This window comes from Alnus glutinosa, chromosome 3 (assembly GCF_958979055.1).
Source record: "Alnus glutinosa chromosome 3, dhAlnGlut1.1, whole genome shotgun sequence".
Taxonomy (NCBI): domain Eukaryota; kingdom Viridiplantae; phylum Streptophyta; class Magnoliopsida; order Fagales; family Betulaceae; genus Alnus; species Alnus glutinosa.
In genome coordinates, this window is record NC_084888.1 from 7,411,079 (window position 1) to 7,552,622 (window position 141,544).

General features: G+C 36.8%; 13 protein-coding genes across 20 annotated transcripts; 5 read left to right on the forward strand and 8 right to left on the reverse strand.

Annotated features, from left to right (window-relative positions):
- Window positions 1–14,383: 14,383 nt before the first annotated feature.
- LOC133864430 (transcription factor CPC) lies at window positions 14,384–15,717 on the reverse strand. Its single transcript, XM_062300763.1, has 3 exons — window positions 15,524–15,717; window positions 15,114–15,201; window positions 14,384–14,787 (listed from the first exon to the last, which is right to left on the reverse strand). Exons 1-3 carry the CDS (start codon window positions 15,573–15,575, stop codon window positions 14,664–14,666), a joined length of 264 nt encoding a protein of 87 aa, XP_062156747.1. The 5' UTR covers window positions 15,576–15,717; the 3' UTR covers window positions 14,384–14,663.
- A 10,343-nt stretch (window positions 15,718–26,060) lies between these two features.
- Window positions 26,061–31,808, reverse strand: LOC133864415 (histone H3-like centromeric protein CENH3). Its single transcript, XM_062300746.1, has 8 exons — window positions 31,435–31,808; window positions 31,184–31,342; window positions 31,041–31,081; window positions 30,388–30,433; window positions 30,146–30,270; window positions 29,409–29,483; window positions 27,400–27,475; window positions 26,061–26,453 (listed from the first exon to the last, which is right to left on the reverse strand). Exons 2-8 carry the CDS (start codon window positions 31,221–31,223, stop codon window positions 26,398–26,400), a joined length of 459 nt encoding a protein of 152 aa, XP_062156730.1. The 5' UTR covers window positions 31,224–31,342; window positions 31,435–31,808; the 3' UTR covers window positions 26,061–26,397.
- Window positions 31,809–45,975: 14,167 nt separating this feature from the next.
- LOC133863110 (uncharacterized) lies at window positions 45,976–49,824 on the forward strand. Its single transcript, XM_062299104.1, has 10 exons — window positions 45,976–45,979; window positions 46,171–46,249; window positions 46,347–46,412; window positions 46,493–46,598; window positions 46,820–46,862; window positions 47,200–47,272; window positions 47,707–47,794; window positions 49,043–49,099; window positions 49,175–49,253; window positions 49,554–49,824. The coding sequence occupies exons 1-10, from the start codon at window positions 45,976–45,978 to the stop codon at window positions 49,565–49,567; spliced, it is 609 nt and encodes a 202-aa protein (XP_062155088.1). The 3' UTR covers window positions 49,568–49,824.
- Window positions 49,825–50,344: 520 nt separating this feature from the next.
- On the reverse strand, window positions 50,345–55,232 carry LOC133862327 (rhodanese-like domain-containing protein 4, chloroplastic). The gene is made up of 8 exons (XM_062298114.1): window positions 54,419–55,232; window positions 53,414–53,516; window positions 53,217–53,303; window positions 52,965–53,039; window positions 52,772–52,846; window positions 51,810–51,890; window positions 51,453–51,689; window positions 50,345–50,683 (listed from the first exon to the last, which is right to left on the reverse strand). Exons 1-8 carry the CDS (start codon window positions 55,057–55,059, stop codon window positions 50,636–50,638), a joined length of 1,347 nt encoding a protein of 448 aa, XP_062154098.1. The 5' UTR covers window positions 55,060–55,232; the 3' UTR covers window positions 50,345–50,635.
- A 1,320-nt stretch (window positions 55,233–56,552) lies between these two features.
- Window positions 56,553–60,241, reverse strand: LOC133862329 (zinc finger CCCH domain-containing protein 1-like). Of its 2 annotated transcripts, none has more exons than XM_062298117.1 (4): window positions 59,959–60,241; window positions 58,004–58,072; window positions 57,073–57,882; window positions 56,553–56,834 (listed from the first exon to the last, which is right to left on the reverse strand). In XM_062298117.1, the coding sequence occupies exons 2-4, from the start codon at window positions 58,038–58,040 to the stop codon at window positions 56,764–56,766; spliced, it is 918 nt and encodes a 305-aa protein (XP_062154101.1). In that variant the 5' UTR covers window positions 58,041–58,072; window positions 59,959–60,241; the 3' UTR covers window positions 56,553–56,763. The 2 variants fall into 2 exon arrangements, with proteins under 2 accessions (XP_062154101.1, XP_062154100.1); XM_062298116.1 differs by having other exon boundaries at window positions 57,053–57,882; window positions 59,959–60,239.
- Window positions 60,242–61,777: 1,536 nt separating this feature from the next.
- Window positions 61,778–68,996, reverse strand: LOC133862328 (uncharacterized). Its single transcript, XM_062298115.1, has 8 exons — window positions 68,558–68,996; window positions 68,140–68,213; window positions 67,681–67,761; window positions 67,190–67,274; window positions 66,575–66,672; window positions 64,194–64,281; window positions 63,307–63,661; window positions 61,778–62,219 (listed from the first exon to the last, which is right to left on the reverse strand). The coding sequence occupies exons 1-8, from the start codon at window positions 68,840–68,842 to the stop codon at window positions 61,966–61,968; spliced, it is 1,320 nt and encodes a 439-aa protein (XP_062154099.1). The 5' UTR covers window positions 68,843–68,996; the 3' UTR covers window positions 61,778–61,965.
- Window positions 68,997–69,848: 852 nt separating this feature from the next.
- On the forward strand, window positions 69,849–71,939 carry LOC133864442 (protein WHAT'S THIS FACTOR 1 homolog, chloroplastic). 2 transcript variants are annotated; one of them, XM_062300779.1, is made up of 2 exons: window positions 69,849–70,014; window positions 70,125–71,939. In XM_062300779.1, exon 2 carries the CDS (start codon window positions 70,134–70,136, stop codon window positions 71,685–71,687), a length of 1,554 nt encoding a protein of 517 aa, XP_062156763.1. In that variant the 5' UTR covers window positions 69,849–70,014; window positions 70,125–70,133; the 3' UTR covers window positions 71,688–71,939. The 2 variants fall into 2 exon arrangements, with proteins under 2 accessions (XP_062156763.1, XP_062156764.1); XM_062300780.1 differs by having other exon boundaries at window positions 70,128–71,939.
- Window positions 71,940–73,772: 1,833 nt separating this feature from the next.
- On the forward strand, window positions 73,773–76,898 carry LOC133864350 (pentatricopeptide repeat-containing protein At4g01030, mitochondrial). Its single transcript, XM_062300650.1, has one exon. The coding sequence runs from the start codon at window positions 73,850–73,852 to the stop codon at window positions 76,667–76,669; it is 2,820 nt and encodes a 939-aa protein (XP_062156634.1). The 5' UTR covers window positions 73,773–73,849; the 3' UTR covers window positions 76,670–76,898.
- A 6,422-nt stretch (window positions 76,899–83,320) lies between these two features.
- Window positions 83,321–86,497, reverse strand: LOC133863052 (abscisic acid receptor PYL3-like). The gene is made up of 3 exons (XM_062299026.1): window positions 86,130–86,497; window positions 85,095–85,310; window positions 83,321–84,052 (listed from the first exon to the last, which is right to left on the reverse strand). Exons 1-3 carry the CDS (start codon window positions 86,253–86,255, stop codon window positions 83,837–83,839), a joined length of 558 nt encoding a protein of 185 aa, XP_062155010.1. The 5' UTR covers window positions 86,256–86,497; the 3' UTR covers window positions 83,321–83,836.
- A 7,827-nt stretch (window positions 86,498–94,324) lies between these two features.
- LOC133862541 (2-methylpropanoate--CoA ligase CCL4-like) lies at window positions 94,325–96,237 on the reverse strand. Its single transcript, XM_062298373.1, has one exon. It carries the CDS (start codon window positions 96,142–96,144, stop codon window positions 94,477–94,479), a length of 1,668 nt encoding a protein of 555 aa, XP_062154357.1. The 5' UTR covers window positions 96,145–96,237; the 3' UTR covers window positions 94,325–94,476.
- A 6,284-nt stretch (window positions 96,238–102,521) lies between these two features.
- On the forward strand, window positions 102,522–108,942 carry LOC133863543 (phospholipase A1 PLIP1, chloroplastic). Its single transcript, XM_062299527.1, has 7 exons — window positions 102,522–102,546; window positions 102,630–102,854; window positions 106,297–106,996; window positions 107,074–107,595; window positions 107,692–107,751; window positions 107,821–108,237; window positions 108,327–108,942. Exons 3-7 carry the CDS (start codon window positions 106,337–106,339, stop codon window positions 108,744–108,746), a joined length of 2,079 nt encoding a protein of 692 aa, XP_062155511.1. The 5' UTR covers window positions 102,522–102,546; window positions 102,630–102,854; window positions 106,297–106,336; the 3' UTR covers window positions 108,747–108,942.
- Window positions 108,943–109,036: 94 nt separating this feature from the next.
- LOC133863544 (zinc finger CCCH domain-containing protein 1-like) lies at window positions 109,037–118,763 on the reverse strand. Of its 2 annotated transcripts, none has more exons than XM_062299529.1 (4): window positions 118,337–118,763; window positions 111,200–111,268; window positions 110,269–111,078; window positions 109,037–109,323 (listed from the first exon to the last, which is right to left on the reverse strand). In XM_062299529.1, the coding sequence occupies exons 2-4, from the start codon at window positions 111,234–111,236 to the stop codon at window positions 109,253–109,255; spliced, it is 918 nt and encodes a 305-aa protein (XP_062155513.1). In that variant the 5' UTR covers window positions 111,237–111,268; window positions 118,337–118,763; the 3' UTR covers window positions 109,037–109,252. The 2 variants fall into 2 exon arrangements, with proteins under 2 accessions (XP_062155513.1, XP_062155512.1); XM_062299528.1 differs by having other exon boundaries at window positions 110,249–111,078; window positions 118,337–118,756.
- A 7,483-nt stretch (window positions 118,764–126,246) lies between these two features.
- Window positions 126,247–141,351, forward strand: LOC133863032 (uncharacterized). Of its 5 annotated transcripts, none has more exons than XM_062299001.1 (9): window positions 126,247–127,345; window positions 128,013–128,201; window positions 132,417–132,509; window positions 132,617–132,799; window positions 132,880–132,982; window positions 133,088–133,264; window positions 136,193–138,669; window positions 139,313–139,884; window positions 140,704–141,351. In XM_062299001.1, the coding sequence occupies exons 1-9, from the start codon at window positions 127,112–127,114 to the stop codon at window positions 140,867–140,869; spliced, it is 4,194 nt and encodes a 1,397-aa protein (XP_062154985.1). In that variant the 5' UTR covers window positions 126,247–127,111; the 3' UTR covers window positions 140,870–141,351. The 5 variants fall into 5 exon arrangements, with proteins under 5 accessions (XP_062154985.1, XP_062154986.1, XP_062154984.1 ...); XM_062299002.1 differs by having other exon boundaries at window positions 126,248–127,345; window positions 139,310–139,884; window positions 140,683–141,351; XM_062299000.1 differs by having other exon boundaries at window positions 126,248–127,345; window positions 139,310–139,884.
- Window positions 141,352–141,544: the final 193 nt, after the last annotated feature.

Here is a 141,544-nt window from a genome sequence, read left to right on the forward strand (position 1 = left end):
CTTTTTCACCGCATGCTCCCCCCTTTCCCTTCCCCTCACCCTCACCTAATTATTTGGAATGAAAGGACAACTCCATAAAATATGTTAACATTTTCACCTTTCAATTTCATATTCTCCATATAAGGCTGTGTTTGAACAAATCACACCTCGACGAGATGCTTCACCAAGCAAAAGAAGGTCGTCTACCCAATGTGACCTCCAAAATAGTGGCACCCCAGATAAATGAAAAAAGTTCTTACCCATATTTATATATGTATTTACTTGATAAATTATCATAGCCAAAAAAGATCAATTAAAAAATTGGAGGTACAATGAACTTGACCTTCTTAGTTATTATCACCTTTATTGGAGTTACTGAATACGTACAAGCCAAGCTGTGCTACTTCTGACAGTACGTTACAGTTACTTTAGCAAGCCAAGTTGTGCCCTTCAATAAATAGGAGAATTAACTATCTTTCGAAATTGGCCAACAACTTGTACTATAAAATCTCATGTGCCCAGGTGTTAAATATATTAATAATTTCTTAGCCAATATTTTTGTTTAAAATTATAATACAACGTGGAGAGATGAATTACTGAATTACCAACTAGTGCCAACGGTTTTCTATTTTGTTTTATACAACGTGGCACCATTGGGCACCACTACCCGCGTCCATGTCATTCCCTTAACGGTAATAGTGTTCATCATTCATCTTCTCTCTTTTACGGTTTCACCAAATTAAACCAACATTATATATTTATTTATTTATTTTTTTTGTTTTTGTTTTATACAACGTGGCACCATTGGGCACCACTACCCGCGTCCATGTCATTCCCTTAACGGTAATGGTGTTCAACATTCATCTTCTCTCTTTTACGGTTTTACCAAATTAAACCAACATTATATATATATATAATCAAATGAAACACAATGAACTTAAAAAACAAACAGAAAAAAGAATACTTATCGACGGCTGGATAACGCTTTCAGTCTCAAAATCATTCCTAAGAAGAAGTCGGATGGGTGCTTCATATATATTACCATGTCATCGTCTTGATAACGAGGATTCAAGCAAATAATTTTTTTCTTTAATTAAATTCTTGAAATAAAGAGTTTTTATATATACCTCTTTAATATTTGAAAATTGTACACAACAACTATTTTAAACGAGGAATGTTACATATCATTCTTGTATTATCTTTTTGTCCCATCAAAATTAAGAGACACATCAATTTTAGGAGGACAAAAAAAAATACACAAAGGTGATATGTAACATTACTCGTGTTTTAATATCTAAAATACTTTTGAGAAAAGCATAAAAATAAAGCTTTTCTTAAAATCTTTTTTTGGCCATAAAAGTTCTATTTCACAACGCAATCTCAAACGTGTTCTTAATAGAATTATGATTTCTCGAAATTTTTTGTCCAGATTTTAAGGAATTTGGGAGACTGCTCGGGGACTTATCCGAACGAGTAATGCTATATACAGTAGTATAACATATAGCATTGGTACATCGGACACTCCCAACCCAGCAGCCCCTTTCTTGTTCATGCACCAATTTGTGGAATTTGAACAAGAATGGATATTGATACTTCACTACCTTCCAAAATGCTTAGGGTCTCACCAAAAAAATAATAATAATTGCTTAGGGTCAGGCTTTGGGCAGTCAAAGTTGATGACTTCAACCAGAAAAGATTACAACTTGCATGTAGTGCGTTCTTCGATCTGACATGTATTTTCCACAGCACAATCAAAAAGATAGATTTAAGTTGAATATTATTGAAGCACGTACAGCTCTCATAGACAAAGAAGGAGTCTACGTTATCTCCAACTCTATCAGCAACTGACGATAAAATTGAAGATTAATGATGTTTAAATTAATTTTGTATTTGTATTTCAAAGTGTTCTACGTTAGCAACATCGCTAATTACCTTGTAAAGTTTATTTATACAATTTAAATGCCTAAATGGTACAACATATTAATCAAGCAGTGAAAATATTTTCCCATCACAAATTTTAGATAAAATGATTTGTTGTTTAGTTAAAACCCTAAAAATAATTCTATAGTGCTTTGGTTGCACGAAAATCTCTATGTTGAATCTAATAAAAACCCACAAAAATAAATTAAAAAAATTGATACGCAATGATGGCAAAGGTGGTGGGAGAATAAGTGGAAAAAAGTTGGATAATCATCGACAATAACGATTTAAGGAAAAATGTTAGCTACATCTGCGTTATTACTTCAAAAAAATTAGTCGATTTGAAACTTTTCTATAATCACTTATAAAGCTCAGATCTACCTAGTAATGTGCCATGCGATACGTCAGCACCACGTAACATAACTTTGACGAGGACAACAAGGGTTTAAGAGTGCAGTTTGTAACACTACAGTCTTATATTAGAAAGAAGAGTTGCCCACATATTATATGTGGTTTATAAAATATATATATATATATAAAATAAAAAAAAAAAAAAAAAAAAAAAACCACATAAGTACTAAGTCTTACATTAATAAATGAAACTGGCGGGCTTCATAAGTGATACAGAGAGGATCCTATTTCTTTGTGTTCCTATATTGAAAAAGAAATTGAACCTATTTTTCAAAATAGGTTGAAAAGATTGGAATATGCACATATTAGGCCATCTCCAGCAATTGGAGTTAAAATAACTACTCAAAAAGTACAAATCTCTATTTTAACCACTGGCTATCTTAAAAACACTCAAACAATAATTTATATTCCACTCTTCATTTTCTTAAAATGTTGGTTTTTTAATCTTTTTCTTTATTTTTTTTTATTTTTTTTCACTTCTCCCTTTCACTCTTCGGTCTCCCCCAACCCCCAACCCCAACCCCAACCCATCTCCCAAACCCCAACCCGTCTCATTTCTTGAGCTGATGAGGATAGGCGAGCATCGAGATGATCGGCGACGAAGAACCAAAACCTGGACGAGTCGAGGATCTGGCAGGCCCCGACAGTGACGATGCAGAGATCGGATTCGACGGTGACGGCGTAGTCGACGGAGGCGTGGATTTTGGTGTAGGGGAGGAAGGCAACAGCGTGCTGGAGGTCGAGCATCTCGCCCTGAAGCTTGTCGAGCTTGGTGTCGACGAGGACGAGCTCATCAGTGAGGTCTTGGGTGAGAATGACGATGTTGCTGGGGACGGAGGAAAGAAGGGCAGCGGCGGTGAAGGAGAAGGAAGGGGTTGGTGGTGTTGACCGAGAGGGGCGGAGGGTTTCGTTGGGCATCAGGATCGGGAGGGACGAAGAGGGAAAGTGGGAGATTGAGAAAATATTAATAAAAAATACTTGTAGTGTTGAACAGTGAATAGCCATTGTTAGCTATTTATTGTTTATTGTTAAAAAAAAATTGTTAAAGTAACTAATCTGTTAAAGAAGAAAAAAAGTAAAAAATAGTTAAATTTGATATTGTGACTAAAGTAAAGCATTCAATGGAGATGGCCTTAGATGTGAAGTGTGAACGATAGAGCCGATCAATTTCAATTTCTAGGCTCATAATTGTAGGTATGAAAAGGGGACAAGGGGCGTGTTTTCGTACACAGAAATCAAAGCACTTTTTTTCCAAATTTTGTTGTCCTTTTTACGATCCAAAACACAGAGAGTTTAATTAGGTTGCTGTTAACAACTTTCCAAGAAGCTACAGACTCAACTGTCCGGAAGCCAGAAAGTGAGAGCGAATTTCGAAAGGATCGATCTGGGTCCTTTTGACTCCTCCCCCTCCCTTCTAGATACAAAACGCGTGAAGGCTGGCCAAGCTTTTTATTTATTTGTTTATTTATTACTGGTCCTCTTCTTTTGTCATTTTCTTTAATTTCTTTTCTAGGCTACTTTGTGGAAATCCTTTTTGTCTTTGTTTACACGGTATTAGTTAATCAAGGGATTAAATTTAATCCATGCCATTGGCCAATTTCCAAAAGCCTTTAATATTGAAGGATTGATGATGTTTGGTAAGAAACAGACATTAAAACAACAGTGTCATCATTCATCAACACATGCATTGTGCGAGGTGTTTCCACTTGATTTTCAAGGTTTCAGACTTTTCGTCAACACACGAGGGGGCTCAAATTCGTTGAATGTTCTAATGGAAGCTTCGCCATGCGTACGTGAACGGGGATTTGGTGTTGTCCTTTTTAAATAAAATTTTAAATTTAATGTATATAACGTGTATATATAAAATTAATGTTAAGACCCATTTTTAAAGAATTTAAGTAATGTATAATCATTTACAACATTGGAGCATATGTAGCAATAATAATTAAAATTGCTATTAAAAAAGTACAATTTTCTATTTTAACAACTATTTTTTTTTATATTTTCTCCAACAGATTCTCTATTTTACTATCTACTTGCATTTAAATATTATTTTGTGTGAAAAAAAAAGTGTAAAAAAAAATAGGGAGAGAGAGAGAAAGAGAAAGGAGGAAAGGGAGAGAGAGAATAATAATAATAATAAAAGTATACATAATCTCCTCAAACTACCACCACATTGTCAATGTTCCCCCCTTCAAACTACCAATTGAACCAAAAAATGTCAATGTCCACCTAATGACAAAAATACCCTTCATAAAATTATTAAAATAAAATAAAAACTAAAAACATTATTAAAAAATATAAAATAACAAAAATTTATACAAAAATAATAATAATAATTAAAAACTGGTTTTTTTTTCTTTTATTTTTTTTTTAAAATGGTTTTATAATTATCAGTTATTTCTTCGTTTGTTTTTTAAAAAAAATAGTTTTTTTAATTTAATAAAAAAACTGGTTTTTATTTTTTCTTTTTCTTTTTTTTTAAAAAAAAAATGTTTTTATAATTTTCAAATTTTTTTGTTTTAAAAAGAAAAAAAAATCGTTCTTTTTTTAATTTTTTTTCGTTTTTTATTTAATTGGTTTTTTAAAAAATAATTTTTTAGTTATTTATTTATTTATTAGTTTGAATTTTTTTTTTCTAATTTATATGGACATTTTTGTCTTATTCAAAAAAATTTAGGATTATTTTTGTCTTAGGGAAACATTGACATTTATTTTGTAGTTTGAGAGGGGAACATTGACACAATTGATAATTTGGGGGGTACATTGACAATTGAGTAATAGTTTGAGGGGGATATGTATATTTTTTCCCTAAAATAACACTTTGTAGTGTGAATAATGAATAGGCAAAAGAACCTCTATACCATTCACACTAAAAAATAAAAATCTATTTTACCTATTCTTCTGGAAACAAAAAATGGTTTATAATAGTTAAATTTGACTAATATGAACCATTTGTCTATTATGTTAGAGATGGTCTTAAATGCATAAAACTTTAAATTCCAACCACAAAATTGATACTATCTATTATTTCATTTCATTTAAAAATAAGAAAATCTTATTCCACGTAAAATTGGTAAGGCCTTTTCTTTTTTCTTTTCTTTTTTTTCTTTTTCGGTCCTATATATGCTCATTCTATCATAGGCAATTTAATAGAAAATGTTGGCAGATGGGGCAAATTCAAAATGTCTAGGAATTTGAGGAGGTTGATTGTTATTTTTAAAATTTTGGTGAGATGATTGTAAATAAGATTGTTAGTTTGAAAGGGTACGATTGCAAATTGTAGCTCGCACTGAGCAAATAGCTCAACAATCAAATTTTCTCTAGGCATCAAAAGGAGGCTTTTTTCTTTTTCTTTTTCTTTTTCTTTTTTAAAAAAAATAAATTCTTTTGCAAGCATTATATTTCTTCTTCTTTATATATATATACACTAGTAATAGAAAAAATTACACAATTGATTTCTGGATTTAAGCTTATATCAGTTCAATCCTTAAAATACAAAAATTATCTTAAAGCTGATTGTGGGTTATCAAATTAATCATTCCTTCCAATTTCGAACAATTTTAGTCCATTACATTTGCTAAATCCGTTGCCTACTCGTTTTTCTGTATCACGTGTCCGTTTGCATCAAATTACGCTTACTCGTTAAGACTTACTTTCATTTGAAAACCCTACATCTTTTTTTTTTAGACTCAAAATTGCTGCAATGAGTCCATCGGACCGTGATGAGTAATTTTCAATTTTTCGTCATTGGAGGTGTTACTATATAATTCTAAATATGAAAGATAACTATGTTTATTTGGTAATCACTGGTTTATAGCAATGGCGTTTGTTTTCATTTATAATAAATGTTGTTGACTAATACACGGGATCATGAAGTCATTTTATGGTAAAGATTAAATTTCACATATTTAATAGTGTATGTATATTGACGTATTATTTAATTAAAATTTTTAAATGATGCTGCACTATGTACACTATTGTCCAGACATGAAGAGCTATAGGAACTACATGTTCTCTAAGCTGTCTGGACATACCTACTGACATCATGACCAAGTCAGTAAGCATCATTGGTAGTGATATCTGAACATGAGACTAACCCGAGAGTCTAAGTTTCCTAACATGTCCGGATGCCACAACGCAGAACACCCGATTTTGTCTTTAAAAGGCTTGTTTTGCTCGGTCTTTTTGTATTAAAATTTCAGAGTCTCCATTTTCTTGGAGAGTTGAGAGAGTAGAACCAAGACCTTGCTTATGTTGATGCACAAGGTTCTTGTGTTGTGAGCTAAAAGTTTTGTTCTAGTGTTGAAAGCTATTGGAGTAGAGATCAAACCATGGTGCTACTGTTGCATGGTTGAACACCAATGAAGTTTACCGGTTGGTCGGTAAGGATTCTACAAGAAGTCTAAGCAGCGAGAGGCTGAGCTTGGTGAGGAGCTGGGGAGGTGAGCAAGGAGCTTGTCTGCGCAAGGAGTCTATAACATTACAAAGAGTTGTGAGTATGTCTTGTCCTTATAATATTCTTAGTAATTAATCTTGGATTTTGCTGTCCCGAAAAAGTTTTTTTTGGTATGAGGGTTTTTCTTTTCGTCGACAAAAATTCTGTGTTAATGTCGTTTGATATATTTTATTCGTTGCAGTATTTTAATTTGATTATATAAATTGTTGTGTTTGTTTATTCAGATGCATTGGATTCTAAATCGTATTATATTTCTTAGAGCATCCTTAGTGAGCTTTCAATTTCAAAATTTTTACCGAAATTTGGTGAGAAACTCAAAATAGTCAACTTCAACAAACTCTCTATAATTTCCCAATTTTGATTCTTGTCAAAATTCCACTTCAAATTTAGCTCACAAATTTCATAAGCTATTGAATATTTAATCATTTCTCCCCCCTTTCACTTCACTTTTTACTTTTTCTCTCTCCTCATTTATTAGGAGTAGTAGCTTAAAATTAATAAAAAATTAATATCTAATTAAAATAGATAAATATTTAGAGAATTTGATGTAGAAAGTTTTTTTAAAATTAATAGTTAAAATAATAAAAGTAAATATTTTGACTAAAATTTGAAAAAGTCAGTAAGAATGCTCTCACACGTGAACGGTCAAGCCCCTTCAATTGGGTCGAGTAAGTAAGATATGAAAAATCTTTTGCCACGTCATCTATTTGTGTGCTCTCACAGTCTCACGAGTCTCACTCCATTGGCTTTCTCAAAATGGCCAGCTCAACAGTCCTTGACAGGAAGCATAATGACAAATCTAGCCCTACCATTCAAAATGGACTCTTTATATTAAGTTTTTTTCTACATTTTTAACAAAAAAAAATTATAAAAATGCTCAAATAACTGACTCTTTAACAAATATTAAACTTAACATTTGTCAGATTTTCTCTTTAGATTTTAAAGAGCAAAAAAGACAATGCTATAATTTATTTAAGGGAAAAGTACATGTAACCCCCTCAAACTACCATCTCATTGTTAATGTACCCCCCAAAACTACTAATTGTGTCAATATCCCCCTAAATTACCAAAAAATGTCAATGTCCCTCCTAAGACCAACAAAAAGACAAAAATGACCCTAATTTTTTTTTTAATAAGACGAAAATGTCCTCATAAATTCAAAAAATTCAAACTAAAACTAAAAAAATTAAAAACAAAATTAAAAAGAAAAAGAAAAAATTTAAAATGAACAAATTTTTATTTTTTATTCTTTTAAAAAAAGCAAACAAAAAATAACAGAAATTTATTTTTAAAATAAATAAATAAAACAAATGAAAAAAAAAAAAAAAAAAAAACCAGTTTTTATTAAATTAAAAAAAAAATAACAATTTTTTTTTAAAAGAAAAAAAAATGAAAAAACAAAAAATAACTGAAATTTATTTTTTTAAAAAAAATAAAAGAAATGAAAAAAAAAACAGTTTTTATTAAATTAAAAAAAAAACGAAAAAGAAAAAAAAAATTTAAAGAAAAAAACGAAAAAGAAACTGAAAATTATTATTTTTTAAAAAATAAATAAATAACAGTTTTAATTTTTTATTATTTTTTTGGAATAAATTTTCGTTATTTTCTATTTTTTTAATAATTTTTTTAGTTTTTATTTTATTTTAATAATTTTATAAAGGGCATTTTTTGTCATTAGGGGAACATTGACAATTTTTTGGTAGTTTAAGGGGGGACATTGACACAATTGGTAGTTTAGGGGGTACATTGACAATGAGGTGGTAGTTTAAGGGGGTTATGTGTACTTTTTCCTTTATTTAATAATAATTTTTGCAAACCGTGTCAATATTCTCACTTTTTATAATAAATAAAAACTGCTCCATGTGACAATATTATTACGAATGATTAAAAAATAATATTTATTTAAAGTAGATAAACATTTAGAGAATTTGTTGTTTGATAGTTTAAAAAAGTGACTAGCTAAAATCCTTAAAGTAGATTTTTTGATAATTAAATTTAGAGAAATTATGAAGATGCCATTATGAATGTTCTAATGCTATAGTTGGAACTTGTCAAAGGACCACAAGTGCCATAAAAGTAGAGAGAAATGCTAGAGCATCTCCTGGTGTTGTCCTGGAATGGCATAGATGTAATTAAAAAATTACATCTATGTTTTTTTGGATGGCATAAATGCAATTTTTTAATCAAAAAAATTACATCTATGCCATTTCAGGAGAACACCAGAAGATGCTCTAGCATTCCAAAAAAGTAGAAGTGGTTTGGGCTCCCGAAAAAATTGGTACTTGGATGAGTTGTACAATCTTAAATGAGTAATGCTTGATATTATATTTTTTTTTCATCATTTATCTTACAATGACACAACAACCTTAAACAACTACCGGATATTTTCTTTTTTCTTTTTTCTTTTTTTAACAATAACTAGTTAGAGTTGTCACTAGGGCTGAGCATGGGGCGAGGGGGGGGGGGGCGGGGTTGGGGTTTTTTTGACCCCGCACCCCGTGAAAAACTCCATGCACCCGTGCGGGGCGGGTGGGGATAAATGGGGAGGGGATCCGCGGGGATCCCCGCGGGTATGGAATAATACAGATTATCAGCATTCAGCACAATTCTCAAATGAAATTTCTTGAACTTGACATTCAGATGCAGTTGTGAGCATCGCACATAGGGGAAAAAAACAACAAAATGAAACAAAACAAAACAAAGGCTTCCACGCCCAACAAAAGAAAAAAAAAATATATATATATATATATACAAAAAAAAAAAAAAAAAAAAAAAGAAAAGAAAGTGATATTGAGAAGCTAGATGAATAGAATAAGATATGGATGAATTGAAGCTGGGTGGCATACTGTAAACATCAGCATCAGAGCCAGCTTCGTCTTCTTCTGCATTAGGAAGATCTGCATCCACAAAACACTCACACATGAATACATATTCACAAGGAAAGCGAGAGAAAGAGAGGAGGAAGGACCTTCTTCGTCAATCGTCAATAGGGAGTTCGTGAACGATATCTAACTCATCAAGAAAGACCTCGCCGTCATCATCCTCTTCGTCGTGCTGTTGTGGAGTTGGGCTCTTCGTCGTCCTCTGCGGCGCTGTGGGCGTCGTGGGGTGCGGCGCTGTGGGTTGTACCGTGCAAAGATGAAGAGCAGCTAGGGTTAGCTAAGTTGTAACTTATGTATTTTTTTAAAAAAAATAAATAAAAAAATATGCGGGGTGGGGCCGGTTGGGGCGGGGACCCTCAAATTTTTAAGGGTTCCCCCCACAACCCGCCCCACACGGGTATCTCATTTTTAGACCCGCATCGGCAAAAAATCAACTAAAACCCGAAATTTAGGGGCGGGGCTGGCGGGTTGGGGCGAGTTGCTGGTATTTGATCACCCCTAATTGTCACGTTATCATTATGGGATAAATGTTAGATAAAAATATCATATATATATATATATAGCATTACTAATAAGAAATGGGGTTACTCTCACATTTATAGAGTGCCTTTAGTATTATGATTTTGTAGATAAAAAGTGCAATTTTAAATCAAATTGCAAAAAATGAATCTTTTGAAATTACATTTAAAAAAAAAAAAACTGAAATTTGAAAATGCAATAAAATTTATTTTTTTTCAAATCACAGGCAATTGAGTGCTTTTTTGAAAACATAAAATTTTAAAGGCTAAATTGCAGTTTTAAAAGCGAAACTACAATTTTATCAAATGTTTAATTACGTTTTTAAAAATCATGTAAATCACACATTTTAAAATCATTATTTTTAAATCTCATTTTTTGAAATCGTAAATCCAAATGGATTTTAATGTACATAATCTAATTATTTCTAATCAAACCTCGAAATGACTGGTAAACGGACAGAGACGTCCAATTCAAACAATGATTATTGAAGGACCTACATGATCGATGGAGTCGGGCTCTAAAAGTAAACTGGATCCTTAATGTATACAATTATTATAGACCATAATTAGTTGATGGGCTTTTAGAACGCAGTTAGAGGCCCACGCTGTTGGACTGGGCATTGCTGGATTGTCTTTATATCTTCCCAAATTTTATTTCTTTAATTATTGATGCTTTCCCAATTACCATTTTCCTTGTAAATCCTTTTCTTTTTCATTGCCAATATTTTGATAGTATTATGTTATTGGGATGTTAAAATTTGATAATTTAGCTTTAATGTTCTTATAAAAATCATATTAACTTATAAAAATCAATTTTTATTTACAACATAGAAATATTAATTTAAAATAATATAAAAATTACCGTTGACAAGATTCCGTTACTGACGGCAAGATTCCAGCCACTTTCACCAGATTCCGGCGAGAAAGCTTGAAATCCGAACAGTTTCGCCATAATGCGTAAATCATTTTTCGAAATTTACTAAGCATTTTTTGTCAATCGAAAATCATTTTCTGGTTGACTATTATTTTTGCCTCCACCTAACACCAGAAAATGCCAAAATCATTTTTCAAAAATTATTTTACACCGAAAAAAATTAATAGAGCATTAATGTTCTTTGTGTACTCCTTATCTTGAAAACTTAGGTTGAACAAAATATATATATATATATATATATGGGCAAGCAAGAAACAATAGAATCATTCTTGACGAAAAGAGATGTTGATATTTAATTCACAAGCCCAACCCACTTGTACTTCTAATACAAAAATTTTAGAATTATATGATCTAATCCCCCTAGATAAACATTCATGTTATTCTCATTCATCCCATGATAAATATTGATTAAACATATGATAGTTTGCATGTTGTCATGGACATAATTCACGTGCATGGATGATTCGAAACTTTACATGTTTGTTTGGCAATAGATTACACAAAAAGATATAATACCAGGCTTGGCTTTTCTTTTCTTTTCTTTTCTTTTAACAGGTACACTATCCATGTCAATACACATGGCGGAGTCAGGAATCTTTTGGTGGGGTCTGAACTTATATATATATATATATAGTCTCTCTATATGTGCGTACGTGTAAAATAAAAGCAGACAAGTCTTAAATTTAACTTCATATTAAATCATAAGTATTGTATACAAAAGTTACTTGTTTATAAAATCACCTTTAAAAATAAATTTTCTTACGAATACAAAAATGTTCTAGTTTGTTATAAACATGTACACACACACAAAAAAAAAAAATCATATTTCTTTCGAATTGTGCACAACGACAGTTTTTCATGGAATAAAATTCATCTATTATCATTTATATAGTGAAATCCTTAGATATTTATTTCTCAATATAAACTTGTAAATGATCTACTAGAAATTCATCTTTCATTCTATTACGTAATTTAGCTTTTATTAGTATAGTAAATTTTTTGTAGAGGTTGAATTTCATTTTTGCAGAACCATAATATGTTTAACCCTTAAAAATTTTTTTTTTTTTTTTTTTCAAGATTTTGAAATTTTTTGGGGGCCATAGATCCCACTCTCTAAGTTCCTCAGCCCTGCCAATACATGAGATGGTCCTCAGAGGAGACACGTAATAATAGCTTTGAGAGCGAACATTCTTTATAGTAAAACAAGATGAACTGCCGCAGAACCACTGGTTTTTTTTTTTTTTTTTTTAATTTTTAATTTTATGAGCTGGTCAGGGACATGGGGATTGATTCCCTCAAGTGGAGCTCCAGGACACGGGTATACATTGTCATATTTGAGGAATTTGACGAAACTGTCTTTTATAATTGTTTGGAATATTATTTGTCAGTATGAAACGACAATCAGGAGTTGTAAATTGAGTTCGGTCAACGGTTGGTAAACGGGTAAATTAGGATCGATGGGTCATAAATAGACGGGTTATTCCATTTACACATAAACTTTTGGGTTCAAAACCCATTTAATCCTATCCCTAGCCCATCTAAACCTAACTAAGTATATATACCCATATAACATATTCGGCCCAGGCGAATTTCTTTTAACTCAATTTAAACAATTTCTAATAAAATGTTGACACAAATTAACGAACAAGTGAAAGATTAAGTGGGGAAAATGTAATTAAGTAGAGTTTTTATTAGAATACATACACCAACACCCATATATGCTACAATGGCTTTGGTTTTGCTTTCTTTCCTATTGAATTTTCCTTTGTTATTGTAATTTTTTTTCTTTTTATAATTTTGTTATCGTGCAAAAGATTTTTTTAATCTTTTTCTGTATCACTAAAATAATATATTTTTTACTTTTACTTTTATTTTCTCTCTCTATTCCGGAAACCTTAACCAATCTCTCTCTCATCAGTCATTTTCATCTTATTTTTCTATTTTGAAAGGCTGTGGAATGAGTCTTTGTTTAGAGGCTATCGAAGGGTCTCTATTTGGAATGGGTCTCTTCTTTTTCTCAACCTCTCTCTTGTCTGCGTCGTCTTCGTCTTCTCTCTCTCTCTCTCTCTCTCTCCTTCTCATCTTCATCTCTTTCGATGGATTTTGGGTTGAAGATTTTGTGGTTAATGTATTTTAAGGATGTCTTTCATTGTTTTGAAAATGAGTGTCTATTGTTTCCTTTGTTTTTTATGAAAATGGGAGAGGAGAGAGAATGTGAGAGAGAGAGGCATGAAAGAATTTTGGGGGGTTTTGGGTTGTGGAGTTTGGGGGTATGAATTTTTATGAAGAGATATGATTCATTACCACCTCAAAACATAACTCTTGATAACCTTTGCCCATGTGGCAACTTATACTTGTACTTCTTTTTTTTTCTTTTCTTTTTTTTTTTAAAAAAAAAAACTTAAAGCTAACTAAGAGACCACCTTACCCCAGTTAAGAATCGTATCTTGAGATGGTAAAAGATTATGTGTATTTTATCAATGGGTGGAAGAGAGAGAGAGAGAGAGGCGTGAAGGGGAAAGGGGAGGGAGATGGGGGTGCTGGTGCCGCAAAAGAAAGAAGAAGAGAGTGAGAGAGGGGAGAGAGCCTTGGTTTTTTTTTTTTATGATTATTATAATTCTTTGGGTAGCACTGTAACTAATCAAGACAAACTAAAACTTAAGAAAACTGATGTGAGTTACTAATAGACTTGGTAATTTTAACACAACCCACGAATCCAACACGAACAAGACACAAATATATAGAATTTGGGTTTAGGCTATAACTCATTTATGATCCGTCAACCTATTTATGATACGTTTATGACCCGTTAATGACCCGCAAACCTGTTTATGACCTATAAACCCGTTTATGACAATTTTATGACACATGACACATTTTTTACCAAATTAACTAAACGGGTTGACACGCTAACCCAACGAGTTGACACGCCAACATACATGTCAACCCGAATTGCCAAGCCTCTGGGGTATTTTTTATAAGTTTTTTAAAAAAAATTTCTTATATATATATATATAAAGAAGGAAATGAGTTATAGGTGTGCTAATAGTGCTGTAGCGGGACATTGGTTTTGGACCAAACTTAAAATGGTCCAAAAATCAATACTTTGGGACAGTGATGATATGATGGGTCCAAAATCAAAACTCCATAAAGAACCAAACAGACTGAAGCAACAGTCAATCGCCGGCCTCGGAAAGTGGTTTTCCACAGCCAAATAACGTCAGCTTACTCGTCGGAATAATGCATGTCCACACACAGCAAGAGAGGAGAGAGAGAGAGAGAGAGAAAAGTTAGGCACAGATATATCAGCCAAAGGACAAGTTATACAACTTACACTGCCTTGGAAAGGGGAAAAAAACAAATACAGACAAAAGAGGAAGACAAATGAAAAGGTGAGTCACAATAAATTAGTGCTCAGAAAAAAAAAAAAAAAAAAAAAAAGTCGCATTAAATTAGCCAAATAGGATAAGTTACAACTACCTTACCTCGTCGCATACATAGGAAAATTAAAGGGGAAAAAAATTTGAAAATCTCTAGCCTAGTGACATAAAAGGAAAGCTTTAGGAATTATGTCTCTTCAGCTCTCTTCTTTTACTGGCGAACACTTCTTCATGTCTCATTATCCAAAACCGCTCTATTTCTTCCGCTTTCCGGCCGGGAATCCGACCGGCGATCAGAGCCCACCTGTGTAATACACGTTAACACCTAAAATTTTGCAAATAATTTGCTTTATAAATGCCAAATTTCACTGAGGCAAATAATGAAAAGCGTAGGAATTACTGATTAGAAAAGAAAAATCCGGGAAAAACGCCAGGCCCAACCAAATGATATATGCAACATGCAACTCTTTTTTGGCCAAGTTTGAAAAAAGAACAGGAATTTGGTATGTGGTGATGCAACTCTTTGGTACTCTATCTGTCTCCATCGTCAGAATTCAGATTGGGACAGAGTTTGTTAAGAAAAGGTAGCCAAAAGAAAAAAGTATTTTCTTTTTAATTTGAGTTTTTTACCTGTCGCCAACAAGCTTATACATTCTACAGATGAGATCTTCTTCTTGTTCCGACATCTTTATGAACTCCCACTCTATACTGCTCACCTCTGCCAAAACGAGAAAGAGAGAACCGTTAGATATTTAACTGCAAGGGTCAATAGTAGCAACTCAGAAACGAAAATGGTGAACGAAGGGAATAAAAGGCAAAAGAAAAAAAGAAAAAAGAGGAAAAAGGTGAAACCCGGATTCTTTGAAAGAAAAAATGAAAAACAGGGGAACCCAGATTGAAACATGCAGCAGGAAAAGGAAGTGAATGGAATCCATAAAAAGAGAAGAAAACCCACTGAGAATTGAAGCAAACAGAAAACGACCCAGAATGGGATTTGGTACAGAAAATGACAGGGAAAAATGAAGGGAAACTCAACTCACCCTCAGAGTAACAACTACTGGTCTTGGCTTGCTTTCTGCGACGCTTATCCATAGCTTTGCAGCAATGGAAAGTTAGGAGAAAAGAGATGAACAGAAACAGAGAAACCCCGGCCCGGTAGAGTTTGTGATTCTAAGGAGGGAAAAGAATTGGCATTTAAGAGTTTCCAAAAAGGGAATTCGGGAAACGTTAATTATGGGTTTTATTGTAAGAAGAGCTTGAATGCTTGGGAACAAAGCAAAGGAAGAGGAACGGCAGGTCCTACCAAACAAACAAAATAAATTTCCGTTGACCCGTAGTTGTCCCCTCTTTAATGTAAATTTACAAGGTCAAAGACTTCGTTAGGGCACTCTAAACTGAAAGACAGCATTACCCTTTCAGTAGAGGAAGAAAATCTCAAAATCCTGATTTGGTAGGTGCAAAGTTGGGCTTTCAGGTGGTAATAAATAAATTATGTGCTTTCAGGTGGAGTGCCCAGGTTATACCCCTCTAATCTCTATGGATGCTTGTGCTTCGGGTTGGTACTGGATATCATTAGTTTGTACTTTTTGAGGCGATTAGTTTATTTCGGCTAACACTGTTCCTACCCAAATTTGAATTAAAATCTTTCCGAATTATATATCTTCGAATGTGAGAGAATTTGGACAAGTAATTATGAAATATCATTTATGGAACTCACTTAATCATATAAGTAGTTGGACAGCTCAATTTTTATTTAGCTAGATCGGTCATATAAGTGGTCATTCACAATCACTTGCTCAAATTCTCTCAAAATTAAGCAAATAATTTGAGATGATCCAACAAATTTAAACCAAATTGCACCTAAAAAAACATATCAAGACACCTTCTTCCTGGGAAATATCTGTTCTAGGGGTAGTAAATCGGACCATGATTCTTTAAATTTCATGCGGGTAGGTAACGAGAATCAAAGTTTGGGACACTTGAGCTCTAAATTCTCCGCTCTAATTCTTTATCCAAAATTTCATGAAATTTGGATAGAGAATTTCAATCCACGAGGATAATCCCAAGGAGATTCAAATATCAGCTCTAAGATTCGAATTCTCTTTATTGTAAATAATTTTTTGGAGTTACACTCGTCTGTGTGGAGAGAGTACTTTACATAGGTTTAAGATTTGCCCGACATAAATGAATACATAAAGTGACACCGCCTTAAAAAATAATCAAAAGATTATACAGTTTTGTTTTACAGGTAGATAGAGTTTTTTATGATATTTGTGAGATTACATGGAGTCATTTTTTCTTTCAACACTTTATTTTTTTATTTTTTTTATTTTTTATTTTTTATTTTTTTTTTGGTATGGGCTAAAACCTTAGAGTACACTCTGTACCTGGCCCTCAGGTTTTTTCGCTGCCATTTTTCCGCGTTCTTGGCATAGCAAAGTGATTTTTTTCAACGACAAAAACAGCAATGATAAATAAATCTTGTAATTTTTAAGTTTTAATATATATTAATTTATACTGTACGTCCATTTATGAATTTTTTTTTTTTTTATTTTTTATATCCAAGTTTTATTGTTCAAATCTTTCTATACGGAATGTCTTCTTAGAGTAGATCTGACTGAAATACTGAATCTTATAATTAAGTGAGATTTGTTTTGTTCGACTGCAAGCAGTACAAGTATCCTTTCAAGTGAAATAAGGAGAAGTTATTAATTATAGGGATAATTGTACCGTTGGTCTACGTGGTATGTTATAATTATTTTTTACTTATATGGTTTAAAAAGTGCATGAGAGATCCATGTGAGATTCAATAATTACAAATTGATCCCTACAATCAAATTCCGTTAAAAATTTTAATAGATTTCGTTAAATGTCACGTCAGCGTCACGTGTCGCCATCTCATTGGCAACACGTAGTGCTGACATGTCCATCTTAATAAAATAATATAAATTTATTAAAAAATAAATAAAAATACTTATTTTTTTAAAAAAAATTCAAATTCAAAAAAATAAAAAAAATAAAAAAAAACAAAAAAAGAAAAAAAAGGTGGCAAGGGGGTAGCCACCCCCAAAGGGATGGCCAGGCCACCCCCAGCCAATTGGGGGTGGTGCGCGGCCACCCCCAGGCCATTGGAGGCCACCCCTAGTAGATACAGGGGTGGCCCACCCACCCCTTACCTGCCAATTTTCTGTTTCTTTTTTTTTTTTTTTCTTTTTTTAAAAAAAATTATTTATTAATAAATTTATATTTTTAATGAAGATGGACACGTGTCGCCACCTTATTGGTGACACGTGGCGATGTCGTGTAGGACGAACAGATTCCGTGAAAATGGTGGACGAAAAATCGACCCAAGGAGTAAAACGTAATTATTGCATATCACAGGGACCTCTCATGCACTTTTAAAACCATAGGGAGTGAAAAATAATTATGGCATACCACAAGGATCAACGTTACAATTATCCCTTAATTATATATGTAAAAGATGTGTTATACATTATTGTTTTAGCCTTTTTAATATTATTTTCAAAAAATGATATGGGTATGAAATCTTGTACGAAGAGAGGGTGCCAAGATAATGTAAAACTTATTCATTAAAAATTATCAATTATACTACCAAAAATTTTTTGTCCTTAATTGTACTACCAGGATTTTTATTATTTTATTATTTTTATTTATTTTTTATTTTTATCCAAGTTTTATTGTTCAAATCTTTCTATACGGAATGTCTTCTTAAAGTAGATCTCACCGAATCTTGTAATTAAGTGAGATTTGTTTTGTTCGACTGCAAGTAGTACAATAAGTATCCTTTCAAGTGTATTCACAAAAATATAAAAAAGTATCATTTCAAGTGAAATAAGGAGAAGTTATATATATATATATATATATATATATATATATATATATGAGATGTGCTATATATTATTTTTTGGTCTTTTTTCATATCATTTTTGAGAAATTGTATGGATACTAAATCTTTTATCAAGAGATTGGTATCAAAATGATGTGGAGCTTATTCATTAGAAATGATCAAAACAATTAATAAAAAGAAATGTTAGGGTACCAATGAATAAATTCTACATCATCTTGGTACCCATTTCTTGATAAAAGATTCGGTACCTCTAGCATTTCTCATCATTTTCTGCTAACATGGCATTGTCAATCCATCTTTAGATCAATTTTAATTAAAAAATAAATAAATAAAACTCAAATAGTGAATTGAAAATATCACATCAACAAAGATTTATAAAATCGATATCTAATCTTAACTATGAAGTATCTCATCTCTATTTCGCTTGAAATAGAGAGAATCTTACTCTTTGCCAATGAGCAGTAAAAACCAGTTAAAAGCAACTCTTTTTTTTTTTTTTTTTTTTTAAAAAAAAATCTCTTAATTTTATCTTTTGTGTTAAAAAAAAATTGTAAAAGTAATTTCGGAACCGTAAGAAAAGAAGAAAAATAGTTTTCAGGTTGGTGATGGAATGAAGGTGTTTCTATGGCTTGATTAGTGGCATCCTGCAAGGCATCTCCTTGACAAATATGGCTACCGAGTGATTTATGATTCTGGCATTACTCTTTACTCTAAACTTGCTGCTATTATCAAAGATGGTGATTGGTTCTGGCAATCAGCTCAATCGGATTATTTGGTTGCTATACAAAGTCAGCTCTATGATGTGGTGCTCGGTGAAGATGATATACCAATATGGGACTCTAGAGATGGCAAGTATTATTGTGCTGACGCTTGAGGAAAGCTAAGAATTGTGTTACCGATAGTTAATCGGCGGAATTTGGTTTGGTTTCCGATGTCAATCCCTAAACACTCTTTCATTCTTTGGCTAGTATTTATGAATGCTTTGGTTACCAAGTATAAGATGTGTTGCTGAGGTTTTTTTGGAAATAGCCTCTGCCTGTTTTGCTATGGAGAGTAGGGATCACATGTTCTTTAGGTGCAGCTTTAGTTGCCGGATATGGACTAGAGTCATGGCTGAATGCTCTTTGTTGGACTATAGTCCCGGTGGATTAAGACTGTATGGATAGTTGGGGTAATGCCATGCAGCATGAGAAGAGCCTTAAGGCTTGCTTGGGGCAATTGTGTTTAGGAGCTATAGTTTACCATCTATGGAAACAAAGAAATGATCGACTTGCTGCACTTCAATACTCCAAGAACTGAAGAGGCTATTTTTGATCAAATCAAATTGGATGTGCAGGTTTGTGTGCTTGCTCAAAGTAATTTAAGAAGCTTAATATGAATGTAGAGCTTGTGGATAAATGGAACTTACACCCTATTTCGCATTAAAACTCTGTTTTGATTTATGCAAAGTTTCGGGTTTCTGTTATAGGGGGAATTTTGGCCGAGAAAAACAAATTGAAAGTTTTTTAGGAGATGATTAATCTCTTGGGGTGCATGGTATAGATTTTTATGGTTATATTGAATCTTTTCTTGAAAAGGTGTTATTTTTCTTATATATATATTATTAAATTTCTTGTGACCCCAGTTTTTATATATATGTTTTTGAATATTCCATGTAACCATTTTTCCTATTTATTTAAATAAATAAAAACTCAAAACCTAAACCTAATTTTATAATTAGGTCTAGCAGGAGAGGAGCATCATCTGTCAAAAATACTTAATTAATTGAGTTAAGAGTATTCTTTTTTTGGTTTGTGGGAAGTCAAAGGGCTTTCACAAAGCTGTAAAGTTGAATAAAGGCTACGCGGGAAGAGATGAATTTGGCGTATTCTTGATACGTAGTTGGTCTCTTTTGTCTTACTTACTGTTTGATCAGCTTGTTTTAACTTAATTAATTACTTTACTCTATATATAAAAATAGTTTGATACAATATTAATTAGATGAAAATATTATGGATCGATCGGACAGGCCAGGAGCCATGGATTCTTGGATTCTTCTCCGTGGCCTGGGGTTCATTTCATCTTCATGCATATATTGTTGACCCCCACAAAATCAAATATTAAACTAATTAGTTCAACGGGCAAAAGTAGGGGTGGGTATCGGTTCGGTAGGCGGTTAAGTTGGTTAATTCACCGACTTCATTCCGACAAACTATATTTTCAAAAATATTGGTTAAGTTGGGTAAGTCGATTGGTAAACAGTCGGTTAAGTCGATTAATAGGCACTTGTTAACTCGGTTAAGTCGGTTAACATGGGTAATGAAATGACGTCGTTTTGATTTTTTTAAAGGTAAAAAAAAGAAAAATTAAAATAAATAAATAAAGAAGATCAAATGTTTCATTCTTACTAAAACGACGTCATTTCGTTTTATGTCAGCTCGGTTAATCAATCGGTTAAAAGACAGTTCGGTTCGATAAATCAGTTAAAATTTTAACCGAACCGAACTGACTTTCGGAACAAAATTTTATACCAATTACCGAACTGAAATTAGTCAGTAGATTCAGTAGGCGGTCAATGACGGTTCGGTTCGAAAAGCAATAAGTAGGTCATTGTCAGATAATTAATTTGCTCACCCCTAGGTAAAAGCGACCCATCAAGCTATATATTCTAGCTTGGCGATTATATACCAAATCCTTGTCTATACACACACACTGCAGCTGTTGTTGGATGGGCTATCACATCCAAAAATTTGCCGAAAAGGCAACTCACTGGATTTGATTCCCCATGTTGAAGTCAGTCCAGTGAAAAAGAATGTAAATATGGAGAAGAAATAGTGTGTTCAAACTGCACCAAGAAAGGCAGTTTTGCTTAAAAAGTTAAAAGTTGGTCATTGAAGTTGATGAAAGTATACATGATCCGAAAGCTTTATGCAGGACTTTGTTCTCTTTAGAATGGACAATTCATAAGCTAACCAAATGCATCTTTTTTCAACTAGACATTTTCTCTAAAAGCTAGCTACATAGGGATGAATGTTTGGTAGGACACTTAGAAAGGTCAATAAAAGAGAGAAAAAAGAGCCCTACTCTATGTCTTATTCTTTTTGATCTTGCAGTGGGCCTCCTATAAAACTTGCTTTGAATTTAAGTATTAATATTCTATCTGCTTTTTATTCTTTTTACCTTAACAACCTATTTGTTCTCCAAAGCACACACATTCAAATCCAATACACTAGGCTAGCTAGCTGCTTTTACAAAGTTTTAGAGCCTTTTTAGCCTTAATTTTCGTGTGAATGAAGAATGCATGAAAAGTTTTCTTTCTTCCTTTTCCATCCTCTTTTTTTAAAAAAAAAAATAATAATAATAATTTATATGACCCACATAGGTGAAGGTATGAGTCCTATTGATCTAATAATTAATTTTAAAAAATGAAGGATGAGCAGATATTAAATAACATTTCTCTTTTCGAAATGGATTTGTCACACTTGCATTTTCTTATAATGATATAAAATTTTGTACACACTACTAAAAACAAGATTATACTATATTAACGTATAAGTAAATTCAGAGCATTTGAGTTGTCTCTCGCTCAAAGATTAGGTTAATCAAGAGATCTAAACCTCGATCCATAATGTAGAGAATATTATCAAATGACCTTAACTGCATTTTTATATAAGCGTATTTTAAATGGCAGACATAAAAAGTTACTTAAAACATGCTAAATTAACGGGTATGAAACTAGCGTAATAATTAAGTAGCATTACTCCTTAATTCCTATCATGAAACCCCACAAACTCTCTTCACTTTTCTTGCATAGATTCAAAATGAAGCTTCATATGAACATCTTAGCTTGCATCAAATTGATTTTCATTGAAAAAACTCAATCAACTACAAACCCACGCGCGTGTTCATCAAAATTCATCAATATTTTTGACTAGCGCAACAGTCAATACTCATGAGTTTTGAATTGATTTTCCAACAAGGGGTTGAATATTAATTATTAATGCTTTACATACACAATCGTAAGGTGTCTAAAATTTTGCACATCCCTAATTTTTCTAATGAAAAGCAGAAGGAAGTCGTGAGAAGGTCCATGAGGAATGTGGATGCCATCATTAAGTTGCTCATAAATTAATAATAGGAAAAACGTACTCCTAAATTTACCATCCAATTTATAATATCTTTTCAATTTTTTAATTTGATTAATATATTCTAACGATCTACCAATGGGGTTGCAATTTGATCAATGTCCCTCTTTTGTCCCCATGATGATAAAAATACCCCTAAAACCTGAAAAAAAAAAAAAAAAAAAAAAAAAAAAAAAAAAAAAAACAACTTTCCTACATCGACCCATGATCTCGTGACCCTCGGCCTAGTTGTGGGTCAATTATTTTTATTTTTATTTTTCCTTCATTCTTTATTATTATTATTATTATTATGCCTTTTTATTATATATATTAGGGGCATTTTTTTTTGGATAAAAATGGGACATTACGACCCTAATGGTAAATTGATAGGACACATTAACCAAATTGAAATATTAGGAAGGACATTACAAATTGAGTGATAGATTGAAATGGGTGAATACAGTTTTTCAATTAACTATGACCGAAGATGTAATCTAGATCAGCGATAGAATTTACTTGTTTGGTGGCTTGAATATTCCGTGGACATGTGAACAATCCTATTGGAGTAAATAAAACGTAATAGGAGTCCAATTAATATGTTATTGCCTCCCTTTATCATTGTAACTGTGTGAGAGAGAGAGAGAGATGTGGTTGTTTGACAGGAAAAGAAAAGAAAAAGCAAAACAAAGCCTATATTCCTGTATCCTTGTGTAACGAGACAGTTATCTAACTTATCTAACAACATTAAAATTAAGTAAAACAGTTATAATACAATTATAATTTTTGATAGTGAGACAAGCTTGATTAAGTTTCATCATATCCGGAACATGAAGGCTAATTTAATATCGAAGTTTATCTGAATTTTAATTTAATGGTAATTTTAAAAGTAGCATCAATTTTAAGAGAACTCAAGAAAAACATGAGTCTTCCTTTAGAAATGATCAATTAGAAGTCGGATCCTCTGAAAGGGCGGAGGTGGCTCAACCTATAGAAAGTAGAAATCCCGGAATTCCAACCACTTGTTTTGGTGTCTACTTTCCACACCAGCGTTCCAGCCGCGCAAGTCACAAAGAGACAACATACATGTAATAGCGACAAACTTGAACCCATGTCTCAACTCAATTTATAATCACCGAGCAGACCCACGCCGCACCAATATCTAGGCAGCTAACCTTGTATGAGCCATTTACATTACTATAAGAAATCTATTCACGCTGCATAGTTGAGCTAAGACGCAAGGGGGACCATTACTCATCTGCTGCATGTTTAACTACAATGAAAGCAACAGATCCATGGAGTTCTCTGCACATGAATTGAATTGTTTATGGACATCAATCCAAAACCACTGATTTCACCCCAACAGGCATCCGGCGAATTCTGCAGTATGTCCGAACAATTTTAGAACATGGATAGTTGTGTTTGACACATCTGTTCTGTTCTGATAGTTGTCGATTTAAAAACAACAGGCTGTTCGTAAAAAGCCCATCCCAGTAGATAAATGGACACATGGTACATTCATTCAAGACTTTTAACCTTAGAACCCTGGCATTTATCTCTTTGGAACGCAGCAATAATTAAAACAGAAAATGGTTTACTAACTGAAACCTGACTAGTAAACAGGATAAAACTAACCAACCAAAACCTCGCTGCATAGCAAAGGTATAAATCATAAAATTACTTGTGAACATATATGAACCGATTAGGTCCGTGAAATATATAATACAAAATTAAGAATTTATGCAAATATTTGCTGAATCGAGGATGACAATCGAACCATACTTCATATATGTTTTAGTATGGTATTACTTAACTCTCACATTTCCCATTCAAAAAAGTGTTTTAGTGGTTTGTCAGGTACTTTTAACAATGAAAAATGCTACATGTACTTCCAAGTGCTTTCTCCTTGTTGTGACGTAAAAATCATCACTACTGAATTTTGGACAGGTTAATATATATATGATATATCAATGATGATTTTTACTGCTATATCAGAGAATAAGCATTTGAAAGTACATGTAGCATTTCTAGTTTTGTGTCTATGCTTATCATTGAATTAGCAAGTAGAGTATCATAGTATATCAACTAATTGAATCGATAATGACTCATCAATCAAAAGACATCAATTGAGTTTGCTATCTTCACAAGCATGGTTGGCCTATCTTGTGGATTTGTGGGAGATATTAGAGATGTTTTTATCCTCTTTGTGCATTTGGCATTGACGCAGCCAAATGTTCTGTTTAAAAGGCATTTCCCAAGTGATTAACAATGGAATTCAAACTTAGATGAGATTTCTCTTAAAGTTTCAGATGGGCTAGGGTAGAGATGGAACCTGGACCAAGCTCCATATATCTTGGGCCTAAATTACATCTTGACAAGTTCTCCTGAGAATAAGCAACAAACAGTGAGTGATATGGAGGCTTTTGTTGCCGTAAAATAAGGCAACAGAGCTTCCAGCTTCGGTACATGGCTTGAGAGTTGTGGAGCATAATTCTCAAAGGTTGAGGTTGAAACGACTATTGACATGATTATAAATGAAGTTGGTTAGAAATGAGAAACAGGATTACCACAATAATGTAGCACTGGCTTGGCTTCGTAATGAGTATATCGCATTACTCATTACCTTTAATCTAATTTCGACATAAGTTATCATCTTAGCTACACAGTTCATGCTGCCAAGAGGCAAATTTCGCCCTTGTGGCATAGTAGTTCATACTAGCCATCCGGATATAATTAAGAGAATGGTTGCTTCTGTCAAAACAAGTTTTAGAATCCTTCTCAATTCCCAAATAACTTCTGCAAACAGGAATTTCAAAATCCATAGAAAAATCCATCTTTTAGAGGCCACCCGCACTATCGATAAACTTTTTCTTTTTCCCTTTTGTTTTCTCTTTTCAAAACAAAAATATTTACAAAAAATTCAAAATACAAAACACTAAAAACTACTTTCATCTTTACGTCACATCATAACATTTTTCCAAACAAAAAAACTAAAAAGTATCATCTAAAAAGCATTAACAAACAGAGCTAGAAACTACAAAAATCTATCATATGTGGAGGGCTAGAAGCATCACCCATCGGAAAAGCACAAAAGACAATATTGATTCAGAACCACTACCTTTATTTACATATATGTCTATATTGAAGAATCCAATTAGCCTCAAGAAGCGGTTGGACACCTACAAAGTAACAAATTTCAAATTGGCTGCATATAGAATTATTGGGAGAGAGTACCTCAACTTCGTTGGAAGATATACCAATAGCATAAGCAGATTCAGGTTCAAACGTCAAAAATGTTGGTGTCAGCGAAATCATCTTACAATAATTGTCTCATCAACTGCAGACGCCACGTAGTCAGAGTATTGCATATCCTAACCAAAAAAACACAAAAAGCAAAGAAAGAAAGAAAGAAAAAGAAGAGAAAGAATATGTAACACATTTGTTCACAGCCACACTGGCTTTGAGAGGTGGTATTCTCCATGGAAAAGACCACCACACCAAATCCTAAATTGTGCTCATGAACAAAAGAAATTAAAATATTGTAAATCGGTCCTTGGCTCGTAACCCCTTTATAAGCATACTTAACATTTTTAGCAATGGAGAATCAAGTTCTGCTGAAAAACTAAAAATTGATCAAATGAATGGTGTAAGACATCATCTGTATAATACACAAATGGCGGCCATAACGTTTTTGCCATTCCAATCTGTATGTCATCTCCCTAACTTTACTTGGAATCTTACAGGCCAGCATCCCATCATATGCTTAATGATCAAACAACTACACTTGATGATTATGCATCCTGTCAAAGAAAGTGAGAATGCTTCCTACTTCCTAATTCTCAGTACTCAAACTAAAACAAGGTAACTTCCATCAAAGAAAAAGTGCAAATTCACATTATAATGGTTACAATCAGTTACGATGATTCTGGTTACTGGTATAATACTCTCACCAGGGCCTTCCTTTCCCTCCAAGCCGACGTGCTAACTCAAAATCCTTTTTCACTGCAAGCAAAAGCAAATGAAACAGTTATAAATATTTTGAATGCAAGAAAGACCGACTGAAACTTTGATGCAAACAAATCATATTTGGTATGCCACTACATGGATTACATGACATGTTGGATAATGGCATTAGCTTTAATGGACAGATAGTCCAACAAGTCCATGAGAACATTAACAGCATCGTGGCCTGAAAAATCCCCAATTTTCATCCATTTGCTTCTAGTTTCCATAAGCATAATGGTTTCGGAAGAATATTTGATTTGAAGTAGCATCTATATTTTGCTCAGAAGATAGCAACAAATTGTTTTTGGCAGAAACCAATTATTTAAACCTTTGGACATCCATGCCTCAGAATTTAGAGAAAGCTTTAGACAGTAAATCTACAAAAAAATATTACAAGGGGAAGTAAGCTCTGATCTTTCTGAATATCTTGTAATGTTAGGTTTACTGTTTCTGTGTGAGAAAGACATTTCATCTGACCAATTTGGAATAGATGTCTTCTGCAATCCTTTGAGCGGAATGGAAGTTTAATCAACATAAGACATACTACGATGAACATCTAGCATTTTGAAATTACTTTCCAGCACGAGATAAATGAAAGGTATAAAAAGTTCAACCTAGCATAATCTACACAAATTTCTTGTTATTATTCCAAATTATGCAAAACTTTTTGAAAAGCATTACACTATAAAACCAGTCTAGCCAAGCCAAAAGAACAAGTATTTGCAGAAAAATAACTAAAAATAAGTAGAATTTGGAGCCCTATAAATTCAAGGAAGTTATGTTTTTCTGTGGTACACAACAACCAAAGGTTTAAAAGTGATCTGAATTTCGCAAAATACATTTCTTTAGGGGAAAAAAAGTCTTTCATGTTTACGTATTATATTACTAAAGATTCATCCATGACCTATATATTAAAAACAAAAATGTCTCCAGTTTAACTTACTCAGAGTTACACGCTTCGCATGAATTGCGCATAGCATTCCATCTTCAAATAAATGGACCAAAAAATCCTCTGCTGCCTACAGATACAACAAGCTAATAAGAGTTTATTGTACTAATGATTGTAACAAGTCAGAACAGCACTGTTTTTCTTATCTAATTGAAATTTTGAAACAAAATACAAAAGTAGCTACCACAATTTGCCTGATCAGAAGTAATCATTGTTACCAAAAGAGAGTTCCTGTGCAGTTTTCATTGTCCACATTCAGCTTTTATCTCAAATCTTAAGGGTCAGAAGCAGATAATCAAAAATATTTTTCACTACCATTATATCTAGAACCAAAGAAGCTACGCCACAAAACTTCCATTCCATGTTAATCTATGAGTTGAAAGTACCATGGTGCATCAAGACTAAATCAATATCCACCAGCAAAATGCCCATGGCAATTGAAAGGAGCCTAGAAAAATTCAATGATTGTATAGCCTACCCTTGGGGCCAGCCTGCTGACAAAGTCGGAGTATTACTTGATCCGTGCGCATGGGGCACTTTGCACGGATTCAAGGTTTACCCAACATGGGCGGATACACGAAATGACACTGCCTTGGAGAAGTTTCTTGTCATAAAAAAAATAAAAATAAAAATTGTACACGTGGAAGTCATCTTAGCTAGGATCAGTCAGGGATTCAATGATAGCACCAATGAGTAGGTTTTGGTGCAACATACCTAAAAGGAATGAGGGAAAAGCTCTTAGAAAAATGTAGTCTATACCAGCGATAATGATATTCCTGCAAGTAAATCTAACTAATTTGGTGATTCGACTTTATTCGCTGGAAATCCAGGACATACTAATTCTGGAGCTCCTGTTCTCCAGGAAGGGGTTTTCACTGAAACCTCCCTCTTGAGATGATATGAGAATTAAGTAGAACATGTGAAAAAAATGCATATAATGATGCTTGACAAAGTACTATAGATGGTTATCAAAATCAGATTTCAGATGCAAGAGAATGAAGAAAGGCCTTAAATAGGATAGTTGTGGCATATGTAATCAAAGCATAAAAGCAACCAAAAGCCAGATTGCTTCCATATCATACTGAAGAAGCAAGCATTGCACCACAAAGGTTTCTCAGTGGCTAAGGGATAGTATAACTTCAATCCATCCACAAAAATCAATATGCAGGGTGCATGAGCTGGGATTAGGATGATATGATGATTGTCAATTTTAAATTATCAGCACAAGGAAGCATGTTGAGGCACTGAGAGTATGATGTTAAATATTCTTAACACCACTTGATGATCAATGAACTTATTCAGGAAAATCCATTTCATCAAAAATAAAGTGAACCAAAGGTTATTGTTATTATATAGAATGTGTGATTTCCAATTGTTACTAATCAACCTATACTAGTTATCTTTTACAATTTATCATCGGAAATACTATTTTAGGTCAATGTAGAAAAAGTATTTGGGGCTAGTTACATTGATCCTCTTTGCTCATTGTAATAAGGCTTATTTGTTAATTACCAGTCTAAATCGGTTCATACTTATGAACTGATACGATACTGAAGAAAACACAAATTGTGCTGCTCTAGGAAATAAAACATAAGCAGAGTACCACGTCATAAGCACCTAGCAAACAAAACATATATGAAAGAGAGGAACAAAATGGTGCTTTTCACAACACCAATTCAACAACCACATCATTTATGACAAATATCATACTCTCAAGCATATCATGTTCAAAATGCAAATACATTAGAAACTTTTATGTGCAAAGAATTCAAATATGCTTAGGATTAGGGAAACAAATAATATAATTATTTGGGAAGACCAGAATTTGATATTAAGCAGGTATATGAGCTTCAAAATTAACCAAGAAATGGCATCCAAGCGATCATTCCCAAGACATGCAGGTCAATAATAAACTAGCTATATGCAGGCAGGCAAGCAACCAGGCTCACTCACTAATAAACAAGAAGAAAAATTCTTAACTACATAAGAAAAAATTTAAGTACCTCCTGTAGTGCTACTAAAGCTTCAGCTGTCCAACGACTAACATCATGAGAGAATTGAAAGGTTATTTGTTTTACCTGCAACAAATGACAAGGATTGAGTCCATATGTCTTCAAACTTTACTATCAAACATAATGTAATAAAATTAGTGGATACATATCAAAAAAATAAAACTAAAATTAGTGGATGCATTCCATAGAGCTTCCTGCATGAGTATTAATTTATAAGAACAACACAAAGCAAAAAAACTCTACCCCAGATTGATCACAGTTATTTAAATCCATGCAGTTGGATTCTATAGTGCCGAGTAATGTATCTACCAACAGTTACATAGGTCTTTTTGTTTTCTTTTTAAGTAATTTATGGAGATGGATAGATCACGAATCAGGACAATCAGGAAAAGTGATCTAACTCAAGTTGGAAGAGAGTACAGAGGTAGGAGGCCTAAAACAACGTGCCTAAAAGTAGTAACACTCATTACAATTTAATTGGGATTAAAGCTTATTTGGGTGTATTTGAGTAGTTCTTTTAACAGTTACAAGGGCTCACACACATCACCTTATAAGCGATGCATAATTTATCTCACTTATCATCAAATATAGCAAAAAGGATATTGTAAACTCTATTTCTAAATGTATATTCAAATGCAAATCATACATATGTCTATTCGTCTGAGGGCATGTCCAGGTCAGTGGGGACATGTTAATGTTCATGTATACTACTGAGCTAATGAACTCACAACTCTAATAAAAGGAGCAGCTGGAATGAGCAGCTTCCAAGTCTTTTGGAAATGACGAATCTCACGAAGAGCCACTGTTCCTGGCCTGTAGCGTCGCTTCTTTTTCTGGCTCTGTGTTCTCGGAGCTATTTAAAATAATCAAATAATCAAATCTTGGAGCCTCACATGTCACCACTAATTCCATTATCATCATTAAACAAGTTGGAAAAAGAAGTCAATAAATAGATTCAACAAAAACTTACTTTGTGGAGAACCCCTTTCAGTTATGTTTGAGCTTCCACCAGGAGGCTTCAAAGCATAAAAAATAAGATAATATAAGAATGAAAATAATTACACATTTGAGAGCTTTTTCAGCAAAAAAAACACAATAACCATCAAGAAGGAATGATGTAAAGAATACTGGAGTAAGAAATAAATCAACACTTACAAATTTCAAATCACCAAGAGCCGTAGAAAATGCTCAAAAGCCTCACTCGACACCATTACTATTTGGCATTGGCCTCACACCTACCCCCCCCTCCTCCCCCCGTTTTAGTTCTCATCCTTTCAGGCAATAGCAAAAAGCATGATATTTGAAATTCCAGCTCTATTTACTTTCCTAATAGGATGAGGAAAATATAAAGATACACCAAACTAGACGCTGCTTGGTTACTAAGGAAATAAAGGTAAAGCCACTAAAAGAAGTTTTCAAATCAAATTTAGGATCTGGGAAACTAAAACTTCCGCAAATATAACCACTCAGCTGAACTCAAAGGAACATTTCACTTCTTGCCAGCCAGAAGAATACAAAATGTTTGCACCTTTTTCCACTAAGCAAACAGAGCAAAGGAAAACATCAAACATGGCAAGAAATTAAAGCAGAGAGAGAGAGAGAGGAGAGGAGAGAGTAAGTTACCGTCTTCGGACCAGGTGATGCTGATGACGGCCTTCCAGAAACTGCGATTTCAAAGAGCCACAAAAAAAAAAAAAAAAATCAAAACCCTAACAAAGTAGATACACAAACAGATAAAGACAGAGAGAAAGAGAAATAGAGAGAACCTGATTTTTTCCTGCTAGCTGGATGTTTGATTCTCGCCATTTGATAACGAAATGGCGAGCGGTGAGTTCAACTCTCTCTCTCTCTCTCAGTCGTCTTTTTTTTTTTTTTTTTTGGGTGGTTTCCAGAGTTTATAGTTTCGGCTTGGCTTGGCTTGCTTTCTGCGACGCTTATCCATAGCAAAGTAAGCTAAAATTGACCTTAGAATACAGTGAGTATTAAGAATGGGAGAAATCTGAGAAATCAAACTTACAGAAGGCGGCGTGCGGTGGTTGTGGATGTTGGAGTTCCTCAGCGGCTTGTGGTGTTGGTGCGGCGACGCCAGATTTGGAATCCCAGAAATGGTGACTGTCCCGTTTCGCAGGGATGTGCGTGAGGGAGAGAACAACGGCTATCTACCTCCGTTGCGTCACCCGCAGTGAGTGGTTGTTGACTGTCAATAACAGTGGCTGAGCGAAATGGGGGCCAGGTTTTTTACGCTTAGAAGAGGTCTCGAAAATGTTGAGCGGGATGTGAAATGTATTTTGAATTTCGTTTTATAATTGGGCGTGCCACGTCACCGCGGTGGGATTCCGGGAGCAATCTCACCTTTTAGGCAAATCTCTTGGCTACCAAAGGTAGGAGAAGGAAGACTGATTAATTTAAGGGATAAATGTATTTTTACTTGAGCCACTTCAACCCATAACATTTTAGGATAGTCTCATAAATTTTTAAGTATGTTAAAATATTAAATGACTCATCAAATTATTACTGTGTTCAAAAAAATTACCTTTTTCAATAATACCCTTATACTTTTTTAAAGAATAATTAAAAAACTGTTTTTTTAAATAATAAATTAAAAACTTTAAAAATTAAAATTGTTCAATATATTTGTATTTATTTATTAATTAAGAGTGACACATGTCACCAACTTATTGATGCTAACGTGGCACTTAATAAAATCTATCAAATTTTTGAACGGAATTTGACTAGAGAGAGTAATTTTGTGTTTTTGGCATACCCATGAGTTTATTTGGATACCACAAAGAATTAATTGTAAATCGGGTAAATGACATGAACTAATTTTGCATTTTTTCCCTTTTTTTTAAAAAAAAAAAAGTAACACATATCTTTTTCAAATTACCACTTAATTGTCAATGTCCCTCCAAACTACCAATTGTGTCAATATCCTCTCTCAAACTACCAAAACATGTCAATGCCCCACTAAGACCAACAAAAATACAAAAATGACCATGATTTTTTTTCAATAAGACAAAAATGTCCTTATAAATTCGAGAAAAAAAAAATCTATACCTAAAAAATAAATAAATTTTTAAAAAATAAAATAAAAACAAAAAAGTTTTTTTAAAAAAAAAAAACTGAAAATTATAAAAATTTAAAATTTAAAAAAATAAATAAAAAAACAAACAAACAAACAAATCAAAACAAAGAAAAGCCCTTTTTTTTTTGTACAACTTTTTGTTATTTTATATTTTTTTAAAATAATTTTTTCAGTTTTTATTTTTAATTTTAATAATTTTTATGATTGGTATTTTTGTCATTAAGGGGGACATTGACATTTTTTTGTATTTTAGAGAGAAGATTGACACAATTTGTAGTTTGAGGAGGACATTGACAGTGATGTGGTATTTTAAGGGGGTTATGTGTACTTTTCCATTTTTTTTGTAAAATTACACTTTACCCCCTTGATGTATTTACCCATTGGCAATCTGACGTTCAATGTTTAATTTTTTGTAGATGACTCCCCTGATGTTGTCCACTTGTTCCATGTTGGACATTCCTTCCACCCGCCCGTCATTTTGAATGGAAAAAATGTCATGTGCAACTCACGTGACCTTTTAAACAAAAATCAAGACTATTTTACCCTTTCATTTACCCTGTTTCCAACGTGGACTCTTAAATGCTTCCTTCTCTCTCCTTTATCTCTTCCTTTCTCGTTATCCTCTCTCTCCAACCCAAACACCGCCACCACAACACCACCTTCTTCAAACTCTTTCTCTGTGTCTCTCTCTAAACTTTATCGTTAGCATAATTATGAGGTAGCAAACGCTACATGCTCAAGGGGAATGTTTTGAGCTATAGCCTTGGTGGGATGGGCTATAGTGCTTGAGTTATTTCCATTGACCTGACCAAACACTTGTTATAGGACGTGTTTGGTAACCAATTGCCTTTTTCACCCATTGCCTTTTTCCCATCACCAACAGTGACCGTTGGAGACAAACCTCTGCCACGCTCAGACAAACCAGCTGCTCTTCTTTGAATTTTCCTCCCGTTGAAGCCTTGGTCCTCCCGCCCAGAAAATTCAGCTTCAGCAGAAACCATTTCCAATCAGCACAACTAACGTGCGCCTTTCAACTCTACGCCCATCCCCTCTTCTCACCTTTTCCCTTTCGTTCTTCTCTCTGTGCAGGCCATCACACCATCAACCCCTCTCCAGCTCTTCTCTCTCCTGTAAATTGATCTCCTCCCTCCATATCCCCTCAGTCACAGGCGGATAAAGGCAAAGCAGGTAGGCTTATCATTTTCGAGCCAAACGCCATCCCAGCCATGCGCCTAAATTCAAACAGCGGTCAGAAATTTCTGAACGGTACGGAACCGAGAGAATCTCCAATCCTTCCTCACCTCTATCCCTTATTACCCCAACCACCAAATTAATTCCCCCTATCAACTTAGGTCGACGGAAATCTACTTACAGATCTCCCCATCACCTCCCTAGAATCTGCACTCTACACGCCCTCTGAACGATAGGTCTCAACCATCTCTTCATCCTAGTCTGACCTCCGTATCACCAAGAGTCCTACATAACTCGAGTCTCTTGCCCTCATTTGCAGCATGGGCAAGCAAAGGATCACGAGCACTACGAACGGCAGTAAGAGGGAGGGGTTACGAAGAAGCTGCCATCCGGGGTGGGCCATCAACGGGACGAAGGGGAAACGGAGTTCTGCAAGACCTAGATTCGCAGGTCCAGTCACTAGATCCCGTAGCAAGGTAAGTTCCCCTATTATGTAGGGTTTCTATTTTTGGCACGTTTCAGTGGGTGCTTGTCTTAGAGAATGGATTTTGTAGTTAATATAGATGAATTATACGTTCAGGCTTTTCATCATATCTTAAACTGCTTGTTGTGCCAAGTACTGAAACAGGACAATTTCCTCTTGACTATGCTATTTTTAGTTTAATAGTTGAGTAAGAACAATTACAAACACAAACACAAGATCAACTTAGATTTCCCTTTCAAAACCTATTTAATAATAACTGATGATTATCCTAAGCATTAATTATTATTATTATTGTAACACTGATTTTGAATTGTGCACCAGTATATATGTAAGCTTAAAGTTTAAAGCCTACACTGTGTCTGTGTACCATATTTTACTCATTTTATCGATATGAGAATTGCATGGTTTCCAATCTTGTTTGGTGCTGCGGTTTTGAGTGACATTTGTTCAATGTTGTTGACAGGAAAATTTATGTGATAAATGATTAAATGGTGTAAAAAGTAGCATTAAAACATGATATGTTAAAGAGTAACATTGTAAATGATTTGTGTACCATCCTCTGTTGCACATCTGGGGCTGCCTTTTGAGTTCTATGGACTATGATTGTTGTTTTATCGTTTCTACCTGGTTTGGAGTGTGAGGAACTTGCTGCAGTGACGGAAGTTTATAGTTTCTTGTTTAATACCTTTTTGTGTACTTAATCAAGAGGACAGAATGCAGTACTTTTTAAACTTTTCATTTAATTTTTAATTTTAGTAATCTGGTTTAAGTAGCATATAAACTTGTTAATTAAATAGGTAATTTGACCATTTAAAAAAAAGGGTCATCCGATATTCTACACCCATTCGATTTTTTGCGAATTTGTGGTTTGCTAAAATAGGGCCATCCTATCCTGCTTTAACCTTTACTTTTATAACTTACTGTGATGCACGTAATTTTATTGGGTGGTTCTTACATATAAACTTAGGTTATATGAATGTTATAATAGACACTATCTTGCTTAAGTTTGATGACTATGCTTAGAGTTCAGATTTGTATTGGCCTTAAGTACATGACATTCAGACAGCTTGAAAATTTAATGCTATCATATTTTCAGATGTGTTAGTTCGTAGCATATTATTTAAGCTTATGATTTTCACATATACGAAAAATGTGTTATTTCCACTCATATAGATGAACAATATCGGTACCCCCCGAAAATCTCCAAGGAAGCACCAGGCTAAGGGTTTGAGTCAGCCCAAGGCCCCACCCGCTGTATGGTCTCGGGAAAATGAGGAACACTTGATCTTCATTCTTCTAGGGCTTGCCCAAAAAGGAGTTAGGCCTTCATTCAGTAGCCACGTGAACAAAATCACGGATGACCTCAACAATCGTATCGACAATTGTTGTTACACCACCCGACAAGTGACTAATAAAATAGGAGGCTTAAAACAATGTCACAAAGATTTCACTATGCTCCTAAGCGGGAAGGTGGGTACAGGCTTCGGTTGGGACCACACGACAAACACGGTCACCAATAGCGATGACAAGTGGGAGCAACTGAAATTTGTAAGTATCAACAAATTTTTTTCATATAAATTTCATATTAAATATTTCATTACAAACTAACGAATTGCTTCATGTTTTGTTTGTTTTGAAGGAGTTTGGTGCGGATAAATATTACAAATTCAAGTACAATCCGCCGCGCCTCTTCCCATTGTTGACCTCCATATTTGCGGGATCGTATGCCACGGGAGAGTTAGCCCACGCCAGCACACAGGATCCGCCAGACACTGATGACGAACGCGGCGATGACAACCCGTTGCTTGACCTAAATAATCCATGTGCCGTGATCGACTTGGAAGAGCTTGACATGCCCCGCCCTGGCATGTCAATGCCACCAAACAAGGGTAAGCGCCGTGCAACACCCCTCAATTCCTCCCGGAGCAGCAAGCATACTGACACGACCACTGAGGAATTGGAAGTTGGGAAAATGTCTAGTGAATGGTCGGAAATGAAGAGAGAATTTGACTTGCTTAATTGCAAGTTAAAGACAGCCAAAGGGTCATCCGCTACTAGTAAACCAGATATAATCGCAGAGGCGATGGCGGTCCTGAACGAAGTGGCGGCTGAGCATCTCGTGACGGAGGAAAATTATTGGAGGACTGCCAATTCCTTCACCGACAGGACAAGGGCAAGGGTATTCATTGGCATGGACCCGATTAAAAGGGTGGGATGGGTCATGCGAGGGATTAATATGAAGGATCTGTGATTTCGCACTTTCGTTATCTAGTTGTTGTGCTAATCCTTTAGATATTTTCAGACTATTGCTTTATGTTCTAGACATTGTCTTTATTTTAATTCCATCGACATTTTAATTAGCACTATTTATATATGTCAGTTGTTTTTTTCTTCTTCATATTTATATATTTGTAGTACTTTTGTTTTGTTGTGTCTGGAAAATATTTGACAGCATATGCTTTATGTTCTAATATTGGATCTGAATATTTCTCAACTATTGTCTAATGAACATCAGAGCTGCCAAAATGGATAATGCTGGACCATCAAGTTTTGAAAATCCAAATTGGGAGGACGAATTGGACGCATGTTCCGATTCTGATGCATCGTGGGGTGATGAGGATGATTCAGATAGAGAATCAATAGCATCATCGCTTGGAAGCAATGATGACGCTTTTATCAACGATCCCGAAACTGTAGAAGTTGAGTTACAGCTTGCGCAAATGTTCATCAGGATAGCTGAGTGGAAGGAACAACTTGAAGAAAGACAAAGGCGTCCTATACCTCAAAGAACATCTGAGCTAACGGGCCCTATGTGGATTTATTGGGTGTTAACAAATCCCAACCCGAGAACATGCTACGAGCGCTTTAGAATGTGGCCTGATACATATCTTGCGCTTTGTAACACATTAAAGCAGAATGGCTTCTTGCAAAGCAGTCGATATGTGAAGATCACAGAGCAAGTGGCTGTATTTTGCCTCATAATGTCACACGATTGGTCGCAGAGGGACGTGTCTGATCGGCTCCAACGATCGTTGCATACTGTGAACGTATACTGTAAAAAGACATGCAAAGCCATTTGTAGGCTAGGTAAAACAATCATCCAACCCACGCAGACAATGAAGCCACACCATGTCGTTGCCCGAAATGGGAACTTCTACCCATGGTTTACGGTGAGCAATGCTTTGTCATTTGTTTCGAAGTCCAGAAAATACAGCTTCGAATTAGTGCTATTAAATATCGCACTATACTAACAAAAAATATATTAATTGCAGGAATGTATAGGTGCTATTGATGGCACGCACATTCATGTGAAGGTGCCCAGTGAGGATAACACCACGTACCGAGGTAGAAAACATACAACCACTCAAAACGTCATGTGTGTTGTAGACCTAGATCTGTGCTTCACATTTGTGTACGCTGGTTGGGAGGGGAGTGCGCACGACGCACGAATTTTTACCATGTGTGTGAATGATCTAACACTACGCTTTCCAACCCCTAAAGAAGGTAATAGACGACACAAATACTTCATATGTAACATTTAAGAATCCCCGTTATTGTACTTTGGATAATTACAAATTGATATTTGTACGTGATGTGCAAGTTCATTCTACTTGGTTGATTCGGGATATAGTTGCTATCGGGGGTTTTTACCGCCGTATCGACGTGAGCGCTATCATTTGGCGACATTTCAAGATGGCCAAGAACTTCCTAGGAATTTGAGGGAGCTATTCAACTATAGGCACTCGTCTCTCCGGACTGTCGTGGAACGAGCTTTTGCGGTGTTAAAGAACCGGTTTCCAATTTTAGATAAAATGCCGCCATACAAGCTACGATACCAACGCCTATTTGTAATTGCGTGCTGCACTTTGCATAACTTTATTAGGAAATATAACGGGATGACAGATCCATTGTTTCGGAAGGCTTTGCTGAAACTGAACCCCTGGGTTGATGTTGATGATCGGCAGGAATTGGGATTGGCGGAAAACGTTGCGAACGACCGGACCAATCAGATGGTAGTGCTGTTTATATGGGGAAAGTGAGGGATGCAATGGCTTTAAGTATGTGGAGTCACGTTTAAGCCATTCTCCATTATTGGGTTGTATTTGTGGGGATGATGTTTCTAAAAATCCCATGCTTTTAGAATTCACTTGTAAGTTTCGAATGAAGAGTATGCTCATTTCAGACCATATGTATTTTTCTTATAAAATTCAGTCTATGGCTTCTACTCCCTTTGTCTCCTATAATTCTTGCAATATATTTCATTTTTAGAAGAGTTTACTCTATATATAAATACACGAACTTGGTAATTATGGCATCACCCCGCTATGAAGCAAACCCAAAATGTACAAGGGCATATTCACCAACAATGGTTGAATTTCGAGTAGTATGCGTTAGACAAATTTAATAAGTGTTATGAGAGTTTTTATTTAATTTCTTAAACTCTCATCGCACTTGTAATTACTTAATATATTAAAATTGCTTAATTTTTTATTTATCATGATTCGACACCATCTAAACAAACTGAGTGATGAAATTGAAAAATATTGAAAGATAAATATATTAAATAGGTGCTAGACAAATTTAATAAGTGTTAGGAGAGTTTTTATTTAATTTCTCGAACTCTCATCGCACTTGTAATTACTTTCTGAAATTAAAATTGCTTAATTTTTTATTTTGAATGGTTCGACACCATCTAAACAAACTGAGTGATGAAATTGACAAATATTGAAAGATAAATATATTAAATAGGTGATAGACAAATTTAATAAGTGTTAGGAGAGTTTTTATTTAATTTCTTAAACTCTCATCGCACTTGTAATTACTTTCTAAAATTAAAATTGCTTTTCTTTTTATTTTGAATGATTCGACACCATCTAAACAAACTGAGATGAAATTGACAAATATTGAAAGATAAATATATTAAATAGCATATATAAAGTTCATAGAATTGTTTACAAAAATGGCGACAATTCTAAAAAGACAAGTTAACTTCATACAGGAAACTAGTACAGCCAAACTTCTTAAAATAATTGTCATTTTAACATCAACTTGGTACTGCTAGGTCCACTAAAACCACTAAATTAAAAGGCTAAAACCAATATTACTACTAACAACGCAACCCTTAACATATTCCCATTATTTTGACTGGACCGTAACTCCCGCAGAAGTTGGTCACAATGTTCACGGCACTTTCGTTCAATAAGTTCTTCAACTCTAACGTTATCAGCATGCATTCTGTCCTCCATTTGTTGCAGGTATTCCATTAACCTCTTTTCGCAACTAGTAATATCCTTATCAGCCCACTCGAAGAAATCACAATCACCGAGTTTCTAGATGATATGAAAAAGGCGAAAGGGTCATAGGCTACTAACAACAAAATATAAGCACTCATCGTTAAAAGGGGAATTATCTTGTAGTTAATACAGCCGTACCACTTTCTACCGGGATTGGTCTCGGTCCTAGAGTTCCTTAGACGTGCAGGAATTCCACAGCGACATAACGGGGGACCACTTGACAGATCACTTGTTGTAGACATTTACACGTGTCTACATTGAGAAGCAAATAACGTGACAATATTATAACATTATTCATAATTATGTTCAACATAAGCAAATGCTGAATTAAATTTATTTCAACAGAAATATGACTAATATGAGAAACTGAGAAACTGATCATGATGCCTAATATGAGAAACTGAACATGCTGAAAAATATACATAATAATTGTGTACTAAAGCAATAACCAACTTTCCACAAAAATCAATGGAATTTTCAAGATAAAAAAGGAGGACCAAATTGTGTACTAAAGCAATAACCAATATTTCTCTGTGAACACCAAGCTCAAGAATGTTTCCCCAGTACAACCTATCTCAAACTTCAATCTTTCAAGAACACAAAGTCTACTTGTCTCTCCATGTTCAACATCTTGGCCTCACATTTCATTTCTTTCCTTCCAAGTGTTCCTTCAATTCATATTCACAATCAAAACTCCCAGTTTTCTTTCAAGACTTTTCCACTCTATCTCATCTGAAACACACCATTTTTTTTTTTTCTCATAACGTTCATTATGGAGGTGAGGTAATTGCCATTATACCCAGCCTAAAAAAACAAAAAATGAAAAATGAAAAAAATATTGCTAATAAATAACATATAAATTATGTTACAGGATCCTAACTTATAACAATCAAAGTCATAAAAGCCTCTCTTAGATTAGAATCAGTCTGACATTTTTCATACAATTGGTAAAACAACGAACATGTAAGCAACAATCTCTGTTCCATTCACAACATCAAAAGTCAAACAATTCATGTCAGTCAACCAACGTCCCAAACTCACAAAAAACATTAGATAATCACACCGACGCGCACATACACGAATCCAAGAAAACCTTTTCATATCCTTTCCTTTAAACTGTATGATGGCGGTTTGGAAAATACCAGAGAAGAAGAGGGGTGATGAGTTATGTGATGCAATAGTGGTGGCGATCAGACGGCCTTGACGGGAGCGGAGGAAGCTGAAGAAGCAACGGGGGCCGTTGGATCGGCGAGGCTTCCTTGAAAATCGGAGGTGGGGAGGGGCGCGAATGTTGGAGGAAATGTCGTCGTCGGGGTCGTAGTTGGGGTTGAGAGAGTGGTCGATGGCGTTGCGCCCCTGCTCCAGGCAGGGCTTGCAGGCGATCTCGATGGCGATCCAGCTCAGCACCACCCCCGCTATTGCAATCACTGCGCTCGTAATCGCCAAGGAATGAAGAGGGGTTGATGGCGTGATGGGTTGATGGCCTGCACAGAGAGAAGAACGAAAGGGAAAAGGTGAGAAGAGGGGATGGGCGTAGAGTTGAAAGGCGCACGTTAGTTGTGCTGATTGGAAATGGTTTCTGCTGAAGCTGAATTTTCTGGGCGGGAGGACCAAAGCTTCAACGGGAGGAAAATTCAAAGAAGAGCAGCTGGTTTGTCTGAGAGTGGCAGATGTTTGTCTCCAACGGTCACTGTTGGTGATGGGAAAAAGGCAATGGGTGAAAAAGGCAATTGGTTACCAAACACGTCCATAGTGTGATGGCTTGCTTCACCATGAAGCTCTTTGCGTCTGTTACCTGCGCAGACCTGCGTGACCAGGATTCCAGGAACTCACGGTAGTGGTATGTGCATAGCCATAGCCAATTGCATCAAAGTTGAAGAATGAATATAGAATACAACACAAAACGTACCGTTTAACTTAAAAGTTTACAAAACACTAAAAATGACGTGAACACATGTAGAAAACTAGGCCCATGCAGAACGTGCAGCCTATGTATGTTCCATTTCTCTCCACAAACCACGTCATGCACCTTTTGTCCACTTCGAAGAGGCTGTTTGAATACTTCATGTCCTTGAGCCAAAAGCTGGCCGTGGCCAGCATCCTCGGCTAGAGCTCCACTCCCGCCTCACCGCTTATAGTTGTTTCCTTGTCACGAAGCCACAAACCCCTTAACACAAACTCCACCACAAACACCAAAGTGAAGCAAGCCATCATCAGAAACCCCCACAAAACCTTCACCCACTGCCACCAACCCCTATGGTTCCCTCCCTCATTGTTCCTCCGGCTCCCAAGAGACCCTATCCTGGGTAGCGCGTCCGCATCATCCTTCATCCTGTAGCACGCCAAGAGCATCAACATCAGCGAGACCCCATCTCCCAACGCGTGGTGTGGTGAGCCCGAAAGATCGCGCACTTGTGGGCCAGCAAGAGGTGGATCTCCCACAACGGCTTGTTGTAGCTGAGCCCTGAGATGGTTGACAAGTTGGCCAAGCACTGGTTCACCGCGGACTCGTTGTCGTTCTGAACTTCTAGGTCAACACGGGACGGCCAAAAACGATGAAATGGTTGTTCAAGAAATCTATAAAGGGGTGGTCTTGAAGCTCTCACATCTCAAGTTCCATGATTTGAGATTCAATGAGTTCAAAGGGACTGTACCAAAAGAGCTATTCGACAAGCCATTGGACGCCATCTTCATCAACCACAACCGGTTAAAGTTCGATCTTTTCAACAACTTCGGCAACTCCTTGATGTCCGTCATCTTGCTAGCCAACAACAAGTTCCACGGTTGCCTCTATTCCAGCCCCGACAACATGTCCAACCTCAACGAGATTATCATGATGAACAATGGGTTCAGATCCAACAAGATTATCATGGCGAGCCACTAGTATAACTTCTTTGTGTATCTAGTATCGGTGCAAATTGGAAAGAGACCCTCACGACGCACGTGATATTGCTGGACGTCCACGTTGCCAATTCTGGAGAGCAACGTGCATGGTGCTTCCACGTCTCACTTCCATCTTACACGTGTCATCATCTTCCTCGTATACTGTTTTCCATGATCGCCAACAATGCATGAAAAACCCAACATTGTTGATCTTGCTGGCACTGCCGTGTTGGTCGTGAAAGCAAATTAGGACCATCCATTCTCCACTGCTCGTCCAATTCCTTATCCGATAAACCTTTGCTCCTTGATTCTTCTAGAAGTTCTTCGAGTTCCATAAACTGCTTTGTGAGTGTCGTCTCGAGTCCGAGAAACGGGTATTCATCAGTCGTGATGGAAGCCTCCAACAGTTTTAAGCGGAAGGTCATGATCGGTTCGATCGGTTATGTTCTTGAAGACGTTCCTCGTTTGTCTGATTATATTCCTAATCTCCCTGTACGTCGTCGTTTCCTGGAATACATAATTCATTGTTGATTAGCGATGGATGATCAGCCCAACTGAACAAAGGTTTCCCCAAAACCCCATGAGGAAAAATATGTTGATTCCTTCTTCTTTTTCCTTTTGAATAGTCATGTTGATGATGAACACTCGCAGCTTGGTGGACTTTGTTCATCTTCTACGCATTCATCACTGCAAGATTCGGGAAAATTTGCAACGACATATCCTCCAACTTCACGTTCGCCATTGTTCATCTTCTACGTTGGTTTCATCTTGAATATTATGAACTGAACATTGGCCGGCAGATAATCTCCATCCATTTCATTGATGAAGACCACCTTGAGCCCGGGTAGAAAAACCTGCCAGAGCTGCGAAAAGTATGGACCTGGTTCGATGTACTCCTTGAGCCAGCTCCTTCTGACTGGCTTGGCTTGATTGGGTCGTGGACTCCGCCGGCGAAGAAGCCAAGGTAGGGACGTGAGGGAGTGACGAATTTGTCTAAACTCACCGTTTTGAACAGGGACAATTTTGGAAAGTTTGGCTTCAAGAGGTCACGTGTGGTCCAACGTGGAACAAGTGGATAACATCAGGGGGGTCATCTACCAAAAATTAAACATTGGGCGTCAGATTGCCATGAGTGGATACATCAGGGAGTAAAGTGTAATTTCCCCCCATTTTTTTTACTAAGAGTGACACATGTCATCATTTTATTGGTACTGCACATAGACATTAAAGGAATCTGTCAAGTGTTTTGATTGCAGGGACTAAATTGTTATTTTCGCCTATCCTCATGACCTTTGAATTTTTTGTATACCGCAGTGAGTGATTTGTATTTTGGCCAATTATAGTGACTGATTTTGCATTTATCCAGGGAAAATATATATATATATACACACACACACACTTATTTTTTTTTCCTTTTTGTTTGAAAAATAGTTTTTTTTAGTAATTTTTAATTTTTGCTTTTTAGAGGATAAGTGTGTTTTCGATTAAAAAAAAAAAATAGCATTTTTTGAACACGGTGGTAGTTTGATGAGTCAACTTAACACATTTGAAAATTTAAAAAGCTCTTCTAAAATCGGTTGTTCAAAAAGCTTTTTTATATTTAATCTTTTTAATTACATAGTTTGGAGTTTTGAGAAATGGTTTATTGAGTTTAAAAATAATAAATCACTCTATGGTTGGGGATTTTAGGTTTTGACAAAACGTCCCAAAAAGTTCATCAAGTTTCAAAAATAATAAATTATTGAAGTAAGCAAAAAAATAACAAATTAGTATATGCCGTTAAAAAATTGATAGAATTCATTAATATGTCATATCAACTATCAATATGAATCAGGCTGGCTAAAGAAGTAGCCAAACCATCTCATGGGCATTTGTTTTTTTTTTATTTTTTGTCATTTGAGGGCAGACTAGTCGAACCACTCCAAACGGCTATTGGCCAGTTAACCCCATATATATGCTTATAGGGGGTGGTCGAACAACTCCAAAACCGTTAGGGTGGTTCGCCCCTTCCCATATTTAACATATTAATGAACTTTATTAATTTTTTTCTTTCGGTAAAGGCTAATTTTAATCTTTTATCTTATCACAAAAACGTTTCAAAACACAATGAACTATTTCTCAAAACTCAAAGTCATACGACCTAAAAATGCATTTATCTTTTAATTTATTTATATTTTAGTCAAAGGCAAAATTGTAGACATATGGTATATAATCAGGTAAAACCTAGGCTTGGCAATTCGGGTTCATGGGTCGAGTTCGTGTCAACCCGGCCGGCCCGATTACACAATCGGGTCAGACACGAACCCGATCTGATTATTAATTGGTTTGATGTTTTAAACCCGAACACGACCCGGGTAACCCGTTATGAAGAAGAAGAACCGAACTACCGAAGAAGGCAAGAGCCAAGAAGCTTCGTCCGAGACTCCTGAATCGCGACAATCGTCCGAAGAAGAAGAAGGATGAAGGATCGTCTTCGACTCTTCGTCGTCGTCTTTGTCTGAACCCCAATTCGTACCCACCGCAGAACGGAAGAACCCCAAATTCCCAATTCGCATTGCAGTTACACTGTCATAGGAGAAAACCAAACAGGCAAACAACACAATCCAACGAGAAAAGCAACCCAATCCGGCAATCCCTGTGGTTTCCAAACCCAGATCGCACAGGAAATCGTGTTCACAGCCAACAAGCAATCAAGCACCAAATCTAGGGCTCCCAAGTCGCTGAAACTCAGACGGCGTGAACGGTGAACAAGTCGTTGGGGGCGATGCCGTTTTGGAGGGTTGCGTGGTGGAGCTAGGCTTCGACTTCAAAAGCTGAACTTCGACAGTCTCACGGTCGTGGACTTGTGTCTGCGTGAAGTTTTTGGTAATACACAAACACAAAGAAATATAACCACAAAAGACCCGGCTAGGCTTGGGGCTCCACCGTTTCCTGATTATTTTTTTTTTATTATCTAACCGTGTTATAATCGTGTCTTATAAACGGGTCATAATCGGGTTGATCCGAACCCGATTACCCAAAACCTAAACCTTGTATTTTCGTGTCGGATTCGCGAGTCGTGTCAAAAATTGCCAATCCTAGTAAAAGCGTAAAAACGTCAATAGCATGATGTATTTTCAATTTAATTAAATAGTTTCGTATAAATAGGCAAAAAAAAAAAAAAAAAAGAAAGAAAAAAAGAAAAAGAAAAAGAAAAAGAAAAAGAAAGTTTCGTATAAAAGGTAGGATTCCGATTTCCTCCTTCACCAGCCTCAGTAGGGCTTCCTAAAAGTTGGGTTGAAATTTCTCAGTCGTGTCTGACGTGATCTAGCCCGCACAAGCTGTTGTCGAAGCACAAACGTTTGTACGCGTCACTTGTGCGAGTACACGTCCCACGCCGACAACGTGGTACGGGAAAGGTTGGTCTTCGTATGATTTTATTTAGTTCGATGTGTTTTTTGCTCCTATGATTTTACTATTGGCAAAAAGAATGAGGAATTGCTTTTAGTACGTACCACCGATAATCAGTTTTCTTATTTTCAACTTTGTGATTTTTTCTTTTAATCCGGTTAACTGTCAATTGATATGAAAATGAACTGTTTGCCTATTTCCATATTGGTGAGTTTTTCTTTCCAGTTATCAATGGGTATTATTATTGTTATTATTATATATTTGTTGAATTAAAGGTATGTTCATCTCTATATACCAATTTGCTTACGAGATAATAGGTTTCCATTCCTTTCTAGTGCGCCAATCAGTCTGAATCACTAAACGGGTTCTAACACTCTCTTTCTTCGGAACAGGAATAACCTTGTCTTAGCTTGTTTTGCTATTGAGTCAAAGAGTTGGGGAAAGCGAAGAAAGGTCGTAAATTTGCAGTCATGAAAAAGCTCGTCACCCAAAAAGCCATTAAAAAGTAAGTAAAAAAAAATTATTTCATCTGCAACTATTTCTTTATGAGTTTATGATTTGCCGTAGTTTCTAGTAATTCTTGTTTCATGTACTGGATTCAGTTACAAACAACAGGTTCTGGACCCAAAGAAGAAAGACAGTAACGAAACAAAGCTCCCAAGAAATGTGTAAGCCTTATTGTATTATTTGTGAATGTGATTTGTCCTATTTATTATTTTATTACATTTTTTTATTTTGTGTGATTTAGGCCGAAGGTTTCGTCGGCGCTTTTCTTCAATTACAACACCTCGTTGGGACCGCCATATCGGGTTCTAATAGATACCAACTTCATCAATTTCTCAATACAGAATAAAGTGAGTGATTTGTAGTGTTCTTGTTTTGATTTTGTTAGATTTGATTATAAATGGGTTCGGTTGAAAAATGCAAAGTTTGACAAAATCTTACTGTTAGATTATAAAATTCTTAGAATGATATCAAGTACTTTTCAATCTTAGAGCTCATTCTCTGCCTACTTAGACTCAGTAATTTTTGTGTTTTAATCTGAACTTATGCAATTTCGTCCATTGTTATGTAGTTGGACCTGGAGAAGGGAATGATGGACTGCTTATACGCAAAATGTAAGTTTGGAATCACTGGTTTATTAAAATTTGTATGAATCATGCACTGCTACTTGTTAGTCATTCCTTTGGTTTTGGTCATTGATTTAGGAATGTTTCTGTGTTGATTATTATCCTAAGTTCAACATAGTTGTGAATGCGGGTTGGGTTTTTAACAGGCGTCGAGTTCCATGTCTTATTGGCAAACGGTTGGTGCTGTGTTAGTTTCTTCTAATAATATCTCTCAAAATATTACTCATGATCGTTTGGATGTCTATATGAATTCTTAGGTAATGGAATGAGAATCATTTTTTATTTAATCTGTTTTTACTGATTCCATTTACCTTTTGGATTGAAGGCACTCCTTGCATCACTGATTGTGTGATGGCAGAGCTTGAGAAGCTAGGTCAGAAATATCGAGTAGCTTTGAGGTATCCTCCCGTGTTGTACTTACTCTGCAAAATTTCCCAATAAATTTTGTGATTGTTGCTCACACTCCTCTCTCTTCTATATTAGTTTGAAGAGGTTTGAGATTGTTGGATGCATGTGTTAGTGTGGTTTGCAGGAATCAGATCAGTTGTGATCTTATCTTATCATCATTATAGTAATGATTTTCTTCTTTTGTTTGGATGATGAAATTTATTCAATCAAAAGGAAAGAGTGCAAATTAACTTAGTTTTTAATCCTATTGTCTTTGCAATCAAATTTTTCAACATTGCCTTTTTCTGCTGCCATTGTCATGCATCATATGTGCCAACTAGTGCAATACTGTTATTCTTCTATTAGCATTTTGGATATCCTTGTACATGCTCATGATCAATGATGTTTCAGCTAATGAAAATTACCCCCTCCCCCTCTCTAACAGGATTGCTAAGGATCCTCGCTTTGAAAGACTAATTTGTACTCACAAAGGGACCTATGCTGATGACTGTATTGTTGATAGAGTTACTGAGGTATGTCTGGATTAATTTGATGCGAAGGTTCTTGTGTGTGTTACCCATATTTAGTAGTATTAGTTCAAATTTTCCCATTTTTCCCAAAAGCTTAATCAGTTCCTCAGAATTTTTTAAATCCTCCAAATATATGTGACCCATATGATAAGATGCATTGTTGTACTATCCTTTTTGACAGTGATCCTGTATGTTTATCCATTATCTTTAATAGTGAAACTTGATGTCTTTATTTGTCTTTCTATTGGGTTGTATACGATTCAGAAGTAGCATACAAGATCAAAACTTCTTTAACGATAATTTTCTTGTAAACTAAAGAACCTTCACTGCGAATGTTTGTAATGTCTATCCAAAAGAAATAACAAAAAAAGAAAAGTGAATTATCATAGCCTTTACTGATGCAATAGTGTGAACAGAACATTTTATTGTAACTATCATTAACTGCTTCTTGGAAGGGTTTATTAGACATTAGAGACTTTCGCAACTCAAACCGCCGATATACTTTCCGGCTCACGACAACTCAAATGAGCGGGGCTCTCTATTTGCTTGCAATGCCGGCCGTTCGCCTATAGTTATAAGTAGAAGTAGAGGGTGCCCGTTGCTTTGCTCCACACTTCAGAAAAAGTAAAAAAAAGTATGGATTAAGTAAGAAGTACATAAGTAGCGAGAAAGAAAAACTTGGTTATGGGAACCGAAGGTTAGGCCGACTACTTACTTTAGTATAGCTGCACCTAAAGAAGTTTATTCCTACCACCCTTCCTCTTTCTGTCAATGTTGCCAATTCCCAGATTACTAATAATGTACCTCATGCATACATTGTAATTTGAAACGCAAGTTGCTCCACTATTTTTCGAAGCACAGTACATCCAAAGAAAATTACAGTAAAGATGTTGAATAAATGTAATAAAAGGTCAGTCCCCAATGTTCTTACTTAAATGTACACTGAACATGTGATTCCAAACCCCAAGACGAAGGGGCTTTGATCAAGTATGGACGTACATCTGGTGCACAAAACATCAACAACTTGCATCTCATGTAATCTGGCATCTCAAAGTTTATCTATTTCACGATATGAATGTGCACTTCAGTGTTGTTGCTGGTATCATTAGTTATTTTTGTAAATTATATTGAAGTATGAACCAAGTTGTTTTGCTCTTTCAAGGTGAATGCAATTGTAAATTACCAGTACGCTATTTGCACTTAGTACTATTTCTTTCTTGTAACATAGACAATCTATTTTTTTGGAAACAGCATAAATGCTACATTGTTGCTACTTGTGATCGAGATTTGAAGCGTAGGATCCGGAAGGTATGATCAATTAATAATTGCACTTTATTACAAGGAAATGGATTTTGATTTATAGGGTTGCTTGTTCACTGGCAGACCCCTGGTGTACCAATTATGTACATTACCAAGCACAAGTACTCAATTGAGCGGTTGCCTGAAGCAACAATTGGCGGAGGTAGGCTACCATTAACCTACAGTTGTAAATTGCTTTATGAGTTGGAGATTACAGTTTTGATATTTTGACTCACATATTTAATGATTGATCTTTTCTCAAAGTTAAAACTACGGAAGTATATTGATATTTTGACTTACCATTAACCTACGAAGTATATGATATTTTGACTCACATATTCATTTTTTTTTGGCTGGGTTTGAGGTCTGGATTTTGCAATTTGTAAAGAATTCTTGGTGTTATTTTTCTCCCATTTTTTCCTGTTGAAAATTTTCTGAAACAGTTGTGTGGTGTCTGGTGCAGCTCCGAGATACTGATGATGGAGGTGTGATCGTTCAACAATAGGACGGTTTTAGGGGTGATCCTCTCCTCTCATATTGGGGTTTGTTGGTGGTGGTGGTTGTAAAGAGGAGACCATCTTCTCTGAGATTTGGAACATTCAGATGCCATTTTTTGCTGTCCTCTGGGAATTTGTTCCATATATACTTTTATGCAGTCTTCGTCTGCAACGGGATTCATGTAATCCTTAAGAAAGAAAAAGATATCCATAATTCTAAGATTCAACTTTCTTTTGTTTCTTTTGGTAATAATTTCATAGTCAGACCCTAAACCTTGCCTTCAAAAAGCTGTCTGATTTTCTTTCTTTCAGAATCAAACATGCACTATGTTAATCCCTACTTGAAATACTAGGAAAATCTTTTTTCTTAACATATCATGAAGTAGGGTACAAATATCACGCCTCACATGCACCATGCCGAATCTGCCGATGCTCCATTGTATCAAATATTAAGCTGCCTGAAATTCCGTAGATCAAATCCTAATCTAAAACTACCAAAAAAAAAAAAAAAAAAAAACCTACAAGTTTTCCACTGAGAAGCCACTTTTAGGAAAACTGGAATAAGTAGTCGCAATTATGAGCATCACATTTTGAAATTTCAACTTAAAATTAAAAATAGCCATTCTAACAAGAGAATATTTTCAAGAGAATATTTTCAAGTCAAGATTGCATATTCAGGAGCACAGAATCCAGTGTTTCTACCTCCCATCTTTGATTCACAAACCCAAGCAACCATGTACATGCATAACATCTTCCATTGCTTACTCAAATTCTGAAAGAAATATTATTATGCTAATCCAAATAGTGGTAATACATAAATCCCATACAAAAAGAGACCCAATGGTACATAAAATATCATAAGAAACACAAAGAAAGTGGTCGTGGTAGGCTTCTATTACAAAAATCCAGAACAAGTTTGTATTCAGTCCAAGATGTCATCTAGGCTGAAAGGTTTTATATAAGACCAGCATAATTTGCAAAAATCACCTGCAAATCCCTCTCCAAACAGCTCTGTTATAGAAATACAATGGGATATGCAATTACAACTCTAGGGCTGCGATGGTGTAGGAGATGTTGGAGGCTTCAAATCCGGATACTGCAACATGAGAGAAAAATAAGATAAATGATAAGAGACAATAATTTGTTCCGTGCATTTACCACAGGATTAACTCAATAAATACATGTCTATTCCAGGTAACAATTTAGACCGTTAGATTACAGCTTTGAAGCACATGAACATATACTTGCACTGTATGCTCAATTCTTTATTCTTCTTCTTTTCTGTCTCTCTGGGCTTGGTTATATTTGAACTTAAAGATCATAGTAACAAGATTCCTTACCCACCCCCAAGTAGCTGTACAACACATTCTGGTATGCTAAATCTAGCGATCCAAGTTCAAAGAATAAACAACTGATTTCATCTAAGATTAAAAAGGAAGAAAGAATGGATTGATTTACCTTTTATAGCTTCTTTTCCCCTTTGAAAGAATAGAATGTTTGATTGAATCTTATAAATAAAATAAAAATAAAAATATGACCTGATCTTTAATAGAATATATTTCTAGATCTCAAAACCCAAAACAAAAACTCTACTATAATTTTTAATATATTTTGTGATTGCAAACTGTTATGGTACATTTATATTCTTAAATAAGGTATTGTGATATTTTAATTTTCTTTGTATTTATATATGCTACATATATAAAAATCAACATGAAACATATACAATGGAGCAGAAAAGTATTTGTCTTCAGAAAGTAGTAAGAAATAAGTCATTAGTGAGTAGTTCATGAGCTTAAAATTCCAAGCACATAGAGTGGATTAGAAAAATATTATAGAATTCATAAGCAGTGAGAGAGAATTACATATGGATATGGAGAAAGTGATTTTGAAAATCCATGAAGTGATTCTGCTTTAACTTCAGTTTTGGGCACTGAGTTTATCTCAGGACTGGATTGTCCAGCTGTTTCTACATTTGGCTCTGGAGCTGCTTCTGCTTTTTGTATAGTATTATCAGTAGTAGCGGGCTCTGGGATTGCCTCAGTAGGTGCAGGAAGAGCTTTGCTAGTCACAGTTAATGGTAGAATAGCCTTTCCAATTTGCTAAAATTCCAGGCAATTCAAGATAAATAGAGGATGTAATTATGAATTCTTAGCGCAAAATATTTGCCATTTGATTTTTCAGGCAAATGAATAGAAAGATTTTACATGAAGTTCATATACCTTTATATCATCAGCAAGCTCTTTAGGGGCAACCTTTGTGTTCAAGAATTCATCCACTTGTTGGAGAGTTTCCTTTCGATCCTGTCATGAGAAGCAATTTAGCTAAGATCCAAACTAGAAGAAGTACATGGTGTGAGTTATACAAAAGCTGTGTCACTCTACATCACACAATAGCCTCAATCTATCATCAGATAAAGTAACAAATAATGGAAGATGCATGAGTCATACAAATCGAATTACAAAAAACTCTGCATTCCACCATAGTGAAATGCATTATAATTTAGGGTTAGATACGTTTTTAGTACCTAAGTTTTGAAAACTTTATTTTTTGGTACCTGAATTTCAATTTGCATCACAGATGGTACCTCAGTTTTGGGAAAAAGACCCAATTAGTACCTCAGTCAAGTTTTCCGTCCAAAAACTAACGGCCCGCCACATCACTGCCACTTAGCACTACTAGGAACACGACACCTGTCCCTTTCGACATGTCAGCACCCACATAATTGCCAAATCCCCCCAAAATTAGTAAATGACGTGGGTGTGTGATGTGGAAGTGTTTGGGTGATTTGACAATTATGTGGATGCTGACATGTCGAAAGGGACAGGTGTCGTGTTCCTAGTAGTGCTAAGTGGCAATGATGTGGCGGGCCGTTAGTTTTTGGACGGAAAACTTGACTGAGGTACTAATTTGGTCTTTTTCCCAAAACTGAGGTACCATCTGTGATGCAAATTGAAACTCAGGTACCAAAAAATAAAGTTTTCAAAACTCAGGTACTAAAAACGTATTTAACCCTATAATTTAAAGTAACCTATAAAACAACATGCTAAGGAATGATGCTGGCCATCTAAAACTCAATGCATGGTAGTTCCAAAGGGAGAAAGAATGTAATTCACAGCAACAAGTACCTTCAATAAAAAGTTTATGAGCAAAAATCTAAGTACAGAAAGTGTTGGCAACTCACCTCAGCAAATAGGAGTTTCTTACTTGCAAACTGAACAAATGCGGCTGAGCCTAATATTTGGAGTATTGTTTCTATCTGAAAAGATAGGGCAAAACCATAAAATACAATCTCCCATCACAAGAATCAAGTGTCAAATCAAATACGAAGAAAAACAAAATAGAAAAACCAATTAACAAAGCATCATCAGCCCAACCTCTGAAAAAGCCAATAAACCTAATCCAGCGGCTGCAGCAATCCCAAGGGTAAGAGACACGGCATCTGCACCCTCCTGCACATTAATCGCCATCATAAACCGTATAATGCTCAATTAGAAACCATGAAGAAAGGCCAAAACATTTCAAAGAAATGATATGCCTAGGGGTTAGCTGCTAGCCCCTTGAAACCAGCATATTCATTTTGTTTCGGCTGATTAGATGATACAGTAATTAAAAGCTTAGAAACATACTCCAATTGCACCACCAATAGCATCTGTCAAATTGCTAAGATCAAGACTCAATGCTTTTCTTGGTGGTACCCAAGGAAGACCGCTATTCTGCAAATTTACAACTCATGTCAAAGTTTCCAAATAACAATGTATCTGACACTATCTGGATGTCAATAACAATGTATTCGAAGTAAACAGCTGAAGAAATAAGGGAAGACCATCCATCCTTGGGGTCCTTCTGCTCCATCTTTTATTGCATACGCAGCTTTGAATCCATTTACAGTGACCAACTCCGCAACCAGTTCAGAAGTTCCATCAAATCTGGCTTCATCACAAATTCAGCAACATCAGTTCCATTCGTTTGCACTTGGAATAACAAATATCAAGTCATACATTGCCTAGTTTGCCAGACAATCATAAAGCCTGTGAAAAAGAAAGGGAGAAAAAAAATAGATGGTTGTTTGATCTGAAATTTCGTATTCAACCAAACCTATATCAACTGCCTGACTTGATCAAAAAGTGATCATGATGCAGACTGCAGATATTGACCCAATGTCAACAATCCTTTAAGATAAAATATATATATATATATATATATACTTTTATATATTCACTAATTAAATTCTGGAACCAGCAAGATCTGTCAACAGTATATCACATTCATCTAAGTTGGCACCATTTGTAGGCTAATTTTATTTTAACAACTCCTGCCTGCTTCTATAAGCACTCCCCATCCAGATAGGAGAAAAAAACTGAGAACCATTATATGTTAAGAACAGTTGGCAATCCTCACTTAGGGGGGTTTTGGAATATCCACAAATATATAGATATCCGGTAGATGTTGAACCTGTTACCTTAGTGCATGATTAATTTATTCGAAAGAAATTGATATAACCAAAAGAAAAAAAACTTCACAATACTTACATAATAAGTTGATTTTAGTTTAGGTAGTAGGTATGGTTCCCTTTCACTCTCATTCAATATTATAGAATCAAGAAGCCAAAAATCCACGATATTTGTACTCTTGACGCTAAAGGGATCTTAAATTATCTATTAAGAATGCTAAATTTCAGAATGAATAATAATCTAAATGCTGCATGTAGAACTTTTTCTGGTCAAGTTCTTCTATCTTTCTTAGTTTTCCAAATGAACTGGAATAATATATCTATAACTTGTAAAAGAAGACGAGGAAGAAACTATAAGAATTGGATTTAATTTCTTACTTGTCTAAAATGAACAGTGTAGTATTTTCTGGTTCCTTGAACTTTAAAGAAAGCTTCTTTAAGAACCCAGGCTTCTCTTCCCCTCTATAAACAATAGACACCGGTTTCTTCCTCAAATCCCGGATATCTGGGCTACCCACTTGCCTAAATTCCACTGGTGCTCTTATATCAAGCAACTGAGCATTCGCATCATCACCTAATTTTGCATAAGCACTTTTTGCAGACTCAATGCCCCATGGTTTAGACTTCTTCAGAACTTGAGATAATACCACCGGAACCACCAGAATGGCGGCGCCACCCGCTATAACTGCAGGATTTTCTGTTCCAAAATTTAAAACACTATCAAGAACCCCACTTGCATCAAAGTCCCCAGCTGCGGCATTCCCAGACTGTTTAAGTGCTTCCTCATAGGATAAAGCTCTGGCAAGCCCAGTACTGAAAGCTGAAGATAAAAGGACTAGACCCCCTTGAAAACCCCTTGATAAACATTCTTGTAAAGTTGATGGGGTGGTATTAAAAGTAGCAGAATTTGAGAACTTAAGTGGAAAAGTTGTAGGGGGAGATGTGATTTTTCTGGGTTCTTTTTTTTTGTCACAAAGAACAGACAAGGGAGTCAAGCTTGCTGCATTCAGGGCCTCCATGGCATATTCTATGTCACACAATTTCTGGGGCTCTCAAAGAAATGATGGAAGAGCTTGAATCACCATGAGATATGGAGGGTTTTGTGAAGAATTTTGGTTCTTTCTACTTTCTAGGATGATGGGTGGAGAGGGAGCAAAAGACGACAAGCCTTAGCTTCAGCGTCTGCAATTTGGCTGGTTGTATTTTGAGTGGAGGGCGGTGCTGACATGGCATGGTAGATGAGCTTTCTTCCATTCGTTGCGTGACACGTGGGAAGTGAGGATGAGAGAGGTTTGGTGATCATGAGGGCTGCGGATGGTTTGATGGCTTTTTGTTACATCCGATTGTGTGGCTAAGAAATGTCCTGAAGAAGCTTTTAGAAATCTCCCTACTGTGGAATATGGATCTATACAGTAATAGTACACTCTGCAGTACCGTACTACTTTTTTTTTTTTTTTTTTTTTTTTAAATTTTTTTATTATTTTTTATAAATATATTAGACAAATTACAAAAAGAAAGATAATACACCACAAGGGTTTGGACAATCTAAAATTAAAACTAGAACAAAAGTATGCTGACCCAATGATTTGAAGCATAAATGCCACAAAATCAGAGTCACCAGTAAGAGTCACAAGAACCCAAACATCATAACATGAGTGAATGGTGAATAGGAAAAGGAAACAACAAAAAAGCCTATAAACAAATATAGAAATAAAAGATAAAAAAATTGTAAAATCTCTCAAAATACACCGGTGATGGCGGCCAAACCATTGTCAGAAGTCTGCAATACCGTACTACTTTTTTACAACGAAGAGAAAGAAACTCCATGTGGGTTAAGCTGCTCTCATTGTTCAAGTATCTTGATTATGAACGTCTACAGTTTGGATTATGATTTCTTAGAATTCATTAAATTTTAATCATTGATTTTCAATTTAATTACCTAAATCTGGATAAATATGGTAATTGCATAGATGGTAACCTATAATAATCGCTAATATGACAAAATTTCAATCCTCGAATTCCAAACCACTGCGATTTGAAGAATTCTACTCGATAAAGAATTTTGATTCCATCAGTTCTTAGGTGTATTCCAATTTTATGGATCCTCAATTTCTCGCTAGAATAAATTGCCCAAACCAAAAAATAAAATAAAATAAAATAAAAAATTGACAAATATATTTAGGGCAGTTGATTAAAAAAGGAAAAACTATTAAATTGTCAATATTATAGGTTAAGTCGAATAAATATCTCCTTTTAGAACCAATAGGCAAGTGCAATACAAAATCAAGATGATATCGTTTCATTTGATGGTTAACGTGTGTAATTATAACTGTTTCAAATGCAAGTATCGATACATCTGATACTTAGAATCAAAGCTTTGCTGAGTTCATGAAAGGTGGGTATTAATGAGTGGTCAAGAAACACACTCTGGGCATTTCATCCTTGCTCAAAGCTATAGCATGCCACTTACACAAACCAAAAAAGAAAAAAAGAAAGCTATGGCAGGCAGCACTTCAAGGTAATAATCGATTCATTGAGAATTTGTCAAAGGCATCGCACATTTATATACAAGAGAGACAGAGAACTGAAATTCCTCTTTCAAAAATTCTAACAATACTAAAAGAGAGCTCAGTGGAAAAAAAAATAATAACGCTACAAAATAAAGATCATGACCGAGCCACTGAGACCATTATTTACCCTCCGCAGCCATCCTTTTGCGTATTTCATGAGCTGTATTGAAAATGCCAAGAGTTGGCTGATTGCAAACAAAGCATTTCTTGTTCTTCGAATGATGCTGAAAATGAAAAGAACCCGAGTTAGATTACACTGTAAAATGAAAGGAGAGATGGGCAACACAGTAACCAGAAAGACATGTTTTAAAGGACATACTCCATCATCCTCAAGCACAGAACAAAAGCAAATAAAAAGACACCAAAGTTATGTACATCTTTAGCAGAGTTATTTTGATAATGCAGGTTGTTAGAAGCTATAAGTTGATATAGAAGGGATTACCTTTAATGCGCAATGCTCACAGAAATAGTGCTTGCACTTGGTTAGTACAGGATCGACAAAAGGCTGCCTACAAATGAAACATGCAAAGGGCAACGAATCATCATCATCTTCATCACCAGGGTCTACACCCCCATCATCCACATCATCTACTCCCAAAGCTAGATTTCTCTTCCTTGCTTTCTCTGCTTCCTCCCACTCCTTCTCTATCTGCCATCCAGACTTGTAATCCCCTCGATCATGCATAAACTTGCATGAATCTCCATATCCACAGTAACCAGTCTCTTTGTAATCCTTACATATATCTGGCTGATAATCAAATCTTGCCGAAACTCTAATGTGAGCAGAAGCCCTCAAAGGCCCATGTGCCCCACCAGCTTTCTCACTGGAAATTGTTTGCTCTCTTCGGAAACCAGCCTTGTAATCAGTATATCCATGGATCCCTTTATACAACTTGTCATCTCCAGAGCTCTTTCCTTTCCCTTTCAAAGCCTCCTCCGCCTGCTTAAGAGCTTTCTCACGGAATGCTCGAGAATCTTTTGAGAAATCAGTCTCTGTTTCCAGTGTTGCTGTTGCTCTGCTATCATGTTCAACTTGAATTTCCTTAGAAGACTCAAACTGAAAAACTGGGTTTTCAGATTCTCTCTTCGCTTCAGTAGACGTATTGTTCTTCGAAGATCCACTAGAAAAATACAATTTATTGTCGGGCTTTAAGGTTTTCTTCTGACTATGTAAGAATGAGCCTTCTGTTTTTGAATCCTCCTCTTCGTCTTCATCAACTGTTCGTTTTCTGATGTTTTTATTTCTTGACGGCTTTCTGAAGAAGTTGCAGACTGAGAATGGATATATCAATGAAATGAAAAAAGCCAATAAACACAAAACAAAAGGGTAAAACAGAATCCAAATGGTGAAGATGCAAACAAAGAGAAGGGAATATAAGTGAAAGAATTATACCTTGTTCGGGCTGTTGATTTTCCCCTGAATCAGCCATATTAATAAAAGAAAAGGCTAAGGTAGGAAGTCCTGAAAACAGTAACGTAGACAGTGTCAGTCCTAAACTTAGTAATCCTTCAGAATATAAAATGCTGGAAAATTTAGATCTAACAAGAAAGAACATAACCAACAAAGAAAGTATCTATTGCATGAAGGTCCAGATTTTTAAAATTGAACAAGGATTTTTCAATACATACGCGCGCGCGGACATACATCAGCAACACAGAAGAGCATACATAATTCAACTGCATTTCCTTTCTATCTTTTGTAGCCATGCACAAGCATGTGTTTCAAAGATTTGGTGGGATTGGAATAGTGATTCATAGAAGTCAGGTTCTTCTATCTCTTGGCAAGAGAGAAAGAGACTAGCCAAGGAAGTGAGAACCCAAACAAACCAAAAGCAATCATATTAGTGCGGTTGGACAGCCCTAGAATGGCTAAAAACCTTATATTCTAATCTTCCAATAACTTCTTCACCTCCACTAAATAAAGCCCAAAACAGAATTTATCCAACCCCAAGTTTAATATCAATACCATCTAAATTTCCACCCTATAGAAAACCTCCGTGGTTTGACACAACCTGCCCTTAAAGAGAGCTCTATCTCCTACAATTTGTCAGGGGTTCAGCTCTTCCAACACCAAACTAACAAAATACAAAACCTCCCCCAAAGATACAAGTCATGGCCATGGATTTACCAAAATATTTTAAAATGTGAAATGGGAAGGAAATCGGGAGCTTTGTGAGCCTTGGCTGTGGGAGGGAACTCCATGGCCGTGACTTGTATCTTTGGGGGAGGTTTTGTATTTTGTTAGTTTCATCCAAACCAAGCATATGCGATTGTTTAAAATTTCTAGTAGAATCAGTTTTTGGTTGGCTAAGCATCTCTCTTTTGCAGGTAGATTGCAACTCTTGACTTCGGTTCTCTATAATATTCAAGTCTAGTGCACGGTCTTCTATTTTCATTTTACTTATAGAAGTGATTAAACTCATTGAGAGAAAGTTTAATCGTTTCTTGTGGAATGGCAGTGAACTGTCCCCTGCTAAGTCTAAAGTTGCTTTGGACCATATTTGTGTTCCTAAGATTGAGGGAATTGTGGGTTTATTGGAATACAGTGGTCATTTTAAGGCATATATGGTCTCTCTTCTCTAGATTGGGTTCTCTTTGGGTTGCTTGCGTTCATGTTAACTTGATTCAGGGTAAGAGTTTTTTGCTCTTAAAAATTCCCAGGATTCTACTTTGAGTTGGAGGAAAATTCTAAAGCTTGGCAATATATAGTCAGTGTTGCTAGTCTCAAATCTCCCGTGAATACAAACTGAGATGGAACTATTATAAGGCCAAACCTTTCTCAAAAGAGATTTCATTCAACCAACAGAAAGTCAAGGTACACGAACGAGATAAACGGGGACATTGAACATCCCACATGTGGCTCAAATACATAAATAAAAGAATCTACCACTACGATTACATAACAAACAAAAATGTAACCGAAAAATGAAACAAATTAAGTCACCAACCACACTACAGACAGACAACGAATATGTGGGTACATCAAAAAAAACATAACCCATTGAAAAAAAAAAATTTCTTACTTACTAAGACATTTCATCAAACATATGAAGACAAATTTTTCAATGGGGTTTTCTCAAGAAAATTTGACAAACTAATCCAATTTTTTGTACCTATACATGCTCTAAGAACACAATAGATTAACTTTTTTACACAAATTCAAAAAAAAAAAAAAAAAATGAAGTTTAGGGACAGAGACATTTCCACACATACCCGCACATTCAAAGAAACCCGCAACTAAATATTTCACAACTTGTGCAAAATAAGTCTCATACGTTGCTTGACCGAAATGGGGAATCAAAGAACAAAAATAGGGGAATCAAAAAATGGGAGAGAAGAGAAGGTTACCTGCAAAATGTTATCCTCTGGAGGTGGATAGACGGTACCCTTGCGCTGTGAAAGAGACGATCCTTGTGAAGAGAGAGAGAGAGAGAGAGAGAGAGAGAGAGAGATTGTGAACAACTTGAGTTTTGCCGCCAGCCTTATGCCATGAACGTAGATGAAGTTTTTTTCCTTTCAAAACAATCAGAGCATAGAGAGCAGTGAAAATTAATCAAAGAGAGGGAGATTGTGCTGAAACGTGGGAATTGGGAAAGCAACGTTGAAATATTTCGTTTGTGTCTTTTCTATTTAAAAACGATGTTAGGTATCTGAATAATTCCACTCGTTTTGTTGCGGAAACGACGCGAATATCACGTCGTTTTGGCAGACAAAAACGACGTGAATTATTCACATCCTTTTTTAATTATTCACGCCTTTTTAAGAAAGAATGTGAATAATTTACGTCGTTTGTTGTAAAAATAAATCGTACTTTATTCAGTTCATGTTGTTTGTAGAAAAATGACAGTTAAATTTTTTAACTTTGCATCCTTTATAAGTAAAGAACGTGAAAATGACGTCGTTTAAAAATAAATGACTTCAACTTACAAATTAATGTCGCTTGTTTAAAACGACCCAAAATAAAACAACATCAAATGTCAGTTTTTTTTGTAGTAAGATCAATTGAGCGGTTGCCTGAAGCAAAAATTGGCAGAGGTAGGCTACTGTTAACCTACAGTTGTAAATTGCTTTATAAGTTGGAGATTGCAGTTTTGATATTTTGATTCACATATTTAATGATTGATTTTTTTCTCAAAGTTAAAACTACGAAGTATATAAGAAAATGATAATCCCATTCTTTGGTGTTTATATATATATACATGTAATATTCATTTTTTTTTTTGGCCGGGTTTGAGGTCTGGATTTTGCAATTTGTAAAAAATTCTTGGTGTTATTTTTCTCCTTTTTTTTTTTTCCTGTTGAAAATTTACTGAAACAGTTGTGTGGCGTCTGGTGCAGCTCCGAGATACTGATGATGGAGGTATGATCGTTCAACAATAAGACGGTTTGGGGGGTGATCCTCTCCGGTCTCCTCTAATATTGGGGTTTGTTGGTTGTGGTGGTGGATGTTGCAAAGAGGAGACCATCTTCTGTGAGATTTGGAACATTCAGATGCCACTTTTTGTTCGATACATACTTTTTATGCAGTCTCCGTCTGCAACGGGATTCATGTAATGCTTAAGAAAGAAAAAGAAATCCATAATTCTAGGATCCAACTTTCTTTTGGTAATAATTTCATAGTCAAGACTTAGCCTTGCCTTCAAAAAGCAGTCTGATTTTCTTTCTTTCAAAACCAATATGCATTATGTTATCCTACTTGAAATAGAAATAATAGGAAATTCTTTTTTCTCAACATATCATGAAGTAGGGTACAAATGTCAAATATCACGCCTCACATGCACTGTACCCCGAATCTGCTGATGCTCCATTTTAAGCAAATATTAACCTGCCAGAAATCCTGAAGATCAAAAAAGCCTAATCTAAAACTACGAGTTTTCCATTGATAAGCCACTTTTAGGAAAACTGGAATAAGAAGTCCCCAAGGCTAACCTGCTGCTATGTTGGTCGCATGGACAGGTAGCCAAAGCCATCCTTTTTTTTCTCTGGGCAAAAAAGGGTAAGGAGGACAAGCAAATGTGGAATCCCTACCTGGGCGTGACTGTAGCCAAAGCCATTCAATTGTGCAGGCTCAAGTACATCAAAGGGAATAGAGTGGATGATCATCGAGTATATGATTATTTATGACATATATCAAAGAAAATTACCTTTGAATCACAAGCAACTGTACTATACAAAGAAATGAAATAAGATAAAATATCAACTTTTTAGATCTTATAAGAACTCTTGGAATTAATTCTGCAGTGACCAAAATTTTTTAGACACAGTTTCGACACATGAAGATACAAATGATGTTCCCTCGAAGAGAAAACAAATGACCAGAAGTGCCTGCAATGTATAAAGAAGTACATGCCCTATTTACAGAAGATCAAAAAAGTAATCCAGACCTTGTCCAATTTCCCAGATTGAGATGCCACATCCCCGTGAACGAGCTTCCTCAAGCCGCACAGAAATCGACAACAATGACGGATAAAAAACTGCATGCTTGATATTGTTATCATCGGAGTAAAAGAACAAATGCTCCGCACTGTTCTTTTCCCACTGCAAAACAGGCCTGTGCTTCTCCAGCAATGAGAGGTAATCCCTTCCAGTAATAGCTCCACCACCCAAACCTGCAGTTTCAATGACAGGTCAAGAGATGGAGGCCACTCTTTTTTTGCAAATAAGAAACTACTAAAGAATTTAGCAGATTCCACGTAATTATCAATCAATTGTTGTATAGGACAATACATATGCTTAAAGTCAAATCATGCTAGCAGTAGCAGCGGCCATCTATAAAATTTGGAGGGAATGGAATGCAAGGACCTTTCAGAAAAGGACCATAAGTGGCCGCGATGTATCCCAAGAGATCATGTCTTGTGTTAGGGAAAGAATCAATGCCATACATAGTCCCATGCTAACTCAAGAAAATAGGTGACTTCAAATAGGGCTGTAACCAAGGTGAGCATTAGTTGTTCGAGCTCAGCTTGGGAAAAAAAAACTTTGGCTTGAGCTTGACTCGAGCTCGAATCGAGCTTAGAAACATTTGAGCTAGACTCGTTTATTAAACAAACCGAGCTCAAGGAGTTTATACGAGCTGAGCTCGAGATGTTTATGAATAGCTCGGACCCTAACTTCAAAGATCATGGGGTATTTTGGGCATGTTAACGTTTATAGCATCACTCTTAAGCTCTGAGTTGGAGAGCGGACTTTGCCTTGGTTTCTCTACCAACTAGGGGGTTCTACCTAATGCTTTTATGACTAAGGAAATCTTTGTGCCTTTGTATTGTTTCTTGTGGATTTTATAAATTTAACCCAAAAAAAATTGTCAATGTTGGGAAAATCAATCTCGACAAGGTGCTTTATGCATAAATTGTGTCACAAAAATTGAGATGCTGCGGTTCTCCAATTTTTTTGAAACCCTCTCCAATCCTAGGATAAAAACAGATAGGATGAGTGGGTACTCCAAATAGGCCAAGGACATCCACAAGATATTTTGCATACAAGACGCTGATAGGGGTGGATATGCATGCCAATTATTGATGTCTCTGAAATCATAGTCAGAACTCAAATCATATTAACTCCACTGCACTTCAGTCTCTTAAAGTAATAAAGAAACAAGGGATAACAGCAAATATGTAGCTCCTCTAACATCTTCACATACAGAAATAGTAAATCGAAAAGAAGAAGAAAGAAAGCAAGCAAGAAAGAAAGAAATACCTCCTGCTAGGACAAAGTCATTTCCATAGAAATTGATGCCCAAATATATCTTGTGGGCTGGGCTCTGAGCAGTATTGCCAGTGGTACCAAGGAGCAGCTGCAGGGTGGAACGAATCCACTTCAGAGGGGCACTGGGACCTGGATTTTGAGGACCTGAGAAGTCATAGGTCATTAGCGAGAATCCATCTACAGCATCGCCCAAGCTCTGAAGATCTTCTGGTCCAAAATCATGCTTTTGGAGTTTCTCTGAATGTGGTGGACCTATAACATAGACCAACTGCAACTGTTGTTTATCATTCCTTGCTGAGCTCACAGAATGCAGTGCCTGTCCAAGCTGTTCTATAAACTGCAGTGCCTAGGCTTGCAAAACAAGAAGGATTCCTCAGTAAAGAGCAAAAAGTAATTCAAAATGATTTCATCTTCTAGCAAACACTACTGCTGAATTTCCACAAACTGAGATAGGTAATTTGAGAATATCTACATGCTCAAAAATACATGAAAGAAATGAACTCCAAATCTATTTATGAAGCAGGCAAATTGACATTCAAGGAATTCCTAACAAGTTAATCTTTTTTCATTTATCCTTTTGTTTTGGAAACCATAATGTTCTTATATTTCAGATATCATAATTTGATATCTTTAAGTTACAGAAAGATCCCAATACTGGGAAAAGAAAAATATAAGACGGAAAAGCCCAATCTCATATACTTGAAATTGGGAAATGTCTAAATACTGGGTCCATGACAAAAAGAGATGTACTAAAACCTATTTCCCAAAACTAAATTCTCTTTGCAGAGATAACAAAATAACCAAAAATAAAATGACGAGACAATCCAAAAAATGACGATACAAAAAGTACGGTATAAGGAGCAGAAAAGTTTGATTACCAAATTCCGCATGCCTGGGTCATGCAAAATACCATAAGCTGCCCATCTTGACCAAGATTCTAGCACAATACCATCATATCCCATTTCCCTAATCATAAAGAAAAATCCACGAAAAAAGAAGAAGTTATTTTAGAACTTTTTTTTTTAAAAAAAAAAAAAAAAAAGAAAGGATCCTAGATCTAATCACAGGCACAAACAACAGAAATCACTGAACACTAGACATCCTGTCCTAGAACAAGCCGGATTAGAATGCAGGATAGTAACGTTCATTACAACTTCCAACACATTAAGGGATCTCCCTTTTTTTTTGATAAATAATTCACAAAAAGGACACCACCAAAAACAGAGAAGGTCTTCAAGAGAGGAGAACCAATGACAAAACAGAAACAAAAGCAAAAGCAAATAAATGAGAAGAACAGAATTCCAAATTAAGCTTGTCTGGGGTCAAAAAGTCCAGTAATGATCTACTGTAGAGGGATATGAGTCCGTCATCCAGGCATAAAGTTTGCATAGAAAAGAGTTTTTGATGTCAACAAAAGAAAGCTCTTATATTTTTTTTATAAGTAATAAATTTTATAAACAAGCGTAAAGCGCCCCTACGTACACAGGAAGTATACATAAGAAAAACAAAACAAAAGAAGAAACCCAAAACCCTCAACCCTAAGACGCTCAAACCCAAAAATAGAAAGCTCTTAACCACCAAACAGCTAACATGCATCCATTCTTTCCATCAATAGGCATGAAAGTAAGCATAAGAAGCACCTCTCCAAAATGACATGTTCTCATGTTTTGTAAATGACTACTCCAGCTAGGTAGCACCTCATAAACAGTCCCAGCTAAAAGCCAAACTTAATTGTCTAGCTTTTGCTTTATTATGTTCAGTTGCAGCAACTCTTGAATACCAATCTATTATTTGGAGTTTGCGTTGATAGGTCTTCAATAGACACTAACCAAACTCAACACCCCCACCCCCCAAGATCACCCCCCTTTTTTTTATAAATAATTCAATCTTATTAAAGCGCAAAAGGGTGCAACCCAAGTATACATGGAGTATACAAGAGAAACACCTACTTAGGGAGAAGAAAATGAACACATCCAAAAATTCTACAAAGTTAGAAAAGCGAGAACTATTGATAGCAGCACCCATGGAGAGTTTTGAATAATATATCTTTTAACTCTACTACTGTTCTCTCACAATCTTCAAAATTTCGGGAATTGCGTTCTCTCCAAATGCACATGACACAATGGGAAGCCATCCTCCAGACTTCAAAATTGCAATGACTACCAAACTGGCCACTCCAACTAACTAATAACTCCACCACTCGATACGGCATTAACCACTCTACCCTGAAAAGACGGAAAATCGATACCCACAATTCTCTTGCAACTTCGCAATGCCCACCCCTTTTTTTCTCCTTTCAAAACGCATTTCTAGATATAAATTACCGAATATATTTTGTAAAATGCATGCATTGAGTCAGACCAGAAAATGAAATTAATTAATTAATTTTTTTTTAAAAAAAAAGGAAAAAAGAAACACACGCATACAATGGGATTGGGTTCAATTGAATAGCATCTACCATTAGGAGTTTGCTTTGTAAGGCAATAATAGACATTAACCCAAATTTAACACACACAACAACCCCCCCCCCCCCAAAGAAGAAAAAAAAACCCTTTTATTCCTTTTTCAAAATGTACTTCTAAACTTAAGTTCTTGAAATATATTTTGTTAAATGCATGCATGGACTCAAGGCAGAAAAAGAAAAACACGTGCACAGAGTGGAATTGGGTTCAATTGAATACCCATCTATTATTGGAGTTTCCTTTGATTCAGACAAGGCTTCAATAGACATTAACCCAAATTCAACAACACCCCCCCCCCCCCCCCCCCCCCCCCCCTTCTTTTTCTATTTGTATTTGTAGGCTTAAGTTCTTGAAATATATTTTCTTAAATGCATGTATTGACTCAGGCCATAAAAATGAAAGGAAAAAAAAAAATACACATGTGTAGTGCATAGAACGAGATTGAATTCCACTACCATGATAGCACAAAACTCTTCTCATTCTCCAGGACCCAAGCCAGAAAAAGAAAAGGAAAAAAAATACACATGCGTAGTGCGTAGAATGAGATTGGATTCAATTGAATAGTTCTGAACCCAACCCACTACCATGATAGCACAAAATTCTTCTCATTCTCCAGGACCCAAGTATTTAGTTCATACAGTGTAAATTCACATCTGGTAAGTATAGCTGAATCTGAGAACTAAACAATGAGCTATTTAAAATTAAGACAAATTAATAAGAACCTAAGCATGCCTTTTTGACATGCAGCAAATGAATAAGTTCTCATAAGGACATTGAATATAAGGTTGATAGCTTACTTGCACTCTGTTACTATAAGATTAATAGCTTTGTTCCTTTGCTTCTTCCTCGTAAGAAATTCTGCAGGAAATGCTTCTAGAACAACTCTGGGTAACACCTACATATCCAAAGAATATATTATCAATAATATTAAAAAAACCTATCCAGGTTACCAAAAGACCATCAACAAGAGTGTGGCTCAATTATATTTAGATGATGGGCTATGTTATTTTAGGTATGGCCAACAACTTCCATTTTTTTGCATGGTTAACAATCTATTAAAGAAATCCCTCCCAGTTTTTTCAACACATTTCATCAAATTCATCTTTCTTTGTTGTTGGTACAACTTGAATAAAAGAGCATCTTAAACTGAATCAATATAGAAGTCAAATTGGAAAAAGGAATGTGCAAACATTTTTTTTCTTGGTAAGTTATACAACACCTTGAACCCAAAACGTCACCCTCCACCGCATTCATGTAGAGAGAGGACATGCCATTTAATCTAGAGCTCATTGGCAAGGCATGCGCAAACTTTTATATTTGGCATTAAATTATCAAAGTTATTTAGTTGTCAGTTTCCTGAATAAGGAAAAGACAAACAAAAATAAAAATAAAAGATAACTTCTTTCTCATACCAAAGCATTTCCTGACCTTCTAAGCTCCAAGATCCATCCTATATCAGCATTATGTCTCCCCTCAAGAATTAAGCTGGTCCCTTGGCTGGCAATAAAGAGAAATTCATACAACAATGTGATAGAATAAGTAGATCTTACTTGAAGTTTACTAAAGCATGGAAATCTTAAACATCCATTACCTACAACTATGATGTCAGAGACAATCACCCCCCCCCCCCCCCCCCCCCTCCCCCAACAAAACAAACAAAAAAATGTATCACTGTTAACTATATTTGGCCCACAATTCTAACCGTAATTCACAGCTTTCTGAAACCTCAACAAATCACAGCTAAAAAGCTACATCTACATGCCCTCTTTTGTTTTGGCCAACATAGGGTCTCTGACAAGATTTGTCAATTGAGGACTAGGACTAGGACAGTGGAGTCACACACTCACACCCTCGACCATCCACTTTCATCACTTTTTACAAAATTTAGGATTTGGGAGCTTACCTCTTCAGATCATACCAGACAGGTGATATATGCGTAAACTTGGAATTAAACCTTTTTGCTAACTCATAGCCCCTAGAGTTCCTGTCCAGTTCCAAAAAACAATTCAAAATGAGTGCAATATTTAAACCAAAAACTACCTCTCCTTCTTTCTATTTCCTTAATCCAAATAATTGAAGTTTCCTAAATCAAACTGTACAAGATTCATTTTCTTCCTGCTTTGATATTACTTCAATTAAACATAGAAAATATGGCACGATAGTCAAATGGAAAAACTTTTATTATTTATTATTATTATTATTATTTTTTCATTTTTTTTTTTTTTATAAGCAGTAAAATGGGAAAATTTCAACAATGAAACTAACAATTTTGCTTCAATCAGAACTGTTGAAGAATAACTTATAGCTTCATCCCAAAATGATCCAAATTTTGAATAAGACAAAACAGAGCTATAAGAAATACCATGGAGTAATGTAGGCCAGTATAGGATACGTATAATGCCGGCGTGACGTATTTGCCGAGACCTTTGAATTCTCCTGAATTTCTTATAACATTAAATACAACTAAAAAAGCTAAAGAATATGAAACTTCTCTCTTTCACACCAACACTAAAGCAGAATATTATCGTCTGTTTGCTTGCTGAGAAAAACTAACTAGGAAAATAAGAATTCAAAACCTAATACACTCTGTTCAACTACGCCAGGGAAAAAAAAATCCTACATTTTCTCACTAATCAAACAGAGCATAAACATAGAAAAGGAGAATAGGGCTCAGTTTGTGAAAACAAAACTTTGGTTTCTCTTATTTTCCTACACTTCCTCAGCAACCAAACAGACTAATGCAGCTTCAAAACCATGCTAATCTCTGGTAGCGTACTTACAGCGAGGATTTCTTGGTAATCGACGTCGTCTTTAACGAGGCCTCGTTGAAAAACGTACGAGTCCGTACGGTTCGTAGGCGAAGCGTATTTTATACGGTAAACGAGCACGGAAATAGCGGGAGATACGATGAAGAAGAGGACAAATACGAGGATGAGCCTGAGCCTGCGATCCGATGAGGACGAGTGGCCGAGTTGGTCAGGCTGAGTGGACGAATCAGACGATTCGACTCGGCCCTTACCAAGAGACGAACTCGGTGCGACTCGGCGTTCTCGCTTCTTGGCCATTTTGCTATCCCTCCGAGTCAGAGGACGTCTCAGCTTATTGGCATGGAGATTGGAGAGGGTATCAGAAATGAAAAGCCAGTTAAAACTTTATTCGTTGTTTCCGTGGTTACGGAAGTTTTGTGAGCTAATTAGTAATTAGCAATTGAGATCGCCATTATGACTTTTAGCCTCGGTTTGTTTAGAAGAAAACAATATTTTTGGTATTTAATGCGACCCAAAAATGATGTTTAAATTAGAATTTTATTTTATTTTATTTTTTGTTAGCGCGGAAAGGCTTTTTTAATCTTCGAAAAGTGTTTTTCGTTTATTAATATTATAAATCATTTTTTTTGAATTTGAACTTCTTCGCATACATTCTCTCTCACGGTTTATTCTTCGCCATCAAATGTTGTCGGATTTTGACCGGAGTTTACTGAAAATTACCAATCGTTTTTTGTTGTCACTATTTTCCTTGAAATTTTTTGACAGATTTCGTTTGGTATTATGTCAGCGCTAATAAAATAGCAACACGTGTCGATAAAAAAACATATATATATATCTAATACTCAAAAAGAATTTTATTTTAAAAAAAAAATCAAAATTTCGGGCACCCTAGCCACCTCTATTAGCTGGGGAACAAGTAGTCACCTTTTTAGTATTTTTAATTTGTTTTAAAAAATAAATTTTTAAGTATTATTTTTATTCTGATCGATATGTGTCGCCATTTTATTAGCATTGACATAATACCTAACGAAATTTGTTAAAATTTTAAACGAAATTTGACTCCATGAAGCGATTTGTAAATTAAGTTGACCACTGAGATTTCTAAATTAATTTTGATATTAAAAAGAACAATTTCTAATTTAGATCAAATATATGAAACAATTAAAAAAAAAAAAAAAACTAAATGGAACAATAGTGCAATTTCCCTTATTAAAATTGTACAGTTACCGCAATGGCCCTTCGTGTTGATATTTTTGCCTTAATAAACTCGAAATGTCGTCTCAGAAAACGGGCTTGGCATTGAGATATCCATCGATATAAGTAGTGTATCAAGGCGATAACAGAGTGTGTCACTGAGAAATATCAGTGCAAAGGGTTTTGTCCCTTGTAGATAAACCCCGATGCAACTCTCCCTTCCAAGAACCCTAGCTCCAGCTTCAGCTTCCAAATCTTAAGTCCAAGCGCACCAGGTGAGTCCCATAACCTTCACTTCTCGCATCTTCCTCCGTTGTATTTTATTTTTCTCTCTACTTTGTCCCTGTCCTTTATTTTATTTTTATTTTCTGTTCTGATTCCTTAGTAGGTCAAGATGAAACCCGAACTCGTGGTGTCTTCTCCATCCACTTCTTCACCATTGTTTATCTCATACAGACACCCTTTTCTTCAAAAACCCAAAGTTTCAGTGAAATCCAATTTCTCTCCATCAAGCACACAAGCAGAGAAGTCACAATTTTGGGGCAAAAGTTTGGTTTTGCAACAGAATAGTGTTACTTTTGGTAATCTGAGAAAGACCCATGTCCCAGTTGGACCAGTAAGAGCTGCTGTGAAGAGAAGGAAAGAGCTTCCCTTTGACAATGTGATACAAAGGGACAAGAAGCTGAAATTGGTGTTGAAGATAAGGAAGATTCTAGTGAGCCAACCTGATAGAATTATGTCTCTTAGAGAGTTAGGTAAGCACAGAAGAGATTTGGGTCTCGATAGGAAGCGCCGATTCATCGCTTTGCTAAAGAAATTTCCGGCGGTGTTTGAAATTGTGGAAGAAGGGGTTTTTTCGCTAAAATTCAAATTGACGCCGGAGGCGGAAAGACTTTATCTGGAGGAGATGAGGATTAGGAATGAGATGGAAGATTTGTTGGTTGTTAAGTTGAGGAAACTGTTGATGATGTCATTGGAGAAACGGATTTTCTTGGAGAAGATTGCCCATTTGGGGACTGATTTTGGGCTTCCACTTGAGTTTCGTGACACGATTTGTCATCGCTATCCGCAATATTTTACAGTTGTTCCAACTGCTCGAGGTCCTACATTAGAATTAACTCATTGGGATCCTGAGCTTGCAGTTTCGGCTGCTGAGTTAGCGGAGGAGGAAAATAGAGCTAGAGAGCTAGAAGAGAGGGATTTGATTATTGATAGGCCTCCCAAGTTCAATAGAGTATCTCTACCCAAGGGTCTTAACCTTTCCAAGGGCGAAATGAGGAAGATATATCAGTTCAGAGACCTGCCTTTCATATCGCCTTACTCTGATTTCTCAGCCCTCAGGTCGGGCACGCTTGAGAAAGAGAAACATGCTTGTGGGGTTGTTCATGAGATTTTGAGCCTCACTATTGAGAAGAAAACCCTTGTGGATCACCTCACTCATTTTCGAGAGGAGTTTCGGTTTTCTCAGCAGTTGAGAGGGATGCTGATAAGGCACCCTGACATGTTCTATGTATCCTTGAAAGGGGATAGGGATTCAGTTTTCCTCAGGGAAGCATATCGTGATTCTCAATTGGTGGATAAGGATCGGCTGTTACTCATAAAGGAGAAATTTCGTTCTCTTGTTTCTGTTCCTCGATATCCAAGCAGGGGTGCTCCCAGAACAGATACAGATGGGGCAGAAGGAATTAATGAGCCAAAAGATGGAAGTGATGGAGAAGCGTGGTCAGATGTTGATAATTTCATGGACGATGATGACGGTGATGATGAAGATTATGAAGACGATTGGAGTGATGAAGAAGATGAAACACCTCCAGATTTTGATGATGATGGTGGAACCATGACGACTGGAGAGACCGATCCAATTAAACAGGTTGAGAACTCGACAAAAAGTGATGAGAAGGTGCTTGATTCTGTGCTCCCTGATGGTCGGCCAAGAGAACGCTGGTAAATTTGATAGAAGCCTGCTGTTTCTCTAAGGCCCCAACCTAGAGAGATTCGCAGTAACGGGCTTTTTGCTTTGCTTTTGGACCAGTAAATTTGATACAAGCAGTGTTTGATCCTTCTTCATAGAAATATGCAACCTGCTACTTTGCAAGGCTCTGCAGCCTGTTACCATTGTAAGGCCTGGACCTCTTCCCTACATTTCCAGTTCAGGACATTATTCAATAGAAGCAAAGGCATAAACTGCAAATCTCATATTCCTCTCTGCCTTTAAATAACAGTTTTACAGGTTATTTTCATATTAAATTAGAGCACTGAACTGAAAACTCTGTGCCAATGAGAAGTCTTTGTAGTCATTCCTTACATGTAATAGTCCTTTTAGGTGATACAGTGAAGCGAAACATAACCTTCCTTAATGCATAACAGAAACTATTTTTTGGGATGTGCTATTAATCTTCAAGCCATTCAATGTGCTGGCCTGAGGTAATATTTATAGATTAGTTTCATGATAAAAATGGCAAAACTGGACTCAGGCTTTCCAGCTCAAATGGCTGTAAAACTCATTTAAGACATGATTTCTGTGGAATTGCATCTGTGTCCTAACCCCAACCGACCTTGCATTTTGTTTCTGTTATGAGTAATAGGCAATAAAAGATTATCAGGCTCTTTGGTAGGTGCACAATGCTTTGAGATTCTCACATTGGGGGGTGGTTGCTTGTTTGCTTGGTATTAGAAACAGCCATCATGGACTTCTGAACTGAGGGAATCAGACTGCACATATAATCTCAAGCCCTGATTTTCAATATCTATGGCCATGCAGACATCTTCGATCCTTTTAAGTCTTCCTTTGTGGTTAATACTCTGATCATCAAGAAATTGAGGGTTTTTCTTTTTTTCCCCCTCCAGGAGTGTAATTTCATATCATAGTTTTTGTCGTCAGACTGTGGCTTTGTTTCTGCTGTCTGATATTTGGCTTATTTTGAAGTCTCCAAACCCAACTATGTGCTCTCTTTCCAATCTGAGACTGCCTGATAAGCTTGCCTCAAAAGGCTCGGTTTATGATCAGACAGTGGCAACATTTGATCACTCTTCCTCCGGCTTCAGTGCTAACTTAATAAGCAGAAGCCTGAAGTCTTTAGGGAGAGTGAATAAAAGTTGTCATGATTTCTGCAGGGTTCTAGCCAAAAGATGCAATGCCAATAATATTGCTACCTATTGCTTTTTTCAGGCCGTTTTGAAGTGTATGCTCAGCACTTTTCGGTGTTCGTTTGTTTCTTGAGATATGTTAGATGTATATTTTTTGTACTTTTTTTTTTTAAATCAACCATTAGATTTGTAGGACGTACATATGGGTCTTATAAATTGAATGGTTACTTTTTTTTTAAAAAAAATGTACGGGAGACGTACAAATATCATTTGTCTTCATAAATAGCAACGAATTGGAATTTAAGTGTATTTTGTTGTGTAAAGATACCGGTGAAGTTTCACATGATTTCATATGAAAAACATAAGGAATGAAGTATAAAGTGGTAGAGTATTAATTAAATGATTAAATTTATCATTTGTATAAGCTTAAACTTTTGGAATAAGTGATAATTTAACATAATATTAAAGTTTGAACTTTATCTTCATCATTCACTTTTTATTTTTTAATTAAATATTTTATGTGTTGGGTCTATATGTGATCAAGAATGCTAAAATATAAATTAAATAATTAATTTTAACTTAATTTTTTAAATAAGTTGTAATTTAACAAAAAGAACGGCTGAGATATGTTAGCTACACAACAATTGCACAACAATGCTGATGTGAAAGTGAGTTTTAATTTTATTTTATTTTATTTTTATTTTTTTAAAAATGTTAGATAACATTAGGAGAGGTTAAAACTCACATTGCTGTATAAAAGCTGTGCAAATCATCTAATAGCCTGCTATGCCCAGTATGTCACGCCTGGCCAGACCGGATTGCAACTAGTCCAACTCGGACCGGGCAACTGCCCGGTTCAAGAGCGCATTTTTGTTGGGATAAACCTTATCCACAAAAATCAAACTTGACAGCATCTAATTAAACAGCATCATCGAGTAGAGAATTTTCCAATAATTTCCCCTACCCGCCAATTTATTCACTGCTCAAACCATCTTCGCTTCACTTACGAGCACTGAAACTGCCATGGACATACTGGCTCCATTTCACCACCTTATCCCAGATTTCCTTCAAAGCCCACTTACCCACAAGCCACAAAAAAGCCATTCCTTCAATTCCCTTGCTCTTGGTGTCACCAACACTTCCCCTGAAACCCCATTCCTTGCTTCTCTTCCGTCATCTCTGCCGAAATCTGACTTTTGTATTCTAAGTGAGTTTAGCGAGATAAGAACTTTGAATTTAGTGAAGGTGATGCATGCCCAGATGATAAAAATGTCTGACAGGGGGGAGAGTTGGGATACCATGGGAAACAGTTTGGTGACATATTACTTGGAATTTGGTGATTTCAAGTCGGCTGCAATGGCATTCTTTCTGGGTTTTGTGAGGAACCATCTTTTATGGTATTCCTTTTTGGGAGAGTTTAGAAGTTTTGGGGGTGATCCACGTGAAATTCTTGATGTTTTCAGGCAGTTGCATTGTGGAGGAGTAGTGTTTGACAGTAAGGTTCTGACCGTGGTTCTAAAAATTTGCGCAAGTTTAAAGGATTGGTGGCTTGGAGTGGAGATTCATGCTTGTTTGATCAAGAGGGGCTTTGTTTTAGATGTATATTTGAAGTGTGCACTGATCGCGTTTTATGCGAGTTGTTGGGGCATAGAGAGTGCAAATCAAGTATTCCACGAAATTCCGGAGAAAGAAGATCTGCTCTGGAATGAGATTATCATGGCAAATCTGCGGAATGAGAGATGGGTGGAAGCTCTTGACTTATTTCGTGAAATGAAGTTTTCGGGTGGGAAACCCACGACTGTTACAATTGTGAAAGGACTGCAAGCTTGTGGGAAAATGGGAGCTCTCAATGAAGGAAAGCAAATTCATGGGTATGTTTTACGATGTGCATTAGAATCAAATTTGCCGATATGCAATTCCCTGATTAGCATGTACTCCAGAAATTACAAACTTGAACTAGCTAAGACAGTTTTTAAGTCAATGAGAGATCGTAACTTAACTTCATGGAATTCGATTATCTCAGGTTATGCTGGACTTGGTTGTTTGAAAGATGCCTGGGGTTTTTTTCATGAAATGGAAGTGTCTGGTGTTAAACCAGACATCGTAACTTGGAATTGCCTTTTATCAGGCCACTTTTTTCATGGCTCATACAAAGAAGTCCTGAAAATTTTGAGGAGAATGGGAAGTGTGGGCTTCATGCCAAATTCAAGCTCTATCACTAGTGCTATTCAAGCAGTTACTGAATTGGAGTCCATGAATTTTGGGAAAGAAATTCATGCCTATGTGATAAGAAATGGGCTTGATCACCATGATGTATATGTAGGAACTTCATTGCTGGACATGTATGTGAAGAACAATTGCTTAACTAGTGCTCAAGCAGTTTTTAATAATATGAAGAACAGAAACATTTTTGCTTGGAATTCATTAATATCAGGATATTCCTTCAAGGGCCTTTTTGAAGATTCTGAAAAGCTATTGAAGCAGATGGAAAAGGAAGGAATCAAACCCGATTTAGTGACATGGAATGGTCTGGTTTCAGGGTATTCAATGTGGGGCTGCAGTAAGGAAGCTCTGGCTGTGATTGATCGCGTCAGAAGTTCAGGATTATCACCTAATGTGGTATCATGGACGGCTCTAATATCAGGCTGTTCACAGAATGAAAACTACAGGGATTCTGTTGACTTTTTCATCCAAATGCAGGAAGAAGGTATCAAGCCCAACTCAGCAACCATATCCAGCTTACTTAGAACTTGTGCAGGCCTATCTTTGTTACATCAGGGTCGAGAGATACACTGTTTTAGCATAAAAAATGGTTTCATTGAAGATGTATTTGTAGCCACAGCACTTGTCGACATGTACAGCAAGTCAGGCAAGCTAAAAAATGCCCATGAGGTTTTCAGAAAGACTCAGAACAAGACATTGGCCTCCTGGAATTGTATGATCATGGGATTTGCCATTTATGGCCTTGGAAAAGAGGCAATTTCTCTTTTTGATCTGATGTGTGGGATGGGCATCCAGCCAGATCCTATAACCTTTACAGCTATCCTCTCTAGTTGCAAGAACGCAGGTTTGGTTAATGAAGGATGGAAATACTTTGATAGAATGAGCACATACCATAGTATAAACCCAACGATTGAACATTATTCTTGTATGGTAGATCTTCTAGGGAGAGCTGGTTATCTCGATGAAGCTTGGGATTTCATTCAAAATATGCCACTAGAGCCAGATGCTACCATTTGGGGCGCTCTTCTTGGATCCTGCAGAATCCATAAAAACATCGAGTATGCGGAGATTGCAGCAAAGAAACTATTTCAGTTAGAACCATATAACTCTGCTAATTATTTCTTGATGATGAGCTTATATGCCATTTCAAATAGATGGGAGGATGTTGAGCGTCTTAAAGACTCGATGGGTCTTGAAGGGGGGAAGAGCCAGCAGGTGTGGAGCTGGATACAAATTAAACGCAGGATTCATTTTTTCTTTGCAGAAGAGAAGCCCCATCCAGATACAGGAGAGATATATTTCGAGCTATATCAGTTGGTTCATGAAATGAAGAAAATGGGATATGTGCCTGATGTCAGCTGCGTATATCAGAACATCGATGAGGTTGAGAAGGAAAAGTTGCTGCTTAGTCACACTGAGAAGTTAGCAATTACTTATGGACTGATGAAGATGGAAAGTAGTACACCCATTAGGGTGATTAAGAACACGAGAATGTGTTCTGACTGTCACAAGGCAGCAAAATATATGTCTTTGGTACGGAAACGTGAGATTATCGTCAAAGATGGCATTCGATTTCACCATTTTAGAGTAGGAAAGTGTTCCTGCAATGACTGCTGGTAATGAGGCCACAGTCAATGTCTTTCTGCATTAGCATCACGTTAAGCTCTTAGCATTAGCAACGATGAATCAGTTGGCTCAAAGCATTTAGCAGAAGATACATGTGAGTGGGGCGAGGCTACAAATTGGAATAGGATCCTTATTTATTTCATGGTCAGAATTTAAAGTTTGTACACGTAATGGTTGTCTCATATCTATACCGTACCCTGATATGGAAGGAATTTTATTTGAAAATGTCAATAAAAGATATTTATGTACATGTGTGTGTCGATGAACTATATCAAGCATCTTGTAAATAGAAAGGTTTATGTAATTCACTTAGACCTGTGTATTATTAATGACACTAGTTGTACCTAAGAGTTTCTTAGGTACAACTAGTGTCATTAGTAAGAATATAACCCCCATAGATGTAATATCACCTTCTTCTTTCATGCTCTAGAAAGTATGGTTTGTGGAGGCTAAACAATTTGTAAAAATATAACCCCCATAGAAAATAAAGAGAGACACAAAAACTGTGTGCAAGAGAGCTGAGTGAGAATTTGAGAAATTTTTTTATCCTTGTGTTTCAGTTTTGAGATAAGGAAAATTGTCTTGTTTCTTGTCTCAAAATATTAGTTTCAATAGAAAACATTTATTCATTTAAACTTCTCATATTTGAACTGAAAAGTCGAACTATAATTTTCTTGGTCTATGTAATGATTGTTTCAAATGAGTATCATTTACATCTATTAGAGGACAGAGAATATAATACATCTATTTTCTACGTTTACATTTTAATAAAAAAAATTCATTTCTGCATTTTCTTGAAGCTGGGGTTTTTCTTTTCTTTTTAAATTTTTCCTTGACGAAAAAAAAAAAGGATCTATCCCAATGCCTCTCCAGCCTCACCACTTGAAAAACAGTCTGAGTTGTGAAATTTTGGGATTAATATACAAATTTGAGGCCAAGTTTCACAAACATCCGCTTGATAACCCTTTATCAATCAAAATGTTCACAGCTTTGAACCACATATGCAACAATATAGAGGTTTTGGCCATCATTAGCATAGATGTGGCTCAATCGCTCAGGTCTCTCCAGTTCATATTTTTGGCACATATGTGCCAAGAGACTCAAAATGACCCATCGCCGAAGGCTTCGGGGACGGATTGGAATTCTCTATAAATGAAAATCCTTTAAAATTGTTTGTAAATTCCAACAAATCTATAACATGTCTTCTCTAGATCATGACACGTGGTTTAAAGGGTTGCTACGTGGTGGCTTGATGAATAAGAAGCTGGCGCAAGAAGAGCTTAGCTGGATCAGTTAGTTGTTGTTAGTTGTTCTGTTATTAGTTGAGTTGTAAAACGGTAGTGTTTAATGATTGTAATAGTGGAGTTCGTTATTCTGTTGGCATGCAAGGGTATAAGTGAAAGGAGAGTTGGTAGAAGCATTCATTCAATCTTGTTGTAAACATAGTTGATGCGGAGGTATATTGGCTCCTCGAATTGCCAAGTTCTATGAATGAAATTGTTGCCATTCTTTCTTCAATCTTTTATTAGTTTCTTCTCTCAGATATTCTATTGTTCTTTCTCTTTTTTCCTTGAAATATTGAAGTAACATATCAGATTTGTTACAAGTGGTATCAGAACCTTCAACCACTACTTCTGCTATTTTGTCTCAAAATGACTCAGACATGATCGATGTCCCAAGAAGTTCAAGAATTGCAGAATGGGCAGTCCACGTTATAGATGATGGTGGATGCACTCCGGCGTTCGTTGGAAGAGATAGCTCAGCGACAGAATGATCAGTTTCAAGAAATGCAGTCGATGATTAAGGGAAAAGGGCCAGCGGCTGTCCCTGGCGCGAATGCACAAGGAGGATCCAGCAGTCAAGAAAATCCTGTAACTGTTTTTCCGGCAAAGCATTCGGATGGTGGCGAGGTCTTTTCTACCAAGCCGTTTCGTTTGGACTTTCCTCGATTCAATGGAGACGACCATGAAGGTTGGTGTTACCGTTCAACCCAATTCTTTGATTACTATGTTATCCCTGACCCACAGCGGTTTGTTATTACTGGGTTTCATTTGGAGGGAAAGGTGCTAGTTTGATATCAAGAGTTGCGTAGTAGCAATGTCTTGACCACCTGGCCTGAGTTTCTAAACCTTTTACAAACTAGGTTTGGTGCGGGATCCTATGATGATCCCATGGAGACCCTAGTTAAGTTGAAACAATCAAGGAGTGTAGAGGAATATAAATCCCAGTTTGAGTATTTAGCTAATCGTGTTTAAGGATTACTAGATCATTTGAGAATTAGTTGTTTTTTGGGTGGGTTAAGTGATGATATTTGTTTACCTGTGCGGATGTTTAACCCCAAAACCATGACTGATGCTTACTCATTGGCCAAGATTCAAGAAGAATTAATCTTGAATTCTAGAAAGCCTTCTAAAAGTTCCTGGAGTTTTGTTCAAAATAAAAATTTTCAGTCTAGTGGTAGTTCATACAACCCCAAGATGAGTTTCCAAGGGCCTTCTAAATTTTTGCCGTCAGGAGTGCCTAAGGGGTAGAAAATCCTAAGGCCACAATTCCTGTGCAAAAGATTTCTCCTGCCCAAGTAGAGGAACGCAAAAAAAAAGGGTTATGTTTTTCCTGTGATGTCAAATGTTTTTGTGGCCATGTCTGTGAAGCTCCTAAGCTCTTTATGATTGAGCCTTTGGAAGAAGAGTGTGTGGATGAAGCTACTTTAGTGATGGATGAACAGAATTATGAGGTGCTGGCAGGAGAGGAGCCCGAAATCTCCTTGAATGCTATTACAGGCACCCCTTCACCTAAAACCATGTGGTTAATAGGATTTTTGAAGCATCATAAGATGATCGTTCTTATCAATTCGGGGAGTACTCACAATTTTGTGAACTCCAAACTTATTGCTCCGTCAGGTATCATACCTAATAATCAAGACTCTGTTAAAGTAAGGGTTGCAAATGGTGAAGTTGTGTTAAGTCCGAGTAGATGTGATGATATTGGGCTTAAGATGCAAGGGTCCACTTTTCAGGTCAATTTGTTTGTCTTGCCATTGGCAGTAGTGATATGGTGCTAGGTATTCGGTGGCTGCAGATGTTAAGTCCTATTTTGTGGGACTTTGCCACTTTGACAATGGAGTTTAATTATGGAGGTCTTAAATGTTTGCTGAAGGGATTGCAGATGGGGGCTGAATGGTGTCTAGAGAGTGCTGATACTTTTAAGGTTTCACAACAAAAGAACAAAGGAGTTGTTTTGCAGTTGATGAATTCATCTGATGAGACTAATGAGAACTTGCAGTTGGTAGCAGCTGAGTCTTCCATTTCTTTGGGCACACTTCTGCAGCAGTTTTCGAATGTTTTTCAGGAGCCCACAGAACTTCCACCACCGAGGCAGCATGATTATCAAATACCTTTGTTGGAGGGGGCTCAACCGGTTTCGATAAGACCTTACCTATATCCGTTTATCAGAAAACAAAAATTGAAAAAATAGTTAAAAATTTTGTTGCAAACTGGTGTAATAAGACCCAGCAATAGCCCTTTTCTCTTCTCATGCTCTCTTAGTCAGAAAAGTTGATGGCACATGGCGTATGTGCATAGATTACAGGTCCCTTAACAAGGTTACAGTTAAGGACAAGTTCCCCATCCCGGTTGTGGATGAATTGTTGGAAGAATTATGGGCAGCTAAGTGGTTTTCTAAGCTGGACTTGAGGTTCGGATATCACCAGATTCAGGTGAAGGAGAATGACATTCCTAAGACTGCCTTTCGTACGCATGAAGGACATTATGAATTTCTGGTTATGCCTTTTGGGCTAACCAATGCGCCTTCAACATTCCAAAGCCTTATGAGTGATGTCTTTAGGCCTCATCTTATAAAATTCATTTTGGTTTTCTTCGATGACATCTTGGTTTTTAGCAGTGATTTTGCTCCTCATTTGCCGCATTTGGAAACTACCTTGGCTATCCTTCGGAAGCATCAGTTGTTTGTAAAGAAATCTAAATGCCGCTTTGGATGTAAAGAGGTGGAGTATTTGGGTCATGTGGTATCAGAATTTGGAGTGAAAGCTGACCTCGGGAAGATCCAAGCCATGAGTGAGTGGCCATTTCCTAATATAGTTAAGTCTTTGAGAGGCTTTCTTGGACTAACCGGTTACTACAGGAAATTTATCAAAGGTTATAGCTCGATTGCTGCTCCTCTTATTAATATGCTATGAAAAAAATCTTTCAATTGGACTGCTGAAACCGAGCTTGCTTTCCAAAAATTGAAGGAAGCTGTAACTACAGCTCCAGTGTTAGCACTTCCTAATTTTTCTCAAGCTTTTGTAATCGAATGTGATGCTAGTGGTGCTAGAATTGGTGCAGTTCTTATGCAAGAACAGAGGCCAATTGCTTTTCTCAATAAAGCATTGAAAGGTGGGGCTTTGCATATGTCCACATATGAGAAAGAACTTTTTGCACTAGTCACTGCAGTGCAAAAATGGAGGCCATACCTTCTCGAGTAAACCTTTGTTGTCAAAACAGATCAGCAGAGCCTTAAATTCTTGTTGGAGCAGAAAGTGGGTATCCTTTTTCAGCAAAAATGGATTACCAAGTTGTTGGGCTACAGTTTTACAGTGAAATACAAGAAAGGAAGTGAAAATAGAGTTGTAGATGCTCTATCTCGACGATAAGGGTGGGAAGATGACCCCAGCATTTCCCTAATATCCATTCCTGCTGCTACTGGGGTGCAGGAAATTAAACTCAAGTATCAACTAGATGTTAAATTGAAGCAGCTCATAGATAAGTGGAATTCTAACAATTTGAATACTTCTAAGTATTCCATGGATGCTAGGTTGTTACTGTATAAAGGGTGTATCCTGTTGGGAGACAATCTTGATCTTAAATTAAAGGTATTACAGTATCTTCATTGTGATCCAATGGCTAGACACTCAGGTTATGAAAGAACAGTAAAGAGGGCTCACAGAGACTTTTATTGGAAGGGAATGAAGAAAAATGTGAAGAATTTTATTCACGAGTGTTCTGTGTGTCAACAGAACAAATATGATACATTTTCTCCTACAAGTCTTCTTCAGCCTTTACCAATTCCAGGTCGCGTGTGGACTGATATTAGCATGAATTTTGTGGAAGGGCTGCCTCTTTCTAATGGCTATTCTGTGATATTCGTGGTTGTTGATCGGTTATCCAAGTATAACCATTTCTCTGCTCTTGCTCATCCCTTTATTGTTGCAAAGGTGGCCCAAGTTTTTACTGCCAATGTTCTCAAGTTACATGGCATACCATCTTCAATTGTCTCAGATAGAGATTCAGTTTTTACAAGTATTTTTTGGAGGGAGCTGTTCAAGCTTCAAGGGTCTTCTTTAAAGATGAGTTCCAGCTACCATCCTCAATCGGATGGCCAAACTGAGATAGTGAATAAGAGTTTGGAGAATTATCTCAGGTGCTTTGCTCAGGATCAACCGAAGAAGTGGTTTTCTTGGCTGCCTTGGGCTGAATTTTGGTACGACACAACATGGAATGCAGCAATTCAAATGACACCATTTGAGGTTGTTTATGGTGTTCCTCCCCCACGGCTGTTATCCTATGTTTCCGGTACTACCAAAGTGCATGATGTGGATGAGTTACTTCGCACTTGGGAACAAATTTTCAGCCTTCTTCAACATAATCTGCATCAAGCTCAGCAACATATGAAGCAGTATGCTAATCTTCACAGGAGTGACAAAGTTTTGGAGGTGGGGCAGTTGGTATATCTCAGGTTGTCTGTTGTTGCTCGGAAATCTTTGAAGCTGTCTCCAAGGTTTTATGGACCTTTTCCTATACTCAGAATGGTCAGAGAGGTAGCATATGAGTTGCAGCTACTGCCACAGTCTAAGATACATCATGTTTTTCATGTGTCCCAATTAAAGCCTAAACTGGGAACTACTACAGTGTTTATTCCTATTTTGCCTCCAGTAAACTCGGATGGAGTTTTGCAGCCTGAACCTAGTGTTGTTCTTGACCGCCGATCCAGTCCCAAGAATAATAGACCTTTCATTGAAGTTTTGGTGAGGTGGGAAGGTCAATCTGTTGAGGATGCCACTTGGGAGTCTTTTCATGCCTTCGCCCAAGCCTAACCATACCTTGTGGGCAAGGTGCTTTAAATGAGGAGGGTATTGTAACATGTTTTCTCTGGATCATGACACATGGTTTAAAGGGTTGCTATGTGGTGGCTTTATGAATAAGAAGCTGGCGCAAGAAGAGCTTAGATGGATCAATTAGTTGTTGTTAGTTGTTCTGTTATTAGTTGAGTTGTAAAACGGTAACGTTTAATGGTTGTAATAGTAGAGTTCGTTATTCTATTGGCATGCTAGGGTAAAAGTGAAAGGAGAGTTGGTAGAAGCATTCATTCAATCTTGTTGTAAACAGAGTTGATACATAGGTATATTGGCTCCTCGAATTGCCAAGTTCTATGAATGAAATTGTTGCCATTCTTTCTTCAATCTTTTAGTAGTTTCTTCTCTCAAATATTCTATTGTTCTTTCTCTTTTTTCCTTGAAATACTGAAGTAACAGATAATCTGTTACACAATCGGACAAGCAATTATGAGAAGCCCATCGGTGACACCGGGTGGCACCTCAAATGAGTCTTTTCATTAAACACTTCTATTAGTATACAGTGGAAAATAACATCAATAGAAATTTGCGATAATTTATTAAAAATACACAGAATATACAAAACAAACAACAAAGCGCTAGCCAAAGGTCCTCTCCTCAATCCTCCCTGCCCCTAGAAACTGCAACTACAAGAAGAAAACCCCAGGTCCATAGTCACCTCTTTCCAACATGACTATTTACAAATAACCATAGTAGTATTAAGTACCACCATGAACAAAACCCAAGAAATATAACAGCAGAAAGGAGCTTTCCGACATCCATTCATGGGGAACTTAACAAAAAACTTGGGAAACTCGTCCTTCGGACATTGAAAGAAGAGAAACCCCAGCAAACAAACAGGAAAAAGCAGAAGGAAAGAGAGAGTAATGATCCCCATGAGATGGCAAAACAACAGCCAGCAATGTATGCAAAACTTGTGTGAACATGGAAGGACAGCTCCTGCCACTCTCTAGACGGCACCAGAATAAAAAAGCCCTCGGATCGTATAAAAATGTAGTCGTCACGACACATTTGTCCCGGCTCCACATCCACTAAAGATTGATGGGTTCAGTTCGGTCCTGCACAGCCATCCTCTCTGAGACATCGGCTAATGACTTCAGATTGCACCGGATCAACGCCTGGACAAAGTAACAAGTCTCATCCTTGGTGTTTCCATCAGGCACATCCACCACAAAGGACTCAATCACTAGTGTCCCTGGCCTTCCATCAATAACCTTTGGATGTACCGTAATGATGGAAGAGTAGTTCTGCAAGTGTAAGGAAGAAATTTAGACAGGTCAGAAAGCTCTTATTTACAGCAAAATTACAGCAGCACATGTAACATAGCGATCAATTTAACAATCCTATCAGAGAATTCAAGTGCATATAAGATGGCAAGTATCAATGGCTTCCGTTCATACAATTTCCCAAACTGTCATTATTTGTTTTCAAAATCACTTTCTTTAAACAGAAAGGATGAAGAATTCATTAAAAGGATGTCAGCACACCTCATGGTCCCTATTCGAAACTAACCTACCAAACAATGGTTACAAGTAAAGTAAAACTCAACTCCGCAGAAGAAGCTGCCTTATATTTGTAACCTGTACATGTGCAAAGATAGAAATTTACGAAAGTCGAACATATCAAATATCCAAGAAAAAACAACATGCCTTCCTCCCCCTTAAAACCATTATTAGTCATTTGTAGGTTGTTCATCAAACAGTTTCTCAGTTAATTTCAGATGGCATTCTGCCTGCACAAGTGTAACACGCCATGGGTTGTTATTCCATTTATCAAATCCTCTTTTGTGAATTCAGTTATCAATCTACTCAAAGTCCATATTCTAAGTTCCAGGCAGTCAAGTTGAGACGTTCACAAATAATTATAGCCCATATCTCCAATTTGGCAAATGTGCAATTAAAATGACAGATGGATTATGAAAGCACGCAATATGCGAATTGGCTTGTCATTCATATAAGTAGTCATCCAAAATAATTTCCAGAAGCACAAGGGAAATTCAGCCCATACTGAGAGCTAACGGAAAAATATTGTTGAATAAATAATGACAGAAAACCTAACCTCCCACAACAAACCAGCTACAAACTACAGAACGTTTCAATGCACTTTAATGTAGTGCGGTTTTTTAAAAGCAATGGTAAACTTTGCATTCACCTAAACCATACCTGCGTGCCAAACTTATTCTAGTGACTCTACACATTACACAGTTGTAATTCATACTTAGACGGGCCAATGAATGAAGAAAGTGAACAACATTGACCAAAAAAAAAAGGTATTTGAAAAGAACCATACCCTTAGCCTGTGATCACCACCAACAAACTTGACGCCAAGAATGTGCTCATTGTCATCAAGAAGTTCCAACCTCTCAGTGCTTGTTGTGGCAGGAAGCCCAGATTTAACATTCACTTCTCTGACACTCCCAATGCCAAAGTCCCCCTTCACCACACACCTGCTAACAAAGGGCTTGTACTTCTGGGGTTGGTCAAATCTCCTTACCAACGACCACACCTGAATGAAGAAATAGTCATATTAACAACTCAATAAGTTGAAAAACAATCACATAAGCGCAAAAGGCAATTATCTAATTTCAACAAAGCATTTGTCGTCGCTCAGAGAGAATATATATATATATATAGTCCACTTCCTTGCCATAGCAATGAAAAAAAGGAAATGAAAGTTTGAGTCCTCAAGTATGAGTGGACTTTGTTTTTCTTAGGTGCAAACTAATGCAAAATCGAACTTTCAAATTTGAGTCTTTACCCGTGCCTGCATCTTTTCCCCAAACAAATTAATGAAAAAAGTGAAAACTTACATAAAGATTCCATCACTTGGAAAGATGAATTAAACCTCAAATCCTTGAAGTTAATTATTTTACCTACATAAAGCTTTGCATCCAGACTCCACATGAAAACTAAACTACATAAAAGCTAAGCTAATAACCTTAAAAGCATCTAATTTGACAATATAATCCAAATTTTGAGGAAACCCAGAAGCCTATCACCCACCATATACTAAGAATTTGCACAAATCTGAACCATTTGAGACAAAACTCAAAATTAAAAAATCATTCACATATAGACAGAGGGACCCAAAAAAAAGTAACCAAGAAGAAGTAACCCCAACAAGAAAACCATGAGGAGCGAAACAAAAACCCACTCAAAATCCACCTGAAATACCCAGATCTCCAACGAGCCACAAAGTAAAACCCCCTCAAAATCCTTGCAACATGTTGCAAAAAGTCGTACAAATCAAAACAATCGTCAACAGCCCCCATTTCGAAAAGAATCCGACGGGAATTTCCGATCGGACGGTTCAGAGTAAACTTACAAGGTGAACAGGCGCTTTGATGTGCTTGACCAGCTCTGAGGTGCACTGGTTCTCTCTGGGCTCGTGTCTGTGGTGCCTGCCTATGTACTCCAACTCTATAGCGCTAAAAGCATCACCACGATTCATTTTTGATAACTCACCCACTCAGTCACTCACTCTCTCTCTCTCTCTCTCTCTCTCTCACAATCTATCTTCTCTCTCCAGAACTCCAAACCGCTTCTCTCTCTAGATGGAGCAGATGGTTCCAGAGAGGCGGATAAAGATAAGCCTGAGCTGAAAGCTTTGGGTTGCAGAGGTTTTTTCAACTTTTTTTGGTTGTGGAGTAGAAAACGAACGAACCTTGAGAGATCTCTGTCAAAAATCTACGAATCCACCGACAATAGTTTATTTTATATTGTTCAAAAGCAACGCATTGCTCGGCCTCTCATTGGGCCTATTGGCCCTATTCTCTGTTTGCTTTGAGGAAAAAGTGCTTTATCTTGTAGTAATTTTTTATTCTTTCACGCTTCAGAGAAGTTGAAAAACGATCAAATAAAATAAATAAAATAAAAAGCGTTTGTCGCAAGTGGTTGGGTGTTTTTTTGTGGCCACAGTGTCTTATGCTCTGTCGTTTGGGGAAAAGTAGAGTGACTTGCGTGACCAGCACTCAGCTAGTGGGCTAGATAAAGTCAAACAAGTGGGGATGGTGTTTGGATGGCCAAAATAAGGAAGATTATCACTTTTTTTTTTTACCAAAAATAAAATGAATTATCAAAAGCTTGGGGATAATAATAATGATTGGAGCAAAAATGACCCAAATGTCCGCCCAACCCAACTCCCTCTGCCTCTATATAGAAAATTCGGGGCCCCATTTACTCACCTAACACCATCTCTTTCTAATTTCCCTCATTTCAATTGACATCTATATTCCAAGAAAATTATTTTTTAATATAATTAATAAAAAAAGCATGTGAGGATAGAAAACAACTTACACAAACAAAAAAAGATTATTATGAGTGTAATTTTCTTAAAATTTAAACCTAGTTTATATGAAAAGTTACATGACTTTAAAAACAACTTTTAAAAAAAAAAATAGAAAATAGAAAACAAAACGAAAGACCTCAAGGAAATAACCAAGCTCAAAGTTAACACTCTTTTTAACCATTTTTTTTTTCTTTTTTTGTTAACCATATATCTTATAAATTTCATTGACAAGTCATGTTGGGCCCATGTACCTAGGACCCTAACTTTTGAGAGACCTTTTTAAAATTTAAGGCACGTTGACAAAGGCGTAGCCACTAGTAAGGGATAGACGAGAGAAGACAAATGACCCCTTGGCCCGCTTAAAAGGATTGAAAAAATAATTTGAGATTATGTAGATAAATGACCACCAAGGATGTTATCTACTTTCTAAAGCACCGAAAAAAAGAAAAAAAAAAAAAAGAAAAATAGTTTTATAAAAGGAAGATTTGAATTCCAAACATAATGCAGAAGGACAATAAATAGGCTGAAATGTATGTTCTTAAATGATTCGTTAAGAAAAATATAACATGTTATATTCATTTTCCTATTGAGAGCCTCACTCAATGAATGTCAGTTATAAAAATGTTTTACAAAGTTGATTATAGTTAATTCGTAAATTATATGTTATTATATAGCAAAGTAGCCCTTCCACTTATATCTTTTGATATCTTTAAATATAAATCTTCCCATTTATATTTCTTGTCTATATTTTATTTTCAAAATTTATTTAAAAAAAAAAAGGAAAATTATAAAAGATAATTCTCATATTATAGCTCACTATAACTTTTCTAAGATGGGTGGAAATGTATTTAAATATACAAAGAAATTAAATTGGCCATATATTTTTCAATGTGAAAAACATTGATGACAAAGAACATAAAATATGATAATAAAGTAAGAAAAACTATAAAGATAATATATTTAAAAATTATAAAATATGATGAGGTTGAATTGTTTATTTATTGTGTTGGGTATATTCTTTAATATTTTTAATCAACTTTGTTTAACTTTATCTTTTAATCTTGTACCGCTGTGAACCAAAAATATTGGCTTTGCCACTATTCGCAAACCCAATAACATCATGATATTATCACATGAGATTCTCTCCCCTTTGTAACGCCCCCACCAAATGTTAAAATGACAAAAATTAAATATTCACATATTCCATATAGTGCTATTAAAGTACCTTGTGATTCACGTAGTGAAAGTTGTGTTGGGAATAATCCCACTCTCACCGGTCTATCTGAAAATGATCGAGCCCCAATGCTTGCACCTGCCTATGGAGAATTACGGGCCTCAAGTCAAGACAACAAAATTTCCAAATAGACCTATCTATGGAGATAGACGCCCAAATTAGTTGTCCCCGAAAAAAGGCTGTTTCCGAAAATACACAATGTGAGGTACATTCAGATTAAATCCCAAGAATATAGACATCTTGGGATGGAGATTCAGCTTATCCAGCCTAGGCTCGAGACAAGCAAGTTCCGAGAACTGAGATATCAGTCTCATCCCAACAAAATTCGGATTATATTAGAACCTTACTCCAAGTTGAATTTTGATAGAAGTCACAATCCGAGTCAAATTAGATCTTGAAGATCCGGGAACAAATCTAATCCCTAAAGATTTGGAATCACCCTAAAGATCCAAACTATATCCTACGTCCGATAAGGAATCGAAGTCAAAATCAAACTCTGACAGCGCTCATAGGTTAAGTTGAAGTAGAAGACCTAATTCAGGTTAACCTCTACCTCGTAGCCTATACATAGTCTCTTATGCCAGGTATAAACACAAACTGAATTCTTATGCATTGAACATATTTTTCTCTCAGATATTGACTTAGGCATCGGAGTGAGAGTGAGATCTCCGTAAGGATCTATTGATTTTAGTTGTTTTGCAACATTCTTAGGAACGTGAAGAATATCAAAGAACGTGCCGTTCACACCATACCAAAAAGCTGTTATAACAATTTTTATTAAGAAAATAAGCGTTTTTCACGTGTTAAGAAACTTATAATACTTTTAGAGGTTGGATTAATTTTTTTTCTTTCTTATAATTCAATTTGTAAAAAATTTATACCCATATTGATGTTTGCATATGCTTAGATGATGGTCATTTGACAATCATTATATATTTGACTTCCACGTACAATTAAAGAATCAAAGATAATGTTCCAAAACCCGTTATCATTAATTTAGAGTGCGTTTGAGATTGCGATTTCATAGATAATAAGTGCAATTTTAAACCAAATCGCAGGTAAGATGATACTTTTTGAAAACGCAAAATTTTAAAGGTTAATTTACGATTTTAAATGCTAAACTGTGATTTTGCCAAAGCTTAACTGCGTTTTTAAAAATCATTTTTTTCAAATCGCACATTTTAAAATCGTGATTTTAAATCGCAGTTTTTTGAAATCGCAAACCCAATCGAACCCTTATATGCATATCCTTACCAAGAATTTGAAAAACGTATTAAAAAAGTCAAGGTATTAAATTTAAAATCTATTGTGTATTAAAATTGACCAAATTAAAATTTAAAATTTAAAAACTCAAAATCTGTTGTAAAAAAAAAAAAACAGAGGATTTCCATCGTTGCTGTGCGCACGTTGAAGTCGCTGTCATCTGGGCCACATTCAGGCCTCATGACCGACTCTGAGCAAAAACTGAACTAGGGTGTTTTTTATTCAATTATTATTTTATCGGGTTGTTTTGAACCGCAGATAGAGGCTGTTGGAGCAGGAGGGCCACATGTCAAGTCATGAAAGGATGAAAAGGCAGTTTGTGGATTTTAATATGACCAAGTAGGCACAAAGTAATATATATATATATATATATATATATATATATATATATCCCTCCTTTTTAAAATTCATTTAATTTTATAATTTTATCATACACCGCCCACATTAATTTAAAATTGATTATATTGTCTGTCCACAAAGCTAGGATGCTACCTAATCCGGCCACTAACCGAGTCCAATCTGTCTTATCTAAATTGAGCCAATTTTGTAAGCATGTTCTAAAACTTGCTCAAACCTAACCACGTTTAGTGATTAAAACTATTACTAATCTATGTATATCTTATTTCTTTCCCATTAATTCATATGAGTAATTAGACTAAAGGATTAGATTTTTCATCAAATTGGATTAGAGAAAATTTTAACTTTTCCAATTCAATCTATCAATTTGATATATATTCTTAAAATGTGTCATTCTCATGTACATTTTTAAAAATTACATATAAAAATTTAATGTTTTATTAAAAAATTTCACATGCTTTAAGAATAAATGTCAATTTAACAAATTGAATTAAAAAAAACTTAATTCAACTCAAATTGAGAAATAAACTTATCCTAAGTGTAATTATTTGTTAGTTCATATATCTGCCAAAATATCAATTGAGATACAATTTATAAGGTCTTTTCTGAGTAATATATATATAGAAAGCCATCCAAAAATTTTGTGAAAAAATGTAATTTAATCAAAAGTTATAGTTGCACAAGGCTAGCAATTCATGTTGGGTCGGCTCACGGGTAAACCCAACCCATTTAGTTAAACAGATCAAATATCTTAACCTTGACAGTTGACACGACACATTTAAATTAGTAGGTGTCATGATACGACTCGTTAACCCGTTTAATAAACATGCCATGTTGGATTGACCTGACCTGACCAACATAATCCATTTAATAAATAGGTCGTGTTGGAATGTCAAGTTCGTGCCGGGTCAACTCAGGGGTCAACTTGACACGAACTATTTAGCTAAACCGATCAAATCTTTCAATCCTAACACGACTCATTTAAATTAGCAGGTGTCTTTGCCCCATATATATATATATATATATATATATATATATATATATATATATATAAGAATTACATACGGGTCAGGGGGTGGGGGGAGGGGTCTCTTATCACATGGGTTTGGAGTCAAAAGGGATGTCAGATTGTTTTGGCAACATTGCATTTGATTTTGTGTTGTGTGGGAGGCATGGGTTAGGTCCGAGTGATATTGGAGGCATCTCAGAGATACGGGGACCACTAGGACGTCTTTGCCGCTAGCTAGCAAGTGGGCTCAGATCCAGCCTTCTTGTCCTCTTCTCCATGTCCATTGTCCACGTTCAACGTTCCTATCTCTCCGATCCCTCTTCCCACACATATTATATTATATAATGCACGACCGCAATTTTGGCAATATTTTAAGGAAGCCCACTAAGCAAACATGAAACAGCATACGCCATATCTATATATCTATATATATATATATATAGCTCAGTGAGCTCACCGACCTCCCATTAAGAATGTGGTAAAAGGGAAGAGATCCAAGAGAATTAAGCAAAAGTGGCTAGCCCTTTGGAAAGGATGTTGTTGCTTGCTCAAAGAAAAAAAGGAAAAAAGAATGATGGGCACTGTACTTTGCTGAATTGATACAAATTAAACCAATCCCTTTTGATCCCTCAAGTGGTTCGGATATTGGTTTTGATAGATTCGAATTGGATCGATCTATTGAGTGCAAACAATTTTTTAGGGCTATGTTTATCTTTTGGATTCATTTTGCTTTGTGTTTACTATCTAACTTAAGATTGGAGTCATTAAAGTTGAGCTATTTGAATTAATGGAAGGTGAGCAAAATCAAGTGCTATATATATATATATATATATACATATATATATATATATATATATATATACGATGAAATCCAAAAATATAATTATGTTTAATGACTTAACTGATGGTCTCCATTTAATTTCCTTTAATGATCATATCTTCAGGACAAAGGTTGGGGTTACGACATAATGAAAGTAGTCGATCACTTAATTAATTAATTCTCAAAGCATGCCTAAAACCCCTAATGAGAATTAAGTTACAAAAAAATATGCATGTGAGTCGACTCTGAGTGAACTCTTTTATACGGTATATATATATATATTAAAATAGAGGTTGCCATGCATATGCACCCAATGACAAAAAATAAAAAGGCAATCGATCAATTAAATCAAACACAGGAAAATACAGTGAAAATTAGTACTGTTTGAGATATGCGGTGATGCCAAGTGGTCCTAATCCAATAAAGACATATATTTCTCAAGTGGCCCATTTAGATTCCCCATTGGACAAGGCATACTGCACTACGAAAACAAGACATCAATGACTTTATAGTTTATATATATATATATATATATATATTATATGTGTGTGTGTACGTGGGGCTATGCAATTGGACAGACCAAACATTGTTGGGACAAAGACCATTCTAGCTCTTCTAAGCTTCCATTTCTTGCCACTTTTCGAACCCCAATTGGCTGCAAACTTGTTGGAGCACTGCTCCAACAAAGTTATAATTGGATCATTTACCAAAAAGGAATTTCCATCCCTAAGCATACAATTTCATTGAATACTATACTGTCTTTTCCATGAGTAGTTCTAAGCTTCTAAGCAGCTAGCTAGCCTTAGTCCCCCCCCTCCAACAACACTTTCTTAGAATTTAGCAGTATCTGATCGATCTTATTGATCATGTTTTATCTAAGAAAGACACGAGTTTCCCAAAAAAACCGGCCAAAGCGTGTAAACATTTGCTGTTTGGCCATAATTACTCAGACAACATGCAGTTCGTGTATCGATCTGCAGCATTTTTCTTCTTCTTCCTTGAAACTAAACAACAACGTATTATTGTCCCTCAAATATCCAGCGAAACCATTAATTAAAGATATGCATGTATATGATTGCATGCATGTTCTGAAAGAAGAATAATATATACGTTGATATCGAAGAATCTCTAGTGACGACGTACGGCATCTCATACTCTCATATACATTCTTGCCAAAAGAAAACGCCAATGTGGATAAACTTAGACCACCGCAATAACAAAAGCTGCTTTTGGGGTAGCTAGCTAGAGACGAATTTGCTAAAGTTTGTAATAATGGTAAGAAATATGAATACGGAAGCATTGCAGAAAAAGGAGTTTTAATTAATAAGAAACCACACACGAAGCTTATCTACTGGCTACTGGCTACTGGCGACTGGCTAGTACTGCGACAAATTGTTGGACCAAACTTTCTGTCGTTTCCCACCTAACGGGAAAGTCACAATCAAGGGCCTTCAAGGCATGCATGGTCGAGGGGTCCGTGTCATTTCGTGGCAGCATGGCTTCCAAGCTTGCGGTCAAGAATATAGCAGACCTCATGATATCACGTACAGAAATCTTTGCTCTCATTGAACCATTCCGCTAACAAACGAAACATCGCTATCGACGAACTCTTTCAATTCAGTGGAGGAGACGGGGCGCTGGGGGGCCCATGGGCCAAGGCCACACTTATTAGGGCCGGATCGGATAACTGATCGATCGATAAGGTGTGTTTCTAGCTTTTTAGTCAAAGTAATCCACGTCTTCTTCACGGGGAAAGCTAGAGAGATTAGAAAAGGAATATACCCAATGGGATCCCAGATCGAATATATGTTGATGTTTTTTTTCTTCCTTCTTTGAGCCAGTACTTTTTCCTTTTTTTTTTTCTTTTTTTTTTCTTTTTTTTTTTTTCATTATCCAAAGACTAAAACTCATATTTTAATTTGCTACAAATGGCTAGCGATCGATTGTACACCTATTCATGTTGCATGTACGTTCAGATTTGAACTTATAATATCATATTTTTTAAATGAATAATCCAATTAAATTCATGATATATCTCTCATCTAATTAAACTCTGATAATTAAGATGAGAAAGGTAGAAAGAACTCTTTCTTTTGATTTTGTCTGTTCTATCTACTTTCGGTTTCGTATTTGGGCTTGGAAAGCCCTGGCCCTGTACAAGTTTAGGATAGGTCCACTTGTTAGGCTCTACAAATTCAATTCTCTTGACTCAAAAATAAACTCAACCAAGCCCACCTCCAATTCTACAAACTCATTCAAAACCCACAACCTTTGACCATCCTCTGATTTCGGGGCTGGAGGTTGAAATCTCCTGGTCACTAACCATGTCTTTTCTTTACCCAATTTGACATGGATAATTGGTTCGTCTTAAGTTGACGCGAAAACTATGTTTCAAAATATTTTTCCACGCAGTAGTTTTTTTTTTGGATGAATATATAGTTTTCCACGCAATTAAATTGGACTCATATATGCATGCCCGCAACTATTTGAATCTGTCCACTGCAATGCTGAAAATTACGTATATTTCTTTTTGTCAATACATTCACTCATGCTAATCGTACTATATATTATTCAAAGTATCGTGACATGCATTAACGCAATATTAATTAATTAAGCAAATGCCAGAAACAATTAAGCTTCACCCATGCAGTCGCCAACTTATAAACTTCGAGCTAGTCAACTGATCAAGTACTCCTTCGCTCTACATCCGACTCGCCCTTGACGAGCCCATGGCCGTGGCAATCTCCCTGAGCACAAACTTAAGAATCTTCCCAGCGGACGTCTTGGGCAGTTCATCCTTGAACACCACCGTCTTGGGCACCATGTAGTGCGGTAACTTAGCCCTACAAAAATCCATAATCTCCTTCTCAGTTGGATTCCGAGTGGACCCGGCCTCATCTCTGAAGCTCACAAACGCACAAGGCGTCTCGCCCCAGAACTCATCAGGCCGAGCCACCACGGCCGCCTCGTTAACCGCCGGATGCGTATACAGCACCGACTCCACTTCCACACTGCTCAAGTTTTCTCCGCCGCTTATGATCACGTCCTTTGATCGATCTTTTATCTCCAAATAACCATCTGGGTGCATCACTCCCACATCCCCTGTGTAAAACCAACCATTCGATTCTTTCATGCACGTGGAGGTCCCCTCGGCGTCTTTGAGATAACCCAGCATCACCGACCCACCTCTCAGTACAATTTCACCGACTGTTGACCCATCTCGTTTCACACTCGCTCCTGACTCGGCATCCACCACGTCCACTTCCGTCAGCCCGATAGCCCTCACTCCTTGTCTGGCCTTCAGCCTGGCCCTCTCACTCGCTGGCAACCGATTCCACTGCGGCTTCCACGCGCACGACACGACGAGTCCTGCCGTTTCTGTCAACCCGTACCCGTGACTCACCACGAAACCCAGTGACTCGGTCCGATAGAGCACCGCGGCCGGTGGTGGAGCTCCGGCTGTGAGGATCTGAACCGGGTTTTGGAGCGGTTGGTTTTGGGGAGACCTTGTTAGCATGTTGAGCACCACAGGAGCACCGCACATGTGAGTGACACCGTGTTCTTTAATCAGGCTGAAGATGGTGGGTCCATCGAATTTACGGAGGCAGATATTGGTCCCACCTACGGCTGCTATGCCCCACGGGTAGCTCCACCCGTTAGCGTGGAACATGGGCAGGGTCCACAAGAAGACGGGCCGCTCTCGGATGGCCCAGTCGATGAGAGAGTTAACGGTGATGATGAAGATCCCCCTGTGGCAGTGGACCACCCCCTTTGGGGAAGAGGTTGTACCCGAGGTGTAGTTTAACACCATCGGGTCCCACTCGCTGCTCGGTGGGTCCCACCTGAACTCAGGATCACCTTTCTCCACCAGGATCTCGTAGGTGCAGCAAAATTCAACGGCTGATGAGGAATCTCGGTCATCACCATCATGATCAGTGATGAGGACGAGCAGAGGGCGTTGGGTGTTGGGTGGCAACAAAGAGAGGGCTTCCAGGACAAGAGAGCGAGAGAGGTGGTCCACGAAGACGAGCTTCGATTCGCTGTGGCGCAGGAGTTGGGAGATGGTGCGGGCGTCGAGGCGGGTGTTGATGTTGTTAAGGATGGCCCCGGCCATTGGGACAGCGAAGTGGAGCTCGTACATGGCGGGGACGTTGGGGGCCACAACGGACACAACGTGGCCCCTCTTGATGCCGAGCGAAGCGATCGACGAGGCCACTTGGAGACATCGACGGTGGGTCTGCGACCACGTGTAGGTGGTGTTGTTGTAGACAGTAGAAGGGCAATCACCATACACAGTAGCTGCTCTTTCCAAGAAGCCTAGTGGGGTTAGAGGTGATGAATTTGCTGGCCTTGGTTTCAATTCTTCCATTATTTCCTGGCTTTTCTGTGTGAGGTATTAATTGGACCAAAAAATCAAGCAGAGAGACAGAGAGACAGAGAGAGATCAGAGTGTGTGAGGGAGAGACAAATATGTGTCGGAATTATTTATAAATTTGTTAAAACAATTAATGAAAGTGCAGTTAGCTATAAAAGGAACTCCTTTTCTTCTAAATACTCTCTTAAATATACACAAACGTTACTTATAAATAAATAAAACAGTTACTTTTAAACTTAAAAGCCGTTGTTTTGTTGTGAGTATCATTCTGACTTTGGAGCACATATGCGATAATTGTGGAATGCGTTATATTTAATTAAAGTTAGTTTTCTTCCTTTCATCTAATTTTCTATTTAACCTTTGATTAAATATGCATGTAGGTGGTTCATGCAATCCAACGGTCGAGATCAAATTTATTCTATAATATTAGCCCTTGGAATGCCTCGATTTGGATCAAATTTGTTAGCACAAGGTCGTGAAATGAGACGTACGTAGTAAAAGGAAAATGATGGAATCAACTCCTTCTCTAAAATAGTTTGTGTCCGGAATAATCTCACTCTCATTGGTCTATCTGAAAAGGATTGAGCCTCAATGCCTGCATTGGCCAATGAAAAATTACGGGCCTCAAGCCAAGACAACAAAATTCTCAAATAGACCTATATGTGGGGATAGATGCCCAAATTAGTTGTCTCGAAAAAAAAGGTTGTTTCTGGGAATATGCAAGGGGAGGTACATTCAGATTATATCCCGGGAATATAGACATTTCAAGACCAAGATTCAGCTCATCCAACCCACGCTCGGGACAAGCAAGTCCCATGAACTGAGATATCAATCTCATCCAAAAAAATCCGAATTAGAACCCTACTCCAAGTTGAATTGTGATAGAAGTCATAATCCGAGTCTAATTAGACATTGAATATCCGAGAACAAATCTAATCCCTGAAGATCCGAAATCACCCTAAAGATCCAGACCATATCCTACGCCTGATAAGGAATCCAAGTCCAAATCAAACTTTGACGGGGCTCATAGGTTAAGTTGAAGCAGAAGACCTAATTCAGGTTAACTACTACATCTTAGCCTATAAATAGTATCTTATACTAGGTATAAACACCGACTAAATTTTTCTGCACTGAGCATACTTTTCTCTCAGATACTGACTTAAGCATTAGAGTGAGTAAGATTGGCAAAACGGGTAATCATGTCGAGCTTGGGTCAACCCGTTTATGTCAACCTGAACCCAAACCGATTAGCTAATCGGGTTAAAACACAACACGATTATAAGCTAGGTTACCTGACACATCCCAATTGTTTTTTAAAGATTTCATTCATTTTAAAAAATTTGAAATCTAAAGTCTTACTTCTCGAATCTTCTTTCTTTCTTCTTCAAAATCATAAAATCTCGCAATGGACCCTCCTCCTGATGAATTCTACAATTGGCCGGCTCTACCTCAAGACGTGACGGCGTCAATCCTGATGAGACTGGAGGCATTCCAGATCATGACGAGCGCGTAGATGATGTGCTCACCGTGGCACAACCTCTGCAAGGACCTGTCGATGTGGCACGCCGTCCACATGCGCAACCCCATCACCCTCTTTGAGATCCACCAGTACGTCCTCGAGAAGATGTGCCACCACGCCGTCTATTGCAACTGCGACCAGTTGATCGATATCAATGTCGAGAATTTCGACACCGACGAGCTTCTTTGGCATAGACGAACAGACAATGTGGAGTCGACAGGCGAGTCGCCAACAATGGCGTTGGAGTGTGAATCTGTGAATGAAAATGTGAAAAAGTGAAAAACAGCAGCTAGGATTTAACTTTCCTTCTACAATTTTGTGTTTTCACGTGTTGACTTGTCAACCTGTTTTACAATAGGACTATAAACGGGTCAACCCGTTTAGTCTAAAACCTAAACCTTATAACTTTGTGTTGGATTTACGGATCGTGTTAAAAATTGTCAACCTTAAGAGTGAGATCCCCATAAGAGTCTTTTGATTTTAGTTATTTTGCAATGTTCTTAAGAACGTGAAAAATATCGAAGAACGTACCGTTCACACCATATCAAAAACTGTCATAACAATTTGTATTAAAAAAACACGCATTTTTCACCTGTTAAAAAACTTATAATACTTTTAGAGGTTTGATTTTTCTTTTTTATTTTTTCTTACAATCGGGTTAAATACCCTATTGGTACCTAAGTTTTAGGTTTTTTTAAATTTAGTACCTGAATTTTCATTTATTTCACATGTAATACTTAAGTTAGAAGTAAAAATTTATTTGGTACTTCTGTTATATTTTTTGTCCAAATATTAACGGTCTGTCTCGTATCAACCGTTGAAATTGGCACGTGATACTATATAAAAAAAAAATTAAAAATTAAAAATCTTTAAAAATTAAAAAAAAAAAAAAAAAAAAAAAAGGGGGTGGATTTTGGCCAAGGGAATGGCTGGGGGTGTGTTTGGCAAATAAATTTTGGAAACAAAATATGATTTTGATTCTACTTTTTTTTCAAAATAAATTATATTTTATTCAACTTTTTAAAAAACAAATCATATTTTATTCAACTTGTTTTAAAAAGTCAAACCTTGAAATTCACAAACAGTATAAAAATTCAATTCTAATTTCAAAAATTCAACACCCAAACACACCATAAGCCACCTCTTGACCAGTCTGGAGTGGCCGAACTACCTAAGGGCGTGGCTGTTGGTTTACTGATTTTTGAGAGTATATCAGTGATTCTGCTAAATTGTTCAAACCAGAGAATAAGCAAACGTTGTCTTGGTGAATGATGGGCAAGCATCTTAATTGGTTTCGAATCTAAACTTTGTTGTCTGGACCTTGCTTTGCAGCAACGACCTAAAGATAATGACCGCTATGTAAACAACTATAAAAATGGCAGATCTCCCAAGGAGACCAGATAGTGGTTCCATGATGATAAAGTGCAATAATGACAACATCTTCTTCCTTCATTGGTTGCTCAAGATATTAGAGTAGATGGCTTGCCTTCTCAAAGGAAGATGAAGATAGAAAAGAAGCATTCCGAACCAGGATTTTTTTTCCCTGCCATGGCCACCCCCTTGCCCAAAATGGAGGTGACCGGCCACCATGGCCACTCCTCCTCTTTTTTTCTTTTTTCTTTTTTTAAAAAATAATTTTATTTTATTATTTTTAATAAATTTTTAAAGATTTTTTTAATATAATGCCACGTGTCAACCTCAGCGGTTAACACGTGGCGGGCCGTTAATATTTTGTCAGAAAATATAACAGAGGTACCAAAACAGGTATTTACCCTTAATTCAGGTACTACCTATGAAGTAAATGAAAACTCAGATATTAAATTTAAAAAAGCTTAAAAATTAAGTAGCAATAGGGTATTTAACCCAAAATATTATTTTGTGTAGAAGAGAGTGTGGAAGAAAGAGAAAGAGAGGGAGTTATGAATGAAGGAAAGGAAGAGAAATAAAACAATAAAAAACTGTTTGTAGGGTGAATAGTAAACAGACATAACTAGAAGGAAAAAAAATTTATTATGCCTATTCTGTTGGAGACAAAAATGACTCATAATAGTCAAATTTAACTATTATGAGCTATTCTATTATGTTAGAGATGGTCAGTGTGAAAAGTTCATGGCCCATTGACACACTCAAAATATGCCTTGAGAGAAGATGGGACATCACGGCTTATAAAGTGTCAAGGTGAAGGAAATCTTAGCGATGTGTGATACTTTAACACGCCCTTTCACGTGTAGCAACTAATAGCCAAACACGTGGACAACAACGAGAGGAAAATGCTCATCATCGCAAGAAACTTGTGGCTCTGATACCATGTAGAAAAAGAAAAAAAAAATTTGAAATTGTAAAAGAAACTTGTATTTTTTATCTGAATTCTTGTACAATGAAGTGACCTATTTATACTTGAATGATGCCAAAGATTAAGGAAAATATCGTAATTACATAATAAATAAAATACTATAATTACAGAATGCTATTCAGATTAATAACAATGATTTTTCACGAGCGTACTAAACATATCTAAATTGACTATCACTTCATCATACATCATCTTCAGGATGGCACTTTAAATATCCGCTCAGTCTCCTCTAAAGATTAACTTGCTGACATTTTTACCAAACCTCATCCACAAGGACAAAAACTACATGATCTTATCTCCAAACTTTATATTTGTGGTAACTTTATATTCGTAATATTCTCCCATCAATTATGGTATTTGATATTATTGTAAATACAATTATTGTATAAATATGCAATTACAATATTTTTCTTATTCTGTAATTATAATATTTTTCTTCTGCCAGGATAGGTCCACTTGTTGGGCTGGGCTATTGACTCATAAATAAACTCAACCAAGCCCACCTCCAATTCTACAACCCATTCAAAACCCAGAAACCTTTGACCACCCTCCGATTTCGGCGCTGGCAGTTGAAATCTCATAGTCACTGGCCACGTGGAAAAAACAGTCCTTTTCGGTGCACGCGGAGGGGAAGATCTATGTTGGGAACACGTGGCAAGTCCAGAGGCCACCAAGAGAGATCCCTCTCTACTCAGAGCCTCGTGGCCTTTTCCGTCATAACGCCGCTGGAAACATGAGGTGGGGTTCTGCGACCGCCGACTGGTGTCACGAAATGTGGACACCACTGGCATTAGCTGCTTTATGCAACCGCACACTTGGCCCAGGAGTCAGAAGCGACAGGCTTTGGTTTGAACTTTGAACCGTCTCACCACCCGATCCTCACGTGCGACAAAAGTGGTTGCCCAAATGACTCTTATGCCCCAGAAAATATCTACGGGCTTTTTCTTCCGATCTGACGAGATTGGACTCGTCTTTTCAAGCACGTCAGGTCCCAGAAGAAAGAACACGTCAACTAGGAAGCAATTACGATAGTACATTTTAGCATTGAGGTTGGTCTTGACCCATTTATGACATGCACAGTGCATACTATAGGTCGGTGGTGGTAGCCCATTTTTTTTTAATTATTTTAATTATTATTATTTTTTAATTTACATGTTTTTTTTTTTTTTTTTATGAGATAAAGCTTTTAAATTAAGTGTAGAATAGATAATAAAAACTTCAAAAATCCACTCTATTGAATTATCTAAATGAAAACTAGAATAAATTTCTCATCCATATGTGAATTGCACTATTCACGTATCTAAAATTATTTTTTTGTTTTTTGTTTTACATTTTTCTTTCTCCTTTTGTCTTCTTATACAATTAAAATAATATTTAATTGTAAAAATGCTTATTTTAATAAAATAGAAGAAAATTTAGATAATCGGATGGATGATGCATTTTAAAACTCATTAACTAAACTAGATAAAGTGGGTTTTGGTTAGTTATTTTAGATAAAATTTTACATGATCCGCTGTAAGTGTTCTTAGGCCCACCTAATAATTTAAGAAAAAATTGTACTATTGATTCTTGTGATTTACTTAAATTATAAATTTCTTATTGTCGTATCAAAATTAACTTAAAAATATTTTAGTTGACTTAATTTACAAATCGTTATCTGAAGTAAAATTTTGTTAAAAATTTTAACAGATTCTTTTAAGCGCCACATTAGTACCAATAAAATAGCGATACGTGTCACTTTTAATAAAAAATAGAAATATATTAAAAGTATAAATAAATAAAACTTAAAAAAATTATTATTTTTTTTAAAAAAAAAAATTGAAAAAAAGAAATGAGTGGCTGTCAAACTAGCAAAGGAGTGGCCCGCAGGCAACCCTAAAGGAACCTAGGAGTGGCATGCAGCCTGCATGCCGGCCCTAAGGGTGGCAGCCTAACCCTTTTCATTTTCTCAATTTTTTTTAAAAAATAATTTTTCAAGTTTTATTTATTTATATTTTTAATATATTTATATTTTTTTTATTAAAAGTGACACATGTTGCCATTTTATTGGTGTTGACGTGACGCTTAATAGAATCTGTAAAAAATTTTAACGAATTTTAACTATCGAGAGCGATTTGTAAATTAAGTCAGTCACAAAGACCAATAATTCAATTTTACCTTAATATATTTTGGCACCCCCTGCGCGCATATATATATATATATATATATATATATGAAAAATGTTCAAATTACAACAAGTGCACAAGACTAAGGCTTATTGGAGGAACTCATATGTATGGATTCCACTCCAATATGCCTTAAAGCTGTATACTTGTAGTGTACTTATAGTTCATGAATCATCACCCTCTCTATATATATATGTCGGTAGGAAGCCACGTGATCGAACAGATTCTCCTACGTCTCTTTCTCTGCGATTCTTTGATCGCTTCCACCCATATATATTCACGGTCGACCATTTATAGTAACAACTAGATCTCACACTCTCAGATTCTCACACACAGAGAGAGAGAGAGAGAGGCAAATGGTAAGATATATTTATAAGTAAACAATAACAAAATTCTTTTGTTTTTTTTTAATGCAACAATAATATAATTATTGATATTTCAGATTCCCATCAAATTAATACTCTCTTCGCTGGACCAAACAAAACCTCCATTACTGGACCTCGATCGCATGCAGGCACGAGGCACCTCCTGCATTTTTCATTTGATCTAAGAACTAATGAGCTTCCGGTCTCTCATTTTCTCCATGGCGTTCTCCTCCGTCGGATTGGCTGGCTGTGGAAGATGGACAAAGGATTTAGTCCAATTCAACGCTTCTTTATGATTCAAGGTACGTATCCTCTATCAATTCACTACGTACCGATCAAGGTTTCCAATTTTAATCTCTTTTTCTTTTTCTTTTCAAAGCTTTCTTCGATAACTGGAACTTTGCAAGAATTTGCCGTTTCAGAGTAGCAAAGTTGGATTTTCTTTTCTTTTCTTTTCTTTTCTCTCTCTCTTTTTTATTTATTTATTTATTTATTTATTTATTATTTTTCTCTCCCCCCCTCCCCAAGGTTGGCTTTTCCTTTTTTTTCTTTTATCGTAATAAGTGAAGGAAAAATAATTCTAAACCATGGTACCATTTCGATGTTTTCCATGCTTTTGTTTAATGTAAAATATTTGTTGGTTGATCAAATTTTTCAAGCCGAATCAAATTCCTCTCCCGGTGAACACTTATTTGACAATATTAATATTTTTAAAAGTAACATTATTTTAAAGATTGGTCGAGACTCTCGAATCAATATTATAAAATATTTATGAAATAAAACTGTAGTATATATATAGCAATATTTTTTTAAAACAAAAAATTAACAAACAAATCAAAATATAAATGAGTTATAAATTTTAAAAGCTATTTTTACCTGAACATTTTTTTTTCTAAAATAAAAACCCTTTAAAAAACAGAGCCTATATATACACACACACTAACCGAGAGTTATCTTATTGAAAAAATTGCATATTAATAATTTACATTTTTTTAGTGTGAACTCTATAGTAGAAAATAGTAAATTACTCTTTAGTCTTCGCACCCCGTTTATTAAACAAATTATCCGAAGCTTAGGTAGCGTGGTCTTTATAACATTTGGTGCATAGAAATTAATTTTAATTTTAGTTGGAGGCCACGGCACATAGAGATAGGATAATGAATAGAACTATTTTTCATTTGTCCCCAATGGGTAGCTAAATCGGCTGGAGACCACGTCTCATGAAATGGAGGTCACTAGTTCGAATCCCCCATTTTCCTCTTGTGTGGACATGTCTCAAAAAAAAAAAAAAAAAAAAAAAAACTATTTTTCATTTATTACACCAATTTTGCATTGACACAATATTATTATTTTTATTTTTAATTAGATAGACAAACATCAAAATTCAGTAATTGCTTTTGAAAAATACTTATAACTGATGTTGAAACAAACCGCCTTAATTATTGTTTGTTGTTTTTGTGTAGAGAAGTAATATAAATCAATATAATTGCCACGTCATACATTGGAATCTCCGTTTTCATTACAGTCCATAAGTTCCTATGAACCCTCATGTCAAAAAAAAACCAAAAAAAAGATTCTAGGAAGCCTTTTTCTTCTAAATACGTGGACTAGCTCCAAGGAAGCTGTTTGGGTTCGCGACAATTCCAAGGGAGGAGGTGAAACGATGTGGCCATGAAAATGGATTACTACCAAACACATGCGTCTGTTTATTATTATTATTATTATTATTATTATTTATTTATTTTTATCGAAATATCTTGGATTATTTATAGTTGAACATATTTTGTTCGTTGCTATCCTATACACCGTGGTAGCCTTCCGAGCGCCGAGGCCCACCCAGGATCACCAGATTAATCTCTGGCCCCATTTTCAGGACCACTGTAGGAATGGAGCCTTTAAACGCGAGCTATGCCCGAGTTGCTGGTCCCAAGAGGGATGTAGCACTTAGCCGGATTTGAACTCGAGACCTCAAGGGATGATAACGTACGTCTATTTTTAAGGCCAATAAATCTAATTAAAAACAACGCAATTTAATAAATTATTATACGACTTTTATGTAATTGAGATGTTTTCTTTTTACAATAACATTATCAAGTTGTATTAGAATTGTATAACAGTTTACTAAATAGCATTATCAAAAACTTTAAGAGCGTAAGTAAAATACTAGAAACAAGCTATGTCCAATCACGGGCTCCCATATGGTATTGTTGCTTGTATTTAATTAGGCTAAGGATTCGGGAGTTTGATACTTTAGAAGATTGATATTGCGTTTTGGATTCTTCTAGTGATCAGAATATATATACAAAAAAAAAAGAAAAAGAAAAACTGACAAAGAGGAAAAGGGTAGGGAAGTCAAAAGAAAAAAAATTGGGAAGGGAAAGGAAATGCATGAAAGAAAGCTAAAATATTTATATTATATAATCTTTGTTGTTACATGGATGGTAGAATTATCTTGTAGTTGTTCCTATTCCTAAGCTTAGCCGCGTACGTTGTTTCTTTTTTGGGAAGGAAAGTTGAACTTTCATTGATATAATAAAACAAACATTATAACATCAATAATACATCTTCAATCTACCCTAAAGGTGTACATTCAACCTAAGTCAAAGACTCATACAAGTACAGACAGTTATTACTAAGAGAAATTCAGCCAATAAAATGATGCATTTGCGTTGGCATATACATTTACTTGAACAGGGAGTCGGTCACACATTCTGGGCGAAAGCCAATGACTAGATTAATACACGCACAAAGCAAACTGTCAGAAAAAAAAAACACAACCAAAACAACACAGGAAAAGCTCAAAGGAGAATCTGCCTTCTGGGAGAGCCGCCGCCAGAAAAGGCCCTTCAGCACCCAAACACCATAAAGCCTCCAATCACCACCAGACACGGCAAAAACAACTGGTTTGTGGCCATCACGCGCAGCCCAATACATAAAAAGCACTCAGGCTCATGATGACCACCGAGAGACTGCACGGTAGTGAAAAGCAGCTGAAGTACCGGAGCCTGACGGCAAATAGGGCTAGAGGGCACGTGTCCAACAAAAGACAACGGAAAGTCGTAGATCTAGCCTCCAAAAACTTGGCCACTAACTCCGTCGTCAACACTCCATGGACGACCACACCCCTCCGACACTTTCACCAAAGAACTCAACTGCCACCACAAACTAAAAACTAAAAATATACAACAAACTCTAACGGATCCACACCGAAGAGACAAAACTTCCACAACCCTAGAGGTTGGGAGACTATCCAACACCAAACAAAGCCAAAACGACGACTTTCTCTCTCTAGAAAAAACGGGAGCCTCTCTCTTGAAAAACCTCGAACCGTCCTCCAAATTGGGTGTTCTAGCCGCGTACGTATATTGAGATTTGTTGATTTCAACTCCATAGTCCATGGCAGGTAGTGAGGGAGGAGGGTTCCAAGGCTAGAGTAGAAGGATCCGTTCAAAATAGATAACAAGAAAAGTCTGTCCTATTCGCAGCAGTAGATGATATCCATGGCATGTGGTGTTTTATTATTTCGCATGACTTTGCCTTCATCGAGTCAAAGTCAAACAGCATATCTTAATGTGTAGTGTTGCAAATGATGGCATCTAAATCATGTTCTCGTCGTTAACAAGGAATGCATAGTGTCCTTATAAGGTCCACTCTTACGAGTCAATTTGTTTTCAAGAACTCCGCCAGGTACCCAAAACAGGAGTAGGATTTTTTCTCACCGACAGAGTTTGATGATATCTGCAGAATTTTGGTAGCATTCTACAGAAGCAATATCAAACAGGCCATGGCATGCACCTCATTTACTCTTCCAACATCTCCGCGGGTTGCTCCGATGACAGAGGACATCTTCAAAGAGCACGTCGGTCTGCACCGCTCGCATTCCAGAAAGGAGCTTCACAATGGAGGCCGTTTCCGGAGGTCCTACTCTGATAACAACCTCGTTTATCCCATCAACCGTATCCAAGCCACTGCCACACAGCCAAAGCTAAGGATCAGTCGTTCTGTGGGAATTTTCCCATTCCAATTCTCTAGCTCCATTCTCCCAAACTTGTTTGACCCTGAGGCAAGTAAGGACATGAATATAGTGGAGAAGGATATGAATATAGAGGAGAGATCGGTGGTGGACGGTAGTAAAGAAGAGGAGATAAAGAGATCGAATTGGGTGGAGAGGCTGCTCGAAATAAGAAGTCATTGGAGAAACAGGCAGCAGAAAGAGAGAGTGGGTGAAGACGTGGGTTGTGAAGAGGATGGCACTGGCGATCGTGACTGCGGTGGAGATGAAAGTGGTTGTGCAGTCTGTTATGGTTCAGACGAAGGAGGAGGAGTGGTATATGATCGCGAAACGTTCTCGAGACTTTTGGTTCGAGTAGCATGGTCTGATACCAAGCTATTTTCTCAATTGGCATTCTTGTGCAACATGGCTTATGTGATACCAGCAATCAAGGTTTATTTTCCATCTTTCACATGGGTTTTCCTTTATTTTTTAGTTAATTTCCTTGACTTAATTCCACTAATATGCAGGCCAAGGATTTGAGAAAGTATTTCGGCCTACAGTTGGTGACATCTTCACTGGAGAAGAAAGCAGAGGCAGCAGCGATTAAAGCAAGACTTGATGAGGATTCTATTCGAGTACCCGAATATGCCTCAGCAGCTGATGAATCCAGTTCAGAGAAAGCTTTGGAATCTGAGAAGAAGCGTCCAATCCACGCATCTCTTGCTTATGAGATTGCTGCCTCAGCTGCTTCTTATGTCCGATCCCGGACCAAGGGTCTTTTGTTCCTTGGCTCTGAACCACAAGAAGAGGGTGATGGTGAGGCTTCATGCGAAAACGGAGGTCAACTGCACGAGGGAGAGAACTCGCCCCGATTGTATAATCAAGAGGTGGCTGCTTACATGGCAGCTTCAACAATGACTGCAGTGGTTGCTGCTGGAGAGAGGGAAAAGCAGGAGGCAGCAAGGGCCCTTCAGTCACTCCATTCATCACCTTGTGAATGGTTTGTTTGCGATGATTTGAGCACGTGTACTCGCTGCTTCGTGATTCAGGTAATTCCTTCTTGAGCCATTCATCAAACTCTAATCTATATAGGCCACAGATTTTCCATGCATATGTAACAGAGAAGGCATTTTCATTTGTTGCAGGGATCAGACTCCTTCGCGTCTTGGCAAGCAAACCTTTTCTTTGAACCTACCAAATTTGAGGTAACAATCTCCTCTACTCTGTAAATGCATGTATACCGACAGAACCATTTATACCTGTCCTGGTTGCAGGCCACAGATGTGCTTGTTCATAGAGGAATTTACGAAGCTGCAAAGGGAATATATGAGCAATTCATGCCAGAAATAATCGACCATTTGAACACATACGGAGATCGTGCAAAACTTCAATTTACTGGCCACTCTCTTGGGGGTAGTCTCTCCCTTTTAGTCAACTTGATGCTACTCACCAGGAAAGTCGTCAAGCCCTCCACTCTCCGGCCGGTTGTCACTTTTGGCTCACCATTTGTGTTCTGTCGGGGCGAAGCCATACTTGATGAGTTGGGTTTGGATGAGAGCCACGTTCACTGTGTGATGATGCATAGAGATATCGTCCCTAGAGCCTTCTCCTGCAACTACCCTGACCATGTTGCCGTACTCCTCAAGCGTTTAAATGGCGCCCTTAGTACACATCCTTGTTTAATAAAAAATGTAAGATCATGCACCCATTTGACGAATTTGAAGCTTAATTCTGTTAAGTTTTCTAACTCAGTTTTTCTTCGTCTCCATGTTTTATGCAGAAACTATTGTACTCTCCTTTGGGCAAACTATTCATTCTGCAACCTGATGAGAAGACATCTCCTCCGCATCCTTTACTCCCTCCAGGGAGTGCTCTGTATGCATTGGACAAGACTCACAGCGGGTACTCTACAAATGCCCTGAGAACCTTCCTCAACAGTCCCCACCCGCTAGAGACGCTGAGCGATCCTACGGCCTACAGTTCCAGCGGTACGATCCTCAGAGACCATGACTCGAGCAACTATCTTAAGGCTGTGAACGGTGTTTTACGGCAACGTACAAAGATGGTTGTTCGGAGAGTACGAGAACGGCGGAATCTACTGTGGCCGCTTCTGACTTCACCATCTCCACACACATGGAACCACGAGAGTAACTTGAACAACAGCAGTTTAGTGGCTAAGGAGATAATGACTGGAGTCTGAAACCTATTCACAGGGATTCCCCGCTTATACACGTGAAGGATGCGCATTGACTCACTCAATTCAAGAGTGTTTCATGTTCTAATCGTGTATATCTGTTTCATGTACATTTGCTAAACATCTTACTCATCTCTGTAATTGGGTTACTCATCGTTGACTAACAGTGTTAATAATATGTTTAATACTTCTAATAGAAGAAATATATGGGCATTTAATCCTTGCTCAAAGCAATAGCATGCAAACCCAAACCCCGCCCCAACAAAAAAAAAAAAAAAAACTATGGCAGGCAGCTCTTCAAGTAATAATCGATTCATTGAGAATTTGTCGAAGGCATCGCACATGTATATACAAGAGAAACAGAGAACTGAAATTCCTCTTTCAAAAAAAACAAGAGGAAAAATTCCAACAATACTAAAAGAGCTCAGGGGAAAAAACAATGCTACAAAATAAAGATCATGACGAGCCACTGAGACCATTATTTACCCTCCGCAGCCATCCTTTTGCGTATTTCATGAGCTGTATTGAAAATGCCAAGAGTAGGCTGATTGCAAACAAAGCATTTCTTGTTCTTCGAATGATGCTGAAAATGAAAAGAACCTGAGTTCGATTACACTGAAAAATGAAGGAGAGATGGGCAACACAGTAACCAGAAAGACATGTTTTAAAGGACATACTCCATCATCCTCAAGCACAGAACAAAAGCAAATAAAAAGACAAAGCAAATAAAAAGACACCAATGTTATGTACATCTTCAGCAGAGTTATTCTGATAATGCAGGTTGTTAGAAGCTCTTGTCATCAGCTGTGCAATCAATATTGCTATAACTTCGTAGTAAAAGATTTATGGCATCAGTTAACTGCTGATCCTGAGACCCTATTCCCACAAAGATTTGATGGACCCAACAACCACTTGTATCAAATGCCTAAAGTTACAGACCCAACATTTTGTGGAGCATGGTTGGCTTGAACTCGACAAGTAATCAGCCTCAAAATTCAAAGCCCACAGAAACTAACCAACCTAAAATTCCATTCTCCAATAAATTAGACTTAAAACTGCTTGTTACATAAAATACATGTCAGAACTCCTGATCTACAGACTAAGTGATTTTAAATACGTACATAAGCGTGCGTGTGCGCTACTAGAACTGAGGGACAACATGCTAATATACATTTCTAGCAATCCTATGATTTGTCATGTTTCATAAACTGCAACTTGCTCTTCATTCTTAAAATTCAAAAGGGTTGTCTTTTTTTTCTTTTTCTTTTTTCTATAAGTAAGAGTAATATCATAAATACGCAAAGCGCAATCAATAAATGAAGTATAATAGGTCCCACCAAGATTTGAACTCGGGTTACTGGATTCAATAAAGGGTTGTCTTTATCTTGTTATATGACTCAATTTCCTGTTCCTTTCTTTTCTAAATGTTTGTGCTAAAGCCATAAAATATCCACAAATAGTAAACTAATTATGCGCCAGAATCTATAAGTTGATATAGATGGGATTACCTTTAATGCGCAATGCTCACAGAAATAGTGCTTGCACTTGGTTAGTACAGGATCGACAAAAGGCTGCCTACAAATGAAACATGCAAAGGGCAACGAATCATCATCATCTTCATCACCAGGGTCTACACCCCCATCATCCACATCATCTATTCCCAAAGCTAGATTTCTCTTCCTTGCTTTCTCTGCTTCCTCCCACTCCTTCTCCATCTGCCATCCAGACTTGTAATCCCCTCGATCATGCATAAACTTGCATGAATCTCCATATCCACAGTAACCAGTCTCTTTGTAATCCTTACATATATCTGGCTGATAATCAAATCTTGCCGAAACTCTAATGTGAGCAGAAGCCCTCAAAGGCCCATGTGCCCCACCAGCTTTCTCACTGGAAATTGTTTGCTCTCTTCGGAAACCAGCCTTGTAATCAGTATATCCATGGATCCCTTTATACAACTTGTCATCTCCAGAGCTCTTTCCTTTCCCTTTCAAAGCCTCCTCCGCCTGCTTAAGAGCTTTCTCACGGAATGCTCGAGAATCTTTTGAGAAATCAGTCTCTGTTTCCAGTGTTGCTGTTGCTCTGCTATCATGTTCAACTTGAATTTCCTTAGAAGACTCAAACTGAAAAACTGGGTTTTCAGATTCTCCCTTCGCTTCAGTAGACGTATTGTTCTTAGAAGACCCACTAGAAAAAAACAGTTTATTGTCAGGCTTTAAGGTTTTTTTCTGACTATGTAAGAATGAGCCTTCTGTTTTTGAATCCTCCTCTTCGTCTTCATCAACTGTTCGTTTTCTGATGTTTTTATTTCTTGATGGCTTTCTGAAGAAGTTGCAGACTGAGAATGGATATATCAATAAAATGAAAAAAGCCAATAAACACAAAACAAAAGGGTAAAACAGAATCCAAATGGTGAAGATGCAAACAAAGAGAAGGGAATATAAGTGAAAGAATTATACCTTGTTCGGGCTGCTGATTTTCACCTGAATCGGCCATACTAATAAAAGAAAAGGCTAAGGTAGGAAGTCCTGAAAACAGTAACGTAGACAGTGTCAGTCCTAAACTTAGTAATCCTTCAGAAATCAAAAGAATATAAAATAATGCAAAATTGAGATCTAACATAAAAGAACATAACCAACAAAGAAAGTATCTATCGCATGAAGGTCCAGATTTTAAAATTTGTAGAAGGATTTTTCAATACATACGAGCGCGCGGACGCACATCAGCAACACAGAAGAGCATACATAATTCAACTGCATTTCCTTTCTAGCTTTTGTAGCCATGCACAAGCATGTGTTTCAAAGATTCGGTGGGATTGGAATAGTGATTCATAGAAGTCAGGTTCTTCTATCTCTTGGCAAGAGAGAAAGAGACTTGCCAAAGACGTGAGAACCCAAACAAACCAAAAGCAATCATATTAGTGCGGCTGGATAGCTCTAGAATGGCTAAAAACCTTACATTCTAATCTTCAAATAACTTCTTCACCTAGGAGACCAATTCTCCCAGGCCCCCACCACCCTGCTCACACCCAAAATGGTCATGCACATCCCCAAAACTCTTTTAACCCCACAATAGTCCCATGAAATTAATCCCAAAGCCTCACTAACAATTTTTCTCTTGTTTTTACAAAACATGAAGAAACAAGGGAATGGGTTTCAGGCTATACCTTGAAACTCTCTTGAATTGGCTTGAGTAATAGGAGTAGTTCGCGCTCAGTGGAGAGATGGATGGGGGTCCATGGGGCGCTGATGTGCTGGGTCAGTTGCTAGAAAGTGTGCCTGTGGAGGCTTAGTGTCGAGGAGGAGAGGGGATTTCAAAGGAAATAAGTGCCCTTGATTTTTAATATGGAGGTCATTGACCATTTGACCCTGTTGGGTGTTATGTAGGATTAGTTTGGCTCTGCCACCCCATTTCTGAGTTCTTCCTCTCTCTTTTTGGTTTTAATACCCATGAGATCATGATAATTTGCATGGTTTCAATATAAATATTACCAAAATATTTTAAAATGATTTGCCAAAATGTGTACTTTAGTATATTTTATTATTCAATAAATATGAGTATCACAGTTCCAATCTTTAATTAGTCCCATTTTTATTTTCTAAAACTAATTGAGTTTGATAATTCGTTGCCTTTCACAACTAAATTAAATATTACACAAATTTGATCATGGAATTAGCTTTAAAGGCAACAGGAATAAAGCTTGTTTATTATACTTAAACATAGATCTAAAGGTACAAAATAAGACAATTAAATGCAACTTTGTATGTCATAAATTATTCAAACTAATGAATCATTTAATCCAAAGTGTAAAGGAATCATGTTTGATCAAAGAAAACAGAAAAAAAGAAATGAGACTATAGAAATACAAATGTGAGTCAAATTTGTGAAATATTTGAGTACATTAAAGAAAGAAATGAGACTAAGATTGATAACCATATTGAGGAACTTCAGCGGGATTTCTTGTGGGACAGAGTTGGAGAGGAAATTAAATTTCATCTAGTCAGTTGGTCCAAGATTTGTACACCGATTTTCTTGAGCGGCTTGGGGGCTCAAAACATGCTCTTGTTTAACCAAGCTCTCTTGGGGAAGTGGTTATTGCAAAAATGCCACAGAGAGAGAGGCTTTGTGGAGATCGGTGGTGGAAGTTAAATATATAGCTTGTGGGGCGAGTGGTGCTCCAATGCGGTTGTTAGGTCCCACGGGGTTGGATGTGGAAAAACATAACAAGGGGAGAGGGGGAGTTCTCTAGATTTGTGAGGTTTGAGGTGAGAGATGGGTCTAGGATCAGGTTTTGGCACAATGTGTGGTGTGGAGATCAGACCTTGAAGGAATCTTTCCCGGTGTTATTTTCTATTGCTTTCCATAAGGAGGCTTCGGTGGCAGATCATGTGCAGCTTTCTAACGACTCTTTACAGTGGACTGTCTACTTTATTAGAGCAACGAATGACTAGGAGGTGGAGTTGGTCACTTCATTTTTTAATCTTTCGTATTCTCTAAGGTTGATTTGAGATGGTGAGGATAGCATGTGGTGGATCCCCTCTAAAAGGCATAGGTTCGAGGTCAGATTGTTTTATAAGGCACTTAGCCCCCGTTGGCTCTCCCTTTATGTGGAAGAGCATTTGGAGAAATAAGGCTCCTATGAGAGTGGCATTCTTTGTTTGGACGGCTGCGTTAAAAAAGATATTGACTTTCAATGTCACGCCTTTACTTCTAATCCCTTTTAAAGAGAAAACCTCAAAGTATGAACTAAACTGCTTCAATTTCACAGCGGAAAAGGGTAAAACCGTAAACTAAACATTTGACAAAGCTAGAACAGCGAAAAATTTCAAACTTTACTCCCCCTATCCAATAAACCAGAGCACTAAAACCTTAATGATACAATATGTAGCTTTCATTCATATTAAAATTGACCTCATCTTCTATCGATGTCTAAGTCGTCAAGTCGAAGCCTTTATTTTGGTATTACAGGTGGAACAGTAAGTCCACGGCTTAGTAAGTAAACATAAAACAAATAACATAATAAATAAATAATTAAGTCAAAAACTCAACCTTGATATAAAACATATCTTTCTTTGCTTCATAGATCAATAATTGATTTCTGAAAAATGATAAGTTATTTTATTTTCTTTTTTTCTTTTATCTCTTTTAAAGACTTCTTTCTCGTTTAGAAAAATAACACTTCTCTGAATTTTAAATCCCCCAGGGAAGTCATACTCTTATTCCCTTCACGGTATACCGCTATCATAAGTTCTGCATTCTCCGATAGCCATGGCTACTGCTATCCATCCCGGTATACCACTATCGTAATTTTCACATTCCTCGGTAGCTACTGCTACTTCTAATCAATCCCGATATATTGCTATCATAATTTTCACATTCCCAGATAGCCACTGCTACCACTAATCAATCCTGATATACTGCTATCATAATGTTCATATTGTCTGGTAGCTAAAGATACCGCTTTCCATCCCGGTAGCAGCTATTATTCTCAGTATACCACTATCATAATTTTCACATTCTCTGGTAGCTATTGCTACCACTAATCAATCACGGTATTTTCATATTCCCCAGAAGGCAGTAGCTACTGCTACCGCTATTATTCCCAGTGACTACCAATCTTGGTAGCTACCACTTACCAGTCCCGGTAATACTACTTTCAATCCTGGTAGCTACTACTACCGCTATCAATCCCGATAGCTACTACTACTGCTATCAATCCCGGCAATACCGCTATCAATCTCGGTGACTACCAATCTCAGTAGCTACCGCTTCCAATCCTGATAGTTATAGCTACCACTATTAATCTCAATAATCCTATTTTCTAATCCTGGTAATATCACTTTCAATCCCGATGACACCGCCTTCAATTCTAGTGGCACCACTTTCATCATCAATTTTCAGTCCCCAATAGTTTAACGCTATCATTATCATTTTGGGTAAACCCAATAACTACCGCTATCATTTTTCTCATTGGTTACATAATTTGTCAAGGGGAATACAATTATACAACTCAATACAAAATATTTACATGCTTTTTTTATAGAATGCAACTCGATAATTCATTCACATATGTCTTGTACCACTCTCATGAAACATATTGTTCACATGTGAATTCATATATAAGATTCATAATCAATGGTACATAAAACTAACCATTTTCCCATCATCACATTTCATCAAATAGAAGGAATATACAATGCACAGATTCTTTCATTCTGACATAAGACTAAAAGTCCCCAACCTTTCTTTTGTCAGTTTTCATAAAAACAATATTTTAAACTAATTGTCAGGCTTTTGAGATAGTTTACTTACCTAGATTGCAAAGTGTCCTCTCCCTTTTTCTTAAATCCTACAAGTAGCCATGTAAACCTTTTTAGAGAGGTTTTCTAGTTGAATTCCTTGTAGAACTTCATAAGAAGGCCATGCGTACAAGACTTTACTTTCGTGAAATTCTGGGCCTTCTTTCTTTCCAATTAAGCTATGCTGTCCAGAATTTTATTTCTGGACAGCATTTAGCTTTCCTCCAACCATAGTGTAATTACACTAAGGTTAAGCACTTAAACAAGACCAACGGCAGTTTAAACCAGTACCTTTTCTGGAGGGTGGTACAATTCAACATTAACATAAGAGGAATACATAGGTGCTGTCATGAATATCTAATTCCTCCTAATACATGGTTACTACACCTCATAGTTTTTCAAGATCATCCAACTTTATACATAAAGAAACTATGTCATACAAATTACCCTTACAACATTGACCTTCAACTCAGATCGATATAATGTAGATAAATTATCAAGCCCATAAGTTTCCTTAGCATATTTTTACTTGATAACCCTATCCAAACAGCAACTATGTCCCTCAAAACATCAAGGCTGTCCAGTTTTACATTAGTGAGCAGAAGTGCGTGTTTGGCGGGATTTTTAAAGTTCTCATGCCATCTACTCGCCCATAGAAATTCCCGCAATATATAAAATTCATAAATTCAACTATACCCAACCGTCATCACAACTATACATTTTGCTTCCCAAAAACAAGTACAAAGAGATATTATTTAATAAGTCATTTGTTTTAATTGGTATATTAACTAATCCATATCAGATTTACTAACATATTTCCAATATTCTGCATTGAACAATATGCATGTAGAGACCAATATCTTACCCTTGGTCATTCATAGCATACCAAATATAGTTAAATTTTCTGTTTGCATTGCCATATTAAAATATGAGGTTGGCCCTCTATATTGTACATTAAACGCCTCATGAAGTACACAAATAGTCATGAAGGATTTGCAACAAAGAATTTACAACTCTACAGAAAGTTGACCAAGAGATCTCAAACGCCTCAACAAGTTCAAATTTAAAGCCGGCCATGAAAGTACAGCCCCATGTCATAGAGAAGGCTATATGAAATTCTAGAGAAAGCTATGTGAAACTCAGGAGGTAGACCATGGGAGATTAGTACAAAAGAAAATGTTGGAAGCCAAACATATCACGTTTCATAACCTTTCCACTTCTGTTTCATTTGTTGTACAAATGTTCATATTATTATTAGTTTGAAGTTATATATCACCTCCATCAGTGTATAATACACCTGTTTTTAAGCAAACTTTCCCTACGGCTATATAATATCTTGCAGCAGTGACATATTAGCACCACTAAGTGGTAACTGCTACCAGTGGACAGACCCAGGATTCAGATGCAAAGACTAAACAGAGTCAACAAGAATAAGCCTCTGTCATCAGCTAAAAGCTACTCATTCATTGCGGAAAACTCATACAAACATCAAGATTCCACAACTAATGGCTTGCCTTGGAGAAAGAGATATGGATCTTCGAAGCTTTTACATTATATGGTGCAATGGGTGATTACACTTGATTAAATGGTTTTGAAATATTTTCATTTTAAAAACAAAATCACAATATTTTCATTTCAAATTGCCTCTTGGGGTCAGCCTCCCAGGCGAAGCCCGCAACTCAACCGGTCCATGCTGAGAGGGGTGCGAGGCATAGGTCCAAGGTTTACCTGACAAGAGTGGGTACACAAAGTGACCTTACCTTAAGGGGGTTCCTGGTATCAAAAGAAAATTAAATAAATCTTTAAAGAATCAAGTTACGTAGCTAACGAGCATAGGCTTTCCACATTAATTCAAACAAGTAGCTTTCACCAAAGAGAATTCAATTTATATCCTATCCAAATGGCAAGACCAGTATACCAGCATCTAAATTTCACTTTAATGCATAATAAGAAAGCATTGAAATTCAGGAATGGTACTTAGAGAGACTTGGTTTGCTTATCTTTCATTCAAACCTGTACGGCAAGTGGAGCTGTTATAGTACCAAATTACCTCCAAAGGAAACCATCCCATACCAACAAATTACTCTTCTCGAAAATGATAGATTTATAATAACCCAAGCCTAAACTGTAGCACTGTAAAACTTTCTAAAAAACTTCTCACCAAAAAAGACAGAAAGCCACTTCATAAATTAGACAAAAAGGAAAATCTAACACAAACCAGCCCACAAATTAAACGAAAAACCAAGTCTAACACATACCCAGTTGACAAATTCAATCAAGAACCAAATCTGCCACATACCCAGCTGACAAATTGAACTTGAAACCAAAATCTAACACAAAACTAGATCATAATTCAATCAAAACCACACGCAAACAATAGGAAAGACAAAAAAACACTCACTTAATCATCAACCAACAATTGGTAATAAATTCACAAAATACAGAGGATTTTCGGTTCTCACCCTCAAATTCCCAAATCAACCGATTATTAGTCATAATAACCAATTGTATTCCAAAGGAAACTATAATCTTATGGGTATTCACCAAAATTTCGAAATTAAAGTAACCCAAACACTAATTTCGGTTTTAAAACGAAATAAGATTAAGAGAGGGAAAGAGAGAGACGCGTGAGGGAGGGAAAAAGAGATTAGCTCAGAGAAACTCTCTGGTCCTTTTGTTTTGCGAGACGTGAGATACTTTTGTTTTGCGAAGAAGAAAATTTTCTGTTTCTTGTCACTGCAAGGGAAACCTCTGCTTAAATAGAACTGGAGGGGCAATGCTGAGACCATCTCCAACAGTAGTAACTAAGAGCATCTCCTTTTATTATATTCTTGCCAATACTCAATAAAATGAAAAATCAACCAAAACATAACAACATAAACTCCCTTAATCAACCACCATCCATTCGGCCATCCAAGGGGAAGAAAACCCCCTCATTCGGCCATCCTCGACCAACCAAAACACCCAATCGGTTTCAGATTCAAACAATCCCACCACAATCGGCTACCCACAAAACCTAGAACTCCAATTCCCAGCCACTACAAACATCAACACAGTACCACCAAATTCCCAAAATTACACAATCAAACACCACCCCATCGGCCATCAACAGAGAACTCGAGTTCTCACCAGAATCGGCCAAAACAAGGCAAATCCTCAAGCCTTAAACAGAAACCCAATATACCGAGAATCATCCAACAAAACATCACAAATAGAAATCCAACCCACAACTCAACAACTAATTGAAACCCACAATTTCAAACCCTAAATCAATTGAAAACAAAGAATGATACTCACGTTTTTGGGAAGGGAAATCCGGAGCTACAGCCTCAACGGCAAAGCCTCTCTCTCCTCTGTCGCGCGTTGGCCGGAGTAGCGACGTGGTGGTGCACGGCCTTCAACCGCCAAATACCCAACACTCTCTCAGTGTTTCATTCTCTCTTTCTCTCTCAATGCCCTCTCACTCTCTCAGAATCTTGCTCTCTCTTTGTCGCTCAGCTCTCTCTCAACAACTTTTTAATTGTTTTTTCTCCTTCGCCCGCCCATGTCTGTAACGCGCAAATTACTGAAATGGAAATTGAACAAGGAAAATGGAAATGGAGTGGAAGAAATGTAATATCAATGAAAAACATTAAAATTGGAAAATGATATTATACTGAAATTAGGCAAATTCGAGGATGCCTAAAACCTTCGTGAGTGATTCGAGGTACTACCCCTCTATTTTCAGCCAAGACTGAATTACAACTTGAATGCCTAAAACCATTTATTGGTCTTGTTTATATAAACCCATTTAAAGGCTTACCAAACTAATAAAGCCAAAGGCCCATTATATTACTAAGGCAAAGGCCTAATGCTATTATGCCCATAACACTAAGCCCACTACTAATATACCTATGACACTACCCACCCCTTTAAGCAATTTGCCCACAAAGTGTGATTATTATGATGATTATATTTAAAAGATAAACTGAAAAAATAAGCCCACTACACCACAAAAACAGCTCCTTCTCAATGCCGCTTCTAGAGGCTTCAGCATCATGATGATGCAGGATGACACGTAGCAATATTGGTTCCTTATCCTTAACACGTCACTTTATCTCCTGATGAAGCTTCATGCAATTTCCAGCTTTTCCCTTACTTTACCAATCTGCCCTTCAGCCATGTTAGGGGAGTGAAGCCCATTCAGCCACGCAGCCAAGTTACCTCTTGCTTTTCCATGCCAATATCCAATTGCCACGTAGCCATCTTCGAGGTACTTCAATGAACGTTTCTTCCCCATCCATCTTCACGTACAAGTTGCAATGTGTGCAAGAGAAAGGCTCTGGTGGTGGTGGTGGTGGTGGTGGTGGTGGTGGTGGTGGTGCTGGTCCAAGTTGTCCGCCCCCAACCCGATTTCTCGACCTCCGGATCTCTGTCCAGCGCGGCTCCGGCGACAGCGGCATGTCTGCGCTTCCCCTTCAGCCACCACATCCCCTTCTTTTTTCACACATTTCCAATGCCAACGGTGTTTGAAAAGAACAACATCCACCGCATCCTTAGTGGAGGACAGAGATAGAAGCACACTAGGCACTCCCCAATTTGAAAATGGCATCTCCACGATAGAGTATGAAGTTTGTAGTTTAGGAATTAGCTCATATGTTGCTGTAATTTCTGTTTGCAATGGATTTCCAGCTTGATCAGGTTCTGGAATTAGGATGTGGTTTGTGGCGCCAATCGGAGCTGGTTCTGGAATGATTGTGTGTTGTGGATCAACGTCTTTCTTTAGTATTTTGCATGAATAGACCGCACCAAACCTTCCCAATCAATCACACTTTTGCTAGATCGTAATTCCCTGAACCATAGATTAGCCTCGCCGACCATATGGAAAGCAGAAATGGACAGTCGTTGCTCTGCCGGAATATTGTAATACACAAAAAATTCTTCGGCTCTGCAACACCACGTTTCCGGATCTTCCCCATCGAATAGTGGAAAGTCCAGCCGAACAGATATCGGCTTCATGATTTCCTTCCCGGACGTTTCACCTCCTTCTAGACTTAGAGGCTGAGTAACCAGCGGAGGAAACATTTCCTTCTCCTTACCCCAGCATTGAACCCAGGAATTCCCGAGATCATGTCCTGAATACGCTGAAATTGAGTCTCAAAATGGAGCTTCATCTCCTCCTGATTCCTCTGCAGTTTCAACATATCCGTTTGCAAATTCTGGATCTGGGTAGTAGTCCTGTTGTTCCAGTCAGTTTGATGAGCACTGTGAGCTTGCAAGGCTTCTTCCGTCAATTGGTCACGGGTAATGGTATCAACTAGAGATCGAGCTTGATTTTCTTCAGCCATGGTGTTAAATCGGGTTCTCACAGACAGGAAATCAGAGTGGGCAGTTGGTTCAGAGGCTCTGATACCAATTTGTAACACGCAGATTACTGAAATGGAAATTGAACAAGGAAAATGGAAATGGAATGGAAGAAATGTAATATCAATGAAAAACAATAAAATTGGAAAATGATATTATACTGAAATTAGGCAAATTCGAGGATGCCTAAAACCTCTGTGAGTGATTCGAGGTACTCCCCCTCCATTTTCAGCCAAGACTGAATTACAACTTGAATGCCTAAAACCATTTACTGGTCTTGTTTATATAAACCCATTTAAAGGCTTACCAAACTAATAAGGCCAAAGGCCCATTATATTACTAAGGCAAAGGCCTAATGCTATTATGCCCATAACACTAAGCCCACTACTAATATACCTATGACAATGTCCCTCTTCCCCTCCCCCCGCTGAGAAAGCCTTTCGATTTTTTGGGTCAAAAAGAGTAAAAAGACGGTTTGAGAGGGTTAGAAAATGACAAATATTTCTTTTTTCCTTTTCTTTTTAAAGTAATAAGTTAATCATATTAAAGAGTAATGCTACACATCATCCCCTTGTCTTTCTTTTATCCCAAAATTGATGTGGCTCTTAAAATTACTATTGAATTTTTGATATATCACTCTTGAATTTTGATCCAATGGTGATTTTAAGAGCCACATCAATTTCGGGAGGACAAAATGAGAACAAGGGGATGATGTGTGGCATTACTCCACATTAAAAAAGTGAGGGCCTCATCGTATTTGGGATATATAAAAGAAAACGCCTAACTAAAAAAATAATGAAGAAAATCAAGAAAATTAAAAAATAAAGAGAACACATAAACCATAGTCCAAAGATATAAAATATGATAAAAGGAGGATACAAGTTCCTCAGAAGTCTTGTCAACGTCCCCGAAGCTTCGATTATTTATTTCTCTTCGTAAGCACCAAAAGAGGCACGTAGGCACCATTTCTCTTCTAGCCTCTCCATCAGTTGCTGCAAAAAAAAAAACCTCTGCCATCACTTTTCATTAAGAGAGAGTTTATGGAGCTTCCTTGTGCATTATTGCCAAACGGCCACTGAGGAAGGACAAAACCAAAGAACGTGGAAAGTGGTCTCTGGCTGTCTCTCACACATAGGGCACATAGGGGCGGGCAGCATATGTTTGCGATGAAGATTTGCAAAACAAGTATTAGTTTTGTACGGCTTATTATTTTAGCTTGTTAGAAGTCGATGGCTGAACATCTCGCCTAAGGGATTGTAATTAACCATGTTGTTGGGTTCAACAAATCATAAGCTTATGAGCTATCATCGTTGGATTCAAATGAATCTATTAACCTTTTTATTTTTCCGGATGCTTCATTTTGACCGAAAAATATATTTTGGTGTTTGGTTTGCCTCCAACGATAAATCGACGAGTTCCAATGATTTGAGAATGTGAATATCAAATTCGGAAATAATTTACGCTTTTAAAGAAGATAAATCATTTTACGGAAATTAAATAAACTTTTATGGTCAAATCGAAAACATTTTCGATTTGACTATTATTTTTTGTTGCACATATAAAATTATGAAAAATATTTTTTATAAATTATTTAATGCCAAGACAAATGGAGCTTAAAAATAAATAATGAGTATGGTTGTTTGAAATGCAAAACTCTGTCCAAATTATTGTGGACTACCAAAAAAAAAAAAAAAGAAAAGAAGAAAAGTATTAAAACTAATAATGGCATAATTTATTTTCAAATGATTGAGAATACAATAAATGCGAGATAAATATTCACAAAAAAGTGTTTTGTTCTAATTCTCCGTTTGTTTCGGCGTAAAACGATTTTCTGGAAAATGATTTCGGTATTTTATAGTGTTTGGTAATGGCGAAAATAATGGTCAACGAAAATCATTTTCGGTTTGACCGTAAAAGTTTCTTAAAATTATACTCTTCGTCATTCCCCACACGTTTGATATCTGATTGTCAGAATCCGGCAATAGTCGGTCGTCGGAATCTAGGCGGCACCGGAATTCGGCAATATCCGGCTACCGTAATAATGTCGGCACCAGGATCCGGCCACCGTCGCCGGATGCCGGCGGACTAGATTCCGGCATAATCTTGCCGGATATTCTACGGGAATCCGGCCATGGTTAGAAGCCAGCCGGATGTGGCCAAAATGCCAGGGATTCGGCCGGATATGACTGGATCCGGCCATTGATCCGGAGGAGTCCTGCCGAAATCCGGCCATTTTGGCTGGATTCGGCTAAACATGCTCGTCGGAATCCGGCAACAGCGACTGGACGTTGCCAGATTCCAGCGATAGTTGCATTTTCACTTTTTGTAATTTTTTCGTACGAACCAAATACCGGAAAATATTTTCAAGAAAGTTATTTTTATTTTTTTTTTCTGAAAATGATTTCGTCGAAAATATTTTACGACGAAAATCATTTTATACCGAAACAAACGGAGCATAAATCGAAATGGCTTGTGAAAGTAACACTTTTATTTATTTAAAATAGACTTTTAACTCATAGAAGTTAACCAAACACTGTTAATTCACGCGAGTTCTACTTATCAACTGCTGTAAAATATTTAACATGAATTATGAATATAACTTGATTATCCAATATACTCTTACTTACATTAATGTTCAATTTGTTTCGGCGTAAAATAATTTTCTGAACAATGATTTCGGTACTTTTCGGTGTTTGGTATGGGCGAAAATAATGGTCAACCGAAAAATGATTTCCGTTTGACTAAAAATGCTTAATAAATTTCAAAAAATTATTTACGCTTTTTAAAAGCACTCGACTCTCTTTTAAACAACACAGTCGACCTTTATGTTTAAGTAATTGACTATCGCCAGATTCCAACACCGGTCGGTGCCGGAATCCAGTGACATCCGACAATCGTCGCTGGATTTCGTCGGTACCGTGCTAGACTGGCTGGAATCTTGCCAGATCTCCGGCTATTTGGCCGGGATATTGGCCGGATCCGGGTTCTAGCCGGATCCCCAGCCGTTCTGGTCTGATCTAGGTTCTAGTCAAATCTTAGGCCAGTCCGGCCAAATCTCTAGTCGGGATACTGGTCGGATTCTGCACAAATGGCAAGATTCGGGCCACTTTTGCCGGAATTTTGTATGTGTTAAATATAAAAAAAAAAAAATTATTTTTATACTATTTTATATCAACATTTTCTATTTTGTGAATAAAATTTAATTTCTTAAAATTAATATGATTAAATTAAAATAGAAAAAATATTTATAATTTTCCGTACGCGCCAAACACCGAAAAATGATTTCGACGGAAAATATTTTTTAAAGCTAACTTCGCTTAAAATATTTTACGATAGAAATTATTTTACACCGAAACAAACCGAGCATAAATGAAATTGGTCAAACCTATTTATTTTAAACGGGTTCAGTTGAGATACATTCTGGAATTTGCTAGTCGCTCTCCACGACCAATCAATTATTTCTACATCTTAATCATTAAAATCCAAATAAAAGAAACGGCCATCTAACTAATTATGATAATCAAGAATATACCCGTCTAGTGGCTGCAAATTTGTCTAAATGTAATATAATAGCACTCGAGTAATGCTATTTAAAGTTTGTTTGAGTTTGTGATATTAAAAGTTTGCAATTTAAAAAAAACAATTATAAAATGTATAATTTGAAAATTTGATTTTTAAAAAAGCATTTAAACGTTTAGAAAAATCTTAGTTTTATATTTAAAATCAAAGTTTAGTTTTTAAAATTGTACATTTTTAAAAAGTACTATCTTGTTTGCGATTTGAAAAATAAGAGTTTTTGCATTCAAGTTACAATGTTTTAAAAACACAATTTCATATAATTAATTTTCAGTGATTTGGGTTAAAATCGCATTTTTTACTTACGAAATCGTAATTTTAAACGCATATTTAGTAAAATGTTATACGACTGTTATACAACTGAAATGAAGTGGTAGTAAAAATCAACATGTGAATCAACAAGGGTATGTTAAAAAAAAAGGTTAATTTTTACAGACACGGTATCCCAATTATATCATTTTTCAATCGTACTCATTATATGCACGTGGTTATAAGTATTACGACTTTTACTACAAGTTTTTAGTTGATAATCTATATGATTGATGTAGCAGTATCACACAGATTATCACATCAATTTATAAATTCACGTGATACTTACTGCCATGCAATTTTCTTACCATACTTGGTAAGAAAATTGTAAAGGTGTACTCTAAACATTTTTTCAATGGAAAATGAAAATTGACCAAAATGTCTTGCCAATTTATTTGCTTTCAAATTAGGCATCGTGAACTCTACCGTCGTTTATTTCCATATTTGCAATGGCATTTCTCACAACAATTCTCGCAATCAAAACCTATATTCCCACCAATAAATTCCAATAAGCAAGGTCCTGTGATGATTTTTTTTTTTATTTTTTATTTTTCATGTAAAATGATTTTTGTTGTAAAATATTTTCGACGAAATTATTTTTCAAAAAAAATAATTTTTTTGAAAATATTTTCAGCGTTTAGCTCATATGAAAAAATCATAAAAGGCAAAAAACAGAATTCGACAACTGCTGCGGGAATTTGTTTGCCGTCGCCAGATTTTGGCAAACCAAATTCCAACCAGAACGGTCAAGATCCGGTCGTTCTCTTGCTAAAATGGTCGGGAATTGACAAGTTTGGCTAGATTTCGGCACCTGCAAGATTCTAGCGAGTGCCACCAGATTTCGACAATCGGATACTAAAATTCAAGGCCTTTGATGGTAGACTCGGGCTATCAACAAATTCTAATGTTAGGCGATGGTGGATTTCCACAAACGTGCGGGCAAAAATGAAGACTTAAAATTCGAAAAATGATTTACGGCCTTCAAAACCGTAAATCGTTTTTCAAAAATTAAAAAAGTTTTTATGGTCAAACTGAAAATGATTTCCGTTGATCATTATTTTTGCCCTCACCAAACACCGTAAAATGCCGAAAATATTTTTCAAAAATCATTTTACGTCAAAATAAAAGGAGCATTCGGGTAAATGTATAAGAAATTACTGAGTCGGAGTGCGATTTAAAATGGTCATTAACTTTCTAAAATTAATATTTACTCATTCAGTTTTTCATCAGTCATTATGTGATTTTTTCGTCTATTTTCGCAACTTCTGTTAGTGTCACGTCAGCCTTTTTGCCACATCATCTTAAAATATTTTTTTTTATTATATTACAAATTTAAAAACTTACTTTTTTTTTTTAAATAAAAAAAAAAATGAAAATGAGGGTTTGGTGGTGGCTCGCGACCACCCCCAAGGCCTGGGGGTGGCTGTCAGGGCACCCTAAAATGGATATAGGGGTGGCCCGAAAGCCACCCCTTAAGGTCAGGGGATGGCCACACGCCACCCCCGGCCCTAGGGGGTGGCTCACAGGCCACCCTACTCTTCAAGGGTGTGACCGACAGCCACCCTCAAACCCCTATTTTTATTTTTATTTTTTAAAAAATAAAAAATAAAATTTTAAAGTTTTTAAATTTATAATATAATAAAAAAATAATATTTTAAGATGATGCGGAGAAAAGACTGACGTGACACTAACATAAGTTGAGAAAAATGGATGGAAAAATTATAAAAAGACTGTTTTCAAATAAACGAAAAACTAAATAGTTAAATATTGATTTTTAGAAAGTAAGAGGCCAATTTCAAATCGCGCCCGACTCAAAAATTTATACATTTACCCTTATTTTTATTCATTGGGCAGGGTTCATTTTGCTTTGAGATCTCAGGCAAAAATGCCAAAAACTATGCGAGATTATCAGCCCGGCCCATTAGGTAAAATTGCAAAAATCATTATCATTTATTTATTATTATTATTTTTTCTCTGCTTCTCTCTCCCTGTGAGATTCCTAATCTATCGCCCTCTCCTTCCCAATAAGTTTTCCATTTCAAAAGGCCCCCCTCTAAATGCACAAAACTCCATTAACGTCAACAACCTCTCTGCGTCTCTCGCTCGCCTCCTCAATCCCTGTTCTCGTTCCCTAACGCCCTCTCTATCCTCACAAAACCTAATTTTCAATCCACGTCCGTCATCTTTCCTCCATTTCCCATAGCGCCACAGCATCCCTTCCCGCATTTGCAAATTGGCCCCTCTTCGTCGTCCACGGCGCTCCTCTTATTCTTCCATTATTGATTCGCCGACACTCCACCATTATTGGGATTAATCAGCTTTTGTCTCCTGTAGGGTTTTGATAATCTCACCCGTATTCGAATTTTCAGTTTTCTTTTTCCTACCCTTTAGGGTTTCCCTATTGCTTTTCTAGGGTTTCGTCTTTGTCGAACTTGTAGATTTAATTATATTTTAATTTATCAAGAAAACAGTCATACATACTCTTATTTTCTTTTTGGGATTATATTTTTGTATAAAGTGGTACTCCCTGAAATTGTTTAGGGTTCTATGTTGGTGATCTTTTCTTGAAACGCCCATAATTTTAGTGGTATTTACGGTACTTACCATTTTTTAGAAAGCCTATCTGGGCGAATTTGTTGCGGTCTGAAAGTTTCCTTTTTAAGCAAAAAACTGTTAGCAAATATGATAAACTGTCGAATTCTGGGGTCTTGTTGTATCTACTTCTAAGGTTACATCTTTTGCGTTTGATATCTGATTTTGTTTGTAACTTTTTTATTTTTGGTTTGGGTGGAAGAAGATATAGTTATTGTTAAGGGTTTTGGGGGGGAGAAAGCCTAGGCTTGCATGGGCGAACATGAGGGGTGGGCTCAGCCACTAAGTGGGCTATTTCCGAACGGCCTGTTACCCGATGAAGCGGCCTCTGCGATGCAAGTGCTCGACAAAGAGCGATGGTCGAGGGCCGAGGAGAGGACTGCAGAGCTTATCACCTGCATTCAGCCCAACCTGCTGTCCGTAGAGCGCCGAAATGCGGTTGCAGATTATGTGCAGCGGCTGATCATGAAGTGCTTTCCCTGCCAGGTGGGGCATGTACCCCTAATGTAACCATGTTCTCTGACTTAAGGAAGCTTTGAAAGCCTGTAGAAGAGAAACATACGTACTTGCATATACTTGCGCAAATGCATAAGTAGTTTATGTCAGTCTTCACAAATTATGCATTGTTGTTATTTACACGTAGTTGATATGAAGGTCATGTAGTTCTGAAATGAATTATTTTGGATGAAGAATTTAGTGTGAATTGTAATGCTGGTTCGATTATTATAAGTAGAGAAGATGATGGCTTGCTATTGATCCAATGGGAGAAGTTGGATGAATGAGTATGGTTGAGCGAGGATGTTGAGATGAGTAAGTTGCATTCAAAAAAAGGAAAAAATTAGAGTGAATGTAGCCTTTGAAAACTAATAAAGATGAGTAGCAACAGGTGATTGGCTGAAGGCTCTAAAGGCACAAGATAGATATGGATTTGACCTTGGATTGAGTCCAATTGTGAGACTATTTTTCTGGGGAATTATGAATAGTGGTAGTAGGCTTGATTTCATTTTCTTTCTTGACCTCTGTTCATGGTTGTGCACTACATAATTGTTTGTTCACTTATGTTAGTAGAGTAGAAGTGCACCATCTTCATGTTTTATTTTGTTATCACACTCTTCCTCGTTGTGAATCTTTGGATTATAATTTTTGTCTGCAGGTGTTCACTTTTGGGTCTGTGCCCCTCAAGACTTATTTGCCTGATGGAGACATTGACTTAACAGCCTTCAGTGAGAATCAAAATTTGAAGGACACATGGGCTCATCAAGTTCGTGATATGCTGGAGAGAGAGGAGAGGAATGAGAATGCCGAATTCCGTGTAAAAGAAGTCCAGTACATTCAGGCAGAAGTATGCCCCTCTCAGTATTCTTAATGTCTTTACAATTCTTGGACCTTCTGTCTCAGTTTTTTTTTTTTTTTAAATGTCTTTATTATTTGAATTTTTGGCCTTATGAGCAATTCCTTCGTGGTGTACATCTACACATTTTTATCATAAAAGGTGGAGTTGTAATCATAAAAGAAAAAAAAGAAAATTACACACACACACACACACACACACACACACACACACATGCGTGTGTATGTGTGTGTGACTTAATGGTTGCTTGTCTTAATTTATCCAGATCACCAATAAATGCACCTGATTCTGATGTTAGACAATTTGTTCTTTGACATATGCAAAATAAACAAGGAGAAATAGTCTAGAAGCGTTCAAGATTACGGACTAAATATCTAGAATAGAATTCTGAGAAACAGAGGAACCTCATACGCTCTCTATTGAGCATCAGCTTTCACCCTCAACAAATACCCCCTAACTCACACACGCGCACCCACACCCACCCACCCACCCCACACACACAACACACACACAAAAAAAAAAAAAAAAGGAAAGAAAACCAGCAACAATTATTGTTGGTATATAGGGGTCCACTTTAACTACCTTTTGGGTGCAATGGATGATGTATGTTTCCATTTTAAATGTTGAACTAAATAAAAATTAATGCTACCTCTTTTTCTTTTCATTTTCTTGGTAAGTGAAAATTATGATTAAATCATGATTGCAGAGGAATATTGATGACATGTGAACTTTTCAATAAGGGCTACTGACTTCTGAGGTGTGCTCCGAGAGGTGTAAGAAAAGCTATAACATCTATATATAATATAGAGTATAAAGTAAGCCATTAATAGAAGCTTATTTTTAAGATTTATATTCTATGCTTCTTGAAGTGGTGCTATTTGAAATTATCTTTGAAGTATCTTGGTCTTCCATTGTGGGCCTCCTATAAGGTCAATTTTATTTGAGATGGTGTTATTGAAAAGGTAAGAGTGTGGGATGGCTGATTGGAAAAGAATGTATTTGTCAAAAGGTGGTAGGGTTACCCTTATTAAGAGTACACTTTCCAACTTGCCCACGCACTTCATGTCCATATTCCCTCTCCTTGTGGGTGTTGCAAACCGTACTGAGAAGATCTAACAAGATTTCTTATGGGGTTGGCTAGGCAAAGAATTCAAATTTCACTTGGTAAGATGGTTCAATGTTTGCTCTCCGATCATTGAGGGAGGTTTGGGGTTCGAAACTTATTATTGTTCAACCGTGCTCTCTTAGGTAAATGACTATGGGTTATGAGTATGAAAGGGATGCTTGGTGGAGATTTGTGGTGGACTCCAAATTTGGTAGTTTGTGGGGCGGGTGGTGTTTTAATGAATCTCGTGGGGTGTATGGGGTGGGGTATGGAAGAATATTAGGAGGGGTTGAGAGAAGTTTTTAACTCATATCAGATTTGGGGTGGAAGATGGCTACAAAGTCAGTTTCTGGCATGGCTAGTGGTGTGGAGACAAGACCCAAAGCAAGGTTTTCTAATTTTGTATGGTATCGCTTGTGCGAAGAAAGCTTCCGTAGCGGCTCACTTGGAGATTTCAGGTGGCTCCAATCAGTGGAAAGTAAGCTTTGCTAGAGCGGCTCATGTTGAGAAGTTGATGCCTCATTCTATAGTTCGTTGTATTCAGTTAGAGTGAGACGGGAAGGTGATGATAAGTTTTGGTGGGCTTCTTCCACAAGAGGGTTGTTTGATGTTAGATCCTTCTACAATATCTTGAGTTGTAGTGAAGGCTCTCCTTTTTTCCTTGGAAGAGTATTTGGCGAACTAAGGTTCCCTCGAGTGAGGTTTTTTTTGTTTGGTCAGCGGCCCTAGGAAATATCATTACCATGGACGACCTTAGGAAGCAAAATGTTATTGTGGTTGACAGGTACTGTATTTGTAAGAAGAATGGAGAGTTCGTGGACCATCTCCTTCTTCATTGTGAGGTTTCTTGGAACTTATGAATACTTTTTTCAGCCGCTTTGGGCTATCTTGGGTTATGCTTAGACAAGTTGTTGGTTTGCTTGCTTGTTGGTGGATTATTGGTAGCACTCGGAGTGCCACTATGTGGAAGATGGTGCCTTATTGTCACTTGTGGTGTATTTGGATTTGGACGGAAATAAATGATAGGACTTTTGAAGACTGCAAGTGGAACGACTTAGGTAAAGCGTTAGCCACATCTTCATTATCACCCCCTAAAAGAACTAGTCAATTGTTGCTTTCTTAGAATCGCTTATAAAGCCCAATTTCACCAAGTAAGTACTCAATGTGGGACTTGCTACCCGTGAGTGTCTTTATAAACCACCTATTATGTTGGCTACTCATCTTCTCCATGTGGACTAGGTGTTACGATCTCTTTCCTCCCCCCCCCCCCCCCCCCCTCTCTCTTAAACTGTGACATTCTCGTTAGGGCCATGTTATGTAGTGCTCCAGTACCACATGACGTTATAACTTGTCTTTGATACAATTTATAATGATCCAGGGAAAGTGCTAGCCACATCTTGCATTATCACCTTAAAGGAACTTGTCAGTTTGAAGTTTCTCTAGAATCACTTATAAAGTTTATGTTCACATAGTGAGTAAGCAATGTGAGACTTAGCATCTATGAATGTCTTTATAAACCATAGGCTACTCATCTTCCCAATGTGGGGCCGTGGTGTTACAACAAGAGGACGTTGGAGGAGCTTATATCTTTTTTCTTCTATGCTTTTTATCTTTGGACATCGACTTTTGTATCCCCATTTGTGCTTAATTTTTATGATTTCCTTGTTATTTATTCTCTTAGCTAGGTATTTTCTCTTGTATACTTTATGTGTACCTAGGAAGCATACATCTCAATTACTTATCAAAAAAATATATGAATTTAATCGCAAAATTTTAGGAAACTGTGACACCTCAAAAAGTAAGTCCCCCCCATTAGAAAGCCTCATTGAGTAGATTGATTATAAAAGGTGTTCATGAGTGTTAAGTCCCACATTGGTTCCTTATTAAGTAAGTCTGAGCTTTATAAATGATTTTAGGGAGCTTCAATTGTAACTTGCCTAGTTTTTTTAGAGTGATAGCACAAATGTGGTTGGTGCTTTTCCTGGTTGTTATAAATAGTATAAGAAAAATTTAGTTACACCATGTGGCATTGAGGTACTGCATAGCGTGAGCCCTGTTGAGGGCATCAGATTTGAGTGGAGGAGATTATGACACTCCAGAAAGTTAGTCCCACATTGGAAATATGGATTGTCCACCTTTGAGTGGTGTGGGTTGTAAAGGTGATTATAAAGGTATTCACGAGTATTAGGTCTCATATTGATTTTTTATTAGGTGAGATTGGGTTTTGTAAGTAATTTTAGGGAACTCAAATTGTAACTTGACTAATAATTTTGGAGTGATAACGTAAATGCGGCTAGCGCTTTCTCTAAGTTGTTACAGAAATAAGAACAATCAGTTAATGAGTGTGTTGAAACCAATTGGTCTTTGGAATCTTTTTTTTTTAATGTGCATTTTGCATCATTTGTTGGCAACTTCAGAATGAAAGGATTCATCTTTTCTGCCTCATTATTGTTGCGCATGTTGTAAATGTTTGGACAACATGAGGATAAGGTGCTTTTACTTCCACTTTTTTTTTTGATGAGTGCTTTTACTTATACTGTCGTACCTAAGATGCCTATAACTACAAAAATTAACTATGAGAAATCAGTTGATTGAAGCCTTCTATTATAATTTTCCCAGTCAACAATACTTATCAATTTCTTTTTCCCGGTCAACAATGAACCCTTAACCACACCCCTTTCGTTGGCTTTACTTCTAGGATGCTTGTCATCCTTGCCATGTATGTCCCTTGGGAATACATCAACACATTTTGGGTTTAAGGTTTAGGATTTATGTTTTGTTTCTTATTGATATATATGGGAAGAGATTGACTCATGGCTATTAAGTTATTTTTCACCTTTCCGCCACTTGCTAAGCTTTCTTACTTGCAAGGTGATATAATTTCCTGCAGTTGTTGTCATTCTTACTGTTGATGGTGGTGGTGGTTGTTTTTTTTTTTTTTTAAATGATTTTCATATATCTTTAGATTATGTGCTTATAACCTATAAAATAAAATACCTCAGAATTTTGGCTATAAGGTTCTTCTCTGATAGTAATTGAGCACTTATTTTACTTATCAAAAAAAGTAATTGAGCACTTATTTTGTCTTCATGTATTTTCAGGTGAAGATAATAAAGTGTCTTGTGGAAAATATTGTGGTAGACATATCATTCAACCAGCTTGGAGGGTTGTGCACTCTTTGTTTCCTTGTGCAGGTGAGTACTGCATTTTGGAAACCCTACTCTAATTCTTTCTCCTTGGAAAAATAGAACCATGATGATGTTTGTGTCTCTTCACTGAATTGTAGTTTTTTCTTCTTTAGGTTGATAATTTGATAAATCGGAACCATTTGTTCAAGCGTAGTATTATATTGATAAAGGCCTGGTGTTACTACGAGAGTCGGATCCTGGGTGCTCACCATGGGCTTATCTCAACTTATGCCTTGGAAACCCTGGTTCTGTACATATTTCATGTCTTCAATAATTCCTTTGCTGGACCACTTGAGGTGACTGCATTTGTTTTAAAACTTAATTTTTGTAATTATTTATCCATCCTTATGGATTTTTTTTTTCTTTGCATGCGCAGGTCCTCTATCGTTTTCTGGAGTTCTTTAGTAAGTTTGATTGGGACAATTTTTGTGTTAGTCTATGGGGTCCTGTACCCATGAGTTCACTTCCAGATGTAACAGGTGTATATAATTTGCTTCAAGATTCTTGTGTTAATACTTTATTGAGCAAACCCATATTTTGCCAATAGTTTCCATTTAATTTTTCTTTATTTGGAATATTTGCAGCTGAACCTCCTCGAAAAGATGGTGTAGAGTTAGTACTGACCAAAGGGTTTCAAGAATGTAGCTCAGCGTATGCTGTTTCCCCTGGCGGTCAAGAAGGGCAACCCTTTGGTTCCAAACATTTTAATGTAATTGATCCGTTGCGTATAAACAACAATCTTGGACGTAGTGTTAGTAAAGGTAGATAAATTCTAAACCTAGTACACTTCTAATTAACTGTTTTTAAGATGTTTCCTTGGGGTATTTGAGTGTTTTCTTTTTGTTTGGTGCTGTTCATGCCTCTGGTACATGTGTGGTTGCTGATTTTTATTTGCTGCTGGATTATTGAACATACATAATATATTTTGGTTCTTTATTTGTTTGGTATCAACCATGCACCAACTTCTGTACTAAATACCTACTTAGAACAAGTTTCTCCCCATTGATTGTTCTGGTCAGCTTTGGCAATTTTTTGAATGAGCAGCAAAGAGGTTTATATGTCTGCTGGTGCATGGTTGATTTTATTGGATATGTGTTTGTTTTATATCCACGTGATAATTTTCCCAATAACTTGGTAAGTTGGAAGTTCTATAGATTTTGTAATCTGGTCCTATTTGAAATGCGAATCATTATTACATGTAATATTACCTTATTATTTAACTTTTTAGTTATTTCTTTTACATTTTTTTTTTTAAATTTTAAAATTGTTACATGGAACTGAGCAATGCACAGTTAAAAAGGAGCTTGAAATTTGGACGAATATTAGTTAGTTTTTTAGGTCCAACATACAATTTTGAACAAGTCTGTGTTGCATTGGTTGGTTTCGATGATTCTTTGTCCTAGTTGGAATTGACAGATTTTGTTAGATGACTTGATTTCTAACTTTTATTGTGAATTGCCATAAAATTTCTTGTTCTGTACCAATTTAATTTATTGTAGCTATATTTTAAAAACAAAAACGGTGGAGTGGCTCAGTTTTAGTGGGATCTAAACACTTCATTTTTTTGTTTGTAGTGGTTCATTGATTGTAACTTCCCTCTGTAACATCATAACTCTTCACAGATGATACACATTTTACTGAAACAATCAATCTTCTTAAAATACCCTTAGATGAGCCAAGACATATGGGTTCAAATTTGAAAATGGTGAGTTCAAATTTGAAGTAAGAAAATTAAGGGTAATATGAGAAAATGGATAATTCTTCTATTTTTTGAAACTTTCATCTACCTAGACAGCTCAAAAAAAGAAAGTACATCATCTGTTTTGAGATAGGGGGATTTTAAGTTTTCTTATCCTGTTTCTTGGTTTTCGGCACAGTTGTGCACCGATCATTTATTAGTTAGGAGTATAAAGACTACTACTAGTGCTTTCTTTTGGACCAATTTAGTCGTGAGCAAATTCCCTAACCAACCAATCCACTCTTTTTGTTTGAGCGACCCCATTCTGAAATAGTTGGTTACTGCCATTGGTTAGGCAGTAATTGGTAACATAATATAATATTGGACGGGGGTTGGGTTGCTTGTCTGGTTTAAGGTGTCGGAAATGCAGCACCCTTGACTCAACTGACCCCTATTCCTTTGATATAAAAACCCCTCTTTAGACTAGGGTTTCTTCATTTGTTCTTTGCCGCCTTTCCCTCTCTCATAGAGTTCTCTAAGAGAGCTCTGCATCTTTGGGGATCATTTGTGTGTCTCTTTGACCTTTATGAATTTCTTTATAGAATTAGTGAATCAAATTTGTCCTTTTATAAATCTCTTCGGGGTTCATTGTTTTTCTTTCTTTCTATGAGTTGTGATCCTAGCTGCACTGTCAATGTGGAGTAGTGTGGTGTCAAGGGTTGTGGTCATAGCCACAGGTGTGATCTTGTTGAGGCTTTGATTTGTCTCTCCTCTCCCTCGATAGCTATCTCTTATTTTTATTTCTTTAATGATTTTCTTGTACTTTTTTCTTCTTATATTTAGGCATTCTCTTGTATCTTTCATGCATACTAGGGTTGCGTCTCTCTGCGCTTTTTGATATGCATTACATTACTTATCAAAAAAAAAAAATCTTTAATTTTCCCTTTGGGCCAAAGTTTCACGCTGACCCTGGACTAATTGATTGAAAATCTTCGGTGTTGGTGCGCTCGAGAGGCCTGAAAGGGTTGGTTGGCTTAAAGTGCCATTTCTGGTGGCTGACACCTCTGCTTGCTCCGTAGTAGGTTTTCTTTGTAATCAAGAAAAAAAAATGGTCAACATTGTAGTTTTTTAGTAAAAGCTTTGAGTGCAGCTTAATGTTTTTTTTAGTTAATTACTGAATAAGATCACATGAACGGGTTTTATCTATGTTCTGTCAAGATGTTGTACAATCCGTATCAATATTCTGAAATTCTTCTTTCTTTTGATAGTAGTGTGGAAGTTTGAACCTGTTAAGGAGAACTGCAAATATTAGTGGCGTTGTAAGTTATCAATCCCAAAAAGGTTAGGATGTTGGGAAGTGGCCAATCATGTATGTCAAGCAGACATGCTAACATTTGACATTCCCCTCACATGTAGGCCTTAAAATTGGCTTTTAGACTATGTTAGAAACCATCAGTCCTAAAAGCTTAAACTATCAGGAAGTGGACTAATATAAAGCACACACCGACTTTAACGGGTTGAAATTATGATTAATTTCAGTGTTGGAGAAAAATACCTGTGCCAGTAGTTGTGATACTTCTGCGTTGCATTTGCTGTAGAGTACAATTAGCTTGGGGCTGATTTCGCTCATTACTAGGAGGCATGGGCATTGTTGCAAATGCCATAATTTATGAATGATCATGCCATTGTGTCACAAATTTTAACACCCTATGTTCTCTCTTTGTTGCATGCATTCATGTCACCTGCATTGCATGGATATGTGTGAATCAGTTTAATAAGTAGTCTGGACTATGGAGGCACATATGCGTGCATTATTAAAGAGTGAGGGTTGTACCGTCTATGTCTGAGATATGCATATTTTGTTCTGCATATAAAAAACTATAAATTTTCTTATGTGTCTATGTCTATATACTTTATACAATAATAACACAAGCACATAGCTTCCTTTGTACTCAAGTTTTACTCCTTTCAGTTCTTTTTACAGACAAGATAATTTCTGTGTCTTTTCCAGGTAACTTCTTTAGGATACGCAGTGCTTTTGCATTTGGGGCTAAAAAACTGGCTAGGTTACTTGATTGCCCAAAAGAAGATCTCTTTTTTGAAGTAAATCAGTTCTTTATGAACACTTGGGACAGACATGGCAGTGGCCATCGTCCTGATGCTCCAAGGAATGACTTATGGCGCTTGAAATTGTCAAATCCAGACCAGTTACATGGGTCTGAGAGTCTCAGGAGCAATTCAAGTAGCCAAAGAAATGATTCTTCCTCTGGTCGTGAGACTCGAGTTGATGGAACACGTGGTTCACATAGTGTATCCTCTCAGCATGGTAATCATTCCCTGGAAAGTGCATCTAGAACCAGTGATGTTTCTACAGCCTCTCATACTCAAACCCAAAAGAGTTTTGGCAAGTCAAACAACTCAAGGATATCTGATCAGATTAGACGTGAAATCAGTTCCAATCAAGGTGCACATGTGGATAAGGTTCAGAGAAGTTCTAAACCCAATAACTTGGTGAATGACATCCAGGGGAGGTTTGTCTTTGCGAGGACACGCTCTAGCCCTGAGCTTACTGACACATATGGTGAAGTTTCTTCTCAAGGAAGACGTAACAGAGCCCCAGAAAGTGCAAAAAGCCAGACCTCTTCTGCTAGGTTGGATAATAGCAGGAGGAAGAACCCAGAATCTGATATTTTGGCAAGCCATAGCACTAGAACCGAGGATCCTTCATCTCTTAGGCACATATCATCCCGGCAAAGTCTAGATGCTGCTGCTGACTCAAACAGTGGTTCCAATAGCTACCATGAAGAGACAGGCTCAGGTGCCATGGGTGAAGAGTTTGCTTCTGTTCCGGGGACACAGGGAATGCATCAGGAAGATCAAGATCTTGTGAACATGTTGGCATCGTCTACGACTCATGGTTTTAACGGACAGGTTCATCTTCCACTGAATATGGCTTCAGGTCACTTCCCACTTCCTATCCCATCTTCCATTCTAGCTTCAATGGGATATGCTCACAGAAATTTGGGTGGGATGATTCCTGCAAATATTCCATTGATTGAGAATCCTTGGGGCACAAATATGCAATTTCCACAAGGTTTTCCTTCACCATTAGCTCACTATTTCCCTGGCATTGGATTACACTCAAATCCTGAAGATTCAACTGAACCTGGTAATGAAAATTTTGGTTCTGTGGAAATGAACCTGGGGGAATCTGATCATAATTTCTGGAATGAGCAGGACAGGGGCTCTGCTGGTGGGTTTGATGTTGATAATGGAGGTTTTGAAATGCTTCGGTCAGATGACAAGCAACAGTCAGCTTCGGCTAGCTATAACTTTGTTCCTTCATCCCGGGTTGGTTCTAGCAGCTCCACAAGAGATCAACAGAAGATTACAAAAGAAAGCCGAGGGTCAACAAGGGAAGATCATATAGATACTTTCCAGTATCATGATAACAGAGAAAATGAGGTTTACTATGATGACAGAACTGTAAGTTTGAGATCGTTGCCTACTGCACCCCCTAATTCCCAGAGGAGTAGAACTTCTTCCGAGAGTTCTTGGGAAGGATCATCAGCAAAGGTCTCAAAGTCAGCAAGGGAAAAACGGGGTAGGAAAACTGCTGCTTCTGCTGTGCCATCTACTGTTCATGTGAAAGGTAAGAGCGTGTCTGAACATTCCTCCACTCAGGCAGATGATGACAACAGAGACTGGAATCCACTGTCAACCTCGGGCACTGAAATGGCAGAAAGAAGCATGGGACTGCAATCCGTTGTTTCTTTAAATGTTCCAAGCCATCAAATACCTGGATTTGAGTCAGCACAGACAAGTGGATCAGAGTCTCTGATACCCAATGGTCCAGTGCTTTTAGGTCATGGTTCACGACAAAGAGCTCCAGATGATTCTGGGGTTCTTCCCTTTACTTTTTATCCTACAGGGCCACCAGTTCCTTTTGTTACAATGCTTCCAGTATACAATTTCCCAACAGAGGCAGGAAATTCTGATGCATCAGCGAGCCATTTTATTGGGGAAGAGGGTCTGGATAACAGTGATTCTAGTCAGAATTTTGATTCATCTGAGGGACCTGATCAGCCTGACGTGTTAAGTACTTCTATTTCTATTAGAAGGGCTGCTCCTGTTGAGCTATCAGAGCACAAGGCTGACATTCTCAACAGTGACTTTGCTAGCCATTGGCAAAATTTGCAATATGGGCGGTTTTGCCAAAATTCACGGTGTCCTGCACCTACGATTTATCCTTCACCTTTTATGGTGCCTCCTGTCTATTTACAGGGCCGTTTTCCGTGGGATGGTCCAGGGAGACCTCTTTCAGCGAATATGAATCTTGTCACTCAGCTTATTAGTAGTTATGGGCCTCCTTTTTTTCCTGTTGCTCCTATCCAGTCTGTTTCAAATAGACCTGCTGCTGTTTACAAACGTTATGTTGATGAAATACCCAGACATCGTAGTGGGACTGGGACCTACCTGCCAAATCCTGTAAGATTAATTTTCAGACACCTAACGCCACCTAACGCATTGTTAAGCAGTTTCTTTGCTTTTTAATTTTGCAGTCCTTTGCATTAGATCTTTTGTCCATGTTATTTTTGTAGTTGATGTTGAGAGTAGCCTTGTTGCAGCTTACTAGCTGGACAAATTTTCCTAGAAACATACTGAAACCTGATCCATCTCTATTTTATAGTCCTTTCACCTTAGGTGGATGGGTTATAAAAGCTGGGGTGTAGAGGAACTATTGAGATGTGATTTTTGCATATTTTGGTTTGCATTTCTATTAAGTTTTGAGTCCCATCTTTTTTGCTCAGTCAAGTTCTGAATTAGTGGTGCCATAAGGTGTGGTGACTTATAAACCTATGTTTGAGAAATTAATATTTCAATTTTTTCATTTAGCTGCAACTGACTGGTTCATACTTTATATTCGTAATGCCCATAAATTGTTAAATATACAGTATTTAGTTCCAGCAGTCCGTGTGTGTGAGATGCTCATTTCTGCTGCAGTATATTGTGGTCACAACTGGTTACCAATGGTCAATTTCATTCAAGGAAACTTAAAATCACCGGCAATTTATTAATTGATACTGCAATTTGTGGAAGTTTAATCTTGTTATTTTATTTACTTCAGAAGGTTTCTGCTCAAGACCGGCATTCTACAAGTGCCAGACGGGGGAATTACAGCTATGATAGAAGTGACCACCATGGTGATAGAGAAGGGAACTGGAACACTAACTCAAGGTCGCGAGCTGCTGGACGGCGCCAAGCCGAAAAGCCAAACTCAAGATCAGACCGGTTGGCGGCAAGTGAGAACCGAACTGACAGGCCTTGGAGCTCACATAGAAATGACTCAATTCCTTCACAGCAGTCTCAGAATGGTCCAGTTCGCTCAAACCCTATGCAGAGTGGTCCTGCTAATGTGACATATGGAATGTATCCACTTCCAGCCATGAACCCCAGTGGGGTGTCATCAAATGGGCCTACCATTCCACCCGTTGTCATGGTGTATCCATATGATCATAATACTGGCTATGCGCCACATGCCGAACAGCTCGAGTTTGGATCACTTGGACCAGTGGGCTTCTCAGGTGTGAATGAAGTATCACAACTAAATGAGGGAAGCCGATCGAGTGGGGCATTTGAGAATCACGGTGTCTCTGCTCAACGGTCTTCACCCGATCAGCCTTCTTCACCCCACATCCAGAGGTAGTTCGTGTGCTTTCTCCAAGATAGCTAATGATTTTAAAGCATCACTAAAATGCATAAGTCTGAAAGGCGATTTATATATATGTGTGTGTGTGTGTGTGTCGATTTATATATATGTGTGTGTGTGTGTGTGTGTGTCGATTTATATACATGTGTGTGTAGTTCGTGTGCTTTCTCCAAGATAGCTATTGATTTTAAAGCATCACTAAAATGCATAAGTCTGAAAAGCGATTTATATATATATGTGTGTGTGTGTGTGTGTGTCGATTTATATATATGTGTGCTCGCGCGCGGGGTCCCCAATTCTTCTCTTTCTTGAGGTTCTGGTTCCTCTGAGTCAAGCTCTTCCCCTTATTTCTTAAAGTGTGTGTGCCTGCGCACGCACGTTTCATGGAGTTTGGTGGTCCCCAATTCTTCTCTTTCTTGAGGTTCTGGTTCCTCTGAGTCAAGCTCTTCCACTTATTCTTAAATCAACTAGTTTTATGGAGTTTGGTGGTCCCCAATTCTTCTCTTTCTTGAGGCTCTCTTTCTGAAATTCGTTAGGGTGGTGGGTTTCCTATATTATATACCAACCAATCTTTATATGCTAGAGAGATCAATATCCTAAATTTTGTAGATAGCTTTTTTATCAACGTGTACTATATATATATATATCATATATCATATAAAATGCCTCTAATGCTATTAATTAATGTCTTAATATAATTTTTGCTAGTTGTTTATTTAATATTCGTCAGTTGCTTCCGACTATATCACTGGGATTGTTTTGTGATGCTGTCAACTTTATTATCTTAACAGGGACGTTTGATTATTTAACAGATCGGTGACCCAGAGGAACTATCAGTTGAAAGATGAGGATTTCCCGCCTCTGGCATTTCCAAATCAGGGAGGGAATGATAGTGGGAGGAACTATTATGAGAAATCCTCCCATAACCGAGCCGTGGATGCAATGATAGAGGAAGAATTTGGTTATCTGGTTAGATGATTACTTCTTAATATATTCCTCATGGAAAGGTCACCATTACATACTGGCCTGGTGCTTGTATGTAGAATACAAAGTTATTGCATGCTCTGTTCCCAAGGATGAAAAAGTGCCAACATCCGGGGATGCAGAACGCGGCCGTCGGTTTTTTTTTTCCAATCATTTTAGGTTTAGATACATTGTAACCCCACTAAAGTAGGAACTCCCGTAGGCTCAGAACTTAGGATTTTACTTTGTTACAAATTTGTTCTGTCAGGATTTTCTTTCACACAATGTAGGGTTTTTGATTAATATGGTCATTCTGTAGCAGCTCCTTTATGAAATCTCGTCCAAGATAGTGTATATCAATATCACCGTAATCGATTAGTTTGGATGGCAAATTTCCAATGGTCACTTCTCCATAACAATCGTGCTTTCTTTGGCATGGTCACTTTGTAAGAAAATGATCGTTTTGGTGATGATATGTAGCTTCAATAATTGATTTATTTCTTCTTTTGTGGAGCTGAGAAAGCTTATATATTTCTTACAATGGTTTACGTGGAATCTCGGGTAGAAGAAAACAGATACGAACAGGATCTTGTACTTAATCAGTAAAGCAGAGGTTTTGGACCACAATTTTAGCATGAAAAACATTACCACTACTATCCTTCTCATCTGATCAAACTTACTATTGATATT

What these genes read in the sequence shown, in the direction of transcription:
- LOC133862329 (XM_062298116.1), bottom strand. Translation starts at nt 58,040, where the DNA reads ATGGCTGATTCAGGGGAAAATCAACAGCCCGAACAAG. An exon ending in AAATCAACAGCCCGAACAAG is followed by an intron (nt 57,883 to 58,003) that starts GTATAATTCTTT and finishes ATCCATTCTCAG; the next exon opens with TCTGCAACTTCTTCAGAAAG. An exon ending in GTGAGCATTGCGCATTAAAG is followed by an intron (nt 56,835 to 57,052) that starts GTAATCCCTTCT and finishes TTTCATTTTCAG; the next exon opens with CATCATTCGAAGAACAAGAA.
- LOC133863032 (XM_062299000.1), top strand. Translation starts at nt 127,112, where the DNA reads ATGGGCGAACATGAGGGGTGGGCTCAGCCACTAAGTGGGCTATTTCCG. An exon ending in TGGACGTAGTGTTAGTAAAG is followed by an intron (nt 133,265 to 136,192) that starts GTAGATAAATTC and finishes TGTCTTTTCCAG; the next exon opens with GTAACTTCTTTAGGATACGC. An exon ending in TCTTCACCCCACATCCAGAG is followed by an intron (nt 139,885 to 140,703) that starts GTAGTTCGTGTG and finishes ATTATTTAACAG; the next exon opens with ATCGGTGACCCAGAGGAACT.
- LOC133864442 (XM_062300779.1), top strand. Translation starts at nt 70,134, where the DNA reads ATGAAACCCGAACTCGTGGTGTCTTCTCCATCCACTTCTTCACCATTG.
- LOC133863544 (XM_062299528.1), bottom strand. Translation starts at nt 111,236, where the DNA reads ATGGCCGATTCAGGTGAAAATCAGCAGCCCGAACAAG. An exon ending in AAATCAGCAGCCCGAACAAG is followed by an intron (nt 111,079 to 111,199) that starts GTATAATTCTTT and finishes ATCCATTCTCAG; the next exon opens with TCTGCAACTTCTTCAGAAAG. An exon ending in GTGAGCATTGCGCATTAAAG is followed by an intron (nt 109,324 to 110,248) that starts GTAATCCCATCT and finishes TTTCATTTTCAG; the next exon opens with CATCATTCGAAGAACAAGAA.
- LOC133863543 (XM_062299527.1), top strand. Translation starts at nt 106,337, where the DNA reads ATGGCATGCACCTCATTTACTCTTCCAACATCTCCGCGGGTTGCTCCG. An exon ending in ATGTGATACCAGCAATCAAG is followed by an intron (nt 106,997 to 107,073) that starts GTTTATTTTCCA and finishes ACTAATATGCAG; the next exon opens with GCCAAGGATTTGAGAAAGTA. An exon ending in TTGAACCTACCAAATTTGAG is followed by an intron (nt 107,752 to 107,820) that starts GTAACAATCTCC and finishes TCCTGGTTGCAG; the next exon opens with GCCACAGATGTGCTTGTTCA.
- LOC133862541 (XM_062298373.1), bottom strand. Translation starts at nt 96,144, where the DNA reads ATGGAAGAATTGAAACCAAGGCCAGCAAATTCATCACCTCTAACCCCA.
- LOC133864350 (XM_062300650.1), top strand. Translation starts at nt 73,850, where the DNA reads ATGGACATACTGGCTCCATTTCACCACCTTATCCCAGATTTCCTTCAA.
- LOC133864430 (XM_062300763.1), bottom strand. Translation starts at nt 15,575, where the DNA reads ATGGATAAGCGTCGCAGAAAGCAAGCCAAGACCAGTAGTTGTTACTCT. An exon ending in CAGTAGTTGTTACTCTGAGG is followed by an intron (nt 15,202 to 15,523) that starts GTGAGTTGAGTT and finishes TCGTTTTGGCAG; the next exon opens with AGGTGAGCAGTATAGAGTGG. An exon ending in TATAAGCTTGTTGGCGACAG is followed by an intron (nt 14,788 to 15,113) that starts GTAAAAAACTCA and finishes TGTATTACACAG; the next exon opens with GTGGGCTCTGATCGCCGGTC.
- LOC133863052 (XM_062299026.1), bottom strand. Translation starts at nt 86,255, where the DNA reads ATGAATCGTGGTGATGCTTTTAGCGCTATAGAGTTGGAGTACATAGGC. An exon ending in TCAAAGCGCCTGTTCACCTT is followed by an intron (nt 85,311 to 86,129) that starts GTAAGTTTACTC and finishes TTCTTCATTCAG; the next exon opens with GTGTGGTCGTTGGTAAGGAG. An exon ending in GTGGTGATCACAGGCTAAGG is followed by an intron (nt 84,053 to 85,094) that starts GTATGGTTCTTT and finishes TTACACTTGCAG; the next exon opens with AACTACTCTTCCATCATTAC.
- LOC133862328 (XM_062298115.1), bottom strand. Translation starts at nt 68,842, where the DNA reads ATGGCCAAGAAGCGAGAACGCCGAGTCGCACCGAGTTCGTCTCTTGGT. An exon ending in GAAGGTCAGGAAATGCTTTG is followed by an intron (nt 66,673 to 67,189) that starts GTATGAGAAAGA and finishes TTGGATATGTAG; the next exon opens with GTGTTACCCAGAGTTGTTCT. An exon ending in CTTATAGTAACAGAGTGCAA is followed by an intron (nt 64,282 to 66,574) that starts GTAAGCTATCAA and finishes CTTTATGATTAG; the next exon opens with GGAAATGGGATATGATGGTA.
- LOC133862327 (XM_062298114.1), bottom strand. Translation starts at nt 55,059, where the DNA reads ATGGAGGCCCTGAATGCAGCAAGCTTGACTCCCTTGTCTGTTCTTTGT. An exon ending in GTTTATTGGCTTTTTCAGAG is followed by an intron (nt 52,847 to 52,964) that starts GTTGGGCTGATG and finishes CTATCTTTTCAG; the next exon opens with ATAGAAACAATACTCCAAAT. An exon ending in CACTTTCTCCATATCCATAT is followed by an intron (nt 50,684 to 51,452) that starts GTAATTCTCTCT and finishes CTCATGTTGCAG; the next exon opens with TATCCGGATTTGAAGCCTCC.
- LOC133863110 (XM_062299104.1), top strand. An exon ending in ACCCAAAAAGCCATTAAAAA is followed by an intron (nt 46,250 to 46,346) that starts GTAAGTAAAAAA and finishes TACTGGATTCAG; the next exon opens with TTACAAACAACAGGTTCTGG. An exon ending in ACAAAGCTCCCAAGAAATGT is followed by an intron (nt 46,413 to 46,492) that starts GTAAGCCTTATT and finishes TGTGTGATTTAG; the next exon opens with GCCGAAGGTTTCGTCGGCGC.
- LOC133864415 (XM_062300746.1), bottom strand. Translation starts at nt 31,223, where the DNA reads ATGGCGAGAATCAAACATCCAGCTAGCAGGAAAAAATCAG. An exon ending in CATCACCTGGTCCGAAGACG is followed by an intron (nt 30,434 to 31,040) that starts GTAACTTACTCT and finishes TATGCTTTGAAG; the next exon opens with CCTCCTGGTGGAAGCTCAAA. An exon ending in TGCGAAGCGTGTAACTCTGA is followed by an intron (nt 26,454 to 27,399) that starts GTAAGTTAAACT and finishes TTTTGCTTGCAG; the next exon opens with TGAAAAAGGATTTTGAGTTA.